At 34.5% G+C, this 121,896-nt stretch overlaps 7 protein-coding genes and 2 long non-coding RNA genes across 28 annotated transcripts in view; 5 read left to right on the top strand and 4 right to left on the bottom strand.

The window, feature by feature from the left end:
- Nucleotides 1-386: 386 nt before the first annotated feature.
- On the bottom strand, nt 387-11,464 carry LOC128683148 (uncharacterized). The gene is made up of 8 exons (XM_053768427.1): nt 11,392-11,464; nt 8,066-8,183; nt 7,488-7,658; nt 6,833-7,130; nt 6,309-6,509; nt 5,922-6,087; nt 1,316-1,443; nt 387-820 (listed from the first exon to the last, which is right to left on the bottom strand). Exons 1-8 carry the CDS (start codon nt 11,410-11,412, stop codon nt 691-693), a joined length of 1,233 nt encoding a protein of 410 aa, XP_053624402.1. The 5' UTR covers nt 11,413-11,464; the 3' UTR covers nt 387-690.
- LOC128683149 (uncharacterized) lies at nt 2,689-4,678 on the top strand. Its single transcript, XR_008406254.2, has 3 exons — nt 2,689-2,882; nt 3,019-3,265; nt 4,432-4,678. It is a non-coding gene; the product is annotated as an uncharacterized LOC128683149 (long non-coding RNA).
- Nucleotides 11,465-15,019: 3,555 nt separating the features above from the next.
- On the top strand, nt 15,020-18,290 carry Surf1 (Surfeit 1). Its single transcript, XM_053767809.2, has 5 exons — nt 15,020-15,389; nt 15,656-15,777; nt 16,190-16,387; nt 16,992-17,165; nt 17,973-18,290. Exons 1-5 carry the CDS (start codon nt 15,204-15,206, stop codon nt 18,187-18,189), a joined length of 897 nt encoding a protein of 298 aa, XP_053623784.1. The 5' UTR covers nt 15,020-15,203; the 3' UTR covers nt 18,190-18,290.
- On the bottom strand, nt 18,278-35,266 carry LOC128682853 (ankyrin repeat domain-containing protein 11-like). Of its 19 annotated transcripts, none has more exons than XM_053767789.2 (18): nt 35,079-35,266; nt 34,810-34,966; nt 34,578-34,733; nt 32,605-32,862; nt 31,552-31,593; nt 27,101-27,277; nt 26,570-26,768; nt 26,199-26,379; nt 25,855-26,080; nt 25,321-25,469; nt 24,593-24,727; nt 23,912-23,941; nt 23,546-23,600; nt 22,018-22,190; nt 21,687-21,871; nt 21,102-21,210; nt 20,680-20,841; nt 18,278-19,791 (listed from the first exon to the last, which is right to left on the bottom strand). In XM_053767789.2, exons 2-18 carry the CDS (start codon nt 34,943-34,945, stop codon nt 19,618-19,620), a joined length of 2,547 nt encoding a protein of 848 aa, XP_053623764.1. In that variant the 5' UTR covers nt 34,946-34,966; nt 35,079-35,266; the 3' UTR covers nt 18,278-19,617. The 19 variants fall into 19 exon arrangements, with proteins under 19 accessions (XP_053623764.1, XP_053623770.1, XP_053623768.1 ...); XM_053767795.2 differs by having other exon boundaries at nt 22,018-22,169; XM_053767793.2 differs by having other exon boundaries at nt 25,321-25,460.
- LOC128682855 (uncharacterized) lies at nt 29,471-34,140 on the top strand. Its single transcript, XR_008406218.1, has 2 exons — nt 29,471-29,871; nt 32,621-34,140. It is a non-coding gene; the product is annotated as an uncharacterized LOC128682855 (long non-coding RNA).
- Nucleotides 35,267-36,206: 940 nt separating the features above from the next.
- Su(P) (Suppressor of ref(2)P sterility) lies at nt 36,207-40,544 on the top strand. Its single transcript, XM_053768401.1, has 5 exons — nt 36,207-36,747; nt 38,348-38,557; nt 38,747-38,949; nt 39,330-39,542; nt 39,946-40,544. The coding sequence occupies exons 1-5, from the start codon at nt 36,472-36,474 to the stop codon at nt 40,214-40,216; spliced, it is 1,173 nt and encodes a 390-aa protein (XP_053624376.1). The 5' UTR covers nt 36,207-36,471; the 3' UTR covers nt 40,217-40,544.
- On the bottom strand, nt 40,530-45,828 carry LOC128683128 (uncharacterized protein). Its single transcript, XM_053768400.2, has 7 exons — nt 45,621-45,828; nt 44,245-44,397; nt 43,894-44,024; nt 42,781-43,036; nt 42,255-42,439; nt 41,650-41,848; nt 40,530-41,478 (listed from the first exon to the last, which is right to left on the bottom strand). Exons 1-7 carry the CDS (start codon nt 45,763-45,765, stop codon nt 41,357-41,359), a joined length of 1,191 nt encoding a protein of 396 aa, XP_053624375.1. The 5' UTR covers nt 45,766-45,828; the 3' UTR covers nt 40,530-41,356.
- Nucleotides 45,829-46,515: 687 nt separating this feature from the next.
- On the bottom strand, nt 46,516-109,529 carry LOC128683098 (dendritic arbor reduction protein 1-like). 2 transcript variants are annotated; one of them, XM_053768347.1, is made up of 8 exons: nt 109,391-109,529; nt 106,444-106,515; nt 56,729-57,163; nt 55,269-55,373; nt 54,217-54,382; nt 52,983-53,042; nt 52,487-52,725; nt 46,516-52,353 (listed from the first exon to the last, which is right to left on the bottom strand). In XM_053768347.1, exons 1-7 carry the CDS (start codon nt 109,436-109,438, stop codon nt 52,535-52,537), a joined length of 1,077 nt encoding a protein of 358 aa, XP_053624322.1. In that variant the 5' UTR covers nt 109,439-109,529; the 3' UTR covers nt 46,516-52,353; nt 52,487-52,534. The 2 variants fall into 2 exon arrangements, with proteins under 2 accessions (XP_053624322.1, XP_053624323.1); XM_053768348.1 differs by having other exon boundaries at nt 109,262-109,397.
- An 8,180-nt stretch (nt 109,530-117,709) lies between these two features.
- The window catches only part of LOC128682797 (multidrug resistance protein homolog 49-like), a 21,922-nt gene continuing 17,735 nt past the window's right edge, over nt 117,710-121,896 (top strand). Inside the window, exons 1-4 of the mRNA XM_053767655.2 lie at nt 117,710-117,887; nt 120,412-120,448; nt 120,908-121,104; nt 121,534-121,678. Of these exons, the coding sequence (XP_053623630.1) occupies nt 117,862-117,887; nt 120,412-120,448; nt 120,908-121,104; nt 121,534-121,678 (405 nt within the window). The 5' untranslated portion in view covers nt 117,710-117,861. The remainder of the gene's footprint in view (nt 117,888-120,411; nt 120,449-120,907; nt 121,105-121,533; nt 121,679-121,896) is intronic.

The following is a 121,896-nucleotide window of genomic DNA, read 5'->3' as shown; positions in this document are numbered from 1 at the left end:
AGATATATAAATATACTTAATTCAAATTCTAGAATTCTATCTTTCTCTAAACAATATTTTGCTAACAATATGATTATACCTAATAATTATTATATAAATTATTTATTATCTAATCTTGTGAAATATTTTTATAAAACATAAGAATATACACAAAGCTGAGATTCATCAAAAATAATTTTTAAAATATAAATATAACTCAAACTCTGTAATCCAATAATCCAGTAGGATTGCAGTAGTTGAGTATATCGCAGAACAATACAGCCAGACGTGGCAGAGGACATTGACTAAAAATGAGTTTAATATTGTAAATTAAAATTAGTAAAACCACGAACAAAGATAAATAGTTAAATGTGTATTCATTCAGTTCTGACAGAGGGTCAGCAAGATCACGGTCTTTACGAATTTAGGAAACAAAGTTTTCTAGAGAGTTTTTGACCTAGTGGCAAAGCGAATCCGCATATTCACCTCGAAAAAGAAAAAAGGACACTCGTACACTGTGTTATAAATAAAAGTTTACGAGTGTTCTTTTTCTTTTTTCAAGATCTTGCTGACCCTCTGTGAGAACTTAGTGAGCACATATTAACTATTTATAATTTTGTGTTCTAATGGTTTTACAAATCGTATGATTGCATTTATGATATCCTCTATATAATATCCCCCTGCAACGGAACGTTAGCTACCGAAGCTAGGTTATTTTGTTTTCATTTTCTTGGAGGGCTGTACACCGGAAGCAGGCCCAGTTCTGAAGTACAGCGCGTAGAATATATTGAAGGCCACGAACACTATCGTTAATATGACAGTTATATACTCCGAGCGATTCCTGAAATTAAAATTATTACAATTAGATTTGAGACAGTAGAGTACCTAATAGGTACCTACTTTGGAGTGGTGTGGCCATAGTTAAGAGAATGGGTGTGGCACATAACTGTATTGTGGAAGTTATAGAAATATTGGTAGGGACCTATCCTATTTCATTCTCTTAAAGATGAAATGTAATTTCCAAAATTCCTTTCCTAGTCACAGTATCTTCATGTCTTTCGAAATATTGTCAGTGAATTACGCTTGTATAGGTATCTATAGATACATAATCTAACTATATAGTAATGCGAAAGTTTGTGAGGATGCATGTATATGTTTATTACTCTTTCACGCAAAATTACTGGACCGATTTTTATGAAATTTGGTACACGAGTATAATAAAACTTAGTAGGTACTTTTTATCTTATCCCGAAATTCCCACAGGAGCGAAGCCCTGGGACGCAGCTTGTTATCCTATAATTCTTACGTAGGTATGGAATTACCAAATTCCACTTACTCGAATCTAGTTCCACATATGGTGTACCATAACGCTCCGGGCTGCGGCTTTGGTCCCTCAACACATTCGAAATCAAAATACTTCTCATCGTAATTGTCTGGGCAGAAGTATTTTCGTTTGTGTAATATCTGAAAACCAAGACCAAGCTCTGTAGAGATTCGCGTGCTGAAATATTTGAACAATGTGAATTCAAAAACAGGATTGATTGTCAAACTCATGTGAAGTAAAAACTTATGGGAGCCCTTTTTTCGATGCATTTCTCATGGAATTAGCTGGTGCTGGTTGTACGGATTCCATGACATTTCTAGATCAACAAAAAAGAAAAAAAAATGTTTTTATTATACGTTTTACCATGGAAATATTACACAAAGCCCAGGGCAGATGGCGCTACTGGTACAACTAACTAAGGTACACAAACATTGTCAATGGAGGCAATAAGCGCCAATTTTCAATATTGTTGTAAATTTACTACCAAAAATACCTTCTACGCAATCGTGGTGCGAGTTTAAAGGAAAAAGGAATGATCTAGTGGATTATTGAATAGGCTTTCAGAACACAGTGTTAAATACAAGACGAATTTGTTATATGATTAAAGTCCATTGTAAAACACAATACCTTTATTATAAATATTCAACATAAACAATTAATCACTTCAACCCCTAAAACTATTCAAATCAAAAATATAAACACATTAAACCGTCTATAGGGTTAATTTCATATACGACGACACATATTTGATTTTTAGCTTAACGTTAGCAGCTCTTTGTCGCCTTTTAGTACACTTTTAAAACTTCAGTTTTAGGTCCTGAAAATAATAACACTATTTTAGGTTATTTTCTGAATTATTTCGACAACTGTGGTCATAAATTGATATAAACTTGATTTTGACTGAAGATCTTACCTGTATGAAGACCATATTTTAAAGTAAGTCTTCACGTGTGAAGTATTCCAAGCATTTTTTCAAAAGTTTACTCGAAAATTTTATAGCGTTAGGCGTATTCCATAGTTTTCGAAATTTTTTATGGTAAACGATTTTTCCCAATATTTCGGCATCCGAATATATTACATTGTTGTATATTTTAATTGTATTAATTTAAAGTACTCTAAAATAAACGTTTCAATCGACATAACAAAAGGCGGCAAAACTTTTGTAAACCTAACATACAGTGCTGTATACTCTGTGGATAAATGTACAGATTTACATCACGGAATTGTAAATGGAATTACTATGGAGTATGACGTTTTTATCACAGACGTTTAGTTTAATATAATTGAATGTCTGTGGTTTTTATCTCTGAGATTTTATTTAAAATTTAAAATTAATATTTAAAAATAAACTTAATCTATAAATAACAGTATCTAAGGACTCTGACACTGACACATTTCTCCAAGTCCAACACAAAATATCGAAATGAAACAAAAATCCATATCCTAACCACGAAATAGAAAGATTTTTTCTATTCCGTGATCCCAACGGATTACTGATTATCACGGCCGTTTTATCATAGTGTTCCAAAAAATAATTCAGTGCTTTATCTATATATATAAAAAATGTTTGACCGTATGGGTACATATTTCCACATATTTACTAATGCTAAAATGATCTTGAAAACATTTTTAACGATACTCTGATAAATATTTTAGATCCACTTATGTTCCTATATATGTATTAGGTACCTAGTTATCGTTTTACTTTGTTGCAGAAAATCTCAAGTACGAAAAACACGGTAAATATTGAATATTGTAAAAAGCCTGTGGTGGCCTTTGTATATAAATCATTAGCCAGAAATTTTAATTACGTTTACGAGTCTGTAAAAGAAGCTAGATCCGATCGAGCGTTACATATTATATTTTAGAAAAACAGTGATTCTTTTTCCAAAAGAAGCCACAACAAAAAGGACGCCAATAGGTTTACAAATATGACACCAAAAAAATTTTTGCGAACAACAGGTAAGCAGCACGAGCACTTATATTTTTTGTCCAGTTCATATTCATCAATACATATAACAAAATAGTAAAAACGTTGTGTATAAACGTTCTGTACCTTTACCTAAAATAATTCCAAAAAAATAATTTAGAACGATTGTAGAAACAGTAGTAGAATAAGAATTTTTGTGCGTCTGTGTGTGTGTCCGTGTGTCTGTATGTCTGTTTGTCTGTTTGTACACGCTGATCTGTGTGGTCTGTTTGTACTGATCGGATTTAAATGAAACTTTTTTGTTATATCAATCAAAGATCTGTAACACCTGGTGTAGACCTGTGATGGAGCAGCTAAACTATAGGAAATATAGAAATGACGACTTAACAAAAATTGTTCAGTCTGATGAGCATTTTCTGTTGTGGTCTAAAAATCTGGAACACTTGATGCAGACCCAAGATGGTAAAGCTGAACTATAGGAAATATAGTTTCTCAGTCTGATAGGCACCTTCTGTGTGTATAGATATCCCTATAAACGCTTTGTCTGTACAATTTAATAATTTTGACTCCTTACCCAAAATTGTACGGGAACGAAGTAGCTAGTAGGTAATAAATACCCAACCGCTAGACGTCAAAACGTTTCATCGTCGAGAAAAAAATCATGTTTGTCACAACTTATTGCACTCAATGAACAATTGTAACAAAGAAAGAGCATAAATCTATAATTATTTTTGCCCGATGTGAACTTAGTACAGTTAAGGATGGAAAGTAGAAATATTATTTAGATTTTTACAATAATTTTCTTTTTCGGAAGTCTTTGTTTTGTATCCCACATAGATATTGAGTTGAACGCATAATTATGATTTACCTAGCTAAGTTTAAAAAGCCACCCAGTAGAGTGGGACCCCTTCGTTTTTAAAATTGGTTGATAGTGTAGTTAAATATGTTAAATGATTAAAAAAAAAAAAAACTCGTATTTGTACTTCTATCCAAAGAGAATACCTTAAATTTTCTAACAAACAACTCAATCTTATGATATTGTTTATTTAAGATAAAAATATGTTATAGTTCTCTTTTTATCATATCAGTGAGGTCACGTTATGACTTGTATACTATCAGCAACTATTCATTTTAATTAGTCATCATATTTTTTATGAATTTCCTACGTATGTGCTCCTAGATTTCTTTATAATTTCAGGTACACATGCAAGAGTTGTAAGACCTGATAAAAGAATCTGGTACTATCAACCTATACCAGCACTCCAGTTGTTTCAGTTTTTATTATGGAATATTTTTCTGTGTAAAAGTGTAACCTCAAGTTTGGAAGAAAATGTAGAAGAAGTTGTTCACAGCTTTATAACAGAATGTCCAAATTTCTGGTGGTAATTTTGTGTGCGGCGAACTCCAAATAAAAACATTTGCTAATGTTACTTGATATAATCTAACTGATTTTTTTAAATTTTCTACTTCATCGTATCTTTGCGTATTAAGAGGAACGACCGGTCACTCGTCCAAACAAAAAGAAAAAACGTTTGAATACATGAAAATATAATTCGATCTCAATGATGTTTATTAAAAGCTTTTATTTGCTATGTATGCATGTATGTTTGTTCTGGTGGAATCTTGCAACTCAATTTTGAAGCAAATATCTTCAACAGATTGAGCTGAAATTTTGTATACGCGTTTAGTTTGGATTACAATACATGATAAACTGTGTGACGTCATTCTAAATCCAACATGGCGGGCCATCTAACATGGCGGAATAATGCATTTCTACAATATGGGTATCAAATTAAAGGGCTTGTTGAGAGTAACTAGCAAATTGACTTTTTTTGGAGCATTTAAATAAAAGCTTTTTTAAAATTGACTTTGTATGTAATCGACAACATTTAAGACCGACGAACACATGGAATTAGTAACGGTACTCCGTACGTACACTACTTAATTCCATGGACAAACAACATAACGTTGAAACTATAGTTCTTTATAGGTGCCTACCTAATGTAGTGTGGCGGAAAATGAATTTGTTTTCGGAAAGAAAGAAATAAATTAGTAAAAGTGTGAGATGGCGTTAGTGTGCAGGGAGTAATCCCTGAGTAATTTCAGGAACCTACAAGTTTTTTTACAAAAAATTTTGTCACAAGCTTTTATTGTCTTCAGAGAAATTTCTGACATAAAACCCATGCCGTAAACCGTTGAGGTGTTCCCTCGCTGTGAGTCGATCCTGTGTGCACAATCAAGTCATGCTTATCATTATAATGCATTGTCATGGAAGCGACATGGGAAATATCTAATCTGTAAGACAACTAGATGTAGGAGAAATCTAACTTGCAAGATGTGATTTAAGACAGACAAGAAAACATATGGACACACTATTTACCAATAAATTTACTGATCATATTATTAACTAATCTTTTGGGCTATTTAAACAAGGGACGACATATAATTCCATACTGAAAAAACTCGAACGCGCAATTTTCAAACCTTATTATGGCTACGACCATTTCAGCGAAAAAGACTTACCACACTGCGGTATGGTTGGTTGTCTTTTCGTCAAGTTTTCGCTTGTCTTTTTCACTGACCTACACTAACTATACTCAAAAAAATCAAAAACATTAAAAAGTTGATCCGAGGGTAGTTCCATATTGAAAAGTGAATTGTAAAACAGCACTACAAAGCCTTATTTACCTGTCCAAATGGCGTGTATAGGGTGGTCTGTTCGTTGCATGGGCCCACTGGCTCGTGAAAGCCTAGGGACCACTCTCTCTCGGGGTGGAAGAAAATCACGAACACGAGATATAGCAGGTAATGCGCCGCCAACTGTATAATCAGCGTGTAGTCGATTGCGCTTAGTCTGAAAACATCGGACTGAATAAGTAGATTAACAACTAAGATCAGTAGTTATGCCATTAGCTACCTACCGATAACTACTTACATACTTAGTAAATGCAATAATAAAGCTCACCACAGACGTATTATGTGTGTTATATTTTTTAAAGTTTCACCCAGGTAGGTACTTATCATAAATGAATTATAAAAATTGGAATTATTTAGCTGCCTAATTTTCTTACTTACTTGACTTTACATTCCTCGCGCTCATCTAGCAGACCGCGCAGAATTACGGCGCCAAAAATGGAGAAGAGGACGAAGAAGGTAACTTCAGTGTGTATGCCGAGGTAGTCGTGGAGGGGGTGGTAGATGGGCACGAACATCAGCACTCCGCCCGGCATGCCCAAGAGGACGGACACCAATAAAGATTTGAACTCCTTGCAGAAGCTGGAACCGTGGGGAAACCATTGCTTGACATTGTAAGGATTTTCGATGCTAATGTATAGCAGCGTTTCTCAAAGTGTGTTCCGTGGGCCTCCGGGTCTTCGCCTCGAGCGAGAGCGAGCGGTTCCGCGAAATATTGGCCACATTGGAAAAAAGTACCTAATAATAACATAATATGAAAAATGTTATATATGTAATTTAATAGAACATACAAAGCAGCGTACTTATACCAAAAGTTGACCTAAAGGTAGCTAACGAATTTAAAAGTACATATACATACATATCTTACTAAAGGAAGAAACAAGATTCAAACAGACTACACTCACCCAGCTGATTGCCATTGGTCGACCTTCGGCGCAAACCACTTGCGGCTGGCATAAAACAAATAATAGAAGCTGGCGGTGAAACAAGCGTGGAAGTAGTAGGAGGTCCACGGCACCCAGTAGTGTCTGTCGGCTACGTTCGGGTCCGTGTCGTGCCAGGTCCAGTGCACGAACTTTACGGCGACTATGTCGTACGGAATGTCGATGAGCACCGTCAAGACACCCACGGCGAACGGCTCAGCGTATATGGGCAAATTCAGACGAGACACCGCGAAGGCTGCGTGATATATGAAGGCTGGATCTGCAAATCAATCATTTGGACATAAAATAAAACGGTCAAGTGCTATTTGGCATCGAAAGATCGGTACTAATTTGTCAACAAAAAAAGAAACATCACTACATATTTCATATGGTTCAAAATTGCACAGAACCCTCAGTGCACAAGTCCAACATGCTTTCAGGAAGCGTGTTAGACTCGTGCACGTTTTGTTACCTTTTGAGGTACGGAATTCTAAAAATGTATTCGACGAAATATTGCTTACCATTATAGTTTGTAACACAACCCATGCCCATTAATGTAAAATCTACCAGTGATTCACTCAAAATGAAATAATAGCATGAATATAATTTAAATTTTACAATAAATTATACTACTTACAAAGAAATATAATGTGCAAAGGAAGACGTTGGCCCAGCAACATGACAGGCGTTTGAGAATGCCAGAAGTTGTCGTACTCTGGCATGACGATGTGCCAGAAGTTGTCAGCATATTGTCCGTGCAGCACCACAGCCAGCCAGAAATACGGCCACCTACCACCTTTCCTGAAAGCTGAGTATATGAGGATGATAATATTAATAGGATACGGCCTGCAACCGCATGCATATTGCTTACAAATCGAATGATGCTGATGTTAGTATGGATTTAAAAGGCATCATAATTTTTTTATGAAATGTTTACAGAAAAAAACATTTTTCCTTAACGAAAACCCCAAATTTCCATTTCAATACTAAATTTTGACTTTGAAGATGGAAGTAATGCTAAGGAAAAAATATGTAAGTACTTATTATTACTCAATGATAATGTAACATTTTAAATAGTAGTCTCAAAAGTTGGGGTCATAACCCCGACTGAACTAATTCATTTTATCTGCAGATAAAACTGATACATCCCTGCCCATAAATAAAAATATTTGCTTTATTTTCTATTTTTTAATTAACTATAAAGGTGATAGTTACCGTGTAACAGGGTGATGATACCCGCGATTACAAATACGGCCTGAGACAGCAGGTAGGTGGGCTGTGCGGACCACAACACCTTTATGTCAGAGTTGACAGTAATCAGCCACTCGCTCCACTGCAAAAAGATTATCTTGAGCTAAGGCACAACGAGGCAGGCAATATCTAAGTCGCAATGTATCAAAAAATGAAACATATTTATTCATTATGATCTTCATAATGAACATGTAGCTGAGGTGTCACAAAAATTTGTATCTAAAGTCCCGCTCGTTTTCGACATTTTCCAAAACATTGGTAATAAATAAAGTAATGTATGAAAATAATATAAGAGAAGCAGAGGAACAAAATTATCTCATCGGACCTTGCTACTTTCTATTGTAAATTAGATAAGACATTTTTAAAGAAGAATTTAATTTTTAAAGGTTCTTGGTAAAGTATTCTTGGTGAAGCCTTGGTGGATCCTATGGGGTGATTATAGTAAATACATCTATTAGCAATGGGCAAAAAAATATTGAAACTTTTGTGAAGATTGAAGAGCAATTGCATGATGTGTCTTTTAAAATAATGAGAATAAACAAAACTACCCACTTCGTTACTACTTTTTAGTATATAGTATATACTTAGTTATGTTTGTTCAGGTGAAAAGCATTGTGTTTGTACGCGACAACTCATTCATTAATAAAATAGTATGTCAACACTCACACAAGCAGATTGCATAAGTTCATAGTGAGTAGCGTAATAAATTTCAATGTAACAGACAGGGAAAGGCTACATCAAAGAAAATTCAATGAACTTCTGTATTCCTGGTGCAACGAATGTAAAGATGGCAGAAGAATTCGTAGTGAATAGCGTAGTAAATCGTAAAGTAATAGACAAAGACAGATATATAACAGACAGAGAAAGGCTACATCAATGGCCGGAAAACTCTAGAACTACTACAACAAAAGAAAACAGAAGGCAATATATATATCGCAGCAAGAAGGAACGAGACAGGAATAATCGAATGCTCCAGAACCAATTACAAACACATAGAACAATAGCCAACATTCTAGAAACGCCCATTTTGCAATAGGTGAAAGAAAGAAAGAAAGAAAGAAAGAAAGAAAGAAAGAAAGAAAGAAAGAAAGAAAGAAAGAAAGAAAGAAAGAAAGAAAGAAAGAAAGAAAGAAAGAAAGAAAGAAAGAAAGAAAGAAAGAAAGAAAGAAAGAAAGAAAGAAAGAAGATTTATTCGGCAAACACATAAAATCCAAACATATAAAAGAGTAACGAATATAGATCGAATACAATATGTAAGCCCAAATGGCGACCAGCTCAGCATGGTGCCATGGTATCGAGCCAAGACGCTGATTTTCAGCTGGACCCCAGTACAAAAGTAGGTATGGTGGCAAAATAAACAAGTTAATATATGTACGGAAACAGACACAAACAACAGCAAACAATAGGATTAAACATATACTGACTTAGGAAAAAATGTAAAAAAAGGAATAAAGATAAATTACATGGAAGCTATGGAATATATATATATATATAAAAAATAAATATGAAACTAAAAATAATTCCATGTATTGCCCTCAATTTGCCGCAATAAAGTAAAAACTCTTTGATCCGTTTACGGAATGTTGTAACAGATGACAAATTACGAAGAGGGGGAGGTAAGTAAATACATCCTTTACGCTTATCTTCCGCTATAAGTTCTTTATCTTCCGCTATAAGTTCGATTTTATTCTAAAAAGTTCTTACTGGAATCTTCTACAGTTTTCCAAAAATTTCCTGTTGGAAAACTGTACAGCTGACAGCTCGTCGCTGTCTGGGTATATAAGAATCTCGGAGTCCTTCGACAGCTCAGTTTTATTTTAACAGTTCCAGTCTACAATCTCTTGAAAACATCCACTGTACAGAAGAAATAGTTATAGTGAATAGTTCCAGTAAACAGTGAATACAGTTTTCAGTTATAGTAATTAGTTTTCAGTCAGTGATAAACAGTCTTATTTGAGGATAGAAGAAACAGTGAACAGTTTCGTTAAAGTGAACAATTATAGTAAACAGTGTTTCAGTTTCAGTAAACAGTTTTCAGTTAGTGTTCAGTCTGTCTTTTAGAAACAGTGTTAGACACAGTACAGTGCAGTGATACCAGTACCTAGAAAGAGCACAGTGATTATTAAAAGTGATAGCATAGTTCATCGTATTATATACAGATAGAGACTGTGTATATCTATAGACAGTAATTGATAGACAGTGATAGTTTATAAAAAGAATAGTGCATAGACTAAGAATATAGTTAAAGACAATAAATCCTGGACTGTGAAAAGCCGTACATTTTCTTACTTCTATTTATTAGTGAACCTATAGTAGTGCTAAAAGACACCTAGGCGAGTCTACGATTAGCCTGTGTCCTGCACAGTGTTGAAATATGGCTTGTTGATTACTTGCGCTAAGTATAGTAAATATCGTTGATTATGTATTGTAAGTAAGTAGCTAGTAAGCTACATTATGTAATCATTGTTCCAGTGTAGTCTAATGAGTTCAATTTAAAAAAATTTAGAAAAAAGAGCTCCAGGGCGCCACAAAAATCTGTTAAAGCTTTAAAAAATTGATCACGTTGAAGAAAGAACAGCAGCTATCAGTAGTTTGAAACGCGAAAAATGCATGGGCTTATTTCTATAATTGAGAATAGTGACAGGTTGCTAGCGATAAAGCTAGCACCTAGACAATGTACCTAGGTATTTTACTATAAGGCGATTTTACACATGATAGACAGCCTGCCAAATTAAACTGAGTAAGTACTAATAATATATGGCAATCCTACATCGTTGTTGAGTAACTAGCTGTCGCGTCTAAAACATAACTAAATTTCATTTTGTTGTAGGTACCTAAACCTAAATATTGTTTAAACATAGGTACCTATTACTTACGTAGTTATAATTTTATCTTAATTTAATCTAGTAGTTTGTAGCTTTGGTAAACATCATTTAATTTAGAATATGACGTGAAAAAGTGCTTGTGAAGGCCTAATTTCTGAATAAATTATTTGATTTTGATTTTTTGATTCTTGTAATTTTAAATATTGCATGTTTGGAAGGGCAACTGTAGAATTATATCCTATACTTTGTAACGGACACAGTTGTCGCAATAAATATGTTTGATCTTGAGGTAGTTAAAAAAATTAAAAATAATCCACGTGGCGTCGCAAGGCAAAAATATGGCTAGCACACAATATGAATATATGCCAGATATGAATAGTATCAAATTTGATTGGCGATAGCCAAAAGTATATTTTTACAAGGGACATAGGTTAATTACTAATCCAAAAAGTAAAACTTACTAACCGGTATCGTATTTGCCGCCATTATTGTCCGTCACACACGCGGCTCCACCAACAAATGAACGACTACACTATCTATAGTGGGTAAATATTAGAAATGCGAAGCCGACTTATCGATTAATCACAGAATCCATAAATCCATTCATCCATAAAAAATGAAGTATCTGTCTATAATCTGTTCACATTAGGTACTTAAACATATTTTTATAGTTTTTGTGTGTTTGTTCGTTCATACTTCGAAACTGCTTAATCGATTTTGTTGCAATTACGAAAGTTACAGAGCACAACATAGGGTTTTTTCTGGTACTAAGCAGGATTTTGAAAGTTGCATCCCTACTTAGGTAAAACAAGGGATGCAAATTGCAAATTTATATGGAACTTTGTCAATATTGAAGGAAGACAACAAATTTTAGATTCAATTTATGTTAAGTAAAAAATACTTTTTCTCGCGACTTCGCCCGCGTTTATTTTCATCCCCTTATAGTCATTTGGGGTTGATATTTGAAAAAAGTAGACTTTGTTTAATACAAATTCAACTATAAGCATGTTCATCAAACTCGTTGAGGAGTTTTCGTAAGGATAAACGTAAACTTTCATAAGGATCGGATCTAAGAAATTGCATCACTATGAGAGCTTAAAAAATAGAAATAAGGAATAACTTTATTCGGCTAAACAAAACACATTTACATATTATGTTTATTGTTAAAGTAGGTACTTATTATATGTTAAAATAGTTACCTATTTTTTTAGGAACTTAATAATAAGGGAAAATTCGGAAATCGAAGCCGAAAAGGTAACCAACTCAGCAATATGCCGCGACATGAGCCATAGCGCTAATTTTCAGCTTGGGCTTGTATAAGTGAAATAAAAATATAAATAAAAATTCAAAATATAAGTAGAAAAATGTATTAAAAATGTAGTATTTTAGTAGAAAATAATAACAACAAATAAACTACAGTTGTATATTTTACCCGTTCCTTTTTTATAAAATTATTTATTTTACACTTGCATTCTTTTACACACTTTTTTTTTAGCCTAATATGATGACCATGGATTTCATAAGTACATACGGAGTACCTACTAATATTACGCAAAGCTCAGCGCAGATGGCGCTACTGATATACACAAACATTGCCAATAGAGGCAAAAAGCGCCAATTTTCAACATTGTTTCATGTTGAATTCAACATGAAATTTCAGCTCATACGAATAAAATACTCTTGCAAAGTCGAATCCCAAAAACCTAACAGCCGTGATGTGAATAAACTTGACATTTATCGATAACAAGCCCCCAAAAATATCGACAGATGGACTCCTTATCGTTTATCTGTTAAGTGTAGGTAGAATGCGGCTGCTACGTGTCTTAAAATTTGTGCCAACGTATATGCCAAATTATATTACGTACCTAAGTTTGGTAGGCATTAGGTAGGTAACTCAGTCGAAACGTAGGCGTATGTGATCAATTGTTTTTCCTTGATGATATTTAAATGTATGGATATGTTTTTTATACAATTATTATTTACCATGATAAATAAATCTACTAAGCCACCCACCTACATGGAATTCGGTGCAATTTGTTAACCTACTAGGTACTTACGTACTTAATGCTACAACGTACTTATTATTAAGCACGTTGTAGGTACACAGAGTAAGTAGGTACATCTGCTTTCAGGGAGAAGAACTTAAATTAAAATCTTCGAGTAATTTGTATATGAACTAAATACCAATTCCAATTCTGTTGTTTGACTAAACAACCTTTATGAATATTGTTAAAACTATATACCTATATGGTTCTGTTTATCAATTCAATATCTTTGAAAACTAATGAAATATAGGCAGATATTTATTTTATTACAAAGTACCTATAGGGTAATATGTTACAATAAATAAATTATTTTATTAAAAAATAGATATTATAGTTTTCTATTGAACATAGTTGCTACAAAAAGATAAAACGGTGGCTACCGAAATCCTTAGGTATACATATAGGTACCCCATGCATGCATATACTTAAGTAGGTTGTCTGAGTTAAATTAGGTACTTAGGTATTTTATAAAATGGAAAACTAAAACTAAAACAATTATGTACTAAACAGTATCTATCTAATAATATCCTTCACATAAAAATGATGACTAGGTAGGTACCTACCTACTAGACCTAGATACTAGATACCTATCTAACATATTACTTTATTGATTATCCCTAGGTTGCTAAGTTGACCAGGTACCTAGTGCTAAAATAAAATGACTAGTTTACTTTACCCAACTGAATCTAACCCAACAAGGTAGGCCCATCTTGTTTTAGCATAGGTAGTATTAAAAAGCTATCTTTTTACTGATTCCTATTTAAGTAAAGGGAAACAACCTCCGGTGAAGGAAAACATCGCGTGGAAACCTGCACACTGGTTGATTCTTATTAACTTGTGTGTGAAATGGAGAAGGCAATGGCAAACCACTCCATTAATAATGCCAAGAAAGTTGTTGTGTGTGTTTTATTGCACGTAATAACCACGACCCTCAGTCATGAGGAATACGACTATGAAGAAGATTTAAGTAATGTTTCGATTATGCGTTACCTACGTTAGTCATATATTCAGAAATTTCAGTAATATTAGTACGAAATTTCAGTAATACTAGGTATGAAGTTTGTATCTTGGTGAAAAGAAAATCTATACACAGGAACCATAGGTAGGTTCCTACATTCTCCCGGGGTAAAAAGTTCTTAGTCAGTCTTGGCTAGCAGTCACGGAATTAGTACCTACTAGGTACCTACCTACTCCGTACGTACACCTACGCCTTTTGCTATGTTAATGAAAAAGTTTATTTTAGAGTAGGTACTTAATTCATCTTTTCCTTAAGCATTCGTCTGTGAAAATATACAACAGTGTAGAATATTCGAGTGCCGAAATATTGAAAAACATCGTTTTCCAAAAGTAAAAAAAAATCAAAAACTATGGGAAACCGCTACATGCTGTACATGCTTCATTTTAGTCAAAATCAAGTTTATCACTACAGTTGACCAAATAATGCAGAATATAACCTAAAATGGTTTTATTATTTTCAGGACCAGTTAACCGGCCTTCAGTTTTCTCATGGTCTAAAACTGAAGTCTTAAAAGTGTACTCAAAGGCGACAAAGAACTGCTAAACGTGAAGCTAAAAATCAAATATGTGTCGTCGTACTTAGTACCTATTTGAAGTTAACCCTATAGACGGTTTTTTGTGGAAGTAGTTTATTGAATAAGTTGAAGAAGTGGTCGAAAATAATATAGGTACCTACATATCCTAATCCCACATATTTGTGGGATTGGGATATGTGCAATGTGATATCAAAGGTATTGTGTTTTACAATGGACTTGAATCGTTTAGCAAATTCGTCTTGTACTTAACACTTTTTGTTCTGAAAGCCTATTCAATAATCAACTAAATTCATCATTTTTTCCTTTAACTCGCACCACGCATAGAAGATATTTTTTGACGTCAAACTGTAACAATATTGAAAATTGGTTCCTCCATTGGCAATGTTTGTGTACCTTACTTGTACCAGTAGCGCCATCTGCACTGAGCTTTGCGTAATAAGTCCTATGCCTATTTCATTTTAGTTTTTGGAAACAAATATGTCAACTTGTCATATCGGCAAAATAAAATAATAAAACCATGTGAAAAGAATGATAAAAAGGCAAATCCACAGAGTACGCTCAAATCAAAACACAGACAAAAGTGTCTAAATCAGGAAGATTTTAACTAATTTCTGTTACAGTCTAAACTTATAAATTTGTATTATACTATTGTAATCTTGTATTCTTACTTATATATAAAATGTTAACATTTAGTCGTTTGTGTAAGGCGTCCCGTAACATTATTAAAATATATTATAATAAAATAGATTCCACAAGGAATGTTTTTCTGAATTCAGTAAGGTGTAATAGCAATGTTGCTAACTTGCTTCGGTCTCCGAAAATAAAGAAGAAGGAACCACAGGAAATTTTAAAATGGATACTTTTGGTAAGACTGTTTGGTAATAAAATTGACAAAATGCAGTAAAAAAAAAATATGAAAAACGGACAAGCAAGTACACTTCCATTTTTATATTACTAGTAACCAATCCCAGCTTCACACAGGTCAGGTCACTTGTTTATTGGAAAAAACTGCACAAATTCCATCTGGTAGTTTTTGAGTTTATCATATTCAGACAGATGCACGAGACTTTTTTTTTATAGATGTAAGGATAATATGGATAAGAAATACATTCAAAAATAACATCATTCTAGATGATGCCTGCAACTTCATTTGGGCTTGGTTGTTGGCAAGTTTATAGACTGCAGTGGAAATTGGAGCTTATTGATATTTTGCAAGCTAAATCTAATGCTGCCCCAGTAGATATGCCACCCGAGTAAGTGAATTGATCTGTATTTATATGAAGTCTTTAATATATTATTTTTCATCTGAATATCTGCTTTGACCAGTACTAAGAAATTCCATGTATTAGTACAGTAGTGGCATACAGAACAGTTTATGATATATTATCAATCAAGAGAATGGTAAGGCTATTGAAAATGGCTCTGTTTCAGGTGATAACCAAATTGGAGTGCATCACAGCTGTAGTAAATCTAATTATTAAACAGAAAACAATAATATATTTATTTTTAAAATGGATTATGTACATGTCAAAACAATGAGATGAATTGAACAGCACCCCTGTCTAGCCGGGACAGTGCTCTTACCACTTGAGCTATCAAGATCACACCAGTTCAGCTGAATTATTTTCATCTCATTATTATATTCAAAATCATTTCCTGTTACAGTTTCAACCTTTTGGAAGAATTGGAGTATAGACCAGTCAAAGTGCGAGGGGAATTTCTTCATGATAAAGAGATATGTATTGGACCAAGGGCACTCATTGAGTCTGAGACAGGCATGGAAAGGCCTGGCTCATTGGTATCAGATCCTAAGAAAAACCAAGGCTGGCTGGTTATTACTCCTTTCAAATTGGAAGATACTGGGCAAGTTTTGTTTTTATTGTATTATCTGTTCTGTAACAATAACACAAAGTTTTGGACTACCTATACTTTAATAGGTCTATTAATAAATAGTGTACTTGTAAGTATTGCCCTAATATTATGAAAGCTATGTGTCCATTTTTCTGCTCTCATAGCTAAACAGATTTTGATAAGATAATATTGGTAAGCATGTACTTAAAGAACCACATTCAAACATAGGCTGCTTTTTACAAAATGATTGCACATGTATAACATGGGGATGAAAATCAATTTGATAAATTAACGTTAGCAACATCTAATGTGTAATCTATATTTATATAAAAGTGAAAAACTCCAATCACGAAATCTCGAAAACTACTGAGCCCATGAAGATGAAATTTGGCAGGAAGGTAGATTAGGACTAGGAGACATCCGCTAAGAAAGGATTTTTCGAAATTCAATCCCTAAGGGGGTGAAATAGGGGTAGCCAGTTTGTATGAAACTTCGTATTTTTGAAGTGAGACACATGAAATTTTTGTATTAAATTAAATCCATTCAAACATAATTAAATTCTAGGTATGTTTCTTTATAGTTTCGACTAGGTACTTTCATGCTCATTTATTTGTAGGAGGGTGATTTTAGTTAACAGAGGGTGGGTACCACAGAGGTACCGTTCTAAAGAAAAGAGGCAAGCATCATTAGTGAGTGGACCTGTCGAACTCGTGGGTGTGGTGAGACTTACAGAGAAAAGAGCACCATTTATGCCCAAAAACAAACCAGAGAGTGGATCTTGGTATTCAAGGTAACCTCTAATTCTATACCATCTAGTCTATTTCACAGAATTCATATACTATTAGACATAATTACTATACAGTAATTATGTAATGGAATCTTTATTTGTTTGTGTATTTTTATTTTATTTTCCACATTAGTTTGTTTCCTAAATAAAAATTTAAATATATGTTTATGCTTAACGAATTAATTATAAACAAGGCGAAAAAGAAATAAGAGGACTGAGAGCCCAAATTGTAAAAGCTAGGAGTTGCCCGAGAGCTGGCCCATCCCCAACCACACGCGTCGCTCTTAGAAGTTTTCACCTGGTTCAAATAAATAACAAAAAGTAGTGATTAGTTGGGTCCGGACCCGTGCTTCACCTAAGTTCTCCACCTGGGTGAAGCACGGGGACTTCTAAGGTCCCGTGCTCCAACTGATGACGTTATTTTCCGGACCCGATTAGTTCTTGCTTCCACATAAAATCAAACACGAGCCGCATGCAGCTTTACGGCTCTATGAGCATTGGTTGTCTTGTTCATAGATAAAGAAATAATGACCTTAGATCATGTTACCTAATATTGCATAATAATTAAGTTTTATAGGTACTAGTATCTAATACGTATACGTGTAACAATTAGTGTGCGTTACTCCAGCTAGAAAGTATCTCCTACAGAAATATGAATGGAACCTATAATTAATGCCTAATCAGCTATGTTTTATACCAGGCACATACATAGCTGATTAGGCACTAATTATAAGTTGTATTCATATTTCTGTACTTTCTAGCTGGAGTAACGCACACGTAACAATAATGGAATACTATTATTTTTTCCAGAGATTTAGAGCAGATGAGTGATTACATTGGCTGTGAACCCGTGTGGTTAGACGCTCGAGGCAGCTGGGAGCCGCCAGAGAGCTGGCCTATCCCCAACCAGACACGCGTCACTCTTAGAAATGAACACGTGTCCTACATTTTCACCTGGTTCTGTCTATCCGCGTTCACTGGCGTAATGTGGCATCGCTACTTCATAAGGAAATTACCTCTAATATAGTTTTAAATATTTTTGTTAATAGTAAATAGTCTTGTGTAGATATGCATTCAGTAAGATTGTGTAAGATTATAAAATAAAAAAACCCATGTTGATGAGATCTAGTCAGATTTCTTAGTTTAATCCAAATAATACAATTAAAATTACATACATTGCAAATTACTAAACTTAAAATAACTATGTAAGATAATTTAAATATGTAACTCCAAAGTTAAGGTCTGTTGGCGTATAAACTTGCAGACAATTTCGTTATTTGATTTTAGAGTTACTTATTTAATATTTACAAGGCAGGAGCGAATTAAATATCACAGAAGATTAATGAAGTTTAGACGATTTGTTTCATGCTCTTTGGGCACACAATACGGTTATACGTTTTTATTTGCAAAATAAATCAACTACACAAAGTTGTAGATCGTCCAAGTTAAATAAACACTACCCACTACTACGTTATGCAAATAAAACATTAGTTTTGTAGGTAAATTGCGATAGTGATTAAAAAGGCTAAGAATAGCAATATTTCTCCTTTAGAAAGGTCTAAAAAATTACTTGCATGATTCCTGTTTAAAATAATAGAATTTCGTAATCATTGTGTGCCTATTTTATTAACATCCCTGTTTTATTCATTTCATTACATTTCAATCTTATCTAAATCACATTATCGTAGTAGATATATATTTTTAAAACTTACAAGCTTAGAAATAAAATCTATAACAAATAATCGACACAGAATATATTTATGTATTTTTTTCGCCATGGTTGTAATAAACTGCATAAAACCAGGGCCGAATTAATTTACTGCCATTACTTGAGATGTTATTTGTACAGGTGATGTACAAATAACACAAATTTATTGTTGACTGAAAAATGGCATTACTTACAAGCCTGGCGTGGTTAATCCGGACCTGCATAAAATAATAAGGACATCAATAAAAATGTTATAAAAGATGATAATTTTTCAAAATTATGTTTGCATTTGAAAAATAAAATGATTAGCGAATTGGAGTACAATAATTATAAATTTACCGTAAAGGAACGACAAATAAAATATAAAATCTAATAATAATTAAAATAGGTCCATAAGAAAGACTAAAACGTCAGCCATGGACTTTTTTTTATTGTTTTTTTTTTGTTACGACCACCTCCCGAAAACGAATGATTCTGATTTATAAAAAAAAGGTAAAACAGTTGATCAATTCGTGCAGAGTCATCAGTCACCGGGAGATGAGGCGCGGGAGAATCATGTAAAGGCTCGACAAGGGTCGAAAATTTAGAGTTTTATAATCCAATTTTGTAGCTCCGCTTGATTGTTTTACCAATTGGTGTTATAATAGAGTTTTAGATCACATTTTACAAATAACTTAAAAGTAGTTTAAATTATGTCAGTCTTATAGGACTGACGTTACATTAACTAAGGCAATCACAACTCAAAATTCAAGCGGGCAAATCAAAATTCGACACGTGGATTTGTGGCACGTGCGATGGATCTATTTTGGGCGTAGTTTTGTAATCACAAAGGCCCAGTTCCTTGAGCTTCCATTCCCAGCCCATAATTTGTACTGCGTGTAACGTTTCAGCTTCCGTGTGCTGTCGTCGAAGCATCCCTTCCTAAAAACAAAATGAAATGTCCATATATTCACACTGTCAAACTAATTGTTTTAAATTAAATTGTTAAACTTTTTTATTCATTTAGTTAGGATATAATATAGACTCCTCTTAGTGAGTGAAGGTTTGTATGACAAACAAACGCCCTGATAAAGGTGATCAGGTGTCCCCAACTGATGTATAACTTCCCTGGCTTTCGATTACCCATTTTCAGATCAATGCTTTCCATACCATTTTTTCCAATTTTCAGATCAATGCTTTTGAAGATTTTCAGTACCTAGTATGTTCCATACAGTAGGCGAAGTTGAAAACATCCAAAATTATAATTAACTAGCTGCGCCCCGGGGCTTCGTTCTCTGTGTAGTAAAAGTACACTGTTTCCAGGTTATTTTCTACCCGTGTAACAAATTTCATAATAATCGACCCAGTAGATAATGTGTGAAGAGGTAACAAACTTACTTTTGCATACCTAAACTTTCCTCAGGAATCACACTATTGGTAAACCGCATGAAAATCCGCGTAGTAGTTTTTGAGATTATCGCGAAGAGACAGACAGGCGTTGCAGAGGACTTTGTCTAATTATATGTAAGGATGAAAAAGTGCATGCCAGTTAAAAGCAAAAGGTTGGAGTCAACCCTTTTGCTTTACACATATAGGTACTGTTTCTGACATAGTTTCGTCTAGATGTTCTTATACTTGTTGATCATATTGGCTAGACCTAGATAAAATTGGTAACAGATAGTTTATAAGTTCTATACTTATGTTTAGATTAGCGCGCCAATGTGAAGTAGATACAAATAAATAGGAAAGCGAAATGGGCTCCGACACTAAACGACTTCATAAGCAATAGGGAAAAGGCTCCGATGAGAAAGATTGTGCACGTAGATTTACCTTTATCTTCTCCCATTTGTCATCCACCTCCTGCAGCCAGGAGTTGATTTGCCGGCCATTACACCGGGAGCGCTGCGCGTTGCGTTTCTCCTCCTGCTCTGGCGCCAACACATTGTAAACCTCTTTGTCACGCAGCATTGTGCACACAGAGAAAGGAAGAGCCTGCAATATTACAATACAAATTTTATTCACCCCAAAATTTAAATCATGATTTGAACAACACAATAACTTTCGTATTTCTATAAAACACGAGTAGTTGTTAGATTCATATAGAAACTTATGTAAAACCTCCCAAAAACTTCCGATTCGAGTGTACCAGATCCTCACACAAAGAAACAAGTATTTTGCACGAGGATGTGCTCCCAGGAATGGTGCAAAATAAACTATTTTATGAAGATGTTGAATCGTAATTAAAGATGTACCTGATTGGCCACAGCGCGTTCGGCGCGCCCGTGAACGCGCAATATCTCTTGTTCGACCGCCAGCACAAGTTTCTCTTTCTCTACTAGGTGTTGAATACGCAGTCGAGTTCTGGAAACAAATTTCGCTTTAGGTCTACATTGCAGTCTAGAATGACGGAAATTTACAAGAGCTAAAAATAGGTAATCGTACATTATCATCTTAGTGTTTTTTCGAAGTTGGTATTATTATACTTTGATTGTAGACAATATTACTCTTATACTTAATGATTGTCATTTAATTTTCAATCTCACAAAAAACTCAGTTTTATATCAACAAGAAATATCACAAATCTAACGTTTGTGTTCAATCATGGACGAAATAGATACTTATGATCATTCATCCATGGTTCATCAAAGAACAAGCTGAGGGCTTCGAGACAAATTTCAATCGCACCACATACAAGTCATAATTTTTTCAGTATCAACCATCAACACTGTTATGAAAGTAAGGAATCTTGTAAAGTTCTGTTCTTGTGTTTTAACTTTCACCCAAGTAATGACGGTTAGACCATACCTCGTAAAATGTGAAGTACTTACAAAGCTTACCTTTCTTTTTCTTGTGTCAAAAACTCATTTACCATTTGTGGTGGTAAACTAATAGGTATTTCTACTTGGGGCTCAGGGTTCACGTTGCTCTGAAGGGTGTATGTACACCGGTTCATTAAATACTTGTTGAAGTCCTTCGGTGGCTTAGGCTTCACCGGGAATAAACCTCTCTGGCGACGATCAATCTGTATATTAAACAAAGGATTTACTTTGTTATCCTGTATTGCTCTAGAATTCCTAATAAAAATTACAAAACAATAATTAATTTATATGTATTTGCAGAAAATATTTTGGTAATTAGGAGTTTACACAAAACAGTCATAATATTTACCTGTTTCCGTATGTGAATGTACATTTGATACGGATTTGAATGGGTGACGTTGTGAGCCGCACTGCTGGTTTCCGAAGCCGACTCACTCTTGGATGGTTCACGGGAATGGCTGTCTTTTGATGCTTTTAACTTTCTCTTCCTCGGGTGAAGTTCTACAGATGAGCCCGTCGACGCTAGAATACATTGACAACCATTGCATCCATGCATTTACTAACATTGAATTCCTCGAGACTGACAGCTCTCCGAGAAACAGTTACTGCTCAGAAATATGTGACAAAATTAATCGAATTCATTATAAGATAAAGATAAAGAGAGTAGTAAATAAACTATGATAGTTGCATTCCACAGCTACAAAATTTAAAAGTAGGTATGTACAATTTATCGAGTTTCAGGATCCGCGTGTTATTAACTGACGTAATTATAAATTTATATAAAAGCGAAAAGCACTCACGTTTCACGAAATATCGAAAACTACTGACTGAGAAAGATGCAATTTGGCGGGAAGGTATACTGCAACTAGGAGACGACCGCTAAGGATATTTCGAAATTCCATCCACATTCAAACAGGCTACTTTTTACAAAATGATCCCGCATGTATATCATGGGGATGAAAATCAATTGGAGATATTAACGCGGCAACCAGCTGGCAATATGTATAAAAAGTATATATATGTATATATATATCAACCACGTATCACGAAAACTACTGAGCCCAAGAAAATGTTCGGCACGCGTTACGCGATGTGGGAGTGGGACTCGTAGCGGGAAATGGGATGGAGCACGTTGCGAGAAACGACATGGGACAAATTGCAGGAAACGGAATTGGACAACTTTCGGAATAAGACACGTAGGAAATCGTAGCGGGAAACGGGGAATTAAAGATGACAAAAACGAATTTAAATGATAATAATAAATAAATTTTACGATGCTAATATGATATGATAGGGATGAGTCCTGCGAATATAGAAATGATAATAGCTGATAACTATCAGTGATTAACATTTCTATCTTCAAAGTATTACATTAATTACCAATAAAGAAGACGTATTTTTTTATTTTTATTATACGGCTATGAACAAGTGAGCGATGCCGACGACTGAATAAAGTGACTTTGTAGTCACTTTATATAATAACTAGATGCTGCCCGTATCTTAGCTCCTGTGGCAATTTTGAGATAAAATATAGCCTATAGCAATCTTGGATAATGTACATTTCTAATGGTGAAAGATTTTTTGAAATCGGTTCGGTAGTTTCGGAGATTACCCGCCAATTACAAACGTTTACCTCTTTATAATAATAGTATAATTTCATTTTTACAGAGTTAATATTAATTACTTCCTTAATGTACATAATACAGGTCTCAGTTTACTTATATAATGAAGGATCCTGAGCTGCAATGAGAGAAGAGCTACATAGGTACCTAATATTTTTAGTTTTCTAAGTATATTCATTGTATCTGACTGGAATGTAATTAGATAGTTTATATTATTTAATGTATTATTTTTTACATATATTGCTATTTACTTACCCGACTCAGATCCTCTATTGCCCGATGTGGACGGATGATGATCATCATGGTGGGCCTTGAACAACGAGACATTCGTCAATAAGTAACTAGCTAGCCCACTAGACAGCCTGACAGTAGTTCTAACTAGATCATTTAAATAAAATGATAAGACCATCTGTCCTGTCCACATCACATTCAATCTTCGAATACACTGTGCATTCTAAGTTATTCCATATGACATCAAATTAAAGTGTTGCTATTACTAATTTGTTTTTATTTAAATGAGCTAGTTTTAACAGCAAGAGTACAACATCCATGCTCGGCGCGGTCATTAGCTAGTATAGGATTACAGGTTACAGGTATACACAACAATGTCAAAGGACTTACGTTCTTTTTGCCAGTGGTAACGTCACCCCTCTGCAGCAGTAACATTACACAATATACTTTAGTATGCAACTCACGTTTAGCCCGGCCTGCACGACATTTTTTTCTTTACTTTGCTATTAGTATTAATTTATCCTGAAATCTTATTGCAGTTTTGTTACAATTCATTCTAAATATTGAAATATGTAGCACTTTAATAGTGTGCACTGAAGTCAATGAGTCACAAATTACTTAATATAAATTTTGATTAAACAATCATAATAGAATTAATGAAGGGTTTAATTAAACTAAAAGCCAAATTAGGTCTCACTAGAGTACATTTGAAAATAACAATTGGCCTAGGTATCAACTTAAAATTAGGTATTCGTCTGTACAAGTATTTACTATGTTATAATTTTAATACATTTTCGTGTCTCTGTGGTGGTTATGTATAATGTAGTGTGGAAATGATTTATTCATATAAGCATTTCCCACCACTAAAACGTGGCATTACTATATCGTGCCAACATTATAGTTGCCGTTGGTTTCTAGTTGAAAGTTATTAAGAAGTTGACAGCTATTGACACCTAATTTGGCAGAAATCAAGTGGTGAGAATAGATCCTATGATAAATAGCATTTAAGTACAAAGTCGTGACGGCCGGGCCCCACTACCCTATAATTGTTGAATCTCAAAGCAAACTTACAGAGCCCGAAGGTGGCGGGCTCTTGTTGGAATTCAAAGAAGACTGATTCTGCCCTGATCCTGTCTGAGGGGACGTCCGTTCCTTGTCCTTCTCTCCGTCATTCGTCCTGTGCGAACGGAGGACTCTTTGCCCAGCCTTCGGAGGAAAAATATTTTTTCAGTAAACTGATATCTTCACGAATTCTATTGAATAATGTACGACTATCGACCATAGATATCAGGATGAAAAACTACTACAGGCTATCTGGCTGTTAGTGTTAATTGGCGAGTTAGTATGAGTCAATCACCTTACTAATATTGCATGAAGTTATATAGTGCGCGCCACGTCTTACTATTTTAGAATACCATTAAAACTGTGAATGAGGTCTTGAGAAATTCTCAATATATAAAAATTTACTTCAACATTTTTTTTTGTTTTTTATTTAGTAAACTTAGGTCGAACTCAGAAAGCCATTTGGTTGTAATGTCTGCTTTCCCATAATGACCAACCACTGTATAATGTCTAGTTTGCCAGAATTTGTAAATGTCCAACGTTTTTACATTGTACACATGATCAGACTTACAGAGTACAAATTTACAATATAATGCCGTTTTACTAGATTTTATGCATTTACCTTAGTTGCTGTGACAGCGAACTCCACTCAAAATTAATATGTACATGGCGAGCACTATAAAAACGCCCTCTGTCCATTACTTGTTGCGAGCGAAGGTTTGTCTGCGCGGGCTCACCTTGCTGGTGTCCGGAGGCCGCTTGTCTTCCACGGTGCCGTCCGAGCTGTCCGACGTCTGGCCCGGGTCCGCGCTCGTGCACGGGATCACGTACGGTAACGACGAAATACTGCCTCGCCCCTTTCCGCTCCCTCTTTGACCTGTACCACCTATAATCAGTTTACCTTTCGAAATAGCATCAAAACAAACTGAAATCCTTCTTGTTACTTAACATTAAAGTGCATCTTGGGCATAAATACATGCAGAGAGGCCCTGTTTCTCGTTTTGGTACATAATTTTGTAATGGAATAAAAATAAAAGTTGAACTAAGCTTGATTAAAATAAGAACATTGACCCTTGACAAGAAATTAGTTTAAGGTTAAGATGATAGATTGAATCAGTCGGCAATAACATTGAAATGCACAGGTAACGAAGGAGAAATCAAGAAATATAAACATACATAGGATGGGATTTCCGATTACGAGAAACGAGTGTACCGATTGATTGCCTCTCGAGTACATTTAGTGCGAACAGATCATGCGAATATCGACAAACCTTCACCCTCTTGTTCGATGCGTCCGCTGGATCCGCTGCCGCCGGGGAGGACTATCTTCAGCGGCGGGACCTTCGGTGCGCTCAACTCTTGACTCTTGGGTTCGTCTCCGTCGCCATCCCCGCTGTCTTTGTTTTGATTTGGTTTCGGACTAGCAACGGGGCTCTTCCTGTCTTGTTTGCCTGATGATGAACTTGACGCCCCCTTTGATCCTCCAGAGGATTTACCCTATAATTAAAGTGTATGTTTCAAATATAAATCAATACCAGCTCTTTTATTGCAATATAGTTATTGCAATAAAAGAGCTGTTTAGTTAGGCAAGGTTGAGTTAGGCAAAAGTAGTTACCTGGTGAGAACCTTGCGCGTTGGCTTTCGCCCCCGCGCCGCCCTTCCCCTGCGCCGTCTGGCTGCCTTTCCCTGAAGCGCCGCCAGCACCTTTGCTGCTGCTCTGACTGCCGCCACTTTTGCTCAGCGGCGAAGCCCCTGTCTTACTTGCAGGACCCGGAGGTTTGTTACCAGTTAATACCCTGATAGAAATAATATCTTATTTTAACATCTTAGCCAAATTTCAATAGGGAAGTTGCCAAGGTCAGATTATTGTAAAAAATATGTACAATGTAGATTAATCATCATAAAAAAAACCTACCCCGTAAGGAATAAAAACGTGACACTGTATGTATCAGATAGTAAAATTAATTCTAACAATGAATTTCTCACCGTCCAGGTCCACCCCGTGCTACCGGGGCTGGTTTTGCCATGGGTTCCTTATCTTCAGTTTCTTTCTTTTTCTTTCTTTTTGAAACATCGTCATCTGTAGCCTCAGCTTCATGGATTTCATCAACATGTGATCTTTTAGAACTTCCACTTCCTTCATCTTGGGTGGACGATACCACTCCACTGCTAAGCTGTGCACCATCTATGGTATATAAGGTCAATAGTTATATGGTACATATATAAAAATATTAGAGTTCTTACTATAATATTTCTATATATTATTATATATAAAATATTTATCTAATATATTATTATATTTTTATATATAAAAATATTACAGTTCTTACTCTAATATTTTTATATATTCGTTTATACAAATGAAAAGGTCAAAAACTGGCATTCAACTTGCTTTCTTTGTCTGTCAAAACTGTCCCAATGTAATTTATCGACACAAAGAACAAATGAGAAATGTATTTTGTTTAATATTCTTAGAAAAGATGATAAAAGAAATGGCGATAAATAACACGAACATACCATCCCTGTTATCCGAGGTGGATCCCTTCTCTTGCGAGGTTTCCTTGCCCTCGAAATGATCGCCCTGCGCTAGGCTCTCCATGTTGCTTCTCTTACTGCTGTCGCTGTTTGCATTGCAACCCTTTTTGGCGCTGTCATCCCTTGCGCGGCCGACGTGTGACGCTCTACTGTTATTATCTGTTACAGACAAAGTTAAATTCCCAATTATTGTGCTCTAACAATTTAAAGAAAATTGAAACCAATACAATATCACTTTCAGCTTTGGCTTGTAAAATTAACAATATCAATTATTTTTATTGAGAAGGGTTTCAGGCAGGGCACAGTTTTTATTACACTGTACACCATCATGTACTACATAGGTATGTCTGAGGAAATAAATAAATGAAATAATAGTATGATGGACAAGTTTCTAGGAAGATTGGTGTTCTGAATACAGAACATATTTGATAGTACAGTACTATAAAAAGAAGTCAATTGCAAAATTGGAATTGATAGAAATGTTTTCATTTCTATCAATCCCAATTTTACTAGAAAATATCTTGCAGATAATTTGCAAATTGTATGTTTTGAGTTTTTAACTATTGAGTTGGTTCTTTATCAATAATAGGAGTTCAATTTTTTTTGTCACATCAATGAATTTATATTCCTTTTGCGCTATATTTTTTACCTTAGATAAGCAGCTATTAATAAGCAGCACACTGTGGCATTTGTTCTATAGGGAGAAAATACTGCATTGAAAATTATTTCTTTATATCTATTTAAGATACATAAAGAACCACTTTTTTCTGTGAAATAAGATAACAAGTGTTTAGTCAAATACAGATTATAGGTATACCTTATAATCTGTTTTGACTAAACACTGTGTGTTTTTGAATAAATTACAAATTCATTGAAGGAATTTAAAAATCAAGCTCCAACTCTTTACATGAAACACACACACATACCAATGCGATTTATTAAAAGGAATTGTGTAACAGAATAGTAAACTAAATCTTGAAGAAATAAGTGATAGATAATACTATATGTAGATAATAATATAATTATGTAATGTTAGTGAATTAAAATAATTGCTCAGAAAACAAAGTCCAGCAAATAAATCATCATCATGGGGTGCCATCTTCAAATTGAAGTTTGGAAATAAATAAATATAACATTATCATCAATAAACATGGATAAGACATTGCCAGGTATCTTGTTGTTAAAATGGATCCAACATGGTTTTTGGTTTAGGCCTGCAATCATACTAGAACTTTAACCTATAAAAAGAGGTGACTTATTAAGGGGTATGCAATAAGGACAAATAAAATTAAACTGAAAATGCAAGATTCAGTAGTATATTTTTCAATATGATTTAGGGAAATCTCGGATATGTTCATCTAAAATCAGCTGTATCATCTATAGTAGTCAATTTAAGTAATTAAGTAAGTACCTATAGAGTACCGACATTAGTGAGAGACATAGGTAATGCATTTATGGACCTACCTACCTGCCGTTAGATTTTACTTGCTCTAATTGAGTCGTACTCATAATTTATCGACAATATACTACACTAAAATAATTTACATACCTACGACAGCGTATGCGGAATCTGTTGTCTAAATAATCATATAGTCACGTCAGTTAGGTCAAATTTAGCTTTGAAAGGGTCATAAGCAAGTAGTGAAATGTGTGGCGTTAATTTATGTGCATCGAACAAAATGCAAAAAATACAAAATTATAACTCCCCTTTATTGTGCGACAGCGTCCTCCTTTGCATTTCATGTATTGAATCAGTTTGATTAGTTTTTATTTGCTGTTCACTAGAATTTTCAATAAAACTTATCCAAAATCGGCCCACGGACCGCAGCGAAGTTTGGTGCTAAGGAGCGGCCATCATTCGACAGCTAGAAGAAACACGCCCCGCACGTTTCATTTCACTACTATAGTAACAATGAAACACTTTCGCATTTTTATTAATCTTAATATTGTATATACATTTGATTTCTTTTTGAGATATAATAAATGAAAATCAAACGTTCAAAGAAAATGTGCACTAATATCGAAGTAATAAATATAGTGAATCGTTTGTGAGAGGTTATTACAAAATATGGAACGGAACATACAACGACGCGGTTCTTTCACACGATGTTCACGGCGAACCGGTTGTAAAATGTCACCTTGTCTTGATAAGTGATGTGCGTTCCGTTCCATCCAAAATTCCATCACAATCACAGCAACGTTAGCAATGCAAGTAGCGTTGTCAGATTTTTTTGCCAATTCGAGATTCAGGAACTTTTTAAGTGAAAAAAGCGGGATTGGGTCGAAAGCGAGCCAATACCTATTTATCTTTTGAGTTGAGTTCAAATTACGTTTAAGTGACAATAGAAAAACATGAAATGTATTGCCATAAAAATATGGAATTTTAAATCAGATTTCTGATATACCTACCCTATCGTTATCTAGTTAAGCTGCACGCACGGTCGAAAAGCGGGCCTGAGCCCTGAGCCTGTCCCGCGCGGGACCTTTAATTTTGATTTAAAAATCGGAACGTCCCGTCTATTTCGGGACATCTGGCAACGCTGAACGTTTTTCTTTCTCTTTCAAAATAAAGGAGTTATGTACGTATATAGGTAATCGGACCTAGTCAGAGAGGGGTCCTTACATCAATCCGGAATACTTTCTTTTTAATTTTGAGTCGTAAATTGTAATAATAAATTCTGCACCTATTTAACAAATAGCAAATAAAATTGATTTTACCGAAGTTAATAGTGATGTGGCTCAGCTAAATATAGGTAAGTACCTAGTTACTGTATTGCCGACTCCACAAATGAAAGTACTGATATGTAACTCCACCACTTTATTTTACTAAACAATGTCAAACAATAAATTTTAGGTTTGCTCTACTGACTTGGCATCCATTTAAATATCATTACAGTTGTCGGTGGAGCCAATGGTGTATGCAATGACACATTATATTGAGCTTAGACATGTTAACTTCTATGATCACTATCTATCAATGATCACATTTATGTTTTTGGAAATGTCTGGAAATCAACGCTGTGGCTTCACGGCACAAAGCTGAGCTGGGATCCTTTTCGGTATAGACCACTAGTTTTTACATGTATAACTAATGTAAAATTGTAACTATGTTTTTTTGCCGAATTTTCATTTTCTTTTCTTTGGTGGTAGCTATATAACAATACGACGGCAAAAGGTCACTAGTCACTACCAGATGCTGATAGATTATAGTTAACCCTCGTTGCGCCTTTGTTTTTGTTTCAAACGAACCGCGCTACGACCATTCTATGCGTGGTTTTTATTGCGATCTCATAATTGTATATATTGTACATGCGCAGTTCACGGATAGGTACAAGGTTAATTTTGGAAACCAATTCGCGCACATCTCTATAGGAACATTCGTAAAGCGTTTCCTTTATTTCGGACCCTATTAATGAGCAATGAGCTTTTGATTGAAGAGCATTTTTACTTATTATCCAAAGAAAGAAAGCCAAAATGAGTTTCTCCATCTACCATGTCAAACGGACTAACGAGACAAGTAAAAGCTTGTAAATTGTAAATAAGTACATTATTTTGCAGAAGTAACTTTAGTTTTAACGACACGAAGATTTTGTACAACTTACTTAAATATTAATTTAAAACAAACAGGTTTAGGCTAATAATTCCCAAAATGTACTTTGTTGTTTTTTCCACAGATTTAGATTTCATTTCATATACCTAATATAAAAGTTACATAGGTAGGTACATTAGGTAATAGGGAGTATTAGTGCACATTTATCCCGACAGAGTACATTACTGTATGTTAGGTACACAAAAGCTTGGCGCCTATTGCTATGTCGATTAATACGTTTATTTTAGAGTACCTACTTTATCCTTTCATTATGTAAGCATTCGTTTGTGAAAATATATAATACTGTAGCATATTCGGGTGCCGAAATATTGTGAAAAATCGTTTTCCCTAAGACGTAAAAACTTCAAAAACTATGGGATACGCCTTAGTGAACGGTCGAAAGGAAGCTCAGAACACTTCACACGTGACTTATTAAAATATGGACTTCATACAAGTAAGATCTTCAGTCAAAATCAAGTTTATATCAGTTTATGACCACAATTGACCAAATAATGCAGAACATGACCTAAAGTACTTATTATTTTTAGGATAATCCACTAAATCATTTCTTTTTCCCTTAAACTCGCACCACGATTGCGTTGAAGAAATTTTTGGTCGCAAATCTGCAACAATATTGAAAATTGGCGCTTATGTATATTTTATAAAGCATACCAAACCAATATATAATCTTTAACTGAACCGTCTGAATATGTTTTTTTTTATTTCGTATGTAGTCAGATTCATAATGAATACTTACTATCTATTATAGCATTCCCATAATGGTTATGGAATCCGAGAACTATTTAGGTAGTATATGTATAAAAAATTTACAATTTATATTTACCACGGACCGTCACACGTTTGCGTTTCGATCGAGGCAGAATACCTGGAATCGAAAAACGAACATCGTCAAAGGTATAATTAATACGAAAGTTAATAAAAATACAAACTTTGGCAAGGTTTAAATGTAGTTGAACGCATAAATTTGATATAATTGTAAAACCGACATACACAGGGAATATATTTGGAAAAAAGTGTAACTATTCTATTAGAATATATTTTAATATTAATATAAAAAATTAAGTATATAATTTGTTCAAGAAGATGATTTGTAAACAACATGTGGTACTTACGTATAATAATGATATAGTCAATAAAACAGATTAATAAAGTGAACAGATTTGTAAATACCTACAACAACACAAACTAACGTAGGTGGGTATCACACTATGAACACTTATTTCAACCCAGGACACACCCTCTTATTAAAACAAATGTTAAAACCGAAGTTTAAAAGTTTATACCTAATTTAAAATTTCTCTTGTTGTCCATTATATATCGCGAAGACCAAACATTGGTTTTAACTTTTTTATGAATAAGAGGGTTTTCAATTGTTTAGTCTCTGAAGTGCGCTGAACGCAAGCCGGGTGGAGAACACATTGATGCATAAAAAAATGTTAGAATAACTATTCAGGCCATATTACTAAAATTGCTGCTTATAAAAACAAATATCATAATGGATTATAAAACATGCATAAATTACTGCAGCAATGTTAGCGACCATTAGAAAATAGGGAAATTCTCTGTGCTCTGTAATTCTGTTATAATATAGTTTTGACTGTCGAAAAATTTTTCTCGCGAAAAGATTTTTTAAATTTATTTTTTATGTGGCAGGAACGGAATAAATATTATGCATAAAAATTGCCATCGAGCTTACATACATACTCGACCTGTTTTTGTATTCATTTAAATTGAAATTACTTATTCTGTTACACAATCCTGTCATAAATAAATTTATTTAATAATAAAACTTAATACCACATAATAACACTTAATTACCTGTTCATCAAATATAGCATTTATGGGCCAAGTTATGCTAGAAAATAATATAACATACCTTTTATTGATTCCAGATATTCATAGATGTCCGGAGCTGCATAATCAGAAGGCATTTTCCCCTTTTTATTCTTGACAAATGGATCTGCTCCATGTTCAACAAGGAACTTCACCATTTTAAGGTTGCCAGAGGTGGTAGCGTCGTGCAGCGGCGTATCGTCGTCCAAACCCTTCGCATTGACATTGGCACCCCCATTAACCAGTACAACTACCACAGGGTGCCAACCGTAGCTGCATGCCTCATGAAGTGGGGTCCATCCTATGGTTTCGATAATTTATTCTCCTTTGACAAATTCTAAGGTTCCACCTTGATGAATTTATCCAGAGAAAACATAAATATCTTCAAACTACATACATCCATTGCCTCTCAAGCAAAGACAGTATCATAGCAAACAGAGAAAATACGAATCTAAAGGGTTCCGTACAGATATTTTGTAAACATTGTTAAGACCAATTTGTTTCCATACATTTTAAATTAAAACTTTACAATGAGTTCTGTACTATTTGTTAGAGATGAATAGCTATATGATGGACTTTTCAAATCAACTTTAGTTAAGGATGATTAAACAGTTGAAGAACTTTAGCGAATGATGTATGTTTTACTGTCTAGTTAGGGCCCACCTGTTGGGGCCACTTACCAATGTTTTATTTTATATATATGATACATATATACAATGTGTATCTATAAATACTTGTAAAATCCCAATAACTAGACCAATCTGAAAAGTGTAATTTCCCATATTAGGGATAGAACCACAGAAATCCAATGTATTAGTTTGATGACCATTAGTCGACAGATGTCTTCAATCATAAGGAAGCTATAAGTAATAGCTACAAAAGAGTTTAAGTCACAAGGAAAGCTAGGGGGCGAAACCTATTGTGAAATAATACTAGTAATGTTGTTTTGGACTTGTTTTACAATATCAAATTTTATCAAAATCTGATTTGTGATTTAAATTGGTAGAGGACCTATACATAAAAATTCTTCAATAATTCAGAATTTCAGAAAATAATATATTAAGTTTAAATAGTAAAGAGGATAGTCTACACAATTTACTTTTTTAAAGCATCAGTAAATATTACATTACTGATGCTTTAAAAAAGTAAATTACAGTCTGTCTTTTGTCAGTATGTCTTTGTTTATGTATGGCCCTAAGAACAGTGTTAGTAGTTGTTGGAACTAAAGAAAATATCGGCAATTTGGTTAAATTTGTAACCAAAGTTTTATAACTATTGGTAATTGTACCTATGTATTAAGTTTGCAGTGAAAATATTATACCCAGAATCCCATTATAACTAGGTAAATACCTCCACAATGCATGCAATGAAAGATGAGATCTGATGTATCTGTGGTTTACTTCCGCAGGCGATGATTCAATGCACGGGCAAACCATAACACATAGTTCTTTCTCTTCTTTCAAGGCATGCATTGTTATTTCAAAATGTATAAAAATTGAAGTTGATATATTATAACAAGACATTTAAAAACAAATACAAGAACAAGATTTAGTAAAATCAATAAAAGTAACAATTATTACTTTGTCTTCTTTTTTTCATTGCATAGGACCTATTTTATAATGACAACTTGAATAAAATTTGGAAAAAATATTACGGAACCCTTAGCATTTCATGCCTGTAAAGTAAACACATAATATACAGGCTACATTCAGCTAATGAAACAAAAACATCTCATTTTATAAGCATAGCTATGTACTTATGGCAGTGACGGATTAGCCTAGTAGCAAGAGTAGCAAAAGTTACTGCCTCCCACAGGCTAAATCCATCGCTGACTTTCACGCCAATCAGTATCAGATATGATATATATCAAATTGTTACCAATGTTTCATGTAATTGATTGAGATATGTTATAAATTTTGTAGTAAAAGTAAACCAATGTGCACAATAAAATAAAAGAAAACTACAAACATATCCAAGTTACATAGTATGAAGACTACTATTTAAAGCAATACTTACCAGCAAAATCAGGTACATCTGGATCTTGACCTTGATCGAGAAGCTTTTTAACTTGATCATGATCACCCTTGATAGCAGCGACGTGAAGTGGAGTTTCTCCTCGCTCGTTCCTCTGCTGTCTGGTACGTTTCCTCTCTTCAGCTGGGGTCGCAGCAACTAAATATCAAATTGGCGGGAAGTAAGTATCAATGCTAATATAACTAAGTATCACATACTTTTAAATGTATCTAACCTGGGGGGGCTTCTTGAGAAGACATCTGCATCACTAAGGCCAACTGTTGCCGCTCCGACATAGGCGCTATTACTTGTGCTCGTGGCGCGCCGTCTGGGCCGCGGCCGGAGCCCCTCGACCGAGACGACGATGGCATCCTTCGGGCATAACCATTCGCCTATTTTTAAAGCGAAACTATTTATTTTAATGAACAATACAAATTCATTAGGTAAAAGCGTCCAGACCCATTAGGCGCCAATACTTTTACCAAGATGTGGATCAACAATTACCTTTAGAAGGATGCCAGACGTAATAGATGATGTCTAAAAGTTGAATAAAAACCTATTGAAGAATGCGGTGGATGAAACGAAAGAAGATAAATAATAAAACATCTTGAAATCGCACAAATATTCAGAGCAAGTATATCCAAATAATCTGCGACGACAGAAGAACTGTACTAGAACGAGAACGAATAAGAACGACAACGAAAAAAGAACGTATGAATCAAATCAAAATTTACCTAGTTTGTCTATAGTCCACTATGGCTTATCCATCAGAGTAGTAGAAACTTTAGACTACGACATATCTTTCTTTTCACACGTACAAGAAAGAGACGCGTGTTAGAAATTCACGAGAAGAAAAGGGACACAGTTCTAATATCTTTTGTCCCTCACCTAGTGCCCGGGGCCCGCGGCCTACCAATCTGTCGTTTTATATGAGATAGCCGATTGGGCCCGAAATGTATAGGACGCATTTAAAGTTATATAAATTATAAGCATAACTTCAAGTTAAAGGAGTAAACTTGAAGTTACCTTACCTACATGTTTGTGGGAACCATGGAATAGGGAGTATTATATTCGGGTGTCGATATATTGGGAAAAATAGTTTTCTATAAGATTTAAATCTTCGAAAATTATGGGATACGCCTCACGCTGTAAAATTTCGAGCCAGTAAACGGTCGAAAATAAGTTCGGAACACTTTACACTTATTAAAATATGATTACATACAGAGAAGATCTTCAGTCAAAATCAAGCTTAAATATTAGTTTATGACCACAGTTGACCAAATAATGCGCAACATAAACTAAAATAGTATTATTATTTTCAGGATAATCCACTAAATCCTTCTTTTCCTTAAAACTCGCACCACGATTGCGTATAAGGTATTTTTGGTCGTAAAACTACAATAATATTGAAAATTGGCGCTTTTTGCCTCCATTGGTAATATTTGTGTATCTTAGTTTTACCAGTAGCGCCACTAGTAGGTAGGTCGGTCTCAAATCCATGGTGGGAACGCTAACCCGACATCAATAGCTTTTTGTCTTTCAAAGAAGACGAAGTTTTTTTTAGTTATTGGACTAGATACCAACATCACTACATCATCATAGATAAAAGAAATATATTTTTTTGTCTGTGCAACGCAACTGTCAAATTTCCTATTCGTTCATTTCGGAAGTTTGTTCTTCCTAGTTATTCCTCAGTCGGTGTAAAAAAAATCTAAAGACAGAGCACAGACATACAAAACAGGCTTCGATCGTGAAATACCTAGCTGCATTTATTTCGCTAGGACAACGCAACGCAAAAGCAATATTTTTAATTTAAGTCGCGTGTGTTTCCATTCTTCCTGCTGCGTATTCTAAGTTCTTAAATCATAATATTTCTTTTCTATGTATTGATGTTATCATGTGGCGCCCGACGTTCACTATATTGCGCAAAGTGATTTTTCCTTCACTGAAAGAAAACGCTAACTTGTCCCGAATTTTATATTCCACCAAAAGCCGGCTTCCAAGGTCAACAGCCAAATTGACCCTGGTGAGTGCCAGCGTCGGGCTCCTGATAGGTGCTGGCTATGGAGGTTATACACATTATAAAATAAATACCAAGAAAAATACTGCATCAGTGGAGGACCTAGCATATCCATTTTTAGAGCAACTTCCAGAGTATACACCGCATTCTAGGGTAAGAAGCTCCTCAATTGTTTAACATTATCTGTCTACCAGCACCGACTATCAGCCTTCTTAATTTTTTCAGGCACAGGCAAAGTTAAAATCATTTAAAATTGAGAATTCATTTTCCTGTTTAGTTTGTAGTTGTCTATAGCTTTGCACTTTATGGTGATCTAAATTAAATATCATAATACATATTTCTCTTCATCAGCAGTAGGTATCCAATCCATCCACTTATGGGAATATCCTGATTTTCGGACATATAATTTCTTCAATATATTTATATATGATATGCTATATGATAGATATGCTTCAAGCTATGTAAGGTTTGACAGCCAACATACAATCCTAGTGCTTAGCAAATGTCCAACTAGCCACTAATCAAGTGACTGTATATATGTAATAGCTACAAAAAACAATACATTTTAGTACTTAAAAAAGTATGTACTAAAATGTATAGATGTAAAATTACAATTGTCTGACATTTGCTTTCCATAAAAATACATGTTGTATGTAGACAAAAATCTTAAGTTTTCAAGCCCAGATAACTGGGCAGACTTACAGTTGATATTTTATCATGTATGCATACAAGCAAAATACTTGTGTCACACTTTCATGGTTTCATACATTAAAATCACAGTTCTATAAGATTTCCTCTTTTGTTAAATTTCAATAGCAATGGCAAATTAATTAGCATTGATCTTGATTATATGTGCATATCTTATCTTTTAAAGTTGATATTATAAAATTTTATAGTTATTGTATGTAGTATAAATATATAACTATCACAAACTTAGTTGCCAAATTTGTATTGTATTTTTATTAGCTTTTGCCCCTGCCCATATGAATTCCCTCTATATCCTTCTCTGTTCTTTAAACTACAAGTATGCAAAATTTCAACAATAATGATAGAGTAGATAATGCAGAGGTAACAAAAATATTTTCACATTTATAAGATTAAGTTATCATTTACTAAATAAAGTTAATATGGGGACAGTAGGGACATGTTAAGTTTAAAATCCAGAGCTGGCTTCTCTAGCTCCCAATGGGATGGGATGATCACAAGCTAATCCTAATAAACCTACCAACTCGGAATGCAAAGTGATTTATTGATTTCACACTTTACGCAATAATGGGTATTGAATTGAAATACACTTGTTGACTTTACATGTTTATAAAAACACATGACCAAATTGTTATTAGTTCAAACTTTTGTCAGCTCTGCTTTATTGTAGATTTGCATCATACTTGTTGCATTCGAGCTAAAGGACAAAACATATTGCCATTTCTTTCGACAGCTATGATAATCTATGCAAAAGCTTATGCAACTGTTCATGAAAAGGTGCATGACTGGACAAGTCATTGGACATAGTTTTTAGCTACACACCCTTAATGCAGCCAATCATTATGTAATGTTCAACATTAGTATTTTGTTTACATAGGTTAGGTTAATAACCTTTTCTGTACCAATATTTCATTATTAAAAAGACTGGACCAGTCACAAACCGCAGCAGAAACTCTAAATGTTAAGTTTCATTTTTAAAGAGGGTTCTGTGCTTTGAAGTCTTACAGATACCAGATAATTATGAATACTTATTTGAAATTTGTTTCAGATAGTGAATGATGGCGACACGAGCAATCTTCAGCTTGTCCTGTTCCAGTACAGAACATGTCCATTCTGCTGCAAAGTACGAGCCTACCTTGACTCTCGTGGTATCAGCTACGACATAGTGGAGGTGGATGCTGTCTTGCGGCAGGGAATCAAATGGTCCTCTTACAAAAAAGTACCAATTGTGCTGGTTAAAGTAGATGAAGGATATCAAGTATGTATTATGAGTTTTTTAGAAATAAATTTATTTAATAGGCACGTATTTTCAAAGAGCTCAAAATCACAACATCATAGATAAAAATGTGATATTTGTAAAAATATAGAGTGGCGTTTCAATTAATTATTATATTTTTTACATGTTATAAGACATCTGGACTGATTTAGGAAATATTTTTTTTCTCAGCAACTAATGGAGAGCACTGCGATCATGTCAATTTTGGAGACATACATGCGAGACAAGTCGCAAGCAGTACAGGACGTTATCAAGTTTTATCCCAACACCAGATTTGTCAGTGACGATGGAAAAGAAACTACAGACATAGCAAATAAATACTTTATAATGCACAATGCGGCTGTACCTGATGGAAGAGAGCGGGGTGAAGAAGCGTTAGTGTATTATTGATTTATTTTTTCGTTCCAATATTAAATAGTCTTTAAATCAATTACTAAGAGACCTTCACAGGAAGTTCAATTTTATAATATCTAATACTACAATTTTCATATCCAACAAATACTAGCATTGCTAAGAAGAAAATGATGATGATCACTGCTAAGAAGAAAAACCTTCAGAGGATTCAAGAGGGCCTTTTTATGTACTTTTAATTTCACAGGCACTTTTTTAAATCACACTAGATAGTTATTTCTCAAAAAAGCTACAAAGTATTGGTATTTTAAAACAACAGCTCTGAGAAGAAATTCCGAAAGACTCATTTAAATTGTGTCGTTTCCTATCATGCAAGAGGGCTTACCATTATTGTTTGTTACAGAGAAGAGCGTAAATGGCGTCAGTGGGCAGACCGCGTTCTTGTTCATACGTTATCGCCCAATGTCTACAGAACGTTTGGAGAATCCTTGGAGACATTCAAATGGTTTGAAGAAGTGGGTGGCTGGAAGCAGTCTTTTCCCAACTGGGAGTGCGCCCTTATGGTTTACGTCGGCTCTGTGGCTATGTGGATCATTTCTAAAAGACTTAAAGCTAGGTACAGTGTTTTATATTTTACATCCTTTTTTAGCAAATAAATCGAATTTTTATGCGGTATGGTGGTGGTATGGTGCGATACATTTGAGCTTATATGTAAAAGACGTGATTCTGTATTAGTATCTTGTTTATATTAATTCCATGAGATTATTTACACGGGAAATAGCTATTAAAGCCTATTAAAAATGTAAAAAAGAAAACGTTGAGATCATGGTCGAATAGAGAAAGACCCGCTGTATCAACTGTGCACAGTCATAATTAAATGCTCCCCCATTCAACTACATGTTTGAACAGGTTTGAACCTGCGTTTTGTGACTCAATTTAGAGAAATGGCAACAAGGCTCCACGCTTCTTCAAAAATGTGGCATTTATAATTACGTAAGCATCGCATATTAAATTTTCAGACATAATATCAAAGACGACGTTCGACAGTCGTTATACGACGCCGCCAACCAATGGACGAGTGCGATCAAGAAGAAAGGCACTCGGTTCCTGGGCGGAGATGAGCCGAACCTAGCCGACGTCAGTGTGTACGGTGTTCTGAGCAGCATCGAGGGTTGCGAGGCTTTCCAAGACCTGAGGAGCCATACGAACATAGGCGTTTGGTATGACGACATAAAGAACACGATTAGCGACAAAATGGGTAAAGTCATTGCGGCCCATGCACTTGCATGATCTCATCGTGTACTCTTTCGCACTTTGATAAAGCAATTTAGATAACCATTTTAACAGTACAATATTTTTTTCATCGTGCCTTTGAAAATGTTTTAAAGTAATTTTGTTGAAGTTAAATAATTCTATTATATTTTTAGGTTACGAACCTTGCCAAAGGTTCAAATGTTAGTGTTATTTTTATTTGTGATTACGTATTTCGTTGTTGTTATTAGATATATTGCATTGAAGATATATTTTCTTACTAAATAAATTGTCACCGCAATATGTAATTCCTGTTAGTAGTGAAATTGAAATTATAGAAATAAAGCTGGACAAGTTACTTACATAAGGTTTATTTAATTTGCACACATAAACATTATTCAAAAAGAAAACGACAATTGCCATACGCATTGATGTCCCCTTTTCAAGTTCTTACTTAACTTTTAACTTGACACTAAATATATATCATATATGTTGATACATGTAAGGAATTATATTTTTTGCCACTAGTCATTCCTGCTTCACGAGTAGGGAGGTATACTTAAAGTTCTATTTTATTTGACCACTTTGTCGAGGTGATTAATTTGTATACCCTTATTACCGTATACCCTACCCAAATTACATCATTCGCGTTGAATATATTAGGACAAATCAAAATCACACAGATTGAGCTAGCCCTGAAGTAAGTTGACCGAGACTTGTGTTATGGGATACTAACTCAACGATATTATATTTTATAACAAATAAATATATAGTATAGATAAACATCCAAGACCCGGGCCAATCAGAAAAATATCATTTTCCATCATGACCCAACCGGGGATCTAACCCGGGACCTCTCGGTTCACAGGAAAGCACTTTACCACTGAGCCATCGAGGTCATAAGTGATGTGATGTGATGAAGTATGATGAAATCCTAATATTCCGGGCTTCATCAATATAATTGCAAGACCGAGGAATATCTCAGACTTTCCCCATTTACAATATTGATGTATATTTATATTATATTTATATTAGTACTAAATAGTTTTGTCCTAGAACGCGGAGGTGTCCATACGTCTCGGACGGACAGACGGACAAGGGTCCCTATCTGTAGGACTACGGAACCCTAAAAATCTGTTGCTGCAGTTCAATGGATGAGATGAGGCTTTACGCGCGGGCTCAGCATGCCACCTGCGTGTAAGTGAGTGTAAAGCCCCGGTTAGCGATGTCAGGCGGGGTCGTCGCGGTGGCTCCCTCGTTAGCGTCGGTTACCACGTACAGCACAAACGGCTTTGCCCCACCTGTAATAAATTAATAAATAATTATTTATTTCAGACGTAATCTAGAGCTAGGTTGAGTCCTATTTCGGCTAGACCTAAAAACAAGTAATCTCGAATGGTTACCTATGCGTAGTTACGTAAAACAATAACAAACCTACAAAGATTAGAGTTTAAATTATGATTTTTCCTTACTCTGAACTGTGACGAAGCCGATGCCGCAGAAGCGGTCGGTGCCGACGGCCGCGCCGGTGGCCACTACGGTGGGGTTTGGGATGACCACGAAGTCGGAGACGCACGCGCCGTCATTGACAGCACCCAGGGCTGTGCCCAGTACTGTGTTGTCCGCGCCCTCCACGTCGCCCGTCACCGTGAACGAGAACACGTCGTTTGTCTATGGTTTAATATTATTATTTCCTGGTTGTGGACGCCAGTTCAGGCACCAGACGAGTGATCGTCCCATTAACATTACCTTTCACCCTATTCCCAGGTGTTTTATTATTATATTTTAATACTATATAGTGACGACATTACTGTTAATATCGATCCTAGACGAAAAACGATGATGAAATAAATGTATGAATAGACAATTAAAGTTATAAGTAACAGTTACCTCGCGGTAAATAAAAAAATCTGAATAAGTTCCTGGCAAATTTTTCGTTGATTCTGTATTCTAAATCTATAGACTTAAGTACCTATGCACATGCTATGCTATATTCTCGCACTTAAGTACCTATGCTTTCTACAGTGGTTCCTAGTCACTTGATAAAAGTAGAACACAACCTACTAATGCTACTTACTTGTGCATACTGAATGGCGCAGTAGCCGGCCTCCATGCGGATGCAGATGCCGTAGTTGAGGTTGGCGATCTGTCGCGTCCCAGTGACAAGCGAGGCTGATAGAGCCGTGTTAGCTGCAACCCCGTAGTTGAAGCTACTGATAGTGCCCGTTATGCCCGTGTAGTACTGCAGGCAGCCGTTGGGTGCTTAGGTCATATTGGATAAAACTAGATTATTAGGTCGCTCCTTAGGCCAATTGAATATTGTGTAGTTTACAAAAGTTGAGATTTATACAGTTGTTCGACAGACTCGCTGAAGGCGATATTGTCGCCAACGTTTACAATCCAGGCAGTGTTGTTACAAAAAATGTGACGTGATGCTGTATCAGTGTTAATTATTCCCCGCCCCGATTTAGCAGCTTTTCGTTCCCGCACCTATCAGAGCTCCACTATTGCATTCCGTAAAGGCGTTGAAAATGTTTCATTAAAATAACCACCAATAATAACAATCTAACTGCTCCTGAAAAACTAGCATTATTTTATCTTACCAATGCCAGGGCAGTCACAGCCCAGCTGAATAAGCTTGAGGTTCCACCTTCTAGAGAACGTGGTGGCAAGCGTGGCACTGACAGTGATGGTGATGGCAGTGTTTCCATTGAAGTCCACGAAAATGGTTTGGCCCGTGAGGTCGCCGCAGAGCGTGGGCACGACAGTGTTGCCGCCCGTCACTGTGATGGAGTCTGTCACGCAGTTACCGTCGCCGTCCGGCTGAGCCAGCGTCAGATCGGTGAAGTCAATGCGCAGCTACAATACAATTAATCCAGGATTGTTGACTTCTTTAATTTACTTTGGAATCCTTTACGTTTTCGGCGTGCGTTTAGAAATATCCATATAACAATGCCTTCAGGGTACTGTTGGGGCTGCCACGATTCCGTAGCGCCTCATCAATGTTCGCGGAGGCAGGAGTTTTTCTTCACTCCTCAGGAAAAATTCAGCGTCCCTCCTAAGCAGAATTCGTGGTAGCTCAAACAGACTTCAAAAGTTCATCGCTATGGATATGGGGTGTGCTGTGATGGCTTATTAAAATTACTAATAAATGATTTTTCAATTTCAATTAGAAATAAACTGGGGTTTGTGCGCGTTAGCATTTCACATCTCACCATCGAATCGATTCGAAGTGAGACGCAGCGAACCAATTATATTGCAGAGTGGTTGTCGTTGCGTCACAATGGCGCAATTGTGATTGGTTCGCAGTGTCTCATTTCGAATCGTTTAGTTGGTGAGGAGTGAAATGCTCATCCACTTCGCCCACTGTTAACCTTTCAATCTGTTTTCAACTCACTCAACTAAAGTGTCAATATCTGTTACAGACAGGCAATAATGTCTATTTGTAGATGTATACTTAGGTACTGTGAGTGTACCTACGAACACATGCATAGTTCATACAGAAAAGTATATCTGGTACACTATCATAAGTGGTAAAGGCAAAAAAGGGGTTTTTACCCTAATAAGTGTTACAGAAATAATTCACGCTCTGACACTTGGGAGGAGAGTCAAACCAAGCACACTTAATGTGGTGTCCTACGTACACTTTCACCTGCACCCTGTATCTGGATAGTGTAGTAACAATGGCGTGATTAAGAACAGTATGTTTAACCAACCTGGCAGATGCCGCTGTTGCAGCGGTTGACTATGATGCTGCATGCGGCTCCTCCCGCATACGCGGCGGGGTATCCGGGGCTCGTGAAGTATGTGTTGTTCACATTTGTAGTGCTTCCGCACGATCGCGTCACTGTTTTGAGTAAACAAACGCAAATTCTATCCTGAATTATTAATTTATCAAAAGCTAGGAAAGAGCAACGCAACTTATATCTTATATTTGACGTTCACATGTCAATATCTAAATTATTAGAATTAAAATTTGATATTTAACATAGAACGAACGTAGTGTATTTATGCCAGAAAACCACTGTTTCCTATAAGGTCATCTACATAAGTACTTGCGCACTTACCCACACAGCACCTGCCTCGCCTTGAGGCGCAGTTCCCAGTGATGGTTCCATTCAGATTGTTACACTCCCGCCGAGCTAGACATGTGCCGTTGAACGCGCTTGACGTCGAGCAGTCAGTGTTCGCGAACCGAACGATGCTCACGAACGGAAATACTGCAATATTGCAAATTTTTATTATAATATAAATAATCTACCTTTAGACAGCCGGCAGAAATGTTACAACAGGGATAAATTATATACTCCAAAGTAAATTCAAGCCTTGACTTATGTTATTGGTATAAGTACCTACTAATTTTATAGCATTTACATTGAATAGATAACTGATTAGACCTAGGTTAATGTAAAGAAGGTCAATTTGTGTCAAGTGACTAGGGAAGCTTTCAAGTTCGAACCTCCGATGTGTTGTACCAGTCTTTGATGATCATTATTACTCCCTGAATATCATCAAGAAAATAATATGTCATCAAAAACATGCTGTAAGAAACTCAAGTCTCGTAGCTCAGTTTTATAAAAAAATGTGAGATCCATGTTATCAAGTCGATAATTTTTTTGGTTTTTCCTTGATTTAAACACTAATTATATTCTAAATTTGAAGCTTCTATGTCTGCTAAAAGTGCCTTAGACTTTCGATTATCGGTCAATGAGTGAGTGAGTGAATGAGTTACAAAATCAAGAAACTTTAACAAGTTAAAACTCTTTCACCACTGGTTCAAATTGAATGAAATTTGAAATTTACAGTGTTTATACAATACCTGCTTAATTACTGAAAATGCAGGCTTCCTGTTTTATTCACAACGAAGTTATTGGGGTTCGAAATTGGCCTGAATTGCTTCGAGAAAAGGATGGTACAGCCGTGCCCCCAGATAATTATATGTATATTATAAATTGTACGCCTAAACCTTTTCATCAACAGATATAGGAATCACACTATCTGTTGATGAAAACCGTTCAGACACACACGCGATAGAAGGATAATAGGATAGGTATGTATGGATAATGGACGTCAGAGCTATAAGATACAGTGAACATATTGTGCGGAACCATATGACGATGCCTAACTTTTCTAGAAAAGGAAACTAGAAGGTAATTGAAAGAATATATTTTTCTACAACTCGCTAAGCTTGTTATTGAAAACGGATCTAACTATTCAATAATTGTACAAAAAGGTAATAGACCAAATCTTTTGCATTCAAGTTACATTAAAAATTCTTAGCCCGAAGAGCCATTAGCTAAGTATTTTTATAATAGGTAATTTTTAATCATTCACAACATATACATAAATACCAAAATTTGAAATAGATCCCCAGTTTTTATTTCGCGCCGCTTGATAGTAATTTGATAAGAGAAAGTATGTTTTAAAAGGCTTAGGTACTCACATATTTTTCCTTTCCTCCCGCCATGTTCTTCCAAATCGTCGTCAAGCTCGTTTAGGTAGTTGTCCTGGTCGTCACCACCAACAGAATAAGCAGCGACGGCGGCTGCCATCGCTATAATGACAATCCACAAGTATTTACAAGCCATGATGCTGACTATTGACAGGTTTATTAGAACATGGTGACAGCGGAACACTGCAAGTTCCGCACACTTTCCATCAGAAATGAGAGTAGTCATGTTAGCAACTTATTTATAAAGTGGGTGGTAACGGTGCCGTGTTTGCACTGGCGGTTAGGGGTGTTACCGTTCTTTAGTTAGCACCGCGTCGATATGACGCTTGCTGACCGACAGACTGAGATCGAGGCCCTTGTTACTATATAACTGAGTCTATACCTTAAGAGGTAGTTGCAATGTCTCGATTAAGATCGTAGCGGCGTTAAGTTACTTATTTCGTTTCCATTCCTTAGTTAGGCTATAGGGCGGTATTATTGATGCAGTTAAGCGTAAATAGTTATAGGTTAGGTTGCCGGCCTTATATCCCTTTAACTAGAAATAGAATAAATTTTTATTTGAGGCGAGTGGTCCCGCCCTAGATTAGGACCACTTCATGTCCTTCCGTGGACGTCGTACAAGACGACTAAGGGATATATAATCTTATAGACAACAATAGTATTCCCAAAGAGGGTTGTCGTCAGGCATGTGACCGGTTGTAAAATCATAGCAAAATCTTCTAAATTTTCTTATTATTTTTTACACGAACCCTTTGGGCTTTGGGGCATCACAGCCCCAATATAGGTAACTGGAAACACGCAAAAATGAGATAGAGAAGAAAATTTGGTTTGAACAATCTTGTGGGAAAGCGAGAATAGGGTAGCAGTGAGTAATAAGAAGCCAATATACATGTGACTAAATTTAATTTGTTCTCAAATGTGAAAGTTGCAATATAACATAAGTATATATAATAGTCATGTTCATATTAGTAGTTTACAATGCCTTTAGATATGTAGATATGTATTTGTGCAACCTCACCGATGCCGCCTTGAGAAGTTCCGGATTAGGCACTTTAAACCACTCTCGCGAGAACAGTCCGTAGGTAAGTACCTGTACCTACCTATCCATAGACTATATATAGAATACATTGGAACATATTCAAAGCTCGTGTGCGCTTACGCATTTTATCAGATAATACTTTCAATTCTTTCTACCAATTCTCGATATTCAGGTTACACAGTGAAGTTGCATTTTAATTTTCTGATATTTCGGTAAATTTATAGAGTAAAAATATTTATATTCAGAATTAGTGCATGTGTAATTGATGCATTCAATTAATTTGTACTAATTCCGGTTCCGGTAATGTTTAATTTAGAAATATTTTTCCTAGCTCTCATGGAATGGGAAACTAACACACCGGGAAGCGCGAAAAAGCTATATATTGTTTCCATTGTAATATAACATAGAAGTGTCACTACCGGAACACTAGTAAAGAGAGTATAGACGGGTATACGCCTGGCCTTAAATAAGGTGTAAACATCTCATTTGATCGGCGTAAACCCAGTTCTGTGTGTGTGCATGTAACCTCTTAGGGCACAAGATTTGACATAGAGTTCACATAAGATTCTAGTCGTTGGTAGTCAACCGCGCTGAAACTTGTCTATCGTCCCGCCATCTTGTTCACGGTCTACCTCGACGCCTGCGTCATATAAGTTTCAGCGCGGTCAGTAACAAACAGCTCTAGACAGAAATCTATGAAAGACAAAAGTGGAGGCAAACGCTCCTTTTGACTTTCATAAGTTTATTTTGTCTTCCAGCAGAGGGACACAAAACAAGCTACAAAAATGTACTTAAAGTCTGGAAGTGAATCATGATTGAAACTGCAAGTATAATTTTAAAACCTAAATGTTTAAAAAGTTAAAGGTATTCCATGATATTGACATAGATGATAGATGATAGATGTTGAAACTACTACTAGGTAGTAATTTTATTGTAGTTTCAAGCAGTTGTTAAACATAACAAAATCATATAAGTGATTGCTAGGCCTAAGAACATAAGAAGGTAGTAAAACTTATCATCATGTAAACAAAAATAAAATCTATGACATTGCAATAATAACACAAAATGTTAGTAAATCACACTTCTGGCAACTCCTAATATTACAATAAACACGTAAGTCATAGCTATTTCATCAAAATATATATCTCATGTTTTTACCTACACTTAAACTATACAAAAAATATAGGTACACAGTAAGTAAAATGTATAAAAAGAATTTATAAAATTGTCATTGGTAATAAATTATTTGTGACTTAGTCAACATACTTAACCAGGTACTAGAGTACCATTATGTAAAATTAAAATACTACAAACAATAATAAAATTAAAAATGAAACAATAAGTACGTACAAGGAATAAGCAAGAGCTGAAAATGAGGTACAATACAATACGATCCATAAACATGAGCTTGCGGACAGGACTTCGAGACGGTGTAACCCTTTATCAATGGTTTAACCAAAGAAAATCTGCTAAGAAATGGAACCAATAACTAACTAAAAACTAAAGTTGAATACAACTTTTCAATTTCCAAATTACAACTTGCAATATAATTCAAGTCCTTTCACAGCTGGAGACGTGGACCGTATCGGTACATGATTTTATACAAAGGCGCTTATGACTAAGGTCTCTTCATAAGACTAATTAATAAAATATGGCATCTACAGACACGATATGGCAATTGCTCAGCTTTACGAACCTTAATCGCTCGGCACATCCTCTGCAGCTGAAGTATGTGATACCTAATTATAACAATAATTTGTTCAGATTGCGCTAAACGTCGATAGAGTATTTGATAACGAATTGTATCTCGGCAATAGATTTTAATTTTATTTATTAATATTGAATGAATAAGAGAGAACTGCTAAGGAAAAGTGTCTCTTGTTCAGATGTTCAAGAAAACGAATCAACAAAAAGAATCAACTGTTTTTTATTGAACTAATAAAAAAAAAAAACAAATGAGACACGATCGTACTTAGGTATCGACAGTTTAGTTATTTATTGTCTGTGGTATTTCTATAGTGTTCTCTAGCGTTCTGTATTTTAACAACGGAAGTCGCTCGATATCGACTATCATGTATATACAGACTTCAGCTGTCGATTTGTGTTTAATCGGATAGCATAAGACAGCTTATTAGCCTATGTTTTTAAATAGTTCAATAATTAACAAAATAATTATAATAATTTATTATTGCAGTGTGGTATCTAGTTACCTTATATGTAGTTTATTTATATTTATTTTTAAAAACACTCTCTTGATGATATTTTACTTAAAATAGCTTTATTTCATATTTTCGTGATATTATAGATAAGTTTCCTGCGCTTTATTCATGAAATTTGTCTTTGGCTAAATGCTCTCTGAGTAACATTTCAACAGACGTTTCTCACATACTGAACAAATCGTTGATCAATATTTTAACATTAATTTTAAAATTTATTATTATATATTTTATTTTAGGTAGATGTAATATATGTACCTATTTATATATATTATTGATAGGACTTGGGTACCGATATGTTAAAAATTTGGTCTGTCGATTATCATTTTAAAAGGATGTGCCGCCATTCAGTCAAACCTAATAAAATACGTTGAATCTAGCATTCATAAATATTTTGGCTTAAACACATTACTTCTCAATAAAAATTACACAAGTAAATTCAAGTAAGTACTTTCACAACTAAATGCAAGAGAGAGTGGCAAGATCGAGTACACTAAACGAATCTACTCGCTACGTCCCATAACGTTGTTGATTCCAGTGTATTTCCAACTATATTCCTACATAAGTACTTAGATTGTGACTGCCACTAATAGAAGCCAAGCAGACGAAAATACTACTGCTCATTTGTATAAATGTATTGTTTAAAACTACATGGTCTGGATATGCAGGACCGGTCTTGATAGGTATTTTATTAATACAAATGTCCAGTATACTGTCATGCATTAAGTAAATGGGAAAATATCATTAACGGCATTCATAGAAGTTGAAGACTTTTTGTTGTAGGTTCTTAAGTAGGTAATTCAGTATTCAAAATTGAGTACCAACTTAATGTTGATGGAAAACACTGGAAGTATAATTTCAACCGCTTCTCAAAGTGAAGAGATTTATAGCAGAAACGCTAGCTTACTGTTTAATTACTTTTTATGGTTTAAAAAGTAATTAAACAGTAAGAATCCAGCATCAGATTATATCTGCAGATATTTTAGGTAATTTTGAAATTTGGATTTAGGTAACATGAACCTCCATATTTCGTCCATTACCTTTTTGATTGCCAGCTTTTGGTAATAGATAAGACAATCTAACGCTGACTTTTGAGGTCAAACATAATTTAGAGGTTTACAGATTAAAAAATAAAAATAACACAAAACTTAAGCGTCATTTTACATAGCAAGGGAGCGTATGTAGCACGATACTAGTGACTATTTGTGATGGCAATGTGTTCTTACGTTCAAGTAGATATGATTATAATTATGCATTCAAGTAAAGCACGATTACATGCAATGTCACCTGAAATGATTTCCCCGGGGATATCAAGCAATTTGTCCTCTTTCGCGAGAACGGCAAGGTGCGACCTGCTTATGATAATTACATCCTAATTTTAATAGATACAATTGTATGAACTCGCAAGGCACTGTGGTGGAGCCATATTTGTTTCACTGGACGGAGGCAATAAGGCTGATTCGCATTTATTTTACTACTACAACATTTTGTAAGATAAAATTATTTTTAATTATGTAAATCTACAACAAATATACATTCAATACAATCGCATCATATTACATCAAAGCGTTTAGAATATACAAAGATCATTCTAAGCTTATGTATATGTATTGTGTTATTTCAGAATTAAACAACTGTAGTATATCGAGACTAGAAAGTGTATGTTTTGCGCTTGCGGACTAAACGACCTACAGGTCCGCTAGTGGAATCTTATATAGTTATAAGTTTATTTTTTATCAACATTATGGCTTACGAAAAAAGACGTGCACAATAAATTTAAAATTAATTTACAACAGCGCAGAGGTCGTAAGATCCGCACACAATACCTAGACTATAGACTAATCTATCGACTAACATTATCATAAATCAGTAATTACGGATAACTAATATCTTGGATATTCCTTGCTCTCATACCTAATTACTTATCAATAAATTAACTGATCATATTTAAAAATACTTAGAGCTTACGAGGGTACTGTGCTGACTTCAGGATACTATATTGTGAGCAATTGCAAATTACTTTTGTAACGTTACCCACGTCACGTTTACCGTTTACAAAATTGTTTTTACCGTATTTATCATACTCTTAGATATTACTGATTATTTGGGATAATAAATAAATTAATAACATGTGCACAGGACTTGAAGTAAATAATCAAATTGAAGAGAAATAAGTGGAAACACGTGGTATCTGATTCCATAAAGCGGTCTTCCTCTATTTCTGTATCTGGAAGACTGCGAACAAGATGGAGAGACGATCTAAGGGTCGGTCGCTTTTGCGCCAAAAATAAGACATACAAAAAATACGCAGCTTTTTTGCTAATAAAAAAATATTTTACTATTTGGTGTTGAATGTAAGTTTTAGCATCAGCCAATAATTTTAAGCGTTATACGATGTGGTTGATGAAAGAGTCTGTTAACTATTAATTCTTGGAAAGTAATTGCTGTTTCGCAAATTTATCCGATCGAATTTCGAACAAACACGAAAGTGAGAAATTGAATCATGAAATTTTAATGTGTTTATTCAGTGAGAGTGGCCTGCATCCGAGGTCACGCGGGGCCCGGGTCACGAGTGACGAGCCGTGAATACCAAACATGCATCAATATGGCATTTGGATATATAGGACACTGACATGCATGTGTTTGTGCACGTATCTCAGATATCACTTTTAAATGCACTTTACAATTTATATACTTGTCCTTGATACTTCAGTCCTGGCTGGGTTTCAATGTCTAGCATAATTCATAAATATCATTTTTGAAAACCATTTATGTGATTTTTTTAAATAGCAAAGGTCAGCAGAGTTCTCGTTTTTCTTATACTATTTGTGATAATGTACATAAATAATTTTATCAATTTATATATTAGATTGTATAGATGTATGATTACATAATAAGTAGATGTAAACGTTTCTGATCTAGCAGATTAAGGTAATATAATGAATAAAAATGAATAAAGCAATTTCCTTGGTAATGCTGTTCAATGTTGTAAGTACAGTATTTTCTTTTGGATTACATTTAAGATAGGTAATCTATTCTGTGCTATATGGCAGAGTATGAAATAATATCGTTCATCTACATACTTAAACATTCATAATACTTTCAAAATGGCATACAATACATATACCGAGCAATTGTGAAATGTATAAATATTTACAAAGCTAAACTGATTTAATATCATCGAAATTTAAATACATTTGTAATTTTTTTTATTGATATGAAATACGAAAATGAATAACAACGTCAGAGTGATTTGTTTTGAATTCACTAAAATTACTTATTCGATTAGATTCAAAGGTGAACTTAAATATTCAATCAGCGAGCGTGTCGGGTGTATAACTTGCAAACACAACCCGTTATGGTACGTCGCCGAGGCTCGGGGCCGAGGCGGTCACAGCACGCTGTAGAACGTGTCCATCAAGTTGGAGTCCAGATCACACTCCAGGAAGATGCTTTCACTGCATTCCTCCTGAAATAGGTAATATTTGCATGAAGAACTCTTCACACTGCAATGCACATAGCTGGTTGTGCAAGGAATCAGTTGTATTTAGATTTAATATGAAATTAGTTAAAAAATAAATGGATTAAAGTGACATATATACCTGAGTGGATTGAGACGCGGGCGGCTGCTCACCGCCCCTTCTTGCGTGTCATTTGGACGTTTTGGGCAAATGCCGCTTCATGTGTAGTGCAAGGTGGTCAGAGCGCGCGAACGAACGTTCGCACACCGCGCACTTGAACGGCTTCGCTCCGGTGTGTTTGCGGTAGTGGCGAGTCAACTCGTCTGATCGTGCGAATCGCCATTCGCACTCCGGCCACTGACACGTGTAAGGTTTTTCTCCTTTAGGATCAAAAATTATCATTTCAGACACTAATTTTCAGCAGACACTATAGGAGAAATATAAAAATTAACAAAGTAAAAATATAAATTCGCAAGCGCTTCAGTTGCTTAGCAATTACATTCGCGTTTGCTTTGTCTAATAAAAGTACTTAGTTTTATAACAAAACAAGACATTTTCGGTAATATACGCAGTGGATAACGATGGTTTTCCATCGCGTAAAACTGGACGATTAAAAGAGTATGAAAAATATATTTACCAGTGTGTATTCGCTGGTGAGCTTTGAGATGCGAGCTTTTTGTGTAGACTTTCGTACAGCCTGCGGACAAACAATTTTAAATCTTTTTGGATGGATATGTAAAGGGTGGCCAAATAATATATACACTTTAGTTTTGTAAATATATTCCATTAAATATAAAATATATCAAGTATTCCTTGTTAAATTTATAGTATTTAATGCCGGCACACCACCGCAGATGCGAACCCTTTTCATCGCGTTTTTCATACATTTCCTGCGTGATCTTAGTGACTGTGTGTCGAATATTTTGTTCATTGGCCTGTTACCATAGACACATTCCTTTAGATAGCCCCACAAAAAAGTCAGGCGACAATCAATGTCACCGTTTCTCTAAATTAATCGACCGGGAAACATTCTTTTTAATGTTTCGTAAAACGTGTTAATAATTAAAAAAACTTTGTTACGTCGTAAAAACATTCCATAATAAATTTGCCGTTTAGTTACACAAAGTAATTTTCATGCAACAACTGTCATATTTACTGCAAAAATAAAATGGCGGCCCAAAAAAAGTTGTATACTTTGGCCACCCTGTATTTATATATATATTGTTTTAGTGTTTCTGGAGTTATATACGCTAAACCAAACTATTATAAATAATAAACAAATATAAATGATATTTATATGTTAGCATCGGCTAACATATAAGTATCATTTATATTTGTAGTCTATTTTGAATTTATAATGACGCCATATCAGTAAGAATAAAGATTTTGGAGCTTTAGGACCAAGATATTGAAATGCTATAAAACCTAGAAATATTGACCACTCAATCAAATTTCGTTAAACTAAAAATTGGGCAATTAATTACCAAATTTACACATTGGTTAAAACCAAGCTAAAATCCAAATCAAAGCCAAATCTTTTTCGTAGCTTCGTAGCACTCTCGTAGCTGCATACAAAAGACAGCTACGGATTAGCTACAAAATGGGTCACTTTTTGGCGATTTGAAATAGTGATAAAACCTTTATTAGTAAATTGAAGTTAGTGTTTAGGTTTAGTTCTTTTCATACTAAATATGCATGGGTAGATCAAAAGGCAGGCATTCAGTTACGGTGTCATGTCAATAGTCATAATGCCACGTTTAAGTTAAGTTTACACTCAGTGATCACACTAGTCAGCACAACTATTGTTTTAAATAATTATTTAGCACATGGTTCTTTTCTATTGAATTATTTATTTTATGTAATAAAATTACCTATGAAGTCGCAGTGGTGTACTCTCCGTTTCTCCAGTTCAGGGTTGTTCCGCCGGTTGTACTTGCCCTGCGGGGGTGAGGCGAGCCTCGAGTGCGGGGCAGGGGTATGCATCGGTGGTTGCGCCTGCGCCGGCGGCTGTTGTCCCATGTGTAGGGTTTGCATGGGCTGTAAATGATAAATCGATTAGAATATATCAATTATGGACGTTAAAAGATTGCTTATAAGGTACCTATAAATATATGATGTCTTTAAGATATAAAATGTGAGTCATAAAGGTAAATGTTACAGCCCAGTGGACGAATATACAATGATTTATGTAATAATTTCAATGTGTCAAAAGTTACTTTACGGTAGTACTATTCATGGATTTAGTAAGTTCTTTACTATTATTATAAACTAAACTATAAACATTAGATGAAATAAATATACATCATAATAGGATGCATGGAATTAGTAGTTACTACGTACACGGAGTACCTACTAATTCCATGATAGGTTGTAATAAAGCGTAAAGCAGTGTCGGGTGAACAATGGGCGTATTTCTTTAGTATATTCTACATTTAAGTTTATTATAGGTGTTTTTAGGCTGCTTGAACTCTTAGCCTGAAGTTTTTATATATCATTTGGAACCATTTTAGGTTACAACTAATTCCATGGGCTAGACATATTTGTCTTTAATGCTTTTGTACCCACCAGCCAAACAAATCTGTCAAGTCGATTCTAAACAAATATTTTACGGTAAAATTAAGAGGCATGCGAGAGGTTACATTCTGTACTAGTCCAAAGTTCATTATGTTCTCGAATCCTCAGTCAGATATTCTCTTTCATATTTTCGCGTGTTTCCAGTTTCATTCGGGGTTATGACACCGTGAAGCCCGGGATTGGCAAACTGTTGAATATTCGCCTGTGATTTTACACCTAGTCCCTGCCTGACTTCAACGGTACTTGAGAATTCTAACATTTCGTACGACGAATGGTTATATTCTAGGGCAGAACCACACGCGTTATCTTCTGTTAGACACGGATGATTTAAATTTATTTTAAACCTCACCTGAGGATGATGATGCGGATGAGCAGCGGGGTGCGGTGGGATGTGGGGTGCCCTGAGCAAGGGCGGCGGGTGGTAGGGCGGCGGCGGCGTCCGGCGAGGCCCGCCCTGCAAACACATTGATTCTTGCTATGTGCTAAGTTACTGCCTGAAGGGCTGAACCGAGAGGCTATGTGTTGGGAAGAATGAATTGTAACCCTAGTAATTCCTATTTTGTGAGGCTATGTATGTATTCAGTATCCACTATCAACTATTTTGTACTTCAAAATACCTATTTTGTACCGCGTGTTTATAACTGCAAGAAAACTAAGCATGCTGGATATTGTGCTTATTTATTGACAACATTCCTTTAACATGAACCTACTTTGTGGTATACAGATACAGTATCACGCCTAAACTCTTTACGAGCTAGACAGAGTTGCGAAACTCGAAGAGTACTTAAGGTTGTTAGACCTTTGCTTTGGCGCACTATGTCGCCGTATGAGAAGAATCGGATAACACCAACTGTGACCATAACTTTTTACTCGTACGTTTGTCATTTTGGCTTAAAACACTGGAATTCACAAAAAAACATGGATTTAGTAAGTTCTTCGTTGTACGGAGTAACTACTAATTTCACGCAAAAAATTAATTCTTAGTGGAGGAGGAAGATGGTTTGTCTAAGCGCGCGTAGTTAGATTTATTTTATTTTCAATATTCTTATAAGGTTCCAATCCCATATTCATAGACAAATTCAAGAGAGACAATATATAGGAACGCAGAAATCACTATATATACAATATACCGACTATGATAAATCAGTCACTCTGGATGAAAATGCAGTGCCCAAGTACTGCACAGTAAATTAGGACATCTTTCGGTTAAGAAATATAATAAAAAAATTACGATTTTATTTACATGTTATTACATGCTACACTCTCACTTCAATCCATGGGGTTAGTAGGTACTCCGTACAACTAGTATCAACTAATTCCATGGTTTCAAGTTGTCGTGCTATGAATGTCAGTTTCAAATATTAAACTAGTCAAGTTTAAGAAGAAGAAAGAAGTTCATTTTGTTCAGTTCTTTACTATATATAAAACATTTTTATAGGTACCTAATTCAGTTAGTATCGGAAATAAATTCATCCATGACCTAGGTTGATGCGAATGGTAGGTAACATTATGTCGATTTCATACACATTTATGCGGGACGGTTTACCATATGGATAAACCGTGATATATGGTCGAACGCATTTGTTTGCATGAATCATAAACTGTTGGTTGTCTTTTCTTTTCAATGTCACCCTGAAGAAAAACATTATACATTATATTAATATACAATCGCCGAGCAGAAGATGGTACCATCATTCCGCAAGCATTCGCATAGCATTAAAATTAACGTGTCATGTAAATAAATAGTCAGTTTCGAAGAGCCCGATAAATCTGAAAAGAAAAACTTACTTGGGTAGTAAAGGTTTGTACCTGCATAGAATTTCCTGGACTTCCCTGATCGGACCCAGGGGGTGTCAACGGGGACATGTAGACGAGCCGTGAGGGCGCGTACTTTGCGAAGGAGGGGGGCGGCGGGTGTGGTGGGGGCTGCGGCTGCGCGTACGTCGGCGGCGCGCACAACCGTTCCGTCTTGATCTCCAGCGGGCTGAGCAGCGGCGTGGCGCAGCCCTCCAGCAGCGCCTCGTCCGCCTCCAGCTTGACGTGCGTTGTGCCCAGCGCTGCCAGCATGTTGGCGTTCTCCGGGTCGATGTTCCGAATTGAGGAGGCGATATCCTCCCAGAGGGCGGGCGCGGGGCGGAGGAAGGCATCGTCGCGGGAGGTGGTGCCGCCGTCGAACAGGTCCATGTGCGCGGGCGCGAGTGCCGCGCCCTCCTGCTTGCACAGCAATGTCTCTAGCTCAGACGTCTGGAAAAGAAAAAAATACTCAGGTATAGAGCCCGTTGCAAACTCGTTTCTTCTTTCGCACAATTACAATTTAACATTATGAAAATCCTGCTTAAATGCAAATCTTCCCTTCGAACGATTACAGCGTATCACGTAATTCCACGAGAAATTTATTATGCTAAGCCTTTGATCACAAAGACTCGGTCCCAGGGGCGAGAGCATTTCGAGCGGACAATGCAATTCATGGCTTTAAATTGACGTTCATGCATAATGGTGACGGTGGACAACCTCATGTTACTTTAAATAAAAACAAAATTTATACTTGAGTTGTCCCACTCAAATCAGGTTATAATATTCACCATTGGTGTGCCTTACTTACATACTTATATGTAAAACAATACCTATAATAAAAACTGATAAAATAACCAAACAACTCGAAGAGGAGTATAGAAATGACAAAACGTTAGTACTTATTATGAAAATGATTTGATGTATGTCAAATAAAAGTCAGGTCATATAAGTACATCAAAACTTTTGTTTCCTGAAGATCGGTCTGATGTTAGTGATAAATCTAAATGATACAATTAGTCAAATTGTCAAGATGAAGCCGGTGATATTGCGTGAATTCCAATAATGTACGTGGCACAGGCCCAGGCCGGCATTAGCATACAATGATATAAGGCGGCCCCACGCGCAGGTGACGACTGACAGACAGACACTGGCTTTCTTCAGACGATTTTACACTCATTATTATGGTATGCGTAGTCATCTTTGCCAACTTGGGTACATTTGCTCTTCCTTACCCCGGTAGATCCTTAATTCGTATTCGTATATGTTTGTAATAATAATAGAGGGGTGTTACAAGGTCTGTATAAGGTCCTGCCAACGGAAAGTGCATTTTCTTTTATAATTATAATACTATAATTAATCTATAATAAATTCATTTCACGTCAAAACGATGGAGATAGTTGGGAGGGTGGAAAAGGAGACAGATTTTTGCCACGGTCGAACTCGCGGAGTTGCAGCGAATTAAATTTGATGATTTTTAACTAATACGTTTGTTTATTTATGGTTTATTATCTCTTCATACTCTATCTACTCATTCAGTTTTAAGTAAGTACCTTTCAAGAAGCCACGGGTATAAGCTATGTAATGAATAAATAATTATCTTGTTTAATTTCGTGTCTTTTTTTGGAAAAGTTACTTTACCGTATTGAAATTGGAAATGGTTAAATCATTGTCGAGACGGTCGAGACATCGCCAGTATTCGTCCATTGTCGGACGCGTCGCGGTTTGCCTTTCTAATAACGCATATATTTAACACAGAAAGAGACGATTGATTTTGAATATGTTTTGAATATTTTATCACAATATTTGAATACGTCTCATAAATTCAGAGACTTTACACAAAAGAGAATAGGCAGTTTTGAAAGCTTTGCATCTTGTTAATGTTCATTATGCATGGGCTGCTATTCGCTACCAATTACTTTTATGTGAAAGTAATTATAATTTGTACTAGTATGTGCGAGACAATAACAATTATATTTTGATCTAGCCGCGCCCGCAGCTTCGTTGTCGTCCGATGCGTATGAATCAGATGTATCAGAAATATATATTGCAAAATAAAATTTAGGTATGATAAACATATAGGTATTATGTTTATTTAAGTGTGAAAATAAAGTTTATCTATTTGTACTATATTCTTTAAACGCATATTTGTCGTCACACGTAAATAAGTTTATCGATACGTTAGCGTTATTGTCTTATCTATCTTAAAATTTACTTAAGGATACTTATAAAAACTATCATGCGAAAATGAAAAATAAGTGAGTCATTTTCAAATTTGCATAAGTTGTTTTAGTTGTTTCGTACAGCTACGATAACTTTTTCACAGGAATACTTTTCTAGGGCACCCTTTGTACACATCTCTTTTTTAAAGGTTTTTTAATGTATGCGTTTACTTCGTGCAATAAAGAATTTACAAACAAACAAAGATTAGATAACCAATTATGTCTATAATTCCTAAGTAATTGGTTTTATCATATTACAAGCTATTACTTTTAAAATATTACAGATTGCGATAATTTTAACTAGATTACATTGTAGGATTGTAGACTACTGACCTGTTAGGATAGTTCCTAACAGGTGCTAAGTGTACGTTTTAAATTAACCACTTTTCGGATTAAAAACCAAACATTACATTCATCCATTCTCAAATTTTCCTATGTAACATTCTATATGTTACACAGTAACATACAATATTACATAAGTAAATCTTACACATAAGTAAATCTTAGGTTACGAATATACATAAGTAAATCTTAGGTTGCTTCAGAAAATCTTAGGATTTACTGACATGGGTTGGTAAATGTAAGGATTTATAAAAAAAATAACGATTTTTTCGGGCTTTTGCTATTAGAATTTAGTATATGCTAAGTTTTGCCATTGACGACTGGTAAATGTTGGTTTTGAGATTAAAACAATGAGTAATTTTTATTAATCATTTATTTTTCAGTCAAAACGTTACATATTTTCATGTAGGTATCATAATTATGAGAGTAATTAATTAACTAAGTAATTAGTCAAATCCTTACCTATTTTAAAGTATTTTTATTTATAAAAATACTTACAAATGTAATTTATAAACTATCTTTTGCCCGCGGCTTCGTCCGCGTGAATTTCATAGCAAAATTTCAGTATTCTTTTTATCGCGTACTCTGTAAGATTGGTAAACATATATGATTCAAATTCGCATTTTATTCTCATCTTTAGTTCAATTTTCTGTTTCCTCCCGCGTGTCTCGTCCCGCAAACTTGTCCAATCCCGCTTTCTGTAATGTAAAGTAGATATCTCGTACCATTTCCTACATATTGTGCCATCATGTTTTTTGCAATGTGTCCCGTCCTGTTTCCCACTACGAGTCTCCTACCCATTTCCCGCTCCTACTCCCACTCCCGCTTTCTGCAACGCGTGCCGTCCCATTTTCTAAGACGTTTTACGTCCCGGTTTTTTATTAACCACAAACGTAAATTAAAGATTTTTTTGTATTTACTATTATTGTTATTTACTACAAAAAGTAAGTGTGCCAATTTTCAGCTTTTTATCTTGCAAATTGTATTAAGTTCCATACTATCTTTCACCCCCCTTTTGAAGGGGTTGTGGGTTAATTTTCAGAAAATTCTGAAACACGTATTCATAACTTTGTTGTAAACAACCAAAATCTAAATTCTCAAGTAACTAACTTCAACGGTATTGAACTTTCATATTTACAGCTTTTCACCCTTTTCACTCCCTTCGGAGTAGAATTTCCAAAAATCTTCTCTTAGTGCTCACCTACATGCCAAATTTCAGCTTCTCGCCCAGCAGTTCCGGGTGTACGTTGTCTTTCACTCAGTCAGTCAGTCAGTCACTTAGTAATTACACTGAGTTTTATACTGATATATTGATACATAATGCGCCCATTATATCTATATCAGACTTTTATAATTGATAAAAACAATTTGTTTATATTCTGTTTACACTTTTCTCCAAAATTTTAAAGAAAATCGGCTCCGTGAATTGTTATTTTAATTTTCCTACAGGACCCTCTCATTTTCCGGGATGAAATGTCTAGAAGATATTAACCCGGGATTCCGAGGAATTTTTGATTCATAATTAGTTTTTCGATTTACCATAGTTCGTGCTTTTAGAGTAACATATATAAGAGTTACGTAATTACAATTAACTTTAACTTTAATAACTTTAATATATTTAATTCAATCGCAAGTTAAACAAAAGCTTGTATGTAAAAATAATCAAAGAATATCTAACAATACGTGTGTCAGGTGAAAAAAGACTGCTAAACTTTTCGATAGTCATCATCAGTTAACCGATCACGTTGTCAAAATAAAATCATTATCAGCTGCCCCTGAGGGGGTGAGCGGGGCGGCGGGGCGGTGTCGCAACCACAGGTACCGAGAGGCCGGTCTGCGAATTCCTCGGGTGACCTTTGCGGAGCGACCGATTGCGCAGCGGCTCCTCAGGCCTGGCTAGACGAGCTTAGGCAACCGACCACAGACTAGCGACCTGCAGATACGACTTTCCGATGATCAATAAAGAACTAGCGCAATACTCTTATGACCAGCAGTACTTAATGAATTGATACAACTAACAAGATCAACTATTTTAATTCTCTACTTTTAGAGCTAAATTATCAAAGTTTTGATTTAATCTAAGTCGCCATAATATTATCACAGCTACCTTCCAATTATGTAGGTAGTAGAGGATAAGGGTCTGATGGAGTACCTACTTTTTATAATATTGCTCTTCAAATTTGATCCAATATAATGGATGGATAGATTACCATTACATTGCCAAGAAATGATGCAATTAGTTGCTGGTAGTCTACAATAGCTTGGGGACATGTTTAGAAAGGCTTCATAAAATCTTTAGATTAATTAAATGACTCGTTCAAGGATCTCTAGAAAAAGCTTTAATTTACTATAAATGGTTACTCTTTGACGCAGTCAACTTGCTAGGTGCTTTATTCACTTCAGTTTGGCTCATTTACGAAGTCAGCAAAATCAGCCGCTGATTCGCCGCATGCGCATTGCGTAATAAAAGACCTGCGCCCGCGCCGGAGCCCCTTCTATGAAGAAAGGAGCACTAGCACGAGATTTAATCTTATTTGCTCCTTTATTAACTGCCAATATTTATTTTCGCCATGAAATGACCCACTTTGCCTCTATTTGTATCTATAGGTCAATGACTTTGTGTTCTCTGGCTGTGGGTAGGATACCTCCTAACTTAAAATTATTATAAGCGACATTTTGCACATAATTCAGATTGATCTGACGAACGTCTCAAACACGTGAAGAAGTTATGGTATATATGGTATACATTGGATAATTTCTTGTTAAAGTTAGCCATAGTTATCGAGCTGTGGGTCTTCTGTATGTAAATACCTACCTAAATGTTCTCATGTTAACATTAATTATAATAAGTTACCAGGTAAGTGCAGTAATAGAAAGCGATGCGCTTTTTTTTTCATCCGAATCACTGAAAGTCGCAGGAATGGCGTCGATGTCAAGACCTTCCAACACGAGAAAATTTCTTACTGCGAACGCCCAATCGTCGTAATTTCTTTAACTTTGGCACTTTAACTAAATAGCTTCCCGACGACATTATTTTATTTAATATGAAATAATTTTGAATTGACTATAAAAAAAATTGTAAAAGTACGGACTGTGCGCATAATCTAATAGAAACACAATCTAATAGAACACACTAATAGAAACACAGATGCCGGTTGTGAATAGACAGTTTATTTTTCTTTTTTATTTTGATACATTATTCTAAAATGAAAAGCATTTAAATCAAATTTTCTCATTAATTGTTCCATTATCCTAAGCTTTCGTTTTATAATACTTTTGGAGTATTAAAAGCAGAGATATAAAAAATAAATAATATTCGATAAAGCACTAAAGTATAAAGTTATTCAAAAGTCGACACACTTTATAGATGATTCATAATGATTGCCGAAAGGTATCTAAAAGAAAATATGTCTAGGTTGTGATTGGCCGGTGGATAGATAATGAGCGTGACCTAAGAGTGCTCATAAATAACAAATTAATTATAGTATACATGTGTCACTTCTTACATTCTGCGTTATTACCCCAGCATAGGAAAACTTGCAGCGTTCGCGTTTAGGAATTCTCGTTTCATTTATTTATGATATAGAGAAGGACGTCCTACTTATAACATTTTTTCAGTTTATCAGAAGTTTATCGCTTGTTTGATTGTATTAGCAAGCTCTTACAAACATTTATTTAACTTGACTTTTAACTATGTATGTCCCTAGACAGAGGGGCACAAATGACGTGGGTGCAATTTTTAACTCAATTTTGAAGCATGCCATATCTTAAGCCCATTGATCTAAAACTCTGTACACACGTTTAGTTTTGATGACAATGAATTACTACGATTAGCATGACTTGATTGTGCACCCAGGAACTGCTCCTGACTTAAGAACTAACGCTAACTATTTAACGGTTTACAGCATGGACATGTACGACTACATGACGACAACATTAAAACTTGCGTCAAAAATGAAAGTTTTGTAAAAAAGCTTATTCAATTATGAAGTAATTATATTGATAATATTATACCAAAGAAATTATATTAATCACATGTTGAAAATTACAACCAAGACATTCAAAGAATAACTTGTCACTAAGTAGGTAGTAAGAAAAAGATCAAAACAAAAGATACTGTAAAGTGGATAAGAGTGACTAGTTAAAAAGACACAGGGTTCCGAACCTTTATGGTTGAGGACGAAACCAGGAAACTCAGATTGAGCAAAACAAAGAGATACGTCTTGAGTGCTCACATCAGACTACTATACCTACTTATATTTATTGAAATATAAATAGGCATATTAGTAGGTATTTCTGTGCTGACAATATTTGAGTTGTTCGCATCGCGTCGCTCTGTATTGGTATTGTATGCACCAATGGCAGCGTTTCGCTGATGACGCCAACGAAATAGTAGCATTAGGTATGTTTAATACACAATACACATAATAAATACACATTTAGTGTAACCCTTATTTACTAAGTTATGTAAATAATTGCGTATAATGAAAATATAAAACTTATATATTCAAATGAGATAACTGTGGATTCCTATAAAATAGACAAAAATACAAATCCCGGATTTATCATTTTGCATAATTGAAAAATTTTAAATGTAAAATAAGTCTGGCTTGTCAATGCCTACTAGAGAGCATATTTAGAATTTTCAAATTACTATAAAACATATGAAGTCATATGTAAAACAGAACTAAACAGAAATAGTTTGTGACTTGCAAAACCCTTGCATAATTTAGGAAACGGTACCTACTTCCGCCCGCCATTTTTATTTTTCCCGTCGGCGGCCGACCAATCACGAAGCTCGCGTGCCGCCCCGCAATACTGAAAAGTAATTTTATCTTGCTTTGTAACAGGGTAGCTATGTCCAGCACTCGGTCGCTATGTGAATAAAGTTAACAATATATTTAGTAACATTTAAATACGCAGTACATTCCCAACAGCATTTTTTTTTCAATTTGTCTTAATATTTCACACGCACTTTAATATTCGTATAGATTGTATGAAAATATAATCAATAATTAACATCTCGTAGGTACATCAACTTACAATGCCTGCGTGAACCTGTGTGGCGCGTATTAGCGGAGAGTTGCGTGAATTTCCGTAGGTTGATGAGTTGTTGACTACATAACACTTTTAAATAAAAGTCGACTACGAGCTATTACATTTTTTAATTCTGCACGTAATTTTTTTACAAATAAATAGTGTGACGTCAAATCGCCCACAGCGTCGTAAAATAAGTTTGAAACCACAAGGAAAGGTCAACCCAGGTCGCCGTGGTATTCATTATGACGTCTACCCCGGGGACTGTGTGCTAATTAGCTTTTGAGGGGGAGTTCTTCAACTCAAGTTATAAATTGTCACAATTTGCCTATCTACCTACCTAGGTACCTATATATTTATTTTATACCTAAAATAATTATACTATAATTATTATATTATTAGTAAGTAAGAACCATAAATCACTGTCATATTTATTAAAAGCATTGCATTGTCGCTGTGTCCCTGATCACTTATTTCGCATTTTTTAGTTTAAGTATGTATCTGTATTTTTTTAAGTCTGAAGAAGTTAAACTTCGATTCGCTTGGTATAGACACATCACCACTCAAATATATGATGAGAGAAATAAAATAAAAAATACTAAAAAATTATATTTATGGGCCTAAAAAAGTTGGTTGATATTTTAATTTGAAAGGAAACGAGATCTTTTTAACTATCCCCCTCCCCTATTAGGTTTGACCTTTCCGATAATACATTCTCATACGAAAATAATTAAAATCTTCTCCCGTCCCGTTATGGCATTGTTTGAACAGACGCCTGCTCGCTCTATTTCCATAATTCATTTGACGCCCACGGCCCATTCTTCAATATACACGTACAAAATTACATTGAATCATGCATATTCACTTATCACCAAGTAATAAAGCCTATTTCAAGAATAAAATGTGTTCTGAAACCGCGAGAGCTCGTGTAGGAGATCGGCATAATGCAAGGAAAGATCGTAACCTCTCATTAGGAATTTGTATCGAATAAACTTGACTGTGGAATTTGAATGCAGTTCTTGGCAACAAATGATGTTTAAACATAGATCTATTGTTTTAAGTATTTTAGTATAAATAAAAAAGCTATTTAATTAATCGAAGAATTATGTTTTCTGTCAAATTTAATTCAATTACTATTGCTCTTGAACATATATGTCGAGATGAAGTTTATTCCGTACCGATATTGAATTTAGAAGATGTATAATGGAATAGCTAGATGAAAAGCAAAATGTATGTTTTATTAGGAGAAGAGTTGTTTCGAGAAGATGTAATACAATTTATTACACCTCAATTTATATTCATGTAATCAATTCATGTCAATTCTGAATAAATTAAATTTAGGAAAAGGAAAATTAGCTACAACTGCTAATCAACTGCGATGAACAGCTGAAATTATTTTCTGGAGAATGAATAATATGGTTAAATATCTATAAATCAAATCAAGAATTGAAAGCTATTTTTGAAACTATCAACACCCTTCTGTTGTTCGTTTGGGGTGAATCACACCTGCCTGGATCTAATTAAATAATGTAAACCCAAACGCAGAAGTTAATCAGTTGATTGATACAATGATAGATGAACCCAAGGGGTGTTAACTGGTATGTTGTTTTTAAAGGTAGAAAGTAACTGGTTATTTTTATTAGACTCCCCTAAAAAGTAGTATTAAGTTTTTTTTTATCAACGCGAGCGTCGGGCGTGGCAATGTCTTCGATTGGTTCCCACTTAACATGGTTATCTTTTATCTCAAATGCCTATAGATGACAATCTTTTAATTAAGATTACCTAAACCTGAGGCATAAATTTTATTTGTTTATTGTCATTTTCCGATGAAATACATGTTTTGTGAAATAACTTGTAAGGCTAATGCAGTCAGCATGTGACTTGAGCGTATGTGAAGAAGTGGTAAAATCTTCTTTATGTCTTCTTTTTCAAAGTCGCCTATTTATTCAATATTGAAAGTAGGTTAACAGTTTAACAGAGTACGAAAGCAACATAATGCCATAACTATTTAGATGCCAAGTATAATTACTAATCAATTGTTGTAAACGACACAACTAAATTAAATAAAAAGAAACGACGACCTATACACATAAGATGACCCTTAAAACTTATGACAATAATAACTAATAGTAATAACATTTTATAGGCGGTCGCGTGGAGTGATATCTGGCCGTAGGGCGCCGTAGGGCGGGCGGCACTCGCGATCGATACAACGCCGCCCACCGATGGGGGCAACTGCTCACACCATTTTTTATTCAGAACCGACTCCTACCATTATTTATCTGTGTCTGTGATTACATATATATTTTACAGCAACTTTTTGTGACCTTAACAAAAAAGTTTTTTTTTTAAATAAAAAATATGCTGTATAGAATAGTAATTGGTAGCGTCTTTTTTGTGTATGTATGTAATATAGAAAAGAAGCGTTATATTATACCAATCCCTGCTTTAAGCTATTATTTAATGGTAGTATATATTTGCGAATTGATTACTGATCGATTGTACTTCAAGTACCATCCGAAAACCAACAAAATTTTAAATAAATATGTGATCTTTGTGTGATTGTGACGTATGTATACATCTAAGTACATACAATACAATTTTTCAACTTTCTAAAACCTACGTAATAAGTCACTTTTTTTTCTTCAACCAATTAGACACAAACGTATCTGGCAAATAAAATAAAGCATGGGTCAACATTTAAATTACATTAAAAAACAACGAGGTTCCGAAGGTGATCGATAAATGAGCGTAATTCGAGTAATGTTTACTTTTCCCATAATTTTGGGGATGGAGAGGGAGGCGAGGGTGGACGCCGCTGTTTGTCGACAAAAACTATGAATTTCCTTTAAATAGGAATAAAAAATATTACTCCAGGTACTTTATGTGACTTGTTTAACGTTTAGATCTGTACTTTCATACTGTTCATGATCAAATTTTTGTGAAGAAAATAAAGATTTATTTATTATAAGTATATTCCATGAATAATTTTAAAAAATCCAATATACAAATTTGGCCTTTCTTTAATTTTATTATATGTATTGATTATAAGTATTTATTATTTATTAATATGTTAAATATTGATCCTAATTCTTTTAGGTATAAGTTATATTTTTTATGTACATAAAAATTTATTTTTTGAACTTTGGAGTGAAACCATACTTGTTCCCTAATTTTAATCATTTTTAACTACTGCTTGTGTTTCTAGTTGATAAGTCCGTCGTAGAGTGTTGGCACAATCTCCCCGATCTCGTCTCGTTAAAGTAGGAAGCGGTACTTTCCAGATAGGAACATAAAGATAAGTCGACACATTAGGACGGCACTTACATTGCGAGCGTGTGCCGCGTCATGCGCTGTTTGCAGCGTGCACCTACCTACATACTAATGTGGTTTACTAGTTAATCAAAGTAAATCATTCCCTCCTTTTTAGGAGCAAACTTGTAGGTGTAATAGCTACGCCTCATTGCTTTATTACCCTATTTAAAACAAGAAACAGAATCAAACTAAAACTAAAACAGATTCCTTAATTTAAATATTTTTAACAAACCCATAGAATTAAAAGATACTATGAAGTAATAGATATATAAGTATATAGATAGTTATTAAATCCATGATCAAACCAAATCGCCGCTCATGTGCGCGCTTTTTGAATAAGTCGTTACAAGATACATACATTAACTTTTTGATATTTATTTATATAGAAATGGAAATTGTGTCTCTTTATTTCCTTCGTGACTTACGTGAACATCAAATAAGTTTATTTAAAGTAATAATGATAACTAATTAAATAGTGGATCGATATATACTACCATAACATTTCATATATATTTTTAAATATATTTGCGTAAAGTATCCACGCTAGGTAGCATTAATGATAAATTATATTATATAATAGGCATATAAATTATACATAGAATATAAAACCGTATAAGTAACAATATTTATGGCAAAGATTATGATTAAGATAATATAATTTGAATATTATACGTGAAGATGCCCAATTTGACACGTGAATTGCAATTATTTTACTACAAAAATAAATAACTACCTATTGATACTCTAGGTCTCTTCATACTTATTGTCTTATTGTTTTGATGAATAGACCACGTGTTAACATCTCACTTTTTCATGAAGTGAATAATCAATGCAAAAACTTGAAAGATAAAAGAATAAGCTAAACGTTAAAAAATAATTTTCCTCGTTTTCATATTTTGCGGTTAATACGAAAACGTAGTAAGAAATCATCACAACACATAGGATATCAATTATTTCCAACTAATATTATTAAAGCAAAAGCGATATATCTATCTCACATCTTCGCGTGTTCCAGGTTACATTCGTAGCTCTGACGCAACAATGTCCAGGGTTAGCATAAAAATAGAATTGCCATTAAATTTGGAAGATTTGGCTATTTTACAACCGGCAGTCCGACGTTAACGCACTTTGGGAATGCTTTTGTTAGCTATCAGCTGTTAAGGCTTTGTGTCCCTCGTAAGACACACACCTCTAGGTCCTAGTCTTAGGGACTAGCTCGTGAGTTTGTATATCTTTTTAGGCATTATACATCTAATCAACCAATCATATATTTTTAAGAGTGCGAAGAAGGACATACTCGTATCTGTCTTTATCTCTTTTATCTCGGAAAATAATACCGTTTCCGCGGTAAAATGACATGAGCGAAACCACGAGCAAAAGCTAGTAATAGATGATTAAAAAAGAAACCTTTATACCACAATTGTACATACCCTTACAAAATCGCATTACTTTTAACCTTGGTCGTTAAAAAGACTAAAATATGCAAACACGGCGGCACTATGAAAACAAATCACCAAACCATATGCATATTCATGGATCATCCCTGGCACGGGGCAAAATGTATGGCTTTAATATAACATATTAGGAGCATCGCATGTCGCTCTTTCCGTGACCAGGCAGTTTTACACCTGGCGAGGGGCAGTCGGGGGTTTATGGATGATGGGGTAAGAGGGGGTCAAAGGCACCGTTTGCCAGCGGTCAACTATTAATGAATGCGCCCATAATGTTTATTGTACCCGCTGAGCGTTCGGTAATGCTTGTTACTCATCGCTTTTTAAATTAACCGATGTCACTGCTCTGCCGCACGTTCCAATAATCATTGATAAATTGAATTGTTTTGTTGATAAGAGTTAGGTACGCTCAAAAAGTGTAACATATAAAACATTTTTGGATGACCATTGCCCAGATTGGCAGCATTTTTCTGAGATTGTTATTAGATTAAAAATTGTATTTTCTCGCAAATTCTGTCTTTTCTTTCATAACAATAGGTACATTTATTTACGGAAATAAATTTTATTTTTCTTTCATCTATTTTGGCATACTCGTAGTAGTCAAAGTTCAATATCAATCATAAATAATATCGAACTTAGTGTAAGTGATTGTGTTCAAATTAGAAAATAGCATTCATTGTGTGTTTAAGGAGAAAGGAATGTCGCATTTCCCCCGCGTGACTGTGACTGCAGCGCGGTGGCCGAGGGTCAACTATCACGTGCCATCGTTTACACATTTGATGGCACGGTTTATTATAATAATGAAATTATTACTGACACGGCGGCGCGGCGTCGCGTGCCGCGCGCCCTGCGAGGATCACATCACATCGCCGTTGGCTCATTTAATCGTGATCATACTGGGGTCTACTTTTTAATTTGATAGTGCACCACTATACTTATCATTGTAAAAGGGTTGATTTTTACGAGCTTTGCAAAAACTGTTTCAAAGGCTTGATTTATGTATTACATTGAACAAGAATAATTAACGCTAATTTCGTCGATGTTGCTAGGATGCTGAGATTTATGAATCGTAATTTATCTTACAAAATGCTAACCCAGCATTAATTTATTGATATTCAATGGTAAATTGGAATGTAATTTCGTGTAATAGCGCACATTAAAGTAATTCTTTCAAAATACTTAATTAAGATCGCTAGTAAGTCTGGAATCTATTTTTCCAAATATTTTCAAACACATACAATGTATCCGGTATATGTAAAAATGTTTTGTTTATGTACAATTTTACTCGAATTTGAAAATAATGGCTGTAGAAGCCAATTAAGAAACTCTAGTCGCCAACAATCTGGCAAGAAGGGGGTTGGTGGTGGTCCGCTAATTAGCTAATGGAAGCGATGTCCCGCCCCGCCCCCGCGTCCCTTCCAGTGCTGGTAACCCCGCGTTCGCCCGTAATGGATTGTGGCACGCGCGTCGCTCGTCTCTGATCCGATTGCCATTATTACCATTCAAATTCCTTTTACAAAATGTTACATTTTACGTCACACACTTCACAATTTATATTATTGTTAGTCATCAGCAGTTATCAACTACTCGTCAATTTATGCTAATTTGTATGTGCATTACATAGAAATCAGTATAAATTGACGAGGTAACCATGTTGTCACCCCAGAACCTTGGAAAAAAGGGCCGCCCCTCAACATGAAGGATGGTGATGGTAGTCAATGCAATGGTCTAAGTTAAAAGCTAGACCCTGGTCTAGCTTTTAACTTAGACCATTGCACTGACTACCGTTCATTTTCATACTTGAAAATTGTTATTATTTTAGGCAGGCCTAAAATAATAACAATTTTCAAAATATCGTAAATGTTTCACTTCTGTATCAATTCTGCTCTGTAATTTTAACAAAGTTATTAATTAGCCCCAACACTAAAGTCATCTCAATCATCATCTCTCTCTCCTAGTCGTAATTTCGAGTAGTTTTGACGTGAAAAAATAAAAGACAATCACACGTTTTCACATTTATAATGATATTCTGAAAGTATTAAAAGTACTTAAAGTATGGTTTACTAGGTAGGTTTTTGCAATTCAATATTTATTACATGTGCTTGTGGTTTGGCTGCTTGGGTTTTATGTTAGATTAGGTACCACAAACAATGCGTGGGTTTTATTTTATAAGGTGTTGCAATTTGATGGCAACATTTTATAGAAAGTCGCGGAGAAAGGAGGCATTAAATCACGCATTTCTATTGTAAATTTAGAATCCCTATGGAAAAAGATAAAATATGTGCAATATAATTTACTTTTAGAACCTACACAGTGCAAAGAGGAAATAGCGATTTTATATGATCGCAGGAATTTCTCGGTCGGTTCTAAGGCTCACTAAAATATGCCTAGTACGTCTCTTCCCCAAAGTATTCTTTTAGTTCTTATGTCTTACCATATTTATTCATTGTCAGCATTGTTCATTGTCATTACCTAATTTATTTAGAAGTTTAGATTTATATAGCTTTAAATAAAATAAGGAAAAAATAAGTGTTGAAACATAATTACTGACAGCGCTTAGTACTTGATAAAAGTTTTATGTGTTGGCTATATTACAATATGTATTATAAAGCTTCTACCCGCATATGAGTGCGTGGTTGAAGCTTATTTAAGAAATGAAGTATATCGAATTATCGACCTATTGCCAATTACCGTTTTATGTTGCTGTAGTAGAGATATTATCTAATATAAAGTATCCCAATGAAGCGGACAGTCTTATAGTAGATCGCAATAAAAAACGCATAACTTGTCTGCCGCAAATTGAATGGACTAGAATAGTAGGTGAGAGGTGTCCAACTGATAAGCGAATATGGACAATAACACGGTGAGATTTGATCTATTTTTGTTTGGCAGAAGAATAAGTCGTAAAGCTGTACGGGGTAGTAGGATTACTATGTTATATCTATACATAATCGTATGGATGGAGGAATAGCAACTTTACAGTTCTTCTACTGTTATGTATTTTTAATACGTTTATAAATGTATATATACATATGTATGTATGTATGTATACAGCTATTTAGGAGCTGATTCGGATATAATCTGTATTAATAAAAGTAGGTCTAGCTTTGTGTAGAACTTATACTGCGTACCTAGAAATACCATGTGGCTTAGATATATGTAATAGATAAACAAATAGCTCTCAACAACGCATTGTGTAAGTAACAATGAATGTCTTTCAATTTAGTAGAAGCTGTTTCTACTTTCATATTATTAAAATATATTTTTTTTTATTTTTCAATTTTGGAACTGGCTATAATGTACTCATTTTAATTAACCCTCGGCCTAAAATAATTGTCCTCAACACTTCGATGTGAGAGTATCGTGGGATGTATTGAAATGAGTGCCAAATGGAATCGTATTTTGAGATCGCAGGAGGCAGACTTAATTAATACAAATTACTAAAGATATCCATCGCGCGCTCGAGCCTGCTGAAATAAATATTAATAAGGGCGTTTGATGGAGCGACATGAGTCACGGGATCGCGACCCGGCTTTGTTCAGCCGCTATTCTAATTAAATTAATTGTTTAAGCTCTAATTAATTTTATTAGGCATAAACGTCGTTTTACAGGGCAGCCCTTCAATCAAAATTTTGTGTAACTATACCTATAACCTATTAACCTATTGATATTGCGTTTGCATACTCCAAACCGCCTTCAAAGGATTTATTGATTCCCGTCCGAATGGTTTTTTTAGTAAAGGGATTAATGAACTACCTATGAGATGGCAAAAGTGCATAGATAATAATTGTTCTTACTTTGATTAAATAAATATATTATATTAAAAAATATTCGAGTTTTTGTTGCTCCTTTATCAAACGCCAATTTCATATGGTCATGTGAAAAATATTTATTGCAGGGATAACAGGGAATTGGTACGATCGTTTGAAGGGATAGTTCCATGTTGAATATAAAAAAAGATGAATAACAAAACTAAAATATTTATACAATATTTAACAATATAATAATCTACTTTATAAATGTACAGTCCACTGAAGTTGTGGTAACTATAGAATCTTTTAAGTATAACAATAAAAACGTTGAACAAGTAACAGTATTATTTTTTAATAATATAATAACTAAGAGTACTGTGCTGCAGTAACCCCTTGTAACGAATACCGTAACAATATATACCACCTATTTATATGTAAATACAAGAATCGTATGCGCGCGCACATTGATAAGTCTTGCTCCCCCAAGCTCCCGCCCGCCCCGAACTGTGATTGGTTAAGAAAATGGGAAATGTGTCAATGATTTCCTATTTATTTCATATAAATAAAGTTGGGCAACTCGATGAAGCTAAGTTATATATCGAGAGAGAGAAAATAAAATGTAGGAACTTAATTAGATAAGAATTAAATTTCGAATTTCCATAATATACTTAGTGCGGTTCGCTGATCGGTAAATTGTACCTATGGGTACAACATGGGAGGGCAAAAGAAATTCTCGCAGTTTTTGGACACCTGTTTTATTTTCAAACCTTATAAAAAAGGTTAGTTTACATACATGCATTGTAATTACGAATGGCAATGAATAATGGTGAAATTTATTATTAGATTTATAGATAGTATAATAAAACATATAGATTTGTTTTTCGGTTGTATGATAGGTATGTTAGTGCGGATTAAGGATATGAAAATTAAATTAAACAACTGTTTTTATTTCCTTAGTTCATGTATTTAAGTTTCACATTCTCACAGGTTACGATTTCAAGGTAAAAAAGCGAGGTTACGTTTTAAAGACTTTCTTAAAAACATATGATATTAATATATTTAAAGTAAGTACTGTAATACTGTTTTCCCAGATTCAGTAAATTTAGTACAAACTTGTGTGATAAATTTTCCTGTACATGCTACTAATGGCGGCTAACCTATGGCGGTAGGTAGTTATAAAAGTCATGTTAGGTTAGGCGACTTGATACTAGTGTTAGCAATAACGTACTCTATGAGAAGAAGATTGAATGAATCAAATTTAAAAAAAAAAACGTAATATTTAATAGTCAGGCGATGTTGATGGAGGTGCGGCGAGCGCGGACGTTGGCAGAACGCTCGCGCTGCAGCACGCCCGCCTGCAGCTGGTGCTGCCGGTACATATACTCTTTGGTCATCGCCTGCGCCGTGAACATTGCTCTGCTTCGCTTCAGAATCAAATTCTTGGGTCCCCAAGAAGCATCCAACTTCAGGTCGTCCATAAACTGACTTTTACATGCCGATATTACAATTTTCAACAAAAATATCACAAAAACCAACAACAAAAGCGCCACTATAATGTACAGTGATATAAAATCACCGCGCTTAGTCATAGTAGAAACCCAATAGTACATTTCATTACACATCACATAGCCCAATATAACACTTGATAAGATCCAGATCGATTTCATATATGTACCAGGCTTGATACCTTGCATGAAGTGAACGTCTTCTGCGAACTTTCCAGGGCCATACCAAACTACAAAAATTAAGCTTTCTATAATCCCCACAAACAATGATAAATATATAATGATTTGCCTTAAAATTACAACAACTGTTAATCCGGAAGTTCCCAATAAAGGAATTGTGATTAGAAATAACATAAGTATAAAAACAAACCGGAATAATCCAGGATATTTTGCCACAGGCCCAAATCTGGTTATAGCCAAATCCATAATATACGATATAGAAACTATACCCGTCCCCATGCCTAACAAAGTGCTACTACCATAAGAGAGAATCAACCAAAATTTCTTTCCGTCATATTCGTGTATGAGTCTCGGCAATCTTTCAAACATAATGGACATTTCAGTTTTCATAACTTGTGTGGGGGAAATGGAGAAGCGGTAGGCGTAAGGGCAGTACAACATGGCAGTGGCGCAGGTGGCGAGCACGACCACCACGCAGCTCACGATCACCACGGCCACGGTGTTGGAGTAGCACGGCGCGTGGAAGGTGGCCAGCGAACCCAGGTTTTGAGTGATGCCGGTCCCGATGCGCAGCCCGATTACCACTTGCTGTATTAAATTCGATATGCGACACTTCACAACGAATATATTCATATTTACATCCAGGGCTTCTTCAAAATATTTGACGATACCTTTTTGCACCATTGAACCTAACATTGTTATTATATATCCCAGTAGTGGTACGAAGGTAAATATTTCAGCAGCTATTTGCGGTGATCTTCTATGCTTTAAATTTCCTAAATATGCAATTATACAGATTACGATGGAGGATAATAACATTCGCCAAGCGATAAAAATTGGATCTGTAGAGTTTTGTCCGATGACATAATATCTGAAGTACTGGACTTCAGGAAAGGTAAACTGGAAATCTTTGCAATATGAGAAATGCTCGTTGGATCGTAGACAGTCTTCTCGAACTGAGTAGTTGTTCGAAAGCAAGTCGCAATCCTTTGTGGACCAAGAGCTTGTACACGAGAAATATGGTATTGGACTCTCAAAACTTACTAATAAGTAATGAAGTAAGAAAGAGTTGTATGTGTGGTTGTTGATGAGGATACAAATTTGTATGATTGTTGTGACGAAACCGATGTGAGACAGGCAAGAACGCACCTTCCAAATATCAATGCAGTCTCTTTGAGTGAACTGGCTGATAACAAATTCCATGTACAGGACAGGTATTCCTATAAATAAATAGATCAAGCTGTAAGCAATGATGTTTCCCATGGCTCCGGTTTGGACGGCTTGGTTGGGCATGGTGACGAAGCTGTTGAGGCCCATGGACTGGCACATCGCCATCATGAGGAAGGCGCGTCGTGTCATCACGGCACTCGGTTTGTGATGGTACTCCATTATGCTGAATATTAATTCACCGTAAAACCATTTAAGTCAGAGGTATGCAATAAAATTATAATCTGTTATGTTTCATAGCCTACTTGACTGTCTTAGCTATAAACATGAAAGGTTCAATAAGCAACGTGTCATGCAAAGGTTTTAATGTAGACACTTAAATTGCGATACTCAAATTAATCTCAAACTTTGCATCAAGATTTATTAAACGATAATGTAAGCTGCAGTTCAGAAAATGATTTCTTCCACCATAGATGTTGATTAAAAATTAAAAGGATCTTGCGTAGACATAGTGCCACTTTTTAAGAATGAATAGTAATTATAAAATATATTTGGTTTCATGATTGCAGTGGGTAAAAGATTATGGTGCCAATGGATCGCTTTGATCCATTGGCACCATAATCTTTTGTGAAGATTAAAAAGAATATCAAAGTTACCAGCTACTACAGAGATAGGTAGGTACTTGGTGGTACTTGCCTATGAATGACTACGCGAAGGAATGCGTCGCACGCGACACGCACACACGTAAAATTGGGACCGTGCATATGAAAAGTAGACGCATACAAGCCAACCAAAAACAAGTTGCTCCATAAATAAACAATCTTGACGTCTGCGTTCACACACACACACACACCAACATAACAACTTTGGATTATCGAAGAGAAAAGTAAAAAAATATTTGCAAATTGGTACTTACTTAATAGGTTCCAAGAAGAAAATTGCCTTAAGGTAAAACATTAAGCTATAGATACAATGGGAAGTTATATGCAATTTTGAAATATCTTATTTTTAAATTAACTCACATAATCTTTAAAGTCTTATTTTCGCGTCTTCCCGGTTTCATTCCGGGTCGCGACCCCCCGAAGCTCGCTGTCAGCGCAATTATGTCATTTAATTTTTTTAGTCACTTTTTATAATGCAGTAATGAAAAATATTCGAGTATAGGCAAAGACTTTTATGATCGATGATCCGCGCTCTCTTGAATGGCTGGTCGCGAGATTATTATTGCCCGTTACTTGTTTCAATGAATGGTGCCTTGCCTCACTGTATAATGACCAAAAATTTTTTAACGTGACGTGATTTTGTTCAGAACTTTGTTTCGAAACAAAGATCAAGTTTGATTTGAAAATAAATGTGAGGTAAAAATATAAAATTATGAATTCAGAAGTCTGCAGTCTTCATTGGCAAATAATTTGTGAAAGAGTATAGCTAATGTAATGTCATCTAAAACAATCAAGTGAGGTTTTGACGACCCAAAAAGTCAGCGAAACTGTTCTATTTCTGAGTTGATAATATTTTGTGGCGTGTGATTCCGCACTAGAATAGGACTCTATAGGCGACTAGGACACATAGCTGTAAGCAATAATACCATTTTACATGGAGGATAGATGTCAGGCAAGCAGTTACAAAATCACAGCTATTAACTTAAAAATATTGAGGTTGTTTCTTACGCTGTCCACGGGCTTTGCGACGTCACAATCCCGAACGTCCCGAATGGGGAACACACGGAGAAGAGAGAGAATATTTTAAAAACAGAGAACATTTTTAAAATTTTCTTTATTTGGCAAAAGTATGCGCATGAGTTTTTGTAAGACAGGGTCGGGAGCTGGTGCCGCCCACGCGGCGGATGTAGCGATAGCATCGTCCACGAGCGCGGGACACGATTCCGTCATCATACTATGAATTGTACATTTTTGCCGCGCAACTAAGGAACTTGAGATTTGATATGCTCATACAGATTGAGGGGTCGTTGACATACATCCAATTATCAGACTTTCACGTGGAGTACTAATATATCAATATTTTCATATCGTCACACTTTATTACGTCTAAATTAAAGATTGCCCCGACATGGCCCTAATAAGGAAGGGCTGTGCCCAGCAGATGACGATTTTACCACATTTACTGATGATGCCAAATTGAAACTTTTCAAGAGTGAAAAGTACTTTAACTTTAACCATGAGTTCGCTCTGTACGACTAGGTATATATACCTAGTCGTACAGAGCGAACTCATGGTTAGTTATGAGAAGCATTTCATTAACAAGAAAGAACAATGGCTGTGACCACTAAAATGTTGTAGTGACAGACTCGTGCGAGGCTGCCTGTCTGTCTGTCAGTCACGAACGCACAAACTGATAGCTCAATCACGACAATTATGATGTAATGATACTTAAAAATATTTTGCCTACTATAATCGATTGCAAAATTAAGGAAGATATATTCTGATCCACTAATCAGAATATGTCTTACTTATATTATTAAAATTGAATGGAAGTAATTAGTCAGTACTAATTTTATTTTACTTCCACTTAATTTTAATCACAATTTAATGTATTACGGATACGTTGCATCTTTCAACTTTGACGTTAACTTTAACCTGTACAGACAAATGTAAACTACGACTTTTTATCTAAACACCAGTGACGCCCAAGTTAAAGTTGACTAGTGCAGCCCACCCAAAAGATTTACTTCTGTCTATATATAATTGATTGAAGTTCCTATAAATATTCATTCAGCGGTGAACTAACCCTCTGATTCTTACATGTTTGCGCCTGTAATTTGGGGTTGAACAACGTAAAGACTTGAACCACGGAGTTAGCGTAGAAAAAATTTTCTTAAAAATTTGAGGCTTCGACTGTAATTTTACAAACACCCGCCTGCCTGACGTTAACCCTCCACGCTTCCCTGAACCATGATTTCTGCACACGCTGTAAAATTAAATAACGAAGTACACTATTACTTAGGTAAAACTAAAAGCTGATACTTTAATGGATCAAATTAAATTTTGTATTGTTTAAACCATATGAAAACATATTATAGTTATACTCTATAGTCATATATGTAATTTTAGTTAAATAACAAGAAAAGTAGGTAAGTTTGTGTGTGGAAGTATGACGCGAGTAGCATTTTATGAATGGGCCCGAGCGGGTCGGTGCTAACGGGACATCTGCTGATCCTCATTAGCATGTCTTCATAAATTACACGTGGTGAAGTCCAACCTCGCTCGTATTGACGACCCATAGACAATATTTTGCAACGATACCAATTAATATATACTAAAGTTTTTGTTAAATTATTTTGTCTTCTAATTACACAATTACATAGATTTTAAATAGTTAATAGTTGAAAAATTAAGTTTTACTCTCATCTTTACATACATAATATACTTGAAAGTAATTACTTATTTCAACATTGCATATCCTCTTGATAGAGGATTCAATTATGATTCATTGAATATTACAAATTGCCGATTAAACGTTGTTTTATTTGTATAGACATACTACGGAAGAATCTCTGGGAAAAAAGTTTCTTTTTAAAATATTATCTAGTGCTAGGTACTTAGTATCCAATATTCAGAGAACAAAATATACATTGGAAATAAATGCTAAATAGGGGCCATCAGAAATAGTATACAGGCGGGAAATGTAAATCCATCAATGTTTAGTATATTGGGCTTAGTATGAACCTGTCTGAGCATGATGTCACTGCGGACCAGATCTGCTCTCCGCAGACATTCATCGGGCGTAAACTGAGCGTAAACGTTTATGTCTGGGCGTAAACTGGCCGTGGTCGGGAAGACGCGTCAACTCATATCAGCCTATTAATGGATGAAATACGATCATTTTATGTTAACGACAAGCTTTGAAAATGTAGTGAATGGGGTGCAAATTGGCTCTGTTAAATATCATCTCAGAACTTGTTACTGATAGGTAGTTCAATAACTTACTGTAACTACTTATACTATAAATAAATTATCCTCATTAAAATTAAAATAATAGCTCCAGATTTACTTTTTAGGAGATATGTAGTGATTCTACGCAAATATATGTTATGTTTAGATTATTTACATAGACGTGGGGATTTAGAAAGTCGAAACAGAATATTATGTTTTAAAGAATTGTATACAAAGAAGAATTTACTTACATAAAAATTATTTTATCTATCAATTGTCTTAATGAATGATATTTAAACGTCTATATTTGGTGTAATTTATTTTAGGATTAAAGCTGCGATCAGAAACCTGTAGCATTTTTAACAGAATTATTTAGGAAGATCGTCGTATGAGTCACAGTTAGGTGGCATCATAAAAAGTGTATTCAACCAAAAGATGTAAATTTACGTTATATCAAGATAATATTTCTGTTTTCTTTTAAATATAAATTTATGCTAAGGAGGCCATTATTTATACAATGATACCTAGTCATTAAATAATTTTAATTACTTTCGTAATTTTACTGTCCCACAGCAAAAGACCCAACAGATTTTTTTATTTAATATGTATTTTATGGAAAAATATCAAATGTATTTTTTTGCATGTAACAGTAGAATTTTACAGATGTAATTTAATTTCAATACATATAATTAATTCATCACAATACTACATGTCATTGTACCTTTTTAATACTTCCAGGTTCAAAGGTTAGTATTTGACCTCTTTTTGGAAATGACTGCGCTTAACACATTTTTTTATTTCCTCATTCACGCATAAAGTCTCTGCACAAACGCCGGCTGAAGTGGTTGTAGCACTCTCGACTCTCTCCGCTGAAGAGCATTCGAACTGATTCTCACGGTGCGGATTACGATATGTTGACACAACATACGATAGGTAATACTAACCTAACCTAACCCACATAGCCAATTTCATGCTATGGGTTTTTAAACCATTAGTCTTAATAGGCTGATTAACTAACCAAGAAAGCGTTTCACAATTTTCTCCATTAGTCCATAGATTTGTCCTAAATAGGTATTTATCTATACATCAACCGTAAAAACACCTCTTCTAGGTAAAGATAGAGAGTTTTTTTAATTGCTTATTTTTTAGGGTTCCGTAGCCAAATAGCAAAAAACTTTTACCAGCTATCAAGATCCCAGATCCCACCCGAGAACAAAAGACTGGCAGAAGATTGAACTTGATGCATTTAGTGTGATTTTTGCATCCAAAAAATCTGTGAACGTGAATAAAGTAACGTATTAGTAATAGCAACGTAGTCTTGCAATATTAAAAAAATATTATTAGTATATTAATTTGGGAAAGTTGACCACAGTAAAATTATATGACTCATATGTACTTAGATAAGTAAAACACTGAATTTTATATACTCAAATATGTGAAGTGAGAAAAAAATTTTAGTTTATATATTTACATGTCATGTTACAAGTTCCAACATTAATTTTCAAAATAATTTGGTATGAGTAAAGTACAATAGGGAAGGTTCCCAATATATATTAAACTTAAAAATGTTGTAGTTACTGACTGTACTCATTTATGAAAGTGACACGTTAATATATTTAGTGACCAACTGTCAGTGTGAAAAGGAGCCTCTTATTTAAATTATTAGTTATGTGCTCATGAATGTCGATTCCGTCCATACTAAGTGTTATGTAAATTAAAAAAGTAGGTTGGTAAAATGTAAAATGAATTTATTTGGAATTAAGTTAAAAGGCCTTTAACCTTTGTGTTCGGAATATGGCGAAATGGTTACTTTGCGAAACGCAAATGAAAGGGATCTGGTTTGGCCTAACCTTCTATATTTAAGATTAGTGAATTAAACTATCAGCAGACAATGGTTATTGCGAAATAAATCTACTTTATAATTAAACAATTCAAGTGTTAATACTGTTTTAAAATATAAATCAATTAAGCAATTTGTATCCTATATACTTAATAGATTTTATAGTACGAGGCTTAAACTATCGTTTCTAAAATTGAGTATTTCATATCTCTAAATTAATTTCGTCATTTCTTCCTACAATAATGAAATAGGAAACTACAAAATATGTTGTTTCGAATTTTTCTTTTTATTGATCTATGTTTCGAGCGAATGCTAGACAAAGCATAGTTGAACAAAGTAGTGACGTAGTGCGCAGAGTACACGCGAGTCGTCGACGATATTGATATAACTGTCGGCTGACATGGGAAAACGGCGGACGCCCACGCACGCGCCGACCGGTGCGCGGTACACTCGCCTACAGCCGTGCTTAACCTAGCCTAAAGCTATATAGCAGTATAATTAGTAGGTAGTAGTATTTATTTAAAGAGACAATATCCAAAATACATCGAATGGCAATTGCTCGAGCGTTTTAACGATAACGTCAAAGTCAATCTGTTCCCAAATAAGACACATATAGACACATGCAATTAAAAATAATATTGCAAAGTAAATTGTATAAACATTTTACTTTATTTACGTAAGACTTAAATTTATATAACTGAAATTTTACCAAACACCTGATATACATTCTAGAAATAAATTTTTTACCTGCCACTTTTCCATGCATCTGTACATGACATCATCTGGGATATAAGCGCAAATTAAAATACTAGTTTGTGTCTGTTTATATCGCTATTTGTTTTATTTTTAGGCAAATGATAAAGTAGTATCATACACTTTCTAAAATCCATACATTTACAGAAAGTTCAGCACTGAACTACTTTTTCTTAAACCTTTATCATATTATAAGTACGGTCAATCGTATAGGGAATTACCACGTCCGGATGTCTGTTACGTGCGATAATGTATAATAATAATGGCGAAATTGCAATGATTTTGGCTAGGTTGACCTGCTGCGAACTGTATTTAAAATTTCAAGATCATAGTTAATTTTGAAAAGTGACCGAAATACCAGTATTAAAATCGAAATTAATAGTGAAGTTAATTGAAACTGTATGAATTATTTAAAAGGGTTCCGAGTTTTTAATGTAAACAGTTCAATAAACCTTTGAAAGCCCTAGTAATTTAATTTTTAATGAGCCATTTAAACTGCCTAGTAGTATCGTAGATCGTGCATGCCGCAGATAATGTGACTTAGGAAATCTTGTTTTCCATTGAACTAGTTTACTTTTTCCCTTTTCTAAGTGGCTGGAGAGGCACCTGGATAAACAAAAAGTTGTTCTGCTAGAAGTACTTAGAAACCAGGTATTTATTACACTTGATATATCCATTTAAGTATGTCCAAACACTTTAATGTATATAATATAGTGACAACGAAAAGTTGGATTGTATTTTCAGAGTTTAGTTTTATTTTGTAAGAAAAAAATACTCTATGTGTATGTTTCTTTATTTTGAAGCATAAAAATATGGCATACAAAACCGTTTTTTCCTACTTGTATATTGATGTCTCTACTCTGCAACTTCGCTCACATTTTACATTCAAATCTTCCTAGTCTCGTATCTAGGCATCTATCATGCATATATATAGCACGTAGGTCGCCAGTTTAAATTATATAAAAACACTAGTGGATGCCTGCGACTTCGATCGCGTGACCGAACAATTTTTGATAAGGGGTCAAAACTAATTGTATATTAATAAGAAATTTAATTGTACAGACAAATGTGACGATACCTATATATACGGAAGATGCTAATCAGACTGAAAAAGTAAAGTTAGTATTTTCTATAGTTTAGCTGAACTATTATGACTCTTCTTCGTTTTACACCTCAACAGAAAATGCTCATCAGACTGAACAACTTTTATTGGAGCGTAATTTCTATGTTTCCTATTAGTATAGCTGTACCATCATAGGCCTACATCAGGTGTTCCAGATCTTCGATTTTTATATCTCAAGAGAAAATGTTCATCAGATTGAATAATTTTTGTTAAGTCGTCATTTCTATATTTCCTATAGTTTAGCTGTACCACCATGAGTCTAGATCATGTGTTCCAGATTTTCGATTTTTATATCTCAACAGAAAATGCTCATCAGGCTGAATAACTTTCGTTAGGACGTCATTTCAATATTTCCTATAGGTTAGCTGTACTATAATTGTTCTCCATCTGGTGTTCCAGTTTTCTCTTCTCAAAATAATTTATACCCTGTATATATATATAGCCCAGGCTTAACAGCAAAAAAGTTTCATTCAAATCCGTCCACTAGTTACGAAGATTAGCGTGTACAATCAGACAAACAGACATTAAGTCCCATACAAAATTTTCACCTCCCTTTTGTAGGGGTTCAGGGTTAATTATAAGATACAATTTTAAACACGTATTCATTAATTTGTTGTAAAGAACTAAAACCTAAATTTTCAAGTCACAAACTTCAACGGTGTAGAACTTTCATATAAAAGTTGTTCACCCCTTTCACCCCCTTCGGGGTGGAATTTCCAAAAATCCTCTCGTAGTGCTCATACTCTCCATGTAGGTTAAATACAAAATTTCAGCTTACTTAACATGTGAAATTATTAAGTAAAAACTTAAAAAAAATATTTTTAAAGATTGAAATGTGGCCCTGAGCATTGCTAAGGGCCCTTACATGTTAATCCATCCCCGGGCACCTTTTGATCATCAATATATCAACAGTTGGTTGGTCGCTACCGGGGTTCGTTAATGGGCCGACTAAATCCTTTTCGGTCGATTTTAATGACGGCCTAGTCAATCTTAGTGGGTTGATAGATAGTCACTGCTGATGTTTTGTTGTCTGAGATGTTTCGTCAAACATAGATAAGATCAATGCGATGATGCTCTTATAAAGTCTCTTAGATTGACGGAAATTGCATGGATCAGTTGGAAAGGTGGGTTACAGGTTGGCAAACTAATCTGAATCAATAAGGGTATCGCTGCTGTTGAAAAATCTGACAAGAAAATTCAATTTTGGACATTAGGTCAAGTATCGTTGTTCTGTGCGTTAAATAGTTTAGGTGTTATCTGTGTGCACGTAGTTACTCCTATCCGATGTCAAGCTGACTATTTTGTGTTAGTCGCTTCTGATACAGAACGCTTCAGAACATGGGAATATTGGCCATCACCAGGCATTTTGTTCCATGTCGGTTTGCGTGTGTAAAACGTGGCCGTACCAGCGCAGGCGGTACACCTGGAGTTGTTGATGATCACGAACATGGAGATTTGTGAGAATGTGCAACTAAGGGGTATTATTACGAATAATAATGTACTATAGAAACGTAAGTAAAAGTGCACTACAAGAAACTAATTACATAGGTAGGGGTAGGTAGGTATACCATATTTAGTAGCTACTTATATCACAAATGTATAAACGTCAATGCGAATAACAGTCAAGTAAGATGGAGCCATTTATCGGGCAGTAAAGTATAGGTACATAAATATAAAATATACATAACACATTTAGGAAGCTATTTGAATATTCTAGTATTGAGGTTGTGTAGTGATTGCGACGAGTCTAGTTGTAGCCGTTAGCTGTAACGAGATCGAGTTGGATGGTGACCGCGGTGACGTAATCATTAATTTCATTCTACGCAAAGATTATTCTAAGTACATATTGTGTGAGTATTTGTCGGCTTTGGTACTACCACGTCTTGCTTAAACGGGCTAGTAGGGAACAAATGTCTGGCTATGCCGCTCCCGGTCCTGGCACAGAATCAAATATTACCTTTTAGTAGTAACTTTTCGATGAAAAATGGTAAGATCCAATACTTTTTCATGAAATTTAGACGGCTTTACATTCAGTTGCGAGGTTCGACATAAACTACTGCAAATGGTCTAACAGTAAATAGAACTAAAAACGACCACAAGACATAGCCTACGTTGATCCGGTAGACTCGCCCGTCTAGCGATGATCGAAAACTCATTGCTTTATAAGCCTAAACAAGTAGACGATGTAAAAGGTATATTTATAAATAAAAATTTGCACTATGTTATTATATGTTTATAGTGAAAAATTGAGTGAAAAATATTTTTTGTATATCTAGGAAAAAATACAACATCAGTCCGTACAGTCTCACAAAGGTATTCAAAAGGAAGATTTTACTACATAAATGCCAAATAAATCGTATATGTATATAGGTAGGTTAGAGTGTAAAATTAAATCCTCAGAAAATATGTTAGTCATGTTTCGTCGATTCGCACAACTGTTCGAATTACTCGCCCACTTTTCTCGTCCAATGTAGATCTTGCTCAACAAAATTTTACAGCCCAACAGGTGCTTCGATTGATCTTCGATTGATAAAATCTTTATATCGATCACGGACTGGTTTACTTTTTAAATAGCCATTGTGGCAGCCCTAGACCATACGAGAATTTTCTATAAAGAGTTTTTTATTTCAAAACGATGTTATCTTTAAGAATACAAGATTAAAATTATCGCAATAACGAATTTCGGCGACTTTAGAAATAGGAAAGTGTCCGAGTAGTTAATAGTTACAGATAAGTAATGCCTGAATCTGACGTTTTAAAAATTTTTTGGATGCATTGTGGATAAAAAGATCGTCGATTTGTTTGAGATAAGGACGTGATGCATCAGACAATCCGAGGAATTCTTGAGCGCGAACACAAATTTGAATTTAGAATTAGCATCACGCTCGACGCGCGCTTTATCTGTTTGATCTAAATCGGCTTAACCACTCACATTCACGAGCATGGTAAAATGTACCTCATACATCACCGGTGCACCACAACAACTCCTTATGCAATGCCTGAACAGTCTTCATTGGATGTGATACCAAATCAAACGGGTTCTGCCTGTGCCTGTGTGCGTGTGAGTCTCAATGATACTCAGAGTTTTGATCATTTGTCATCGGAAAGATAATAGTCAATGCTGGTTGGATTGACAATGGGTCATATTTTCTTCTTGTTACGTTATACATATGTTCTATGGATTATGTTAGTGTATATACCTATAGAACGTCCACAAGTTGATGGCACTCAAAGATGAGCACATAATTTTGTTTTGTTTTCCATATGTCTAATTAGTTGTTAGTTTTTAATTTCTATTGTGCGTTAGCTTCTTTTACTTTTCATTGGTTCAGTTACTCACATAAATCACACCAAATTGTCTATTTCCCTTTTTGTCATTTAAGGGTTTTTTAATCTCAAGAGTATTTGGCTTTATTAATAATACATTGAAGTAGTTCATATAAAGCTTTTTAATTCTTTAGCAGAATTTTTTATAGCTCATAAATTCAGATTACACCCACACGGTTGAGGAATTACAACATTTCCGCTAATGCCTGTTTTTAATGATTTGGGCTTCTATAATAAATAAGGAACTAAATAAAAAATAAAATACAAAATAACAGTGTAATCAAGTTTATGGAAACAGTTAAAAGCATGGACCTTCTTTAAACGCAAAATACCTAACTAGAAATCGCCTGCAATTATTGTTACGCGAATTCATGAATGGTGATTTCTGATCTTGGAAACATCGAATTCACGATCGAGTATTGCAATAACCATACGTCATTGTTATGGCACATAAAAACAGTAAGCATTCACTACCTGTGTTTAGCGAGGCCTATAAAAATGCAGTTTTATATGCGCCCTGGTAGCTATCGATTTAACCAAATCACCCAGTAAAAATTTAAAACCAATTTCCACAAGTACTTCATAATTGGCTACACGACATCCAAAAGATATTCACCCATTTTAACAGCAGAAAGACTTTTGGAGGATCTAAGGATTTTTAAAATGAAGATATGAATAGTTACAGCATTTCTTTAGGACTCTACGCAAGTCATACGACCACCTCATTGGGATTGTGTGGAGTATAAATATTATTTTGCGGTGTCACGGAATTTGATACTACTACTAATGCAAATGTTTTTTGTAATTAAGAATGAAAGCAAAAGTCCACTTGAGACTATGCCATTGCAGTATTCCACATTTATATTTTGCTTTATTACGAGTACAATTGCTATAGAGATCAGAAAGCCACATGGGAACATGAGCAAAAGAGAATATAGATAGTAGGTATCCAACTTCGACTAAAAGCAAATGGAATGTGCTTTTAACAATTTCAATATTTAATTCGCTACAACTGTAGTGTGTATAAGGCTGAATAAAGGCATTATATAGTTTTCATGGTGACCAGCAAACAGTTAAAATGATTTAATAATTTATCGGGCTCCTTATGCATCGCGTTTGATCTCAGATAACGTATGTCAATAGAAAACAAAAAGACCATTCAAAACAAATAGCTATACAGTGTATCATTAATTAAGTGAAACATAACAATACCACCACCAATAGATCATGAGAAATCATCTAATGCTGCTTTATCTGGATGACGGTATTGGCATTACCTATTCGTTGTTGCTACTTTAGATAATTAATTGATTCGCTAAGCTAGTCGACCACATTCACCCACAATAGATTCTTGGGTCACAGGTCGCAAGCACGGTAAACAAGGACAGACATATTGCACTCAGCTACGCTCTGATTCAAATGGCCAATCACGCCTCCGACGTGAGAGGGAGATAGTTATAGATAGGAAAATGTTTGTGAGATAAGCCCCGATGTAAATGAGACCTACAATAATTTGGCCTAAGGTTTAATTTGGCAGCGAACACATTCAGTCACGATTTCAATATTCTCTCTGAAGGCAATCGGTATTTCACTTCATTGTGTTTATTATCATTTATGTAGGTACGTACCATAATGATAATAGAATACCTAGTTTTGTAAATTATTTGCATGTGTATTAAACAGCATCTATCGCAGTGATATGTAGTGTAGTCTTACCTATTTCACGTTTTTCCATATCTATATCGGATTTGTCGTAAGTTAAATCGACCTCTACGACATGGTGTCTGTGATTGATAGCCACTGACGAGTTTTGAGAACCCATAGAAATAGTTCCGTAAGGAAAAGGTTCTTGCTAGAACTTGAAGATGGATCGCACCTATGACTTAAGACATGTACTTATTGAATAGCAGGGGTTCCTTCTCATCACACTCATCACTGTGATGAGGTGTCTACCATATAGTTAGACATTGTTACATAGACTATGTCCAAACTTCTATGAAGTTTGGATTTTGAGCCTTAAGTAAGTCTCCGACCACAGATTCACACTATAGCAACATTTAGAACAAAAATGAAGGGACACCAATGAAACCTTATACGAATTTGCTAATAACAGTAATTTATAACGAATATAGGAGAGACAGAATTTTCATCTACTATATCGTGTTAGATGAAAAATTCACGATGAAAGGATTTAACGCGTATTATTAAAATTATTAATATTTGTTTTAGTTGAACTTAAAATTCTCGAATCAGTACTTGTGCCATAGGTAGGTATGCGACTCTGTATCAGTCAAAATCAATAGCAGTCGTGGGCTAAACTGGACTGTTTGCTCAAGATACCTCGCTTCGTGATAACACCACACGACGACGTTTTTACGCTGTTCTTTTAAGTCCAGCTTACTCATATAACAATTTCATTTCCCTTCTTACAGCATTACGGTTTAGTGGCATCTTCTTAGATACGGAATAATTTTCTGGGGAAATTCTACAGACAAGGATTTAGCCTTTAAAATGAAAAAAGTTGTATTCGCGCAACGTTTGGTTTACAAAGTATTGATAGTTGTCAGCCACTTTTTAAACAACATAAAATTCTAACACTTCCTTCACTTTACATACTTGAGGTTGCAATATTTGTTAAATGTAATGCTCATTTATTCCCACGCCTTTGTAATGTTGTGTTAAGAAATCATTGGGATAATTATAAACTGTGTTTACACCCTTCTAAAACAGCATTACTCAGTAAAAGTATTGTATGCACCTACAATTTATAACAAAATTCCACAACAAGTTAAAGATTACAATTTCAATTTATTTAAAAAGCACCTCAGGTCCTTGCTGATTGATAAATGTTATTATAATTTGAACGATTTTTTAATGATAGATTCAGATAAAAATTTAGTTACTTTCATTTATTCGATTTTGTTTCGTGGGATGATAGCATGCTCTCCATTTGAATTTCCATACTTGTGGGCGGTGAAACATGTAGGATTAAGTTTTTCTTTTAACTCCACATTGTAAAATAATCTTTATCTTTGTCTTTCGTGTCTTAGAAACGTGTCATACCTATCACCTTCAAGTTCTGCCAGATTTTTATGTCGAATGATTTGATAGGCGATCGATTAGATCTTTTGTCACAAACGTCAAATAGTTTTATGTGACATAAGCTGTTACATACGTTTGTCAGTCTATTATTTGTTATCGGTATACCATGGAATTAATAGGTACAATGTAATGTTTTTAATTCAGAACCTACTAATTCCATGCGGTATACAATCATAACGATAACTTTTGTTCCATGCAGCTATGGTATCTGGGATTTCCGAAGCACTGTTAATAACTATTGCATATCGGTTATCTTACTATACTCGTATTTGTGAGATATCATGGCGTGATACCTACGTAATACATTTACAGTACTATCAATTTCAGCAAATCGAGTGTTTGTTTTTCAAAATCCTGTAATAACCAAGTATTTCAACCAATCAACAATTGTAATTTCATTTCATGCTAAATTAGGCATAAAGTAACATATTTTATATTCTATATATCTTCATATAGCTTTAAAGGTAATAAAAATCGATTTCTAAGTGAAAATACTAATTCCATTAGGTATGATTCCATAGGTTACATTCGTTTGCATTCAATATAAAGTACTTATACCTACTTCAACAGAGGCGAACACATACCAACTTCTATGGGTGAGTGTGTTAAATGTTGTTCAAAATACATGGTTTGTTATCATGATAAATTTTGTTTGTAAAATAATTAAAATAACTGAATGTAGGTTAGCAAACAGAGGTGGAGTCCGCGAAAACTCGCAAGTTTGGCTGTTTATCTGTACGAGGACGCTCCATTGCAGAAACAACGATTAGATAACTGCCGATAAAATGGTCTAAGTAAATAAAACATGCATATTATTCACCGATATCGACTTTAACCACTTGTTGCGTGACTTTTGCATTTCCTTAACTGTAAAACACAATCTTTGAGTTGAAATAAATAACACAATCAAATACTCATACAAGGTTTTTCTATCAAGATACCTAAATGGTTTCAAAAATTTTAAGGCAGGAGTAAATACAATTTCATATCCGTATATATTAATAATAATTTAGACACTAAACACTAATTATATTCTATTTGAGGCTTCTATGTCTGCTAGAAGTGCCTTGGACTTTAATGATCGGTCAGTCAGTGAGTGATCCATATATATTAATAATTAATTAAAAATCACAAATGTTTTCAATTTAACTTAACCGTAAAACGGTTGAACTAGCATTATACCAAATTTATCTCATAACTATGACTCCTTGAGGATGGGATTCCTTTTCTATCATTCTGTATAACTTAGTTATAACTGTTAAAGTTACGGTACATTGATAGTTTAAGACTTCATAAAGTCTGTGAGTTAAGCTTTGGACATAAAAATCTGCAATATATAATAACATAAGAGTTTTAAATAAAACCATGTAGACATAATGTTAATATCAAAATTATGATAGATCAGTTGATTAGATGTTGTGTTCTGATCATGCCGAGAGTAAAACAAGAAAGCCTTGTAGAAGTTAACCTACGTTACAAGTGGAACAGGTCCAGACCCTATCGGAGTATATAAAGTGAAACTACGGCTAGCTGGGTTGCCAACACTTTAAAAGAAATGCCTTTAGATTGAAACGAATTTGTAACGTTTTTAACTTTAAACCTACCCTACGATGCGTGATGATGAAAAAATACTCCATTAACTTTCTTAGGCAATACATAATTGAGTAGACGCAAGTTCGATAATAATTTTAGACAATTGTGTTATGTAGTCTTATGATTGATTAATGAAATAAATTATGACTGGGGATGCCATTCATAATCATGCTAAAATTAGCTTTAATTTCGGCCCTGCAAAAAGCTGACATGCAGATTTCTGATTATATTGGGAGATTCCCCATATTTTGAGTTAAAAACCCATAAGTTGGCAACACTGACGGCGAGCTGTATATCAATAGCAGTTTCATTATCTAGCAGACACCTGCCTCGGGACCAATTCCGGACTCCACACGACACGATTCAAATGTCGTTATGAGCGAGGTAAAATGCACGACGTCTCACAGCATGCCCACCTTGCTTTCGACTAATTTCAGAATTTGCGAACCTGTCTTGTGTGAAAGATCAATTTTTGATCCCTTGATAGCTTAATAGCTTATCAGTTTCATCTATGGTTTACATCCCGGACTAGTAATCCTGGCCGATGATACAATGAATTAGCTTTTAGGTGATTGATTGATAAAGGATTGTTCCGTTTCCTCAAACATTTTAGCTATTACTTATGGCTACTACGCTTTCAAGATATTTAATTTTGTATTGTAATCGTCTTGATTGGAAAGTTTAACGACTAGCCAACTATAAAGCTTTCGCAGTATTAACAACAATGTTAAGGATTAATATTGTATAGAACTGAGCCCTGGCTGTGTTAACTTTGCTAAAATATACGATATATTTTTTGTAATGGTAGTGATGGCACGTGTGGACCTATTATGACTCATAATATTGTTGCCTATGGCTACTTTATTAACGAAACTAGTATTGGCATTACGTAATATGTTACGATCGGTGTGACTCATAATCTAAAAATATTAAAATATATTGTAAAATATATGTACTGCATATTTAAATAATAGTCTTAATAGCATTTTATCTTCTGCCTTTAAAATTGTGACTAATATTTTATTGTTTATAGTTTATGTTGTAATTATAATTAAAACAGGTTTCGTTTCGTTTTTCATAAAATTTAAAAGTAAATTAAACTTTAAAATTCGTCCGAAAAGAAAATATATAAGAGTCATGGGTTTAGTAGGTATTCCGTTACTAAATCCATGATTAAAGTATCCTCTACTCTTGGGAAATGGAAAAATAGTGAACCATAGGAAAAATAGGGACCATAGAGTCCGAGTCTCATCTGTTTAGTCTTTATCTATTCAAAATATAGATAATAGAATAAATTATTCAGCTATCATATTTGTATAATACGTTTTTCTTAACGGATGTTTAAAAGTATCATCGTACTTATGTCCCAAAAAATCGTTGAAAAGTGGAACTGCGGCTTGTTGATCTATGTCGAAAACCTTCGAGTAAACTATACTAGAAACAACTAAGTAGGTTCTACTTAGTTATAGCGACAGCTGGTCTCCAAACTGATTACATTCTCAAAGACTATAAAAAAGAAAGTAAGCTTGTATGTAGTTCCCTCTCGGCGGACGGCCCGCCCACCGCTGGCGAACTTTTGAGAAGGCTCGAGCTTTGAGACGTTAAAAAAGTGGCGCGCCAAGCAGTCTGCGAGGCGCCCGCGTAGCGATCTTCATGCCGGCCCACCTCGCCACCGCCTAACATCACATTCATAAATATTTAACATCACATACACAGTCTGTTTTCATCCCACAATTATGATTTTGTCATCTAGCTCTCTCCTATCGTCGGGTAGAAACCACTAAAGCTATTATATATTTTATTTAAAACAAATATTTTATTTCATATTATGTCACTTTTGTGACACTATAAAAGTGTTTTCATTGTTGTGTATTTCATTATTTGCCTAAAGTCCCTTTAATAAATATATTACAAGATAAAGGGTCGACTTTAATACAACACAATTAACGTTTATGAAGAAAGCCCAAGATCACGTACAATGACTTTAAATTGCAGGAAGACATCATCAGCTCATTAAACAGGGCGACAAGAACCTTCGAACTTCTTAAGCCACGACGCGCACGCGTTGGTCCCCGCTGGAAGCAGACTGTGTCATTGTGGTATCCAAATTTATAGTTTGTATTACTTTTCATATATACGAATATAAAAGATTATTTATGAGTAATAGCGTGACATTTATGAACACATGATTTTTATGAACTAAATCGTAATGCCATAACATTTTCAGTGCTAACTTGTCTAAATTTGAAATTACTTATATATATGCATGTAATTTGTGTTGGCATGCGATAACAAATATTTACTTCTCCATTGCAAATAAATATTTCTCTGTTACGTTGGCACGAATCCTTGCAGATTGTATTGGTATTTCGACACAGCCATTTGACTGATTACTACGAAAGGTAATTTCAATTAAGCTTGATATAGAGAGCACACGAGTGTTGACCAGACGAGCGCAAATCCAGTTCGAGGTTCGTTGCGTCATACAAATGGAACATTTAGAATGTTTGACCTGGCGTCAAGACAAGACCGACTACTACGCTGCGCCAATACAAAATAAACAGGCTATAGAATGTCACTGATATACATTACTTAATAGGTAATCAATACATATAATAAAACAGTAAAAAAGTGTTTCTGTACATTGAAGATATTTAAATAAAAAACATTGAGATCGATAGAGAATCAGTAATATAATAAGAATTAAAAAAAAGTCTGTCTGTCTGTCTGATTGCACACGCTAATCTCTGGGTCTACTGGACGGATGTGAATGAAACTTTTTTTGTTGTATAGCTATAAAGCCTGGTCAACATATAGGGTATAACTTATTTTGGATACTGGAACAGCTCTAGCAGAACCTATATAGACCAGCTAAACTATAGGAAATATAGAAAAGTCACCTTAACAAAAATGTATAATGTAGTGCATATATGACAAAAGCGCCTTAATAAAAGTTGGTCACCCTGATGAGCATTTTCTGTAGACTTAAAAATCGAAGATATGGAACATCTGATGATGAACTTCAACAAACCCGCTATACTATAACGATATGACAAAAGCGCCTTAACAAAAGATTCATAAGAAAATCAGCCTAATGACCATTTTTAACATAAAAAGACTCATTTGGTCCAAGTTTTTAACCATGGTTAACAAACATCTTGAGACTCTCAAAAATTCATTTTATTCGCCATGTCTTCTTTGCCGCGAGCAACAGCTCTTCTTATATATAAAAATGACGTTTTTGTAAAGTTAACCAATCTGATTAGCATTTTCTGTTAAGTGAAGTCTTAGCAGAAATTGTCCAACTTGAGGAGCAGTAACGGTTGGCGTATGAAAATAGAAGATTTCGAACATTTCTGAAACGGAAGTTCTGTAATAAAGTTTCTTTTATTTACCCTATACTATTATAAGATAATCTGGGAGTACCTCCACGTGGTGAAGGCGGCGGAAACGGTTTGGGCTAAATTTCGATGACGACGGAAGGTATTCGTTGAAAACTTGCCTGAATAGGCTAAAACTCCCTATATATAACAACTAAAAATCTATGTTATTTTGAGTGGTTACTTATTTCCTTTACAGTTTATCTTTGTGACACGGCAGCCTACCCGATAACGCAGGGGGGCAGTCACTTAGATTTTAATAACAAAGAAAATACTTAAAATTGTGTATGAATGAATAAATGTTTCAGATTTTTCTGTAATTTAACTCTCAACCCTTTTAAAAGGGGGGTGAAATATTGTATGGGACTTAATACAATGATTAAGATAACAAGCTGAAAATTGGAAAACATACTCTTCATCATTTTTATCAAAGAATGAATGAGATTTTACTATGAAATTCACGCGGGCGAAGCCGCGGGCAAAAGCTAGTATATAATAAATACATTTCCATGTGAACAGCGGACTCGCGTGACCATTTCCTCTCGAAAATTATTCAGGTACCTAGACGTACTGCGAAGAATTTCATGGTTAAAGGTTTGATGACAGCAGAAATACCAAAAGAAGAACTAAAAACCGAAAATAGAATTTTTATTAAAATCGACATCGGCAAAATTGAAATTAGACGGAGCGAATCAAGTGATCAGATACATACTAACTATATACTAACTATATAGGCTGTATTTCTCTGAACCGAGACCTATTCACTAATGCGCTGAAGTCACAAACTAAATAAATGTAAAAAAGCATGACGCATTCTAGCTATGAGCTGGGCGTCTTGAAAGAAGCCTTACAGGACATGCGTTAGAGATCGAACTAAAAGTTGGAAATGATCTAACAACAATTCGAGGCTAGTTTATTTTGAACAAGTAGGTGTCCATCCATCCATCCCACTTATATAGAATCAACATTATTATAAAAATAAATTGGAAGAAATATGAGATGAGTTGAATAGCCTGAGTTTCAGTTGGAATCTGAATTTCTGCAAACCGCTATTGTAGCAAATAGTTTTAATCACTTAGATTCATGAAACCAATTAACATTATTGCACTAACAATAGTTAGTGCACTAAGTGAAGTGATTCTTCTGTAGTTGACGCTAGTATAGCTACCGACGTCTCCGGCTGAATTCCAACCATTGTCACGACTCACAACATTACACCTATCCAGCGTCGGCCGCAACGAGATAAACCCAAAAGTTGCAGAACCACTTGTTTGTCACTTTATCACGATGTTGAGAAACACAACGATTTCTGTTTCACTATATTTATTTATTTATTATTCAACTAATTAATTCTTTTACAGCTTTCATTTATTCAATTTCAGTTGTTTTCCATGCAAATTGCGATTTATTGAGGATCCTATTAAGGTTTGTTTACAGCTCTAAAACTTATATAGAAATAATTTACAACGTTATAATGTAGGACATGTAAAGTATCAGTTTCACACTAGTTCAATTCTTGGAATTCTAAAACATTTTAATTAACTGAATTTTGTGTAATTTTTCTACAGTAAAATATACTTTCTTAATGACTAGAAAAAAAAGAGAAATATAAAAAAAATGCTTGTCGAATAAATACTGAATTAACTTAACTCTCCAATCACTTCCATAAGATCTTTGATAAATTTAAGATAAGGAAAAGTGCAATCACAAGAGCTTTATTTAGAAAACGCCATCGTCGTAAGTCTGCGCTCTCAGGCGCGGCGCCTACACTAGCACGAGCGATAGCGGTTGCTTGCACTACTTTGTTTAGGTGCTGTTCCAAAAAGTTTCCATATCGGGCCTTTAAGTTATTGGTCGGGTTAAAAAGGCTGTTAAGACCCGAATGACATTACGGTCGTAATTTTATCGCGCACGTTAACCTGTCAGCGCGCGCGCAGACCGCGACACGATGCGGTAAAAACAAAACCGTTACGTTAAATAATATGAAATCGTAATTGCACCACAATCGCTAATTTGTTTAAAGTTGTTGTAGAATACTGATAACTTATTAAACATTTCTAGCCTTATTATAAAAATAATTTCAATAAAAACTTGAAAGAAAGCATTTGAAGATGTTACGAAATACGAAATTATATATTTTAATACTGTTGTTATTAAAACATCGAGCTTACATATTATTTTTCCTATTTCAGCTAAAATCAACAACTCGAGAAATATTTCCAGGCATAGTTCCAGGCATACCCAGCATCTATTTCATATCGTCCAGCTAGGACAGTCGACCGTGACACCTGCGTTAATCACTGGTTGTAATTGCTAATTGCATGTTGGAGTTTATGTGCCGAAGTTTCACAATCAAATTCATAAATTTCGTGTTTATTTCGGAAAGTACTTAACTGTTTAACAGATTACGGTAACAAATAAGGCAATGGGTTAGCGACAAAGCGGAGGGCCGACAGTTTAAAGTCTTGACTGATAAATAGCTCGGAGAAGTCAACAGATAACGTACGGTGCAAATAAATAGAGTCAATATAGAGTCGATGACTCGGCGTGCGGATGTCCGTCTAACGTCCGGCACGGACTTTTGATAGACGTAAAAGAAATATTGTTCTAGATCTTTTACACAAATGTGTAAAACCATGGAATTATTTAGTATATACTTACATCAATTTGAGTTGTATCACGAGTACGACGAAGTGTAAGAATGCGTCGATGAAAAATAGTGACATCATGATTTTCATAGAAATTGAAAATTCCAACATACAAGTGGTATATATATATTAAAGTTATAAATTAAAGTATAGTTCACAAAAAAATCCGATCACACTTTTATACATAACGAAATTCTGAATTTTTCTTCAATCAAGGAACATATAAAACAACTGTTTATTGTTGCTTCCTTAAAAAAATATTACAAAATTTAATTTTAATAAAGAATGTATATTCTTGCTGCATTGATGTCAAGTTGGCAAAAAGTTACACGTTACAAATGTAGTACATTCCACATCTGGCGGCGCACACCGACACCCGCGGCTCATCGCGCGCGGCCCAACTCACAGGAGCTAGCGAGTTCACATGACTAAAAATTGTGTTTTATAAAAAAATATTCACTCAAGCTTTTAGCATTCAAGATGTGACAAAAAGTCATGACCGTGCAGTTTACCGTTTAGGAATTCCCGCGTCTGGAGCCGTAGCGCCGCACCTTTTCAACATAATAATGCATTGTGCAATGCAGTAGAACATTTCGGCTCAATCGGTTGAAGGTATCAGCTTCAAAAATGAGTTCCAAGATTCCACCCGAGACATAGTTAAGCAAGTTAAAAAAAAGCTAGAATTGTTTTTTCCCTAAAATTGCCGACCTTCAACTGCATTGCAATACATGAAATAATACGAGTATTACTTCTATTATTTTTTGTTAGAGGCACTTTCATTAAAAAGTACCTATTGTTTTACATTTAAAATAAAAGCAAAGCCTTGAATTTAGTAGGGCTGTGTAGTACCTACTAATTCCATGACCAAAGCATAGAATTCTGTAGTTTTAACATACGTTTATACAATTGGTTTGAAATCCCGACCAATGTTTTCAATATTTCTACTAATTAAAAACCCTAATTTTAAAAATTATACATAGATTTATCAACTTCTCTCGCAAATTTTACACGTGGATGAGAAACTCAATACTTTTGTATCAGCGCCCGCTTCCGCTAGCGGCTGACAATCCGCGCTGCGCTTGCGCATACCCGCGGGCGTGGAATGTAGTGAGTGCCCAGAGACCCACTGCCGCAGGGTAGAAAGCCAAACGAGACTCGCCGGCTTCTGCCGCAAATGGGCCTCGGCCCTTTGACTACTAGCCCAATCTATGTGTGCCAATTCTGAACATCTATTTACTCTAAGCCGATAACAAAGTGACTGTCTTACTGGAATAGGCCGAGAGAAAATGAAATGTTTTTATTATTTTTCGTAATAGTTTGTAAAATCGAAGCCATTCCTAAATAAAAATATGGTTTTCTGGTACGTAATGCATTGTATCTATAAGTACCTGACCGTAACTTAATAACATTTATCTGATTTTAGTTTCTACGAGTACATGATAAAATATGCATGCCCTATGGATAAGGTAATAGATAGATGTTAAAAAAAAATCAAGTTTATCTGTAAAGTTAGAATATATATATATCATGTTAGAATATATATTTATGAACATCTTTACATTCGATAAACTAGTTTACCTACTTTCATTAAGGGTGGGTTGTGCCAGTGCGATTTTTCACCTGCCCTGACCTGCCGGAGATGCTTTGACAAAATAGCCTACTTTGCGTATTTTTGCACCAGTTAAACTTAACCTCAAAGTAAATTGGTGCAACCCACTGTAAGTATAGAATTATTTTCTATTATTTTAGATGCCTAATCAGCGGATTCTCTAACGAAATGTAATTGGATATCGGTGGAAGATGTCATGTGATACACACACGTTTTAACAAATGATAGAGCACCGATTTTATCAGTTGAAAGACCCTCAGGCATTTATATGTCAGTCGCCCTTGAGTTATGAAAACCGCAAATTCACCAAAAAACAGAAAGGAATCCCAACGGTCCGCGAAGTAAACGTAGAGCTTTCCATTGAATGGAAAAATGCAACGCAGAGCCGGTTTCTTCATACCTTCCGGATTCCCAACCTGCTACTCTAGGTCAAGCTCGGTCGTCTCTCTCGCGCGTACGAGGAGCGACCGAGACAGCCTCAATGATTTGGGGTCGCGTCGCCCTAACCCAGATTGTCTGCCGATGCAGACTTTGTAGCATAGGTACAGTGTCCAGGGCCGCTAGTGCGCTTCTTAGATCCCTTAACGTTTTGTAAAGCACATGCATGGTTCTCCTCGGTGGTTTCATTACTGAAAAAAGCTTTATTCATATTAATATAGTAAATTGATAAAGTCTATTTCTCAAACTTACATTGAGTATAAGTATTCAACTACCTATGTCATTAACAAATGTATATTTAAAGCTGTAAAAAAACTGGTCTCTGTTGTTAAAAAATCGCTTCAGATAATAATTTTGTTGATTAAAAAAACAAATTTTTCTCTAGGCATTAGTTTCTAAACCAACTTCGGAGAGGTATGAAATGTAGTTCAACTTCTTAGTATCCGATGGTTATTTAGTTTACTTATTGATAGCCGCGATAAGTTTCCAGAGACATACTTAGTGGTAGCCGGACTTTACGTTTTATTTGAACACCATACAATAGACACATACCTACAGCTACTTCCAGATTTTCATTCAAATTCAAATTCAAATTCAAATCATTTATTCAGAAATTAGACCTTCACAGGCACTTTTTCTCGTCAATCTTTAAATTTATAGTTATTTCTCACAAGCTAGAAACTACTGGCATTTCGGAACGACCACTGCTGAGAAGAAATGCCGAAAGAAACTCATTTGAACAGTGTTGGTCCCTATCATATCATAAAAATATCATATTATAAAAAATCACAAACTTACGCTCTTTTAATAGGGTTTATATTTATAATATTTGTGGACCGAGAAAAGATTCCAAAGAAACTTTCAAATGAAAACATTTGAAATGTAAGGAAGGTGGAAAAATTGGTCCTTCAAATTTTGTTTTATGATTCTAATTTATCTTAGTCCGGAGAAAAATTAGGTAGAAAGCGAATTAGGATGACGGAAATTAATTTTGAATCAATAAAGAATTTTCGATTTCTGTGTTACAGACTAAGCACGAGCGGAAAATAGTTGTATGACTATAAATTATTGCATAAAAGCATTCAAAATTAAAAGACAAACTGCAATGTGGACTATATGTATAGCTAAATCAGATAAAATCAATTTTTCAATTGTTGAAAATTTGTCAGTTTATCCAGCAAATGCCGTACAAAATGCTTAGTATACATGCTCACATATAATGGCATAATCGATCACGTATTGAACGCGATCATTGTACTCGATAGTTGGACCGTGAATCCTGTCACTATATCCCCCTCCCACTCTAGCCCCCTCTCCTCCCATATGAATCTCATTACGTTTGCTTGCGCTTACGCAACTGAGTAAAACCAGTGGAGTGTGTAATGTTGATTAGCTAAGGGTGAACTGGAGTTTATTGATAGAAATTAGTGTAGTCCAATCTCAAAATTGCTGTGATTGTATTGGTAATGGAAACTCTGATTTTGTTGCTGGACGCGTGTACCACTGCATAAAAGGATATACCTAATAATTATAGTTGGGAAAGGGTCAATCAACTATAATAGTTTTTATAGTTTGGAGATTAAAATTAAATATATTTTAACTTTTTGCGCAAATTATTACACAATATCTATTGAATTTAATTTTGGCGATTTTTACTTACTACTCCTCGTTTTCTTTCTGTACATAAGTTTTGTATCTTAATAACTAAATCAATGGATTTTGAATTTTTTAATCGTACAAGTGCCATAAAGAAAACATTATTTTTTTGTTAATACAAACAGTAACAAATAAACGTTCGGATAGTTCATAAGAACGTTCGTTTGTTACTATTTGTGCCTCTGTTGTGTTTAAGCTTTAGTATATGTATTAAATTCTTTTTTCCTCGATTTTTTCGTTGTTGTACTGTTGTGAATATTTGATAAAATGTTTTTTATTTTGATAAAAGTTTATTATTATATTTTTAAATTATCTACCCACAACAAACAGATAATCTACGTTTTCGTGAAATGTTGATCATCACCTGAGCTGCTACACCGCGATCATCATCAGATGGAAATTGACGATTAACAAAAATGGGAAAGAGAACAATGGACAATGTCACAGTACTCGCGACTCTAATGGTGCGTTTAATATTATTTTACGCGCGGTACCGACAGCGAAACAAGAATCGTCTTTTCTTTCTATTCTTGATTGTATTCAGCGATAGACTCATACAAATTCATGCGAAATTCATACGGCGTTGTTTGCTTGTTTTTGTGTTGGGTGGAGTGCAAAGAAACATTGCTGTGCTATTTGGACTAGGTATGTTCAGGCAAAAAATTGCTTTCTGTGAGTGATACTTTCACAGACATATACCTAATAAATTAGTAATGAAAACGCAATAAGTAAGACCGTGTAAGGTGGAAGAAGAAAAGTACATCTCCGGGCTCCGACGCTTGGCTGCAGACAGTGAAATGAGTACTATTGACATGAAAGTACTCAATGTAAAAGATAAAATAAATGTGCACCGAGAAAAGAGCAAAGTGATTCATTTTACATTTTACTAGGTATTTGTATTTATTGATTGATACATTTCTTAGAATACAAGTTGCATTGAAGGTAAATTGGACAAGACGTCAGATATGGTGTGAGATACATATATTTATTATTTGAATACTAAATATTCTTAAAATCTTGTATGTAAGGGATTCATCCTATGCGTATTACATGAGCAGAAAAGTAATTATATTTTATTGGAATAATATTTTAGCAATTACAAAAAATTAATATCTATAGGTACTTACCACAAAAATTCAAGTAATATAGTCAAAAGTTTCAAAAGTTGTGATGTTTCCTCTGTTATAATTAAGGTCTATAATAGCTAGGTTTGGAATCCGCGTCAACTCGTGAACGCGTGCAAATATGGCTAACATGTTTTATTAAAGCTAGAGATGTTGCTGGAGAACCAAAAATAGTAATTCATGTGACAAATCGATTCGTAACTATTTTTCAGCTTTGATCGTTCTGCCGCTGCTAAATGGGCGTTTTTTCGGAAATGGCCGCAATGCTGGAAACGGCCGGCAAAAAACTACACGCGACTTAAACGCTTCCAGCGCCCTTCTATCAGGATACAGACGTTAAGCTAATTTGCCAGGAAATCCATAATTATAGTATTTATACGCATGAAAATTATATCTACGTTTAGTTGAGTTGAGATATTTGATGGGTATGATAACAGGGGTATGATGGGTATGGCCGTGGACGTTTTGAAGAGTGCCCTTGATCCGTGCTTCACCTGGGATCACCACCTCGATGAAAGCCGCGGGCAAATCCTAATCCCATATTCGATTGGTATCTCCATTTAAATATAAAGTGTTTTGAGATCTTCTTATTCGTGCTTTCTTTCTAGCCTACTTATTATTTGTATTTATAATCTGAAATTTGATTATATCAAACTAGTATTCATAGGAAAATAGTAATATTTATGTTGCTATTGCTACTGTATTTTTGCGTCTACGGTGCACGCTCGGAGTCCCATGCATCAGCGAGCGCGCTCCAATAACGACAAAACTTGTGACTTCCTTCGCACACTCCAATGAATTTTTATATTTACAAAATCAATGGTATGTTTTACCATATGTCAATCAACGTTGAAAATAATAAAGTGCACCGATTATATAAATGAACAAAACTTATGTATTGTTCGATTAAAATATAAAATATAATTGATTTTGTAGTTCAGTCATTACTATCGAGTTTTTATGCTTGGAATGTGTTGTAAAAAGAAACCTATAAACATTTAAATCAAAGCACTAAGAATTCGTATTAGGAAGGATATATATTTGTGTATTTATTGTCAATTCTCTTTTGTTATTCACTTAGATAATTTAAAAAGTACCTACTTACATTGTTCTTAATACTAATTTTAATGAGAGTAATTCCTGAGGCATCCATTAATTTATACTCATGGCATACTGTAATATATCCCGTATGATCAAAAATCACATAGATTTCTTCAACTCGCTGATGGATTGATGCACATAACAACGCACATCGCGAATCGTGTTGGGGTATCATTGATTCCATATGCAGCCCTCGCGTGCCGCTGATAAGAAACGGCGTCACGGCCACTCGATTCATTAAAACCGCTGGTCTTATCAAACAAAATTGCGATCAAAAATGCACTCTAACACAATGACACAAAAATTACAAGCCTTGTGCATCAAATGGAAGACTTTTTTTTACCCGATTTAAGTGTATTTATAATAGCGTGCGATTTACTCATTGAGTTTTTGTGTGTTTATGCGGTATAATGTAACCAACCGCGGTGCTAATTATGCAAGTGTCTGCATCCCTGCACATCAGTTTGAAGGGCTTCTAGTGATAGTCCTTCTTCAAAATAATGCTGTTATCAACTTATATTCAGATGATTTAGGTCCATCGTATTCGAATATACAAGGCATTCGAATAAACTGAAAAGTTTTAGTAATCTTATAATGAGAATCGAAGTACATTGAACTTACTAAAATTGTTTACAGTCTTTTTCAGTCGTTTAAGTTGAACTCGCTTAGAGAGTATTCGCGCCTATACTTGAACATCACATTTAGGATTTTAATTTTCGTGCATATGTTTGTTCGAACTTCAAACCAAAATATATGTAGTGCAATATCAATTGAAAGGGCTTGTTTTGAGGATCCCATATATATTCAGTAGTTTCGGAAAAGTAAATGTCGAAGAGATGATTGTTGATTTTATTGGGGTCCATTTATTCCTTTTGGCGTGCGTAATTATAAAAACATTACATTAGGTACATATTGGAGCTAGGTCAATTTATTTTTTAATTTATCTAAAATCTACTACTTACCCTTACATATTATAAAACAAAATCCTCTGCCGCGTCTGTTTATCTGTCTGTTCGCGATAAACTCAAAAACGACTGTATGGATGTTCATGCGGTTTTCACCAAGAGATAGTAGAAGGTCAGGTACCTATGTAATTCATTATATTTTTACCCGAGCGAAGCCGGGACGGGCCGCTAGTAAGTACTAAAGAAAATATTTATATTCATTTGATAGAAACGTATGTAGGTATATTAGATTTTAATGGCATGTATGGAAGAAGTCGATGACATTAGAGCTATTGCTATACTGGGTAACAACATGAATTTATGTGAATGTTTTCTAAAGAGAAAATGTCGCTGTGAATTAAAAGTCTTTTAAGTCAAGTAAGTTTATTTCATGAGCATTAATGATAAATATAAGGGCCTGTGTTTAAAAGCTCAGTCTTTCTATTTCACCATTCATTCATTCATTCATTCATGTCGAACACAAGTCAATGATTTTGTATTAAAGTAACAACGGGCGACATTTTTTGCTTCACAATTTAATATTATTTTTTTCTCTCCCAATATTAGATCAACCCTGTCATACATAAAAAGGTTAAGGTATACTTTAAGCTAAAGTATGTTTTTTCTTTTTCTGTCAAAGTCATATATTATAAAGTGCGATAGTGAAAAAAAAAAAAAGTAGATTCAACTTTTTAATGAATTACGAGGCAAGTTTATAAATTAACTAGGGGTCCGTCCCTGGTTCGCACGGGTAAGAACATAATAAATTATACACCTAAACCTTTCTCTGGAACCACACTAACTATTGATGAAAAATCCGTGTAGTAATTTTTGAGTTCATTGCGAACAAACAGACATACGCCGCAGAGGTCTTTGTTGTATAATATGTGACGATAAGGTTTTACCGTTGGTACTTTACTTCCTAGCAGTAACTTTTTGCTAATAAAGAAAAGTGCTAGGGATAGAAGGCAGTGCCTTTTAAAATGTTTAACCTATTATAATAAACTTATCAACTTGCTAGAAGCGGCGTGTGGTTCCGCCCTGGAATAGGACCACTCCATATCCTCTCGTGGATGTCGGACGAGGCGACTAGGGGACGCAGCCTGGGCAGTTGTTGGCCAATGGTAGCATTCCTAGAGAAGGCTGATATCAGGCGGTGGGTTGTGAAATCGCAGCCGAAACATCAAAATTTTGAGGCTTTTTTTGACCCTGGGCTTTGCGACTTCGCGACAGAATGATAGAATCAACTTGCTAGATCTACATATAAAGCTAACTCTAATCTGTGTAGGTAAATGTTTACATTCATAACAAAATTTATCATTACAAGTTACATATTATTTATATTTTATACTTGTAAATAAACATGACTTCCACCTTGTCGAATAAATTTAATAAATTTTCAAGTGGTTACAACTTAAACTCCACATATTTATTAATTTGATTGCTTGTAATGTATATATTAGCTATTTTACAGTACGTGACAATGTCAATATAGTGTGGGGCATACAAATTAGACTTGCCCAAAGAGAATTAATATTACTTATAGCTACGATCGTCGCAAACATGAAGCACGTTTTAGAATAACTAATAAAATATTTATTACTAGCTTTTTCCCGCTGATTCCCCCGCGTGTCCATTTTCAGCTCTATTATAGTCATTTGAGGGTTCATTTGAAAAAAATGTAATGAATGGGAGTATTTCACTACATGCGTACCAAATTTCATAGAAATCGGTCCAGGGGCTTAGCCGTGAAAGCGAACGAACAGTGACAGACAGACTTGCATTTATAATATTAGTAGGGATTTCAAACACATAAGTATTCAGTTGGTGTATGAATATATCTTATCAGTAACGGGTATTGAATTTTTCTATGGATTATCGGCGGTTGTTCGTTATATTTTTATATTATTAGTTTAGTTAGTTTTATTAGTTTACTTCGTTTATGACAAGGAACTCGGTGGCGACTGTTTTCTTTTAATTCAATTATAATAACAGCTGCACCCAATAGAAAACTATAATACTTACTTATATAACAAATTATCTCCCTGTAGCGTATAAAGTACATACTATTAAAATTTTCGAAAATAAATTGATAAAAAAGTGATGGTGAACGCTTGTGCGCAAGTAGTCATGTATCGCATAAACATGAACAAAGTTCTTTTGATTGATTGCAGATTCCGTGGAAATAATATATTTATCGATAAAAACAAAAAGATAGGGTTGCCACTAACCTGCATCTGAAACCACGAGTCGACAACCGCGCCGCTGGGTGAACCCCCCCAGTGGACGCCGCCCGGGACAATCTGCAAACAAACATACATGAATATTCATACAATATGTATGAAAAGTGTTCATCAGAAAAATATACTATTTTCGTGGAAAAAAATACGAAAGCAAAACCGCGGACAAAAGCTTGTTGTTAATTAATTAACAAAAACTTTCAGATGTTAAAGGAGAATGCTCATAAAAGTATGAAATATACGTAAGTATGTCAGAATTCTGTATAAGCATGTATATACAAATGTTATTTTATATTTCAGTTGCTAAAGTTTTGCTTTTTCAGAAGAAGTCATATTTTATATGGGTAAAATAAAACTTATAACGGGTATATAACTCATGACACATAACATAAAAATTTCGATTATCCACTGATTTAGTTATTAACATATATATATTTGGTAAATTATGATAAAATAAAATAAATTAAAAATATTTAAACCTAATTATATGTCCTATTAAGGTTCGCGCTGGGGTTTTTAGTATATTATCTACAAGTCCCATGGGTTCGCCCGTGATTATTTCGTACGTCTGCGATTATTCTCAATATCTTGCGTTCTAAGCACCGTCTCACGATGAAACCTATACCAGATTTTAAATTACACTATCCACTATATAACTGTGAAAACCACATCAAATACCAACTAATTGACAGACCAAATATATAGACAGACAAGAAATTTAAAAATCCAATACTCATATCAAGATCCCCTATGTACAGACACAGTCCACTTAAATAATAAATTACGAAAAATGCATACGTTCACCTTTATTTAAAAAATGTTTAGTAGTTTTGTTCGAATTTATTATATTATTGACATTAGTATAAGTCAAGTCTCATTACAGTCTTATATATTTATTACATAAGTAAAGCAAAAGCGCTATGCTTTCAAAAATAGTTTTTACTGCATAACGTATCGCGCGTCCCGCATATTTTTCTTGTTCAACAAGCTTTAGTTTAGATTTAACATAAAAAAGGTTATTTTGCAAGAAGAAACATCAAATATTATAACAAATATGACCAAATATATGTAGATATATCTCGGAAAATATATAATCGATACGCAACACCTACACCGGAAAGAAATTACCTAAAAATATGATAATGAAAACAGAATTAAATTCCGTTGCACAAAAGACTTAAGTAAAACATAGACACGGCAAACGTTTTAATTTTAACTATGTATTGATTGCAAATGACGACTTGTCTTTCATCTGTCAATTTTCATTATATACCTACGGCATAATTTACATATTACCACGTATATAACGTTACTTTACGATCGATTGATCACCGTTATTAATTGTCATTCGAAATAAAGAAGAATGGCAATGCTGGAATTTAGATTCGTAGTTAAGAGGGTAATAAACATTCTGGCGATATAGCTTTTGTAAGTTTAACTGTACATTTCAAGCGATTAACCGGATCCGATGGTGTCCAAACTTACTCGTATGACTCACAGAGGTAGGTAGGTTATTTTCAAAAATGCCACTTAATTTTCTAATATTATTTGATTTTGACTTAAAAATCGATACATGATTATCGCCCTAGGATCAAATTTGTAATTTATATTTATCCTATTATTTATATTTTAAAGTAAGCAACACATGTTCAATTTATTAATTTTATACATATGTATTTATCTCAAGCACATTTATAAAAATAAAGTCGATTATTTTTCCATAATATTTTGTACTACAATCGGAATGTATTTGAAATTTTAAATAATTTATTATTTTTGCAATATACTTATTTATTTAAAATTAATTAACTAATTTACTGTGATATCTACATATCGTATAAACACGATATGATTTTAAGATATTGATTTCCTGATAATGTAATGATCTTTTAAAAATATTTTTTGTTCATTAATATTTTTATATACTTACCAAATATAAATTATTGAATAAACCTCAATGTTAAAAATATTTTTAGAATGACGTCCGCGATGGCGAGTGCTCTCTGAAACCGTTGATGTCTTTTCCTCGGTCAAATGATGTTTAAAACAAACGCGTTATTTGTTTTTTAATAATTGAAACATTACGTTTTATAATTTGAATTTAGAAACAAAAATGTATGTTTCTAAATGAAAGAATAGTGTTTTGCCCAAAAGAAATCCTAAATCAGAAGTATAGTAACTTTTTAGACAGATTGTGGATTTTATATTACACGCTGCGTTGCGCCGGCCGCTGCGTCGCCGCCGCGCCGCCGTCACATCTTCGACCGTACAACCAGGAAAGTATGTAAACAAACGTAAATATCCAGTAGTACTTAAATAATATATTTCACATAATGAAATACCTCTTAAGCATTGTATTGATTTGCTGCTTAAGTAGGACGGAGTGAATAATGTCATCAAATTATAAATATTTTCTTCCCCCAGTAGTTTTATAATTATTATTATTGTATTATTTTTCGTTTTTCTATTTCTTTCATAATTTAATTACTAAATTTTCAAACAATTTAATAATTTAGAAAAACTCCAAAAAAAAATTAAAATTTTTCGTGCAACTGCTTTTATTTGTATGTATATATGTATTTGTAACCCTTATGAAAACAATAGATACGACTTATTCACAAATATTTACAAGATGCTATGACCTGAAATTCTATGTATATCCCAGAATCAATCTACATTTATCCGTTATATAGGGAATTAACGAATTAGCACAGAGGAAGCCGCTGTCATTTTTGAGTACCTATTGGTAAACAAACATACACGATTTGCACAATAAACATACAGCATAAGCTGAGCTAAACAAACCAACCGCATCGCTTATCTGGCCTGGCACCATTCAGGACCAGGGCAAGAATCCGAAGGCACTTAAAAATCACAGTGGTATCACTTGCGTACGGGCACTGGTACCACCCGAGGGGCACAACACATGTCGCAGTACCTGGTCGCCCACAAGGTCCTCGCCGGAGACAGCGCAGCAGGGCTCCATGCCCGGCAAGCGGGGCGGAGGCGCGGGCGTCGCCGGACACTGCGGAGCGGGGCAGCGAGGCACGCCTGTGCGCGGTCTCTGCGCCGCGACGACTGATACCGATACGCCACCGCCGCGCACGCTTCGGGGTTGCAATCACGCTGATTACAAGCATCGCTGATAACGATGCACGGTTTTCTTTCCACCTTTGGAGGCGACACTTTTCCTCTGTCAATTGATCAAAGTTTTTAATGCGTTTGTGTGTCAAAGTCGATTGCCGGAAAATAGGTGTCTGAGTGCTGATAAGAAAGTTTCAATTATATTCTATGCTTAGATTGGTTGTTGAATCGCTAAAGATGAAAGAAGACTTTTTACTCTACACTTTCGTAATAATATTACAAATGTGAAGAAAGTCTATTTGTCACGGTTTCACTAAACTTCTTGGCTTGCTTGATAAATTTTGGACTGAAGATGTAGTTGACCCAAGGTCAAACACAAGATAATAGCTATTAACAAATAAAAGATTCCAAACGTTAGTCACATTTGTATACATGCTTACATATTGATTGGGTATCTTAAGGTCTACTACTTTAGCTTGAAGTAGGCTATTACTTTATTATGACGTATAAGAAAAGTATAAGCTCAATGTATAGTTAAATATAATATTTAATTTAATAGAAATTTACTCCTAATTATTTAGATTTTTATTGCATGTGATAAAAATAAACTATACTTATTAAAATTAATTTGCTGCACAAATATTATTTAATACTCCTATTTACATGTTACTAATATTTAATTTTATAGATAACTTCGATGTAAGTAGTCATCGAGTTAAATAAAATACAATTTTGTACGCAGTGTAAGTTTAAATTGATTGAAAGTAAGTAGGTATTTCATTTTAGGACAGATGTTTTTAATTGAAAATTTTAAAATTTTCGTTTTTTAGCTCATATCATCCCACCACATTCCATTCTATTTTTCGCGTGTCCCTTTTGTCGGTACATGATTAGTTAAATGTTTATCATATCTATATTTTCATTCGCCGCACTAGTTATCATAATATTATAGTTAATCTCATTATCCTGATGCACTTGCAGCCAAGATAAGTGCAGTCCGGCTGTGGCCAGTGAAAGTGGTACACGGTGGTGCGCCAGACCGGCCGCGGCCCTGCGTATGCGCACATTCGTTATCTTGTCTCACTGGGACCACTTTCATAATGGTATCAAATTATTATCTCTCATATCGGAGTATGTTTGAAGATACACGTTTCGGTTGACGCCCCGAAGCACGGGGATTTTGAAGCATCTGACTTCACCATTTTAAGACCCTGTCCGAAGTTTTTAATTACAAGGCTTTTTATTCCTTATTCGCCTCGTACGACATCCACAGGAGCATATGGAAGACGATCAACATGCTGCTCTACTGGGAACTAAATGGAATCAAATTATTTGTTACACAGGATATTTAGACACTATTTCTCAAAAATCCTCATATACTATTGAGGAAATCCTGCGTCGGGAGCCGATCTTGGGTTCCTGGGTCCAAGTTATGCTTAACGTATTTGCTGTCAAAGGATGTGGACATTTTCAAGTCTATAGTAGACTTGAAAATGTCCACTTGCAAGCACAATAGATGAAATTTAACTTGCAAGATTTGATTACAGACAGACAATCCTGCAAAGAGACAAGCGGAACAAGTAAAACTAATAAAAGCTTGAAAAAACGAATTGTAATGAATATTCCATTAGCTTTCAACAAACTGAAGAAGCATTTTTTACAAGCGCTCCCTGCTCGCTCTCGCCACCACACACATTTTTATCAATTTCTTTTAAATAGCGGAAATTTATTAGATTCGCTAGTATTATACTTTTCAATGTCATACGACAAGGATTTTGACTTGACACTTTCTAACTTAATTCACTATCCATTGTAGTATCTCCAGTAACTACGTTTCTCTATTAATTAAAATAAATTGATAATATTTGTTTACAAAAATGAAATTTGTGACATAAACTTTCATTTATATCAGAGAAATCTTATTACACGAATTGCGTAACAAGTCATGTCCGTGTCATTAAATCGTCGAGTAGTTTTCTGATACGGAGCCATTCCTGTATGTATCATTAGGTCATGCTTATCATAATAACGCTTAGTCATCTAATTTAAACTTGGACACAATATTTCAGATCAATTATTTGAAGAATCTGCTTCATTGAGTTACCTACAAGATTCCATCGGGACATACACACCTATATACAATGCAAGTTATATAAAACGTGACGTGACGGTGACATGCCTAACATTATCCGTCAACGTCGAATCCTGACGTCTTCGTAGATGAAATCGTAAATCGCTAGCAAAACCATGGAATTAGTAGGTACTCCGTACGAAATAAGTACCTACTCATTAAATCCATGAGCAAAACCAAGTTTGGTTTGAAAAAATCCGGCGCACAGAGCGCTTTAATATTGTAAAAGAAAGAAATCGGGACATCTAATGATACATTACATAAAAATTGTCAAAGTCTAGTTGGATATAATCATTTCTCTTTGTAAGCCAAGCCTTACCCAACTTTTAAATCAACTATCAGACGCCTATATATTTATAGGCGCAATAACTTTCTGATCTACAAATTTTCAGCACATTTGTTTAGGTGTTAACCTTAAAGAAAGATTGCCTTTGTTTTACAAATGCACAAAATCACAATCTTTAACATACTTTTTAATTTTTAAGTAAAAATTATAAATAAATCATGTTTTAAATAATGTCGTTTAACGTAATAAAACGTGGTTACTTAAATAAACATCTACATGCTAAAATGGAGATTTTGTAGGTAATCAAAATCAAATTATTTATTCAGAAACAAGAACTTCACAGGCACTTTTTCACGTCATGTTATAAATTTAATAATTTTTACCAGAGCTAAAAACTACTAGCATTTCGGAACGACCACTGTTGAGAAGAAATGTCGAAATAAACTTATTAAACAGTGTCGGTTCATATCATGCCACAAGGGCTTGCCATTTTTTTATATAAATTTAATAGATAAAGAAGTAAGTAAAGAGCTTTAAAAACTTTCATTGATCCCAGTGAGCGCCAAGTTTAGTTCCACGCAATACGCTCTACATATCTATTGCATTACGTTTAGTTGCAGGATATCATGCAATGTTCTCTAATATAAATAATCTGGTCCAGAACGAGTTAAACTCGTAAATAGCGTTCCATACAATTTATAGCATTGTTATAGGTTTTTTTTTATAGTTTTTATAGGTTTTTCTATAATCTAAATATAAATATATTCTAAATATATTCAAAATTTTAGGCTGTAGTTTAAGATCAAGAGGGTCAACTCCACTCGCCGAACTCAGACACATGCCAACGCGAATTCGTGAACATTGCGTAATTTGTGTGAGAGCTTTCATTTACTGCAATTTAAAACCAGCGATGTATACGAATCCTCTAAAGTTTTGCAGACTGTTCGATAACAGTGTGGATACCGCATAAAACCACTAGCGCCATTTATGCAAATTTTCATTAAATTTAAAACCACTAGGTAATGATTACACGAATAATGACTTGAACGGTAGTGACACGAGGGGCACGAGAGTGCCCCCAGGTCACCACCGCAAGCGCAAGGGCACTACATACCTTTTCTCGAAACGTTTCGTCGTATTTTTGAACCTTTGTAACTTTGGTTTGGATAATGCCAGATAGTTAACATTTTCAAAATATGAGTACAGTAATTAAACATGCGAAAGTTGAATATGGTAGCTATTATACTTTAGATTTTATAGATGTCCATCCAAAAACCCATAATTTCATCACTGACTCACTGTCTGATTCACTGACTGATGAGACACATGAGGTCTGACCACTTTTTCATAGATTTTGACTAAAGTGTAGAGTTTGTGAAGCAAGAGACTGGTTAGAGGTAAAATTTTTATATGAAAATGTTTTGGTGGGATAACAATATAATATATATAGCTATGTAACTATACATATTCGTCAGTATAATTGTAGGTAATTAGGTACACCCGAGAATTTTATTGTAAAAAAGGTAACTGATCTGTTAACATCAAACATGGAGAAGTGGAAGAGTTTACTCAATTAATAAGATAATGATTTTAGTTTTAAAATAGGTAATCTTTAATTAGAAACTAATGTTATTTCTACATAGATATCAAGGTATATTTAAATCTCGCGAGACTAACACACTGATATGCTCAACCTTGTAATCATTATACTCATTTCGGCAGTCAAATAAAAATATTTCCTTTATAACTACTTCGTATAGAGTTCGAAGGCAAATTGATATGACCTAGTCCAGTCTTGCTTCCTGAAAGCCTACCACGAAATATACAATCAAATAGCACGTTACTAATGCCTATAAGCTATCTCTTTTTCCCATATCGTATACCCATCGAGTAAAAAGAGAAACCGCGTGGACGCAATGACGGGCTACGTGTTTTATGTTTCGTGGTACGCCCCTGATAAGTACTATCGAATCTTAAGTATATGTCACTTTAAATCATTTGAGACACTCAGATCGTGTTCATAGTTATATTATTTATATTTTTCGCCACGTTATTTCACAAAAGCTGGGCAGCCAATTATTATAATGTACTTTTTCAAATGAAAATGATTTATCGCGTAGATATAAAAAAGTAAATAGCTCAGTTTGGAGAAACATTAATGAACCTAATTTTGTTGTCACATTAATGAACCTATGTTGTCACCTGCCAAACACACAAACATTATAAACTTTATTAAAAGCCCATTTATCATTTTTCTGCTTTGAGCATTTTAATTATAGGTTCCACCAGTCAACATTGACCGACGACGACCGTTTCATTATTGTCTGACATTTTTTTGAATAAAAAATCTTTTTCGTTTTATTAAACATTTATAAAATTGTACCAGTAGTTTATATATAAAATTGGATAGTTAAATTGTTTTCTGTGTATGGTACAATTTAATAAACACTAATGACAGTCCGCAGCAGAATTTAAAACACTCGTGAAATTCACCGTAATGTACGCGCCGCCGCCGCCGTCCTTTAGATAAAATGTTAACGTTAAAGGCCACTAACGCGACCAAACTATTAAAGCTAAAGCTAAGGAAAATTTAAATAATCAAATTAGACTTTCTACTTTGTGGCAGCAAAAATAATATTCCTCGAGCCTCGAGTTCTCAAAGCTAAGACCAAAAAGTAGTACCTAGTATTACTACGATACGAAAATAACCATGATACATCCACCTCTATACCACATCATATTTCTGACTGCTATGCTCATTACATGCAATCTGATCGTTACATGTAACTAAATATTTTAAACACGCATAATACGACTTTTGGCAGCGTTATTAATATAAGTGTATAGGTTTCATTGGTTTCAACGCTACAAGACTTCGAAATTGGGGTAAACATATTAAGAGATTTAAATTGGTTATGAACTCATCAGGTAGATGAGTTGCTCTAGATGTGACTACATGCGAACGTTTATTACAAATCTACCTATATTTTCCTTGTATGAAATTGTAGCGGCCCGTCCCGGCTTCGATCGGATTAAAACATAATAAATTATACACCTTCCGTGCAGTCTTTTTGAGTTTATCGCGATATTATTCATATATATAACCTAAAGCTACGGCCCAAATTTTGCGTTTATAGCTTTTATGGTTTAGGCAGGGCGTTGATTAGTAATTTGGACAGCCGGGTGAAAAATGAAGATTCGTAGTTTGTATCTCCCAACGCCTCTATTCGATCAAAAATCTAACTAGAATAAATTATTTTAGATATAAAGATCAATAGAAAGGTTCAGACGTGTTTGATATATGTCAGTCCTATATTTATTTTATTTATATTTTACCCAGTAGTCGTATTGTTGTATCGTAACATGACTTCAATTTGTATGATATGACGTTCGGCATGTTTATCATAAAGAGGCTGCAGACTGACCTCAAAATGTTGGGTCTGTCCTTTTTGACAGATATATCAAAGTAATGTTATGAAAGTAAATCAAGAGATTAATTTGTAAAAAAAAAATATTCGTCCCTATTACCAAATTTATACCTCAAAAAATATTGTAGACTGATGTTCGATCCAATAGGTCTCTGGGGTTCCGGACCATTATGAAAACATGAAACGATAGTGTCAATTGTGGCACGTATGCGTCGGCGCGCGTCGCCACTCAATTGTTCTTAATTCATAATAAATAGATTTGATTCCTTGCTCTGTCCTTGTGAGCTTCACTGTTGTTAATAAGTCTATCAAGGAGATTTCAGTTTGATTTGGATGTAAGATACAAGTAGAAAAGGTATAGTGTACCCAAACGACTTATTTATTATTAATTCCGATTTTATTTCATTTTGCTTACAAAATGAAATAAAATCGGATAGACAAGTAGTACCTACTTTTTTAATTAATTGAACTTTTGAGGCTATGTCAAATAATAAATATATACAGGTATTATTTTTAATATTAGAATGGTATATTTTATAATAATTTGGTAAAATGGTTCAAACGTTGGCTCAAATTGGATTCACAATTTTGATTTCAGTAGAGTTACAAACCTCTAAATTGTCCCACCGTTACATCTTATCAACATTTATTTCGGAAAACTGTTGACAAATGTGAAACGAGAGATTATAACGAGAATATTGCTTTGTTAGCTTTTGTTTACACTTTACGTACCCTAATCTCTGTAATAAGGGAATTACGTTTGGTAATTACAACATTATAGCTCTGAATAGTTTATGCCTTTAATGTTTGTTTGTTTAGCATTACGGAAAAGAAAAATCGGTAAACGGATACATAAAGAAATTGCTTTCAAATCAAGTATTTCCTAAGATTCGAATTATTTATTCTCGGGATTTATATTATTGTTAAATCAATATCGCATTTGATGCTGTAGTTTTTGAGTGATGCAGATAGATTGAGCTACTTACCTATATACAATTACGTTAAATATTACAACTTGTATTTTTCAATATTAAATTTGGGTGTAAGGGAGGACTTCCCCAATCGCGTAAAATCATCTACTTGACGCATTAGGATGAAATTTGGAATTTTGGCACACGGATAGATGGTTTGGACGAACGTCTAAATTAAAGACGTGAGACAGTTACAGCTTTATTATACTGAGATTTCCCTTTTCTAATTCCGCTAGATGTCGACCATCCAAGATTACTTAACGTGTTAATTCTTATTTACCGGCACTAACTAAACTTTTTCTTTTCTTTATCTTAACAGAAAATAAGAAAATAGTGTTTTCAAGAATTTGAATTATATAAAATTTAAAAAGCGAAAAAGATAGTATACTTTTATTGGTAAAATCATTTCCATTAAATCGACCAATACATATCGTTTGTGTAGAACCGTAATAATTAACTGCCAGACTTTATTTTTATTTTACGTATTTTTACGACTTTAGTGAATCAGTTACATAGATAATACCTGTTACTCGTGTTAGTTTTATAGGATTTCTTATTATTGTCTGCGAAGATGGGTTTGCATGTATGTATGCTTTCATACTTAATACAAATATCGACAAACTATAAATGATCAGTGTCTCGGATACAACTTGGCATCTACAACCGTGATTTATAATAAACCCAGGGTGATTTTACATCATATCTGAATGCCGTTGGTGGAATAAAGATAAGTTCGGTTCCAACCGTATACCTAACCAAATATCGTTGTTGGCCGTTCAGTCGTAAGGAACCACTTTTTCAAATCCAAATTTTATTAGGTTAGTTATTCTGACACAATCGAGACAAGATTTAATATTTTAATATTAAATCTTGTCTCGATCACAACAACAATATTGACATGGCAAGTTCGTCATCTGTAAATCGATGTATTTTCTAAATTTGCTTTATTTAGTTGCGTTTAATATTCGTTACTTAATATTCGTTTAAGTCTGATTTAATGGTAATTTAATGCTTGTATATTTAAAGAATAAAAATAAATCATACATCGATTTTCATACTTTACATTTAGATATAGCTAATAGCAATAAATATAATTTTATTGCTTCATTTTAAAAATTACGGTTACGATTGCGTACCGAATTAAGTACAAGATTTAATTTTTTTATGTATGAATTAAAATATTTAAAAAAACATTATGAAAAAGGGATTACTAAAATTGCGGAGTCATTAATGTATACTTAGTTGGCTGATTAATGTTATCGCTTCATTCAAGAGATTTAATTTTATAACTGCAAGCAGATGTTAAGTTCATAAATGAACCAGATAACACATGCGCAGGCACAGATGTGTGTGCGGCGTCACAAGACGAAGATGTCGTTGGCAACATATTGATTGAGCTGAAGTATAGTGCTGAAATATTGGGGCGTTTGCTCCTCGCAATCCTGCCGGGGACGTCTGCGCAGGCGCACGCATCGTTTACCAGGGAAACCATTCACAGTTTCCCTCAAAATGGGAGCGAAGAAAAAAAATGAAATGTAAGTATTTTTAAAAAGCCAAGCGAAATACACAAATGAAAGTCAACACGCTAATGCGATTTGCTTTGCTCTAGTTGTTTTCGATTTAATTTAATATTTAATTTCTTTGATTTTATCAAATTTTAACCAATATTTATTTTAATGTCAAGAACATTTTGATTCAATGAGGATGATTGTATGAGCTAGTTATAACTGTATTTAATGCAAATTAAATAACATTACGAAATACCTATTGTGCAAGATTTCGAGTATAAACTTTTTAGTCTAACAAAATAACTACAACAATTATAACTAACAAATTATACTAGTCTAACAAAATATGTTTAACTATAATATATAATTCCAGTTAACGATAATTTTGCGATTTAAGTATGTATGTCAATCAGTGATAAAAGATTCCGGCAAACTGTGAGCACGTCTGTTTGTCGAGATAATAAATTAATGAAAGAGTACTTTATACTTATGTTTAAATCACAGATATTGAACTTTTTGACCACGACTTAAACTTTTTTTTTTTACATATTTTCAATATCTGCCTAAAAATCATGATTGTACACAGTTACTTTATCTGTACACTTAAAGCTCGAAAATCAATTAGTTTATCTTTGTGAATTTCCTACGCCTATATTCTATTCTTGCGACCTCCATGGGGACGGAAATAGATATTGAAAGTTTACGTGTTTCACTAACATGAAGATAGATAGATAATAATGATACACATATTGAACTTTAAACATAATTAATATTCGACAATTACCGGCACTTAGGAATATATGAAAGAAATTATTTATTAAATTGTAGTATTGATTAATACAAATTTAGCCCAGTAGACCCGCTAAGAAGAAAACTAAAACTATTAAACAAAAACTAACTACATACATATTTAAACTTCCGATTATAAAATACCTAGGTACTTAAGTACATTCTTGCCTATCTATTGACTTTCAAATCTAATTTACTTTTGTGTAAGAAGTTGAGACTTTCTAGCAATTTAAGTCATACTGGTGGGCAAAACCCGACAGTGACAAATAGCTAGAAAAATAAAATTCTCCAAATGGTACAAATATGATATATAGTCCAAATATGGCATAATGGTACATTAATGATATTCAGACAACAAACAAAAGTATTGATGGGATACTTGGGTACATATCCATCGAGTATATTGTCATGTGAAGCTTGTTCATTATCATGTTTTTTCTATGTATCTACTTATTTTGGTATTACATTACTAGATATAGCAATGTATATATAGGTATATCCTTTCTGTAAAATTAATGTATCGATAACAAAACACATTTGTGAACACACACCTATAAACAACTATATACTGATTTTTTTACAGTTCACGTTTACCTTACGCTAATCATTACTTAAAACTTCAGCATAATTATCCTTACATATAATAAAACAAAGTTTACTGCCGCGTCTGTCTGTCAGTTCGCGATAAACTCAAAAACAGATGCATGGATTTTCATGCAGTTTTCACAAAGTGTAATTCCGGAGGAAACGTTAGGTGTTTAATTTAATGTTTTTACACGCGCAAAGCCGGAGCGGGCCGCTAGTATAAAATAAAATACAAAAAGTAACTCAACATATTAATTACCGCAAGGTAGCCCAAGGGCTGCCTTGCAGCGGGCTTGCCCATCAAGATGGGATGTTCAATTTGTATATTTTTAATTTAGTTTATACTTATTTATAATAATGAATAAAGAAATAAAATGTTTTATTTTGTTATTTCATAAATAGCTGGAATGAATATAATTATATTGGTATTGAATTGTTATCAGTTGAGTAGTTAAAAATAGTTGTTAATAGTTAGGATATAGTATACCTAGTCCTGATTTACAGTAGGTTTTAATGATATTTATCGTTAACATAGATAGGTATAAACATATTACCAAACATTGAAATAGCATTATAAGCTATAATGGCAATAAGTCCATTCGCATTTATAGAGGGAGATGCGAAATTCCACTCTTGCGTGGGAAAAACTTATGTTTAGTGCTTTCCGATCAAAGGTGGAAAATAAATTTTAAAATTTAAATATATCTTAGAACACCAGCACACCATAGACTTTTAACCTGTTGCGTCCCACTGCTGGGCAAGGGTTTTCTCCAAGTATTTCCAAGCCGATCTATTTGATGCCCATTTCCAACCAATCCTTCTTGAAGCGTCACATATCATCACTCCAACGCTTCTTTGGTCTGCAAAGTTTCTTCCTTTCACCACACCACAGATTATTTAGTCAAAATCTTAACTTTCACCGCGTATTCTCATATTCCGTATTTCAGACAAAACCCGAAGTACTACACCTAGGTTTAGCCGGCTAGAAGTAGGTGTAGCCGGTATCAGTTAGTTACACCTAGGTATTATACTTCCTAATATGTTCGACTAGACCACTAACGTGTATACGTGTACGTATACGTGTTCACTAAAATGAAAATATTGTACAGTAAATAATTTATTAAAAGGAAATAATAAATAAATACGTAAATGAAAAATGAAAATTTATATTTTTCAGATCTATCATGGAGCCTAGATTATCTTACATCCAAATAGTAAGTTATTGGCTTTTTGATTTATTCTTCTTCCTTTTAAGTATATTTAATTCGTATTAAGGGGAATTTGTATTATCCAACATACTTATTAGAATAGGAAATAAAATTAGGTTTATGTGCTATATATAAAAATAATTATTCATATTTATTATTTATTTTAATAATTATTATAAATATAATATATATATTTAATATAATTAATATTTATTATAATTATTATAAATAAAATATACATATATATAAAAGAAGCTATAGAGGTAGAAGTAATCGCTATTAAACTACTATTAGCCGGAATTTTATTCTGCATTCTTTCGTGGTTTAAAAAAAAAAAAAAGAAATATGCTTTTTTTTTCTAAAATACAATTCCCCTTCGCCCGCGTTTATAAAAACAATCTTTAGTAACCACGAATTTCTTATGCCCGTTTGGTAACTGGTTGTGAAAGTAGAATCATTTCATAGTTTCGATACGCGACATGTCTGGAGATCTTCGCGACCTTGATGGGGGTGATTTTTGGTGTCCTGAGCGGTGGGGGGGTGTGCTACAATTTGGTGCAGTTCGGGGAGCTCAGCACTGCATTCGTGGAGAGGACCAAATACAGCGACCGGGAGTCCAGCTACCTGCCTCTCACATCTCTCTTCGGTGGCGGGAAAATTCTGTAAGTGTTTAATCGCAATAAAAAAAATCTAATACTTTAGATATTATTGTATTTATGTAATAACATAACTATATCGAATTACCGTAGTTTCTTTTTGTTACCTGTGTGTGTGATATAGACGGGTTTATTAAAATTCAGGTTCCTATATGTTTCATGTGATTAACAATTAAAATTTGTTAAAAATGTTGGCGATTATAAAGTTTAATTAACTTTTCTAAAAATCCTAATATTGTAGCATTTTCGGTTCAGTGACAAGACTAGACAACTTTATCACTGAAATGAAATTACTTTTCATACAAATTAGTCATCGGTGGGACTTAGTATTTTGTTTAATTAATATAGTTAAAGTTGTCATCACAATATTATTAATAGAATTATGAATGTAGTCACAATATTTGATGAAATAATTTAAGGCTAATTTATTTTTAGAAACAATGCTTCGAAAGAGGAAAATATGGATGCATTGGTGGATGACGGCAAAGCCATGTGCATCGGCATGTTCATAAGTATTGCCATCTCGCTCGTATTTTGTATGCTCTCCACGTGGCTTGTGAGCTGGAGCGCGCTGCGACAGGTAAGGCATGGAGCCCTATTTATGAACTTAACTCTGTGAGAACACCAAAACTTTATGATAAGCGACACCTGGACCTGGTCAATGGTTATATTACAACAAACGTACGATATAATATGAAGGCGAGCTTAAGTTGTGGCGAATTTACAAAAATATCACAAACAATATTTTTATCTTCGCTCCAATTTCGTATCAATCAACACCATACGGTATATGAAAAT

The sequence above is a fragment of the Plodia interpunctella genome, chromosome Z, assembly GCF_027563975.2.
Source record: "Plodia interpunctella isolate USDA-ARS_2022_Savannah chromosome Z, ilPloInte3.2, whole genome shotgun sequence".
NCBI lineage: Eukaryota > Metazoa > Arthropoda > Insecta > Lepidoptera > Pyralidae > Plodia > Plodia interpunctella.
This window is presented reverse-complemented; position numbering and strand designations above follow the sequence as displayed.

Bases quoted from the DNA above. Each gene is read 5' to 3' on its own strand.
- LOC128683148 (XM_053768427.1), bottom strand. From the start codon at position 11,412: ATGGCGGCAAATACGATACCG. The intron at 7,659-8,065 runs GTAACTATCACC...TCATATACTCAG, and splicing joins TATCATCACCCTGTTACACG to CTTTCAGGAAAGGTGGTAGG. The intron at 821-1,315 runs GTAAGTGGAATT...TTTTAATTTCAG, and splicing joins ATATGTGGAACTAGATTCGA to GAATCGCTCGGAGTATATAA.
- Surf1 (XM_053767809.2), top strand. From the start codon at position 15,204: ATGTTAACATTTAGTCGTTTGTGTAAGGCGTCCCGTAACATTATTAAA. The intron at 15,390-15,655 runs GTAAGACTGTTT...ACATCATTCTAG, and splicing joins TTTTAAAATGGATACTTTTG to ATGATGCCTGCAACTTCATT. The intron at 15,778-16,189 runs GTAAGTGAATTG...TTCCTGTTACAG, and splicing joins CCAGTAGATATGCCACCCGA to TTTCAACCTTTTGGAAGAAT.
- LOC128682853 (XM_053767789.2), bottom strand. From the start codon at position 34,945: ATGCCATCGTCGTCTCGGTCGAGGGGCTCCGGCCGCGGCCCAGACGGC. The intron at 21,872-22,017 runs GTAAATATTATG...TTTAATATACAG, and splicing joins ACATTCACATACGGAAACAG to ATTGATCGTCGCCAGAGAGG. The intron at 19,792-20,679 runs GTAAATCTACGT...TTTTGTTTTTAG, and splicing joins ACAAATGGGAGAAGATAAAG to GAAGGGATGCTTCGACGACA.
- LOC128683128 (XM_053768400.2), bottom strand. From the start codon at position 45,765: ATGGCTTGTAAATACTTGTGGATTGTCATTATAGCGATGGCAGCCGCC. The intron at 44,398-45,620 runs GTGAGTACCTAA...GCAATATTGCAG, and splicing joins CGGGAGGAAAGGAAAAATAT to TATTTCCGTTCGTGAGCATC. The intron at 41,849-42,254 runs GTAAGTAGCATT...ATTAAACCATAG, and splicing joins GCGCCATTCAGTATGCACAA to ACAAACGACGTGTTCTCGTT.
- LOC128683098 (XM_053768347.1), bottom strand. From the start codon at position 109,438: ATGGAGCCCTGCTGCGCTGTCTCCGGCGAGGACCTTGTGGGCGACCAG. The intron at 55,374-56,728 runs GTACAAACCTTT...ATGTGTTTGCAG, and splicing joins GTCCAGGAAATTCTATGCAG to GGCGGGCCTCGCCGGACGCC. The intron at 54,383-55,268 runs GTGAGGTTTAAA...TATCATTTACAG, and splicing joins ATCCGCATCATCATCCTCAG to CCCATGCAAACCCTACACAT.